Source organism: Rhamphochromis longiceps, linkage group LG23, assembly GCF_057381845.1.
Source record: "Rhamphochromis longiceps isolate RC_006_pf linkage group LG23, R_longiceps_female_GT1.1, whole genome shotgun sequence".
Lineage (NCBI taxonomy): Eukaryota > Metazoa > Chordata > Actinopteri > Cichliformes > Cichlidae > Rhamphochromis > Rhamphochromis longiceps.
The window spans coordinates 41,872-157,184 of NC_140578.1; the positions used below are offsets into that span (position 1 = coordinate 41,872).

At 43.3% G+C, this 115,313-nt stretch overlaps 9 protein-coding genes and 1 long non-coding RNA gene across 13 annotated transcripts; 4 read left to right on the top strand and 6 right to left on the bottom strand.

The window, feature by feature from the left end:
* Nucleotides 1-7,695: 7,695 nt before the first annotated feature.
* Nucleotides 7,696-14,240, bottom strand: LOC146640840 (chloride channel CLIC-like protein 1). The gene is made up of 11 exons (XM_085399422.1): nucleotides 13,988-14,240; nucleotides 13,724-13,896; nucleotides 13,508-13,615; nucleotides 12,556-12,666; nucleotides 12,194-12,415; nucleotides 11,929-12,069; nucleotides 11,725-11,824; nucleotides 11,328-11,425; nucleotides 10,650-10,796; nucleotides 9,952-10,512; nucleotides 7,696-8,133 (listed from the first exon to the last, which is right to left on the bottom strand). Exons 2-11 carry the CDS (start codon nucleotides 13,853-13,855, stop codon nucleotides 8,038-8,040), a joined length of 1,716 nt encoding a protein of 571 aa, XP_085255548.1. The 5' UTR covers nucleotides 13,856-13,896; nucleotides 13,988-14,240; the 3' UTR covers nucleotides 7,696-8,037.
* A 140-nt stretch (nucleotides 14,241-14,380) lies between these two features.
* ftsj3 (FtsJ RNA 2'-O-methyltransferase 3) lies at nucleotides 14,381-25,708 on the bottom strand. The gene is made up of 21 exons (XM_085399421.1): nucleotides 25,526-25,708; nucleotides 25,284-25,389; nucleotides 24,520-24,566; nucleotides 24,331-24,410; nucleotides 24,092-24,191; nucleotides 23,668-23,862; nucleotides 23,426-23,541; nucleotides 23,133-23,237; nucleotides 22,907-23,007; nucleotides 21,276-21,362; nucleotides 21,039-21,188; nucleotides 20,716-20,851; nucleotides 20,393-20,586; nucleotides 18,831-18,951; nucleotides 18,621-18,702; nucleotides 18,335-18,485; nucleotides 18,070-18,167; nucleotides 17,366-17,468; nucleotides 15,558-15,741; nucleotides 15,382-15,476; nucleotides 14,381-15,290 (listed from the first exon to the last, which is right to left on the bottom strand). The coding sequence occupies exons 1-21, from the start codon at nucleotides 25,590-25,592 to the stop codon at nucleotides 15,032-15,034; spliced, it is 2,577 nt and encodes an 858-aa protein (XP_085255547.1). The 5' UTR covers nucleotides 25,593-25,708; the 3' UTR covers nucleotides 14,381-15,031.
* A 97-nt stretch (nucleotides 25,709-25,805) lies between these two features.
* Nucleotides 25,806-42,588, bottom strand: plaat1 (phospholipase A and acyltransferase 1). Of its 4 annotated transcripts, none has more exons than XM_085399424.1 (5): nucleotides 42,465-42,588; nucleotides 30,963-31,012; nucleotides 30,512-30,650; nucleotides 27,584-27,852; nucleotides 25,806-26,983 (listed from the first exon to the last, which is right to left on the bottom strand). In XM_085399424.1, exons 2-5 carry the CDS (start codon nucleotides 30,987-30,989, stop codon nucleotides 26,882-26,884), a joined length of 537 nt encoding a protein of 178 aa, XP_085255550.1. In that variant the 5' UTR covers nucleotides 30,990-31,012; nucleotides 42,465-42,588; the 3' UTR covers nucleotides 25,806-26,881. The 4 variants fall into 4 exon arrangements, with proteins under 4 accessions (XP_085255550.1, XP_085255551.1, XP_085255549.1 ...); XM_085399425.1 differs by lacking the exon at nucleotides 42,465-42,588 and adding an exon at nucleotides 41,987-42,113; XM_085399423.1 differs by lacking the exon at nucleotides 42,465-42,588 and adding an exon at nucleotides 32,018-33,943.
* An 8,884-nt stretch (nucleotides 42,589-51,472) lies between these two features.
* On the top strand, nucleotides 51,473-64,967 carry mfn1b (mitofusin 1b). The gene is made up of 18 exons (XM_085397943.1): nucleotides 51,473-51,644; nucleotides 52,071-52,228; nucleotides 52,342-52,477; nucleotides 53,137-53,299; nucleotides 54,704-54,828; nucleotides 54,910-55,018; nucleotides 57,008-57,115; nucleotides 57,225-57,378; nucleotides 57,614-57,681; nucleotides 59,104-59,225; nucleotides 59,473-59,599; nucleotides 60,899-61,003; nucleotides 61,383-61,485; nucleotides 62,082-62,308; nucleotides 62,389-62,559; nucleotides 63,261-63,457; nucleotides 63,699-63,833; nucleotides 64,058-64,967. Exons 2-18 carry the CDS (start codon nucleotides 52,081-52,083, stop codon nucleotides 64,125-64,127), a joined length of 2,268 nt encoding a protein of 755 aa, XP_085254069.1. The 5' UTR covers nucleotides 51,473-51,644; nucleotides 52,071-52,080; the 3' UTR covers nucleotides 64,128-64,967.
* Nucleotides 59,606-60,801, top strand: LOC146640844 (uncharacterized). The gene is made up of 2 exons (XR_014909582.1): nucleotides 59,606-60,093; nucleotides 60,182-60,801. It is a non-coding gene; the product is annotated as an uncharacterized LOC146640844 (long non-coding RNA).
* A 1,059-nt stretch (nucleotides 64,968-66,026) lies between the features above and the next one.
* Nucleotides 66,027-81,962, bottom strand: LOC146640845 (guanine nucleotide-binding protein subunit beta-4). Its single transcript, XM_085397267.1, has 10 exons — nucleotides 81,740-81,962; nucleotides 77,351-77,525; nucleotides 77,025-77,063; nucleotides 76,569-76,675; nucleotides 73,418-73,481; nucleotides 72,907-73,069; nucleotides 72,073-72,139; nucleotides 71,644-71,845; nucleotides 70,800-71,016; nucleotides 66,027-70,268 (listed from the first exon to the last, which is right to left on the bottom strand). The coding sequence occupies exons 2-10, from the start codon at nucleotides 77,405-77,407 to the stop codon at nucleotides 70,162-70,164; spliced, it is 1,023 nt and encodes a 340-aa protein (XP_085253393.1). The 5' UTR covers nucleotides 77,408-77,525; nucleotides 81,740-81,962; the 3' UTR covers nucleotides 66,027-70,161.
* A 7,336-nt stretch (nucleotides 81,963-89,298) lies between these two features.
* Nucleotides 89,299-92,933, bottom strand: aldh7a1 (aldehyde dehydrogenase 7 family, member A1). Its single transcript, XM_085397473.1, has 2 exons — nucleotides 92,847-92,933; nucleotides 89,299-91,404 (listed from the first exon to the last, which is right to left on the bottom strand). Exon 2 carries the CDS (start codon nucleotides 91,397-91,399, stop codon nucleotides 89,771-89,773), a length of 1,629 nt encoding a protein of 542 aa, XP_085253599.1. The 5' UTR covers nucleotides 91,400-91,404; nucleotides 92,847-92,933; the 3' UTR covers nucleotides 89,299-89,770.
* A 22-nt stretch (nucleotides 92,934-92,955) lies between these two features.
* actl6a (actin-like 6A) lies at nucleotides 92,956-102,307 on the top strand. Its single transcript, XM_085397474.1, has 14 exons — nucleotides 92,956-93,129; nucleotides 95,970-96,046; nucleotides 96,707-96,881; nucleotides 98,765-98,865; nucleotides 99,086-99,183; nucleotides 99,323-99,417; nucleotides 100,140-100,246; nucleotides 100,408-100,497; nucleotides 100,571-100,632; nucleotides 100,785-100,899; nucleotides 101,020-101,100; nucleotides 101,229-101,324; nucleotides 101,484-101,570; nucleotides 101,664-102,307. The coding sequence occupies exons 1-14, from the start codon at nucleotides 93,105-93,107 to the stop codon at nucleotides 101,742-101,744; spliced, it is 1,290 nt and encodes a 429-aa protein (XP_085253600.1). The 5' UTR covers nucleotides 92,956-93,104; the 3' UTR covers nucleotides 101,745-102,307.
* On the bottom strand, nucleotides 101,969-105,473 carry mrpl47 (mitochondrial ribosomal protein L47). The gene is made up of 7 exons (XM_085397475.1): nucleotides 105,319-105,473; nucleotides 104,562-104,710; nucleotides 104,238-104,298; nucleotides 104,061-104,157; nucleotides 103,856-103,986; nucleotides 102,728-102,823; nucleotides 101,969-102,642 (listed from the first exon to the last, which is right to left on the bottom strand). The coding sequence occupies exons 1-7, from the start codon at nucleotides 105,471-105,473 to the stop codon at nucleotides 102,531-102,533; spliced, it is 801 nt and encodes a 266-aa protein (XP_085253601.1). The 3' UTR covers nucleotides 101,969-102,530.
* Nucleotides 105,474-105,674: 201 nt separating this feature from the next.
* On the top strand, nucleotides 105,675-111,537 carry ndufb5 (NADH:ubiquinone oxidoreductase subunit B5). Its single transcript, XM_085398916.1, has 6 exons — nucleotides 105,675-105,835; nucleotides 107,373-107,455; nucleotides 108,001-108,067; nucleotides 108,186-108,247; nucleotides 110,470-110,576; nucleotides 111,329-111,537. Exons 1-6 carry the CDS (start codon nucleotides 105,718-105,720, stop codon nucleotides 111,447-111,449), a joined length of 558 nt encoding a protein of 185 aa, XP_085255042.1. The 5' UTR covers nucleotides 105,675-105,717; the 3' UTR covers nucleotides 111,450-111,537.
* The last annotated feature ends 3,776 nt before the right edge of the window (nucleotides 111,538-115,313 follow it).

A 115,313-nucleotide genomic window follows, 5' to 3' on the forward strand; every position in this document is an offset into this window, starting at 1 on the left:
CTAAAAAAACCCATTTACCACGAAACAGTACCACTGGTGGAAAAGATTATTAATAATTTGAACCAAAAGAAATTTATAAACCTAAAACAAAAGAACTATTTACTGGGCTCCGCTGAGCCAAGAGGAAGGCTTTTTTACATGCTGCCTAAGATCCACAAGGATCCGGCGAAATGGAGTGTCCCCTTTCAGGTGCCCCCAGGGCGACCAATCGTTTCAGACTGTGATAGTGAGACATATTATACAGCTGAATACCTGGACTATTTCCTGACTCCTTTATCCACAAAACATGCAAGCTATATCAAAGATACATATGATTTTGTGGATAAAGTGAAGCAAATAGAAGTCCCCATTGATGCTTTTCTGTTTTCCATAGATATTGACAGCCTTTACACAAACATTGACATTGGTGAAGGCATTGACTCCATTAAGAGAGTCTTTCAAAGATACCCGGATAAGAAAAGGCCGGAAAAAGAATTACTACAACTTTTAGAAATAAACCTCACAAGGAACGATTTTGAATTCAATGGTGACTTCTATCTACAAATCAAGGGGACGGCTATGGGGAAAAAGTTTGCCCCAGCATATGCAAACATCTTCATGGCAGAGTGGGAAGCTACTGCACTAGATAAATGCATAAAGAGGCCACTGCATTATTACCGCTTTCTGGACGACATATGGGGTGTCTGGCAACATTCTGAGCAGGACTTTGAGATATTTCTTAAAACTTTAAATGACCACAACGCTTCTATTAAGCTTAAATCAACCATCAGCAAGACCTCTATTGATTTTCTTGACACGACCACCTTTAAGGGCACAAATTTCACAAATGATCACAAATTGGACATAAAGGTATTCTTTAAACCCACAGACACTCATGCCCTACTATATAAAACAAGCTTTCATCCCAAACACACATTTGCAGGAATTATCAAATCTCAGCTGTTAAGATTCTACAGAATCTGCACACAGAAGTCTGATTTTGGAACTGCTGTCAAGACCCTATTCTCTGCTCTCTCCACTAGAGGGTACCATTGGTCTTTCCTAAGGAGGTGCTTCAAATCATTTTTGCTGACAAAACCAATTGATGTTTCCCCTTTACTTCCAGTGGTCATCACATATGCCCCTTGCACCTGCAAATTGGTCAGGGCTATTAAGAACAATTTCCAGAACCTGTCTCGAGATGTACAGACACTCCATAATCACAAGGTGATTGCTGCCTTCAGGAGACATAAAAATCTGGGTGATCTCCTCATTCGAGCCCAAATCGCGCCTCTCTCTGTGCCTAGGTGGAGAGATCAAGGACAATTTTTCCAGCATCACAGATTGGTGCGCAGTCACTCCAATGGCCAGGTTTTTCTGTCACTGTGCAAAGGGACCCCGAGGTCCAAAAATTGTGTGTATTTAGTTACATGTAAGAGATGTGGGATCCAGTATGTGGGGGAAACTGGTAACACACTGCTCATCAGCTTCACTCAACACAGGTACAACATTACCCGGAAAAAGAACACTCACACCCACCTGGTCAAACATTTTTTATTGCATGGCTGGGATTCTGTCACAGCGACGGTCATTCAGATCAATTCGAGGTGGACAACACAACAGAGATGGAGAGCTGAGAGGATGTGGATTGCTAAACTAAATACAGTTTATCCACATGGCCTCAACGAAAAGGGTTTTAGGAGGTATTAATCGAACAACATGTATAAAGTTAATGTTTCATTTTTGTTAGGTGTATACTTATGGACATTTTGTCACTGCACTTGGGACCTCGGCTTCTTTCATGTCTCACAGGGGAACATCCTGGCCCTGAAATTGACCCTGACCCTAACCTCAGTGACCCCTATAATAATTTGACCTCCTGCCCTAAACCTAACCACCTGCCACTCTGATTGGACACGAGAGTTGGTCATCCCCCACCCCTTGAGTGGACCCTAAACCTAACCTCCACACCCCTCCTCCCCCCACCTCTCTAACTGCATCTATTACATTCCATTTGGAGCTCCACTGGGGGGGTCCTGGACGCCTGAGATGGGAGCAGGTATGGTCTGTGCATTGGAGCGCGGCCCCCTTCGGGGACCGTGCTCCCAACTTTGATTTCCCCTAACCCACAAGCAGCAGAGTTGTGCAAAATACAGTAATGTAAACAAGCAAAATACAAGAATGGCTACATCTTCCAGTAGCCCAGTTGTCGTCAGGGTGCCCTGGTTCCTCAACACCTGACGCGGACCTTGTTGATCCGGGCGACGTCCGAGCCGGCATGTCTGCGGTAGGCTCGCTTAGCATAGGGGGTCTAGCCTTAGGACCCTTACTGGATACAGACGCCCCAGGCAGGAATCGAACTTGCGTGTAGTCTAACCACTACGCTATCCAGCTCTCTCTCTCTCTCTATATATATATATATATAAAAAAAAAAACACCCAGCACGCCCCTGCGGGCGGTTTATCCTTCAAGCTCGGGTCCTCTACCAGAGGCCTGGGAGCTTGAGGGTCCTGCGCAGTATCTTAGCTGTTCCCAGGACTGCGCTCTTCTGGACAGAGATCTCCGATGTTCTTCCCGGGATCTGCTGGAGCCACTCGCCTAGCTTGGGAGTCACCGCACCTAGTGCTCCGATTACCACGGGGACCACCGTTACCTTCACCCTCCACATCCTCTCGAGCTCTTCTCTGAGCCCTTGGTATTTCTCCAGCTTCTCGTGTTCCTTCTTCCTGATATTGCTGTCATTCGGAACCGCTACATCGATCACTACGGCCATCTTCTTCTGTTTGTCTACCACCACTATGTCCGGTTGGTTAGCCACCACCATTTTGTCCGTCTGTATCTGGAAGTCCCACAGGATCTTAGCTCGGTCATTCTCCACCACCCTTGGGGGCATCTCCCATTTTGACCTCGGGACTTCCAGGTTATACTCGGCACAGATGTTCCTGTACACTATGCCGGCCACTTGGTTATGGCGTTCCATGTATGCCTTGCCTGCTAGCATCTTGCACCCTGCTGTTATGTGCTGGATTGTCTCTGGGGCATCTTTACACAGCCTGCACCTGGGGTCTTGCCTGGTGTGATAGACCCCAGCCTCTATCATCCTGGACTGTGGTGCTGACACTCACCAGTCCCCGGCCCCCTTCCTTCCGCTTAGCGTACAGCCTCAGGGTGCTGGATTTGGGGTGAAACCCTCCATGCATGGTAAGGAGCTTTCTTGTCTTTATGTCAGTGGCTTCTATCTCCTCCTTTGGCCAGCCTATTACCCCAGCAGGGTACCTGATCACGGGCAGGGCGTACGTGTTGATGGCCCGGATCTTGTTCTTACCATTCAGCTGACTCCTCAGGACTTGCCTGACCCTCTGCAGGTACTTGGTGGTTGCAGCTTTTCTAGCGGCCTCTTCATGGTTCCCATTCGCCTGTGGGATCCCCAAGTACTTGTAACTGTCCTCTATGTCTGCAATGTTGCCTTCTGGTAGTTCAATCCCCTCAGTTCTGACTACCTTCCCTCTATCTCACTGAGGGGGTTCAGGCCTATGCAGAACAGCAGTGGGGACAGAGCATCTCCTTGGTAGATCCCGCACTTGATGGTGACTTGTGCTATGGGCTTGGAGTTGGCCTCTAGTGTTGTACGCCACATCCCCATTGAGTTCCTGATGAAGGCTCTTAGGGTCCCATTGATCTTGTACAATTCTAGGCATTCCAGTATCCAGCTGTGGGGCATTGAGTCATAGGCCTTCTTGTAATCAATCCAGGCAGTGCACAGGTTGGTCAGTCTGGTCTTGCAGTCTCGGCTGATTGTTCTGTCTACCAGTAGCTGGTGTTTTGCGCCTCTGGTATTCTTGCCAATTCCTTTCTGTGTCCCGCTCATGTATTGACCCATGTGCCTGTTCATCTTAGCCGATATGATGCCTGACAGGAGCTTCCATGTAGTACTGAGGCAGGTTATTGGTCGGTAGTTGGAGGGGACCGGTCCCTTCTTGGGGTCCTTGGGGATCAGGACCGTCCGGCCTTCAGTTAGCCATTCCGGGTGTCTCTCGTTAACTAGCAGCTGGTTCATTTGTGCTGCCAGACGCTCGTGGAGTGCAGTCAGCTTCTTCAGCCAGTAGGCGTTATTTGTCGCACCTTTCTGCAACTCCGTTAGTTGGCTAACCTCCCTCCGTGCTACTTTGATCTTGCCCTCTAGCCTCCTTCTCCATGGAGGGTACTGCCCCTTGTGGCTGTTCAACTTGTAGCCAAGCATCTCACTGATCACTGTTGCCGTATTGTAGATGAGCTTGTTAGTGTCGGTAATCGTGGTTGTAGGTATTGCCCGTAGTGCTGCATTAACATCATCTAGCAGACCTTCTGAGGGTACTTCACGTAATCTTGGTAACCGGCTACGGGGGATCCAGGTTTCAAGCTTGGCCACGGGGGATCCAGGTTTCAAGCTTGGCCATATACATATATATATATATATATATATATATATATATATATATATATATATATATATATATATATAAGGAAGGACAGGCCCCTGCACGGTATGTACCACCGGCAGATAGAGGAGGTGGCTGATATCCAGAAATCCTACCAGTGGCTGGACAAAGCTGGACTGAAAGACAGCACAGAGGCACTAATCATGGCAGCACAAGAACAAGCTCTGAGTACAAGATCCATAGAGGCTGGGGTCTATCACACCAGGCAAGACCCCAGGTGCAGGCTGTGGAAAGATGCCCCGGAGACAATCCAGCACATAACAGCAGGGTGCAAGTTGCTAGCAGGCAAGGCATACATGGAACGCCATAACCAAGTGGCCGGCATAGTGTACAGGAACATTGTGCGGAGTATAACCTGGAAGTCCCGAGGTCAAAATGGGAGATGCCCCCAAGGGTGGTGGAGAATGACCGAGCTAAGATCCTGTGGGACTTCCGGATACAGACGGACAAAATGGTGGTGGCTAACCAACCGGACATAGTGGTGGTAGACAAACAGAAGAAGACGGCCGTAGTGATCGATGTAGCGGTTCCGAATGACAGCAACATCAGGAAGAAGGAACACGAGAAGCTGGAGAAATACCAAGGGCTCAGAGAAGAGCTCGAGAGGATGTGGAGGGTGAAGGTAACGGTGGTCCCCGTGGTAATCGGAGCACTAGGTGCGGTGACTCCCAAGCTAGGCGAGTGGCTCCAGCAGATCCCGGGAAGAACATCGGAGATCTCTGTCCAGAAGAGCGCAGTCCTGGGAACAGCTAAGATACTGCGCAGGACCCTCAAGCTCCCAGGCCTCTGGTAGAGGACCCGAGCTTGAAGGATAGGATAAACCGCCCGCAGGGGCGTGCTGGGTGTATAAAAACTCAGTCAATTACTATACATTCACTACGGCAGCTCAAGACTTTATTTATAGCCCTCTAATAAACATAAATGGCGTCTTAAACACACATTCAACGATGTTTGCAGCAGTACTTGTAAAACCAACTGTGGTTTAAACAGTTCACTGCTTACTAATTTGCATTTTCACACACCATCTAAAAATAGCAGCAGACAGTCAGTGCATTACTGACTCGACAACTCTTATTTTATATTACAAAGACGTCTTATATTTACAACCACTGTCAGATCTGTCAGCTTTAGCGCCTAAACAATTTCGACAAATTTAAGTTAACGGTCCATCCGATAAAGTCCAACTTTCTAGTGATCAATTAACCAGTATCTGTCCAACAGTTTCTGGCCTCATCTCTAAAAGCCCTAACTCAATTTAAAAGCGTCAACCAACCCAAACTTTGCCTGAAGCTCTATTTTTGGCATTTCACAGCCAAGGCTTACCCCAAAGTTTTAAGTTAAAGTTACACGCCCGAAGTCCAACTTCTGCTGGCCAAAAAAGCGCAGACTACCGTTCCAAACGGTAAGGAGACTCTAACTCCTAGTTATTCTGGAGTGCCCCAAGCTCCACAGTGACCAACTGACTATCCCTCTTCGAGGACAATGCCTAAGTGTCCTTGGCATTGGCAAGCGTTACCTCTGAGCACTACGCTTCCTATCAGTCCAACTGACGTTCTTGAATAATTTATAATACTTTGGAACAACAGTAAAACACCCAAAAAAGTGAAAGACTGAAGCAGGTCCAACCTTATAACCAATAGAGGCTCCAACCCCAAACAATAACCAAATTCCCTAATATACTAAAAGCAGTCCAACTGCTTTCCACGGTCCAACCGTATTAAATCCTTTAGCGGTCCAACCGCATTCAATCATTTAAATCCTCAGTACTCTCATGAGATTTTCATCAAAATCAAACCAGACATTCACCAGTAATTACAGTGAGTAGACTTTAATTTGTAATGTCCAATTTGGCACACTTTGGAAATAATTCAACAGGTAGTGCCTTACCTTTGGATAAGCCGGCTTATGCCCACTCACTTCGAGCACTGGCACTCATGTCTGCCCGTCCGACCACCTCAGACCACCGAATTTCTCCATCTACACCTTCTAATTCTCTCCCTCCTCAACCACCGGACGAAGCCCCCAAATGTTAAGGTTCAAATATTGAGGAAGGAGAGTACAAACAACCAGGTCCAGAAGAGCTTGGTCAGACAATTGATTTTAATGAAATACACGCGTGGGAAGACCAGCTCCGCTTGCAGACAGGGCTGATCTCCAACTTAATCAAAGCATAAACAGATATTTTATACCATCAGGGCTTGAATTTAATGACGCCCCCTCAACGTCAGATTCATTTCATACATAGGTCAGATCAAAACCACAATGACTTTTAACACAGTTTAAAAAGAACATTGTCTTCATTTTCAGGTACTTCCTGTCACTGCCGGATGCTCGCTTATCATCTTGACACATCAGCAGCAGTTCTGCAACAAACTGCTCTTTTGCAACCCCGAGCAAAACATGATTAAACTTTCACCTATAAATGATTCTCTCTGAGTGTGTGTGTGCTAACCACAATTGTACCCTATTTCACCTCGCCGACTAGCTCCTGACCTCTCACCAGACAGAGACAGAAGCCACTCTCATATATGTAATAACCGAATTGAAACTATGTATATGTTGAATAAATGTTTTAATCAGGAACCTCTACTAAAAGCTTAATCAAAGAATATAAAAGTATAGAAGACAATTTGAATAACCTAGTTATTCACATAGCCTCGTCCAAACAGCTCCTCAGAATAACCTGCACTTAGACTCTGCTTTCGGTTTCACTTCTGTAAAAGGCACACTCTGCAAACCTGCAATTACCTGTCAGCCTGCAACTTAAGTCTTTCTGAAAGACACACACACTGTTTAAACATCTGAATGCAATATCAATACTGTAGATTATATTATTAATGCAATGGTAATGATGATGATTATTAACAATAGCAGCAAAATAATTTCCCTGATCTCCACAGCTACAAAAATATCCGTTCGGAAAGACGGAGTGCGCACGACCATACCCAGCTGACGGCACTCCCGCCCCGCCGCATCATCGGGTTAAACCAGCACCGCCGACAGAACGAGTGAGAGCGCAGCTGGCACAAAACACGGATCGCTGGATGGCCAGTTATTCATCAATAATATTTAGCAAAACCAAAATGTGTGGTAGCATTTCTTCAAAAGAATAAACATAAAAATATCGTAAAGCCCAGTGACAAACAACATTAGTAATAGTGTATTTATTTCCACATATTCAGAACTTTTTATTCCTTAAAAGTCCCCAACAGTTCCAAAAATGTGGCCTCAGTCAGGCTCTAGTTAAAAATTCAAAACATCTTTTTTAATTTGCAGCACCGACTTATTATACAGCTCGTCAAATATAGTTCCAATTTTAACAACGATTTGAAAGACACCAAAAAGCACACAGGAACACCAAACTGAGTAAACAACACTGTTCCAGCCTGGTGCTGCATGATTTCCCAAACGTTTTACCAGCGGGAAATCAGAATTCACCAGGAAAACACAATTATCCCGAGCAGTTGTTCCTCATGGATAGCCACATACGGGTGACCGCACAGCAGCAAACAACCACACTGCGTGGTGGTAATCCCGTCATCCTGTTAATTCACTTTAACACCATCTGTAAATCTGTCAGTCAGATGTATTCATTATTTCCACCAGTCTCCTGGACGGGAGCTTTAAAATTTACAGAGCGTCGCAGTGAGGAGTCTTCAAGTGAGGCTTCTGGGCGCTGCAGAGAAACAGAACAGAAATGCATTACAAATTAATTACATATTAAAAAGTACCTTTTAGCAGCAAATAATACACTCATAAACCAAAGTTTAAAATTTAGCCATTAAGAGATTTTCAACTACATAAAGATAATAATAATCACAAAACGTTAAACACATTTGGAGTTCAAAGTTATCATTTTAGTTACCACAGCGGGTAGCTCCATGCTTAATTTGATACAGCTGTTTACCCATCAGCATCAAATGTGTCTCCTCCTTGGATCAAACCAGGGAACTTGCAAATGTGTAAACTATACAACTATGAAGCCACTAATTATTTGCTGCAAAACGTCCTCAAATGAAAATAACAAAACAATGTAATGAAGATACAGTCGCTGACATGCACTTTATTGCTGCGTATACTGAGAGAGCTCCATCAAGCTCACCAGGATTGAAATCCACTGTTGTTGAACAAACGTCAGTGGTGTGGTAGCAACAGAAATCTAACATATACAAGGCAGAAAAAAAGCAGTAATGATAACGCATTACTGGCTCTACATTAACAAAACTAAGACAAACTCAGCAGGTATAAAAAAAAAAAGAAAAGAACAAAAGACAAAAATGCAGGAAAAATGAAATGTTAATGTCATTAAATACTTTGTTACCAATTTATTTTGCATGTGAATATTCACCTTCCCGTCCATGAGTGCATTAAAAAAATAAGAACAACATTAGTCTCTGTTAAAAACCACTGCTGTGTGTCTAATTTGGTTGGATGAATATTAGGGCTGCCACGATTAGTCGACTAGTCACGATTACGTCGACTATCAAAATCGTTGACGACTAATTTAATAGTCGACGCGTTGTTTGAAGCTTTGTAAGATCCCAAAAGACGCAGGAATAAGTAGTAGGATTTAAGAGTGTAATAACGGACTGAAACAGAAGATGGCAGCACTGCAAGTACAAGGATGCCAGCTGCCGTTAAACCCCGAAGAAGAAGAAACTGTGTCCCAGAATTCATAGCGCAGCCCAGCTCAGTTTCCAACAATGGCAGCAGCTACTTAGTTTTAATATTACTCTTATTATTCTTTCTGGGTCACAAAATAAACGTCTACCATATTTTCAGGCGAGAATGTAGCTGTGTAAACCTCAAATATCTGCTCAGTTTATCAAGACACCACATATTTTCAAAAGCGCTCCGACGTTTTCGGAGACATCTGTTACCCACTAGCTCGATAGCTAGCCGGGGGCAAGGCTAACTAGAGCCGTGAGAACACCAGACTCCCGGCAAATCGTTTTCAAACCCACCGCCGTCTTTTGCTACTCAGGTTAAACATGATATATGAGTCACTTTGATAACTTAAAAATGTTATTGTTTGGCTTTTTTCAGTATTTTATTTGTTCCTGAGTAAATCGGTTTGGCTGAGATTAAAGTTATAGTTTTTACACAGCTGAGTAAAGTCAAGCAGACAGCTGATTATCAGAAGTGTGAGATGCTCGAGAATATACTGCGGTGAGTTTATTAAACTCCACCGAAACAATCTACAAATTTCATTAAAATTTAATAAACTATCATCTTCTCTTTCTTTTTAGTTAGCACATACCTGAAACACTTAAAGCTGTAAGCTAATGATATATATGAGCAGATGCATGCTGGTGCAATAAGCTGCAGGTTTTACGTCCAATGGATGATGATCTGATTAGTTGACTAATCGCAAAAATAATCGGTGACTAGTCGACTATCAAAATAATCGTTTGTGGCAGCCCTAATGAATATAAACAAAAATCTAAAAAAAAAAAAAAAAAAAAAAGGGGGGGGGGGGGGGGGGGGGGCTCACCTCATCGACAGGCTGCACGTCTGGGAGCTCAGGTCTGAGCAGTGCAACATCTCTGTCTGGTTGATCTTGAGAAAGGTTCTCATTCCCTTTTGAAGTTTTATTCTTCGACTCAGACGAATCTGACCGAGCAGCTTTTGGCTCCGATTTGGCTTTGTTTTCACCAACGCTGTTATCCTTTGCTGCTGGTGGCCGTTCTTCTGCTCCCCGCTGGTTTTCTGAATCTGGCTCAACAGACGGATTCTGGTCTGCCTCAGGAACTTCCTTGGCCCGCTCAGCGTCCGGCTCATCCTCAGCAGTTCCTAGAGTCTCGACCCACTGCCTGTTGGGTCTCCTCTGATGCAAGTCATTCCTGTTTAATCTGGCTTCATCAGCTCTGTACCTTAGGGCATGTTGCTGTTGAGGTGCATCCCCTCCTGCAAAATGATTGCGGTCCTCAATCCTGAGGCGAGGTTGAGCTTGCGGTTGTTCCAGCTCTGGTGGTGGTGGATCCCTTCGAGGGCGGCGTAAAGGTGCCATGATGCCATGCTGGAAGGCTGCTTGCACACTTCCATACATGAACACCTGTAGAAGAGTCAAACATATATTTATTTATACAAAGCAAAGACATACAATGTATTGCTTTATTAATGCAAATAATGCTGTGTATACAACGCAAGCTCCATAATGTGAATTAATGTGAAAAAGGGGACAATTTGTACCACAACGGCGATCACGATAGTGAGCAGGACTGGGATCTGCAGGGTAACTGGTAGATCTTTGAGGAGCGCTCGAAGAAATTCACTGATTCCCTGTCCGAAGTGCTTCAGTGGCTCTGTGATGAAGGTCGTAATGGTAACAGAGATTGCCTAAAAAGGGAAGGATGTCTAGGTCATAACAAAGTCCAAGCGCATACCAAGGAACACAGTTTGGCATGGTAAAAATATATAGCAGTTAGAACAAGGTAGACTGGTTGCTGGGTAAAATCGGTGTAAAGAAGGTGCTGTACCAAAATCCTCCTGGTGACAACTTTGGTTTTTGCCACAGTGGCTGTTTTTTTTTCACGTTTTGTCTGCAACAACTTGCCAACTAATAGCCGAGCAGTTGCACAACTTGAAAAAGTGTGACACAAACTGGACATGGAAGCAAAAGTTGTGCTTCAGTGCTGCAGCCAAGATGTTTCGAAATGCAATTTCAAAATTTGTACTTTTTACTTCACAACTGGAGGTTGTCGTATGGTTGTGGGCAGTGTGTGACTGGCAACTTGCTCGCTCACTTCTACGCTGTCAACATATTTGTCACATGTCCAAAATGGCAGCCAAATTAAAACCATGTGTTTAGTGGTGATGTGTCCGCAAAACCTCAATAACCCTTAACAGACATTCCAAAGAGTGGCCTACCTTGGTTGGAGGTACCAACAGGATGGGATTAACCATGAGAACTTCATAGTATCTCTTACAAGGGTCATCTTGAAGAGTCCAGGTGCTTCTAAACCACTCTGCAGGATACCAAATACAGGTCCAAGCTTAGGCAGACGTTATGAGCCAAATACGCTTAATATATGCAAAACAGCAATGCTGGAGTCTAAAACTGTTAAAGCAGCTGAGACTTCAGAGTTTGCACAATGACTCCACAAGGACTTAAATTCCTCTCCATCTCATGGCTGTGCAGTGAAACATATTTCAAAATGATATTTAATACGCTCTAAAAAGGAATGTTTTTCTCAGCCAGTTAATATTTTAGATGCACGAGGTTTTCACAGAATGCCGTGACTGTTCGTGCTTGGTGATCGCATACCTTTCAAACTGTCACTCCAGTCAATTTTCTTCACCCCAGTGCATTTTGCATTAAAGCCTTCCATCTTCACTATATTATTTTGATGCTCAGCAAAGGCAATCTGAACAAAATATACATATTTATTAAAAACATTGTATTTTACAATCAAAGCACTGGAATACAGCTAAACTGAAACCACTGAAAGCTGCAGGAGCTCCTATTTACCTTGTACAGGTAGAACCAGTTCCAGATAATACTAACGAAGAAGCAGACGGCAAACAGTCGTCGGAACTGCACAAACCAGGAGATCGTTGTCCACAGTTCGGTGCTGATAATGGCTACTATAATCAGGACAAATGACCCGATCTGGAGGAGAGAGCAGAGTACAGTTTGAGTGGTTACAGAAAATAGAAACCATTAAAGCACAGTAGAAGCATTAAGAAGAGTCAGAATAGAAGGAAGCCAGAGGTAAAAGCTACTAAAAACTTACTTTTAATACTGTGTCCAGCTCCACCCCAAAGGTGTCTTCAAATCGCCACTTCCAGGCCTCATAATCATGCGGTTTAAGGTCCACGAGTATCTGACTGATGGCGTTGTCCAGAGCGCCTGTTCTCCACCTGTCTTCACCCTCCAGAAGTGTCTGGATCTCTGTCATGGCTTGTTTGGACAGTTTGACTTTGGCATCAAAAAAGACATCTGTGGAGTCACTGGGCTGGGGAGAAATTAGAGCAAGTGTCTTAAAATTGCAATATTTATGACACTTGGCCAATTATTGAACCAGAGAAAAATTATGGCACAATATGTTCAACTAAAATCTCATAATTCACCATAAAACATGAGATGACCACCTACCACACCCACTCTTTGTATTTCCTTCAACAGTCTGCTCAGAAATCGCTTGAACACTGGACTGCATGTTGGCTGTTGTGAGATGAGCTTGATCGTCTTCTTTTGATCTTCATTCTGAATGAAGGAAGGTGGTGTAACGATATGAAGGATATCTTCTTGGCACACTTCGCCATAATTTAAACATCTCAGCCTACCCGAGTCTTGTTGCTGACCCACTGATGGCTGTTCTAGAAGTAGTAACAAAACTCAAATCATGTATAATTGGTTTCTTGTACATTCAGTGATGATCTCAAGCCAATAGAGCACCTTTGGGATGTGGTGGAACTGAAATGTTTGCAGAACCTTGTTGAACATAAGACCGCTCTGAATGCAAAAGAGGCTCCAACACAGGACTAACAAGGTGTACCTAAGAAAACATGCACAGCGAGTGCACATGTATACATAAAATGTGATTGAATGTGATAGGCTAACTTTGTGATGACACCATAGTAACAGCCTGACTTTTACTATGGTAATTTCCTGATACTCTTGATGGTCGAGTATCTGTAAGTCTGACTCTAGTTAATAGAAAGTGAGAGGCTTAGAGTGCGGCTAGTCCTATCCCTGATCCTCAGATCATACTTTACTTTCTTTTTAGAGGCTACATTTCAAAAGTCCCTTAGAAAAAAACTTTCCAGACTCCTTAAACCTTCCACACAATTCTGTTTAAAAAGGTACATGAAATTGTTTTCTAAGCTTGAACGCAGAGCTTGACTCAGGAGTGTAAAACGTGTCAACAATTGTGCTAACAATGAGAAGAAAGTAATAAGCCTGGAGCCTAAATACTGTTAGACAAATTGGAAATTGTTTTTCAGTTCTACACCTTCAATTAACTCATTCAATTTGAATGGGGGAAAACTTATATTTTGAAAATATGAATATGCATTGTGCCTGATTTATTATTCAAAACACCAACCTGTTTCTGTAAATCCTCCACTTGCTCTTTGCAGGACGTCAGCTCGGTCTGGCTAGAGTCCTGATTGTACTCTCTTCTTTTAGTGCCCACGTTGTCATAGCTTGCTGGCTGCGATGCAAATACACACTCTTAATGAAAGAGCTGGACAACACAACGTCTTCACAGTGATCAGAATCGTGTCAAATGTAGCTGGGTCAGAGTAAACAATCTCCCAACCTCAGTAGGCTTCCTCATCGTTTTGGTGCTAGCATCGTAGTTGAGCATATCGTAAGGGTCGAGCCACTCGTTGTCCTCCTGCTGGCCCACGGCAGTGAGCGACAGGCTCCACAACAAAGCAATAAAGAACATCCTGGCCGGGAGAAGACAGGCTCCTAACCAGAGTTAGATCCCTGACAGTGAAAGCAAGCACAGGTGTGCACAACTTTAGCTAGCAACGTTAGCTAAGTTTAAAGCTAATTTTTAAAGCAACTTTAGACTCACTGAATAAAACGTGACGTTTAAGGTAATATGACAGGTTGAGGCGTGGGTCACATATTAAAACTAAACCGTCTATACTGAACAAAACAACATAACAGACCTTTCCGCAAAAGGAACCGCTTTACCGTACAACCGCGTGACGCAATTTAAGTTTGAAGGCTCATGGGTAATGTAGTTTTGGGAAGAAAAAAAACTGTCCATTTTGGTAAAGCCGTAGTATTGATATTAAAAATCAGCTCAACCACACATGCAACTTCATAAGTAAACATACAGGAGCATTTTTTTACAATTACACAAACTGAAATACAGATAAAGTATCAGATACTAGAAATCCTAATAAGTGCTTGAGCAGATTTGCTTTCTTACACTTGCATTGATGCACACAATTTGGTAATAGAAATTTTAAAAATGTAGTTTATTTATTTAGGTCACAGCAGCGTTAGTGTTTCTCCAGCATGACCGAGGACACTGAGCAGATGTTTCTGTGCAGGTCAGACTTCAGGAAGTACTCGCGCCTTTTTGAAATAGAAAAGACGTCATTCATCAGGTTGAGTTCGCTTCCTGCTTGGCCTGTGCAGTCTAAGACAGATGTTTTTGCACTTTTATAGCTGTGGCTGCATTAGACAAAGGATGAAATGTTTTTTTTGTAAAATGCTTGAACAACCAATCTGAACAAAAACTTTATTGCAAAGATTGGTATTTACACGAGACAAACATTTATCAATAAACTTTTACTGCATTTTACAGTTAAGCTGTTCAGTGAATCCTCTTCCTTCCAGGGGGTTCAAGGCAAATCAGCTACATCTTCACAGAGACGTATACATAAAACCTGGATGTCATATCTCCCAGACATGTCTGAGGTCTCCAGGGCTTTAAGAAATCCAGCAAAGGTTCCAAAACAGAGACTCATGTTTATTTTGTCTGTGATACAGGAGCCAAAACTGAACCATCGTAGTTCACCAAGCTCCACAAATGCTCAGTTATAACACGAGTCCAGGGAGTTGAATAATAATAATAATAACGACAAGCAGAAACTCAAATGCATTTTCATTTTCGCCCTTTACCACTCTTCACCCCTCCTTTGCCACCCTTAGCCTGTCGTCCCTTTCCGCGCTTTCCTTTGCCTCCTTTAGCACGTTGTTCTTTTCTCTGCATTCCCCGCAAATCTTTCTTCATGCGCCCGTCCACCACCTTGAAGACTCCTTTGACACCAGGAGGCCGTCTCACCTTCTTCCCAGCGCCCTTTTTGCTCACAACGTATGTTACTTCTCTCTTTTCTTTCCCCAAGCCGGCTTTCTTGTATATACTGAAAGAAACACAAACAGTATTGAAATTTTCTCCTGGGTAAAACAGCCAGTTAGTTTTGTCTTCACAGCCCCACAGATGTGACAACATACCTCTTCAGCTGAGCCATCTTCTCCCTCTCAGAGATGTCCACTGTGTTGACAACCGCTTCTGCTTTCTTCTTGGCCTGCTCCATTTTTTTCAACGTCTTGAAAAGAAACAGCGGAATTAATACATTCAGAAATACACCGATTACTTCGAAAAGCTCCTCGGGCTACAAGTGTTTTACCCTTCTCTTCTTCCTGGCCTTGGCCTCAGCAACTCGTTTGATTGGCCGAGCATTGATCTCCTTCCATTTTTGTTTGTATTCCTCCACCATCTCCTTGGTGACCGGCACCGGCCTCTTCCGGTGTTTCCGTTCATCATCGAGGAACCACTCCGGTACTTCCCACGGCTCGTCAGAGGTGGCGAACCTGAAACGGCATACACAAGGTGTTATTCGCGATCTTCACTTATTCCAGCAGGTTTAAGCCTTATTTGTCGAAAACAAATGTTAACCCGAGTATACGCATCGTTAGATGCAATCAGCAATCTGAAAGGCAGATTCTTTTCCATTAGTACCTATTGGGATTGACTCAGCAAAGTTTTAGGTCATAGTACCTGGTACCACTGCTCGACTGGGGTTCCAAGCAATCCGAGCAGGTACTAAAATGTGACGCCGTCAGAGTGCGTGCCACCGATTAGCTGGTCAGTGGCGTCACTCGATGAGTCGCAAGAGCGTCTCCTTCCAAAAAATCAAAACTGCCCTTTTTGAAACCCGAAATGGCTACAACCCCCCCCCCAAAAAAAAAAAAAAACAACGCCATGGTCCCAGAGTCTGCCGAAAAGCCACAGATGGAGCACCAGGTATTAGGGCTGTGCCATTTGACCAAAATCTCCATATAACAATTTCTCATCCCGACAACAATATAAATCACAAAACGGTGCATTTTCTGTAAATTCTGTGAAACTCGGGCAACTCGACCTGCGTGAAGTGTGGGCATCGTGCACCTGGAGTCGAGTGTTTTAACCGATACATAAAACTACATTTTTTTAGACATAAGTTGTAACGGCCGCCATTTTCTTCTTGAGTATTTATTACATGGCGTGCTGCAGGGAAAAGCCATGTTCTAACGTTTGAGCCTAAGGTTTATTTTGACCACCTGACGGCTCTTTTCTTCTCATCCATAAACCCTCTCCACACTCCTTCACGTGATTCTTGCGTAGGTGGTAGAAGAGAAAAACAAGATACTGCCGTATACGGGTTTTTTGTGACACCACGAAACAAACGATAGCGCGTAACATGAAGCGACAGATATTTTCCTGTCAACATCCGACATATTTCATCATATAGAACAGCCCTCCCAGGTGCATCAACACTTTGACATCCACCTTTGTTATAGCGTTCATGTTGTATACTAATAAGGTCACAGAACGCGCAGCAGCATTAATAATAATAATAATAATACATTTTATTTGAAAGCGCCTTTCAAAACACTCAAGGTCACTGTACATAGTAGAATAAAAGCAACAAAAGCAAGAAGTTTACAGAATCATAAAAGCACAAGACATAAACAAATAAAATAGCAGAGTGGAGAGGTTATGTGGGATAAGCTACTTTGTGCAAGTGGGTTTTGAGTTTGGACTTAAAGAGAGAGAAGGAAGAGATGTTTCTTAAATCAGGAGGTCGGGAATTCCAGAGTCGTGGAGCAGAGCAGCTGAAAGCCCTGCTCCCCATGGTGGCAAGACGGGGGGGAAGGGACGGAGAGTGAAAGGGAAGAAGAAGATCTGAGACAACGAGATGGGGCGATGATCTTGATCAGGTCAGAGAGATATGGAGGAGAGAGATGATGAATAGCCTTAAATGTGTACAAGAGTATTTTGAAATTGATGCGATATTTGACTGGGAGCCAATGAAGCTGCTGCAGGACAGGAGTGATGTGGTGGACAGAAGGGGTCCTGGAGATGATACGGGCAGCAGAGTTCATCGCTATGATGACAACCACGGACATTTGCTAGTTCTGGATTGTAATGGAAAAAGATCCAAAGCACACACACCTGTGGAAGGAGCTGTCCACCAGGTCCCTTGCCCTCTTCTTAGATGTAGCGATCTGAGTGCCGAGTGCCAGGCCTTCTGGACTCAGGATTCTAGCTTTCTTACCTAAAGAAACAGTCAGTCATCCAGAGTTACACACACACAGGCTAAAAACAGAATATAAGCTCTAAAGCATGAGATAGGACATATAGACATATCAAATATTGCTGAGATGCAATGGTGCATGTTATTTAACTTAAGAGCACTTTTATTGGAAACCATGCGGGTTATTCAAATGAGTTTTCAACCCAGCTGTGGCAGCAGCAGTGCAATACTTCAGGTTACAAAAGAGTTGAGAGGTGCAACACCAAAATGGATGGGTGCCAGCACGCAGCACCGTGCAACAGGGGGCGCTCACCAAGCATGAAAACTGACTGACTCTTCCTGAAGATGGCAGACTAAAGGTTCACCACTGAGTGCAAAGATGCACTGAGGAAGAGTTTCAGCACTTGAAAACTGACAAGCAAACAATTTAGAAGATCGGAGAATTATGTGCTGCCTGGCAAAAGCATAGTTTCTTTGTAGGGCTTCAAACGTAGGGTATAAGATGAGCTCTGTCAATTGTTCTGGAGCCCAAATGTGCATAAATAAAGAAATGTCTATATGCGACATTTAGATGATGACGAGAAGTGTTTGGGGATGCTGACGACCTCACTGTCATACTCACTGGTACTTTCGACAGGAACAACCTGGAAGTCGTCGTCATCATCGACCTCTCCTGATACTCCACCAGCCCCCCGGGCCTGCTTCATTCTGGTAATCTCCCTAAAAGGAAACCGGTGAACATGTTACCTGTATATTAGCATTAATGTTAAGAACAGTTTTAAGAAATTGGAAATATTGCAGATTTCTTTTCAGTTACGCAATCAAACTAAGCTTATTAATTATGTAACACACTGGACTAAAGAGAGCCACACTTAATGTGCTTTTACGTTTCATCATTGCTGCTGTCATCCGAGTCACTGTCACTCTCCTCTGCAGCTTCCAGTGATGGTCCTGCCTTTTCCTCCTCTGGCAGAGCAGCTTCTTGCTGCTCCTCCTCCTCCTTTATGTCTTCCTCAGCTTTCCTCTTTTTGCCTTTTCCTAGAAGTAAGAATACATACAAGGATAGCTACTAGCCCCTCACATACACAATTTCATTTAAAGCTGTGAAAAATAACATGTATGTGAACGTGTGAGTGTGAAGACATGAACACAAGGAGGAGAAACACTTCACACCTGACTGTTTAGTCCGGAGCCACTCGGTCTGTTTGAGCTCGCTCTCTGCGTCTCCTTCGAGGCCAATCTCAGAGAAGATGCCCTACGGGTACACAAAGCACGGTGAAAGATCAGAAATCAAGTAGGAAGCAGGTGCCACATCACACAGCGAACAGGTGCAGCAGAAGAATACCTGAGCTTTAGATGTTGTGTTACGAGTCAAACACATACCTTGCTGAACCACAGGTCGGCCTGACGCTCCATCTTCTCATCTTTTCCCTCTAGCTCCACCACCAAGCCACCATCCTGCTCTTCATCCTCCTCCTCCTCCTCTTGGTTGGTAAACTTTACTCTGAAAACCACAGAAATGAATCGTGAACTTTGAGGTCTTCTAGAAAGGTTGGGCTTTCTTTCTGGTAAAATAAATAAATAAACAGACTTGAGCTTCCAGGGAAAAACAGTAAGCATCAAACTTGTGGAATGACAATAACAATTCTAGTAAATCAGTCTAGTTTGAGACCAACTCTGCTAAAAATAAATTTGTACTCACTGAACATGTATACTAGGGGTGGGTTTTAATAATCGATTCATCGATTAAAAGTGATTCTGGCTTGGATAACGTGATATCGATTCATTAAAATCCTGAATCGATTTTTTATATAAATGTATTTTGCCCAAAATTCCAGAATCTCAGGTGAAACGTCACAAATTTTGACAACCACCAAACATTTAAAACAGTAAATGAGAGCAGGAACACGGCTTCTGCACAAAGACGTAAACACAAAGCGTGGAGCCGCCAAAACATCAGAATCAGTGAGATGTCGCCTTTCTCACCGACGACACGGTCGGGGCTGAAAGCCGACAGCTCGCTGATTCTGATGTTTCGGCGGATCTGCGCTTTGTGTTTACGTCCTTTTTGCGCTGATTCTAAAGCTGTTAGTTTTATCTCTCTCCAAACAATATTGACTGAACCAGCAGCAAAAGAAGATCCAAACTAAGCTTCACATAAAGATCGTCATGAATTCACTGACTTTTGCTGTTTTGCTTCCACCAGGATAAAATCACACTTCATGCACAGCTCTCTCTCTCTCTCTTTTTCTCAGTGTACTTCAAGAACAGTTTCCCGTCTATCCCCGAAATCTGTTTTCTGCATTATTCGCTTGCTTGTTACGCACAAGTCTACCGTTGTTCGCAGGCTGTCGGCCGATGTTTTTTTCCTTTTACTTACTTCCGAAAAGAAAACCTAATTTCTGCCGTTCAACAGGCTTCTGAACAAATTTAAACTTTTTAAAATTATACAAAATGCAAAACGCCGTGTCTGTAATAAAACCGCTGTAACTTCAGAGGTAATGTTCATGTGTTGATTAATGGTTTTCTTTCGTTTCTGATGTACTGCAGAATATTTTTATAAAATCCAGGCCAGGAAAATCACCTTCATGTTTTTCTGTTTTATCTTCAGCTACTTTGACACAAAGGCCTCTGCTGTGATGCTCACACCTTTGATAAAGTCTGGAAAGCGTCAGCTTCCTTTAGATACAAAAATATGTAAATGTACTGATCTGAATTATAATATTTCTGACTGTCAAAATTTCCCAGATTTAAATCGAATTGAATCGAATCGATTCAGGACCTTGTGAATCGGAATAGAATCGATTCTAGAAATCAGTGACGATACCCAGCCCTAATGTATACATGCTATTCAGTGCTTAACACCTTTCTAAAGAGAACTCCTACAGAGCCAGGCACCACATCACCAGTACCTCAGAGTGCTTTTGCTCTGAATGGCCTCTTACTTCTTTTTTGGCGCTTTCTTTTCCAGCTCCTTTTGTCGCCGTTCCACCTCTTCCAGATCCTCGTCATCCAAATCAGATGCCAGTGACATTTTATCTGCATCATCGCCATCTTCATCGGAGAGGTGAAAATCATCGTCTTCATCTACCAGAGTGTCCGCTGCCTTCATGTCCCCCTTTGATATGTCAACAAGCACCTGAGGGACCGAGAAATTAACATGAAGCCGCTTCTCAGTGATAAAGCTCGTGGGACTTGAACTCTGTGGGAATCAGCGGTATTCTGATCTTGAGTTTGGTGCTTTAGGGAAGCAGCGTGTGACGTTTACCTTTTTCTTCTTGATGGAGACGAGAGAGAACAAGGACGAGTCCTCAGTGGAGGCGATGGACACACCCGGTAGATCCATCTTCAACTCCACTCTCTCTCTCTGCTTCCGCTGCTCCTTCAGCAGTTTCCTCTTCTTCCTGCCAAATCAGCAAGAGACAGTTTCTTGGTTTGCCCCTACAACTGCATCCGTGGCAAAAGCTAAGAGAGGTGAAACTAAAAGTAAAGTGTTGCTTCTCTTTAAGGCAAGATGCACCTATCAAGACAAAGTAGGAAAGATGAGGAATTAATGTCACCGAAAACACAAAAAACTAAAGCGGTTCATACCGTTTGAGCTCAGCCACCTCCTCAGCTTTCAGCTCTGCCAGCTTTTTCACCATTTCTTCCTCCTCGTTGTCCTCACCCTCCTCCTCTTCATCCTCCTTCTTCTTTCCTGCTTCTTCCTCTGAATTGCTCCCTTCTTCATCTGAGCTTAAGCTAAAAACAATGTAGAGATGATTTATGTGTGACACACTTTAACAAAGATTTAATATTTAAATTGCTTTTTCTTTTCTTTTTTTAAACCTGATCTCCTGGTCGAGCTGCTTAGCCTCGTCTTTCAGTTTCTTAGCTAGGTATCTCCTCAGCTTGGACCTCCAGTTCAGCAGCAGGCTGCAAACGTGAGAAAAGACATGCAAACACGGCCCGTGTTAACAACGCTTCATGCTATCTGGGACTCAGCTCATCTATGTGTCAGTGGATCTCCAACTTCCTAACTGGCAGACCACAGGCAGTAAGGATGGGCGGACATGTCTCAGCCTCCACCACTCTCAGCACTGGAGCCCCCCAGGGGTGTGTTCTGAGCCCCCTGCTGTACTCTTTGTACACATATGACTGCGTGGCCACTACCAGCTCCACCACCATCATCAAGTTTGCTGACGACACCGTCGTGGTGGGCCTGATCTCTGATAACAACGAGACGGCCTACCTGAAGGAGATTAGGAATCTGGAGAACTGGTGCCAGAGGAACAACCTCCTTCTAAACGTCAGTAAGACAAAGGAGCTGATAGTGGACTTCAGCACTAAGCAGGAGAGGAACTACCAGACCCCCGTCATCAACGAGTGCCCAGTGGAGAGAGTGGACAGCTTCAAATACCTCGGAGTTCACATCACGCAGGACCTGTCATGGTCCTGTCACATCAACACTGTGGTGAAAAAGGCCCGTCAGCGTCTCTACCACCTCAGACGCTTGAGAGACTTCCAACTGCCCTCCAAGGTGCTCAGGAACTTTTACTCGTGCACCATAGAGAGCATCCTGGCGGAAAACATCTTAACCTGGTTCGGGAACAGCACCAAGCAGGACAGACGAGCTCTACAGAGGGTTGTGCGGTCAGCTGAGCGCACAATCCGCTCCGAGCTCCCTGACCTGCACTCAATCTACAGCAGGCGGTGCTGGACCAAGGCCAGGAAGATCGTGAAGGACCTCAGCCATCCCAACAACAGACTGTTCTCTCTGTTGAGGTCAGGAAAGCGATTCCGCTCCCTGAAGACCAACACAGAGAGACTGAGGAGGAGCTTCTTCCCGCAGGCGATACGGTCTCTCAATCACACCACCACACAGTACTGACCCACACATACAGTTCTTACACACACTGGACTTTCTGGACATTGTTTTTGCACAACACTGGTCACTATATTCTTCATTTCCGGTTAATACTTGTACAGCTGCTGTTATTGTGTATATATTTATTTATATTTAGATTTCTTCATACATTCTTATATAGTTCTATATTGTGTATTGTGTATTTTGTTGTACAGTTATTTTATTTTCAACTTTAATTTATATATTTTATCTTATTCTTCCCAGTTAAATTTACCCTTCATTCTAATTTGTGTTGTACAGTTATTTCATTTTTAACCTTAATTTATATTTTATTCCTTCCTAGTTAAATTTACCCTTTTTAATTTTTCATATTTATTTCCTATCTTATTCATAGCCTTTTCCTTTTTTGTTTTCTTTAGGTCACGAGCAGTTGTCCAAGCATTTCACTACATATCGTACTGTGTATGACTGTGTACGTGACAAATAAAATTTGAATTTGAAATTTGCTACAACACGTTCGCACACCATCTGATGTATGTGATGTGCAAGCACAGTAAAGTAGCAGCAGCTTACTAAAGCACAAACGTGGCGAGTGAGAGATGGAAAAGCTCACCGGAGTTCTTTGCGGCCCAGGACTTTGATGTCACGACAACACTCCTTTATTTCATTGCTGGTTGCTGAGTGAAACTCCAGATCAGGATTGTTGAAGGTGATCTGAATGAGACAGAGCAAGAAAAGCACGAGTTTTCTTCTTAGTTCTTATTCTTAACAGGACTGTCTCAAAGCCCCCCCCCCCCCCCCCCAACACACACACACACACACAAACAAAAAAAGCTCACCTCACTGGCTTTTCCCAGAAAGTCGACTGGGTTCTCGGCTTTCAGAAAATCGGTCACCATGAAACTGTGGTAGAGCGTCAGATCTCCATCTGTATATCCCTCCGCCTGCAACAGAAGAAGAGCTGCTTCATCACTGATGGTTCATTTCTGGGCTCAAATGTGCCTTAAAGTAAGTCTTAAACCTTGTGACTGATAAATAAAACAAAGTGTTTAAAAGCCAAAAATTTCATAACAGGCAATCACAGCCAGATCTGACATGCTTATCGTGACCAAACACTTGTCAGTATACATGCCTTTGGCTTCTTTACAGGGATCAGCTCCTTCACAGTTTTGGCCTGCACCTCCACCTCTTTGAATGCATACTTGGGGTCAAAGAACTTGCTGTCGATTTTGTCCGGGGCAACAAAACCTGATGATGACGACAATGGGGGAGGTTTAGGTGAGGTTTAGTCAAGAACAAGGTCAAAATTAAGATCATTATTTATTGTCTTCAAAAAGCGAATGAAATAATAAAGGTTGTGCTAATGACACCGACCCTGACAGATGACAAAGATCTCAGCAGACTCATTCCTGGATGCCTGCGGTTTGGTGGCCTGCACCTTCTTGAAGAACTGCTGGAAGATCCAAAGCAGAGGCTGGTAGTCTTTGGAGCGAAACACCTTGGTGACAAAGGTGCCTCCTTTGGTAAGAAACTCACAGGCCAACTTCAGAGCCATGAGAGTCAGGTGAGCTGTGGGTGAAAAAGGGAGGATTTCAAAATTAGATTTAAATACCAAATACTGTGGAAAATGGACATGAACTAGTTTAGGCACAACAGAGACACAAAATCAAAGAGTGGAAAGGATGTATCAAAAAAGAACCCCTTACAATCCTCTTCAACCAAATTAAATCATTTTGGACATATTGTGCGAATGCTGTTTTACTGCAGTCTGATCTCTAGACGTTTTGTCTCGACTCACCTTGGGAAAAGGCATCGTGCTGCCAGTTAGCTCCCACATTTGGGGCTCCATCGTTTAACACAACATCCACTTTCCAAGTCTGAAGCTCCTTTCTGAGAGACTGTACAACGGAAAGAGTGTCTCATCAGTTAAAACCATGTCACAAACATAGCGTTGGCTGTCCACATCTGTACTGTTGAAATATCATCTCTGATTTTATGTTTTTTCAGTGATGTTGTGAACAGCAGCAGCTTTCTCACCTGTCTGCATTTCTCAGTGGTGATGTCTTCTTGAAGTGTCACCACGTTGGGGATGGGTTTAATGGGGACCAAGTCAACACCTGAGAAGAAGAAACCACTCATATGGGGAAGTATTGTCACACGCGTTACAGCTGCTTTAGAAGCATAACAGAAACAGAGCCATTTATCATTGGAGAAATTTGCACTCACCGATTATCAGACTTGAAACAGGCATAAACTTAGACGCTACCTGCAACCTGGAAAAGGAGATTTTGAATTCAACTTTGATTATTTTGCATAGTACAAATCACTCATTTATCCGTTTTCGCTTCCGTCATGACGTATTGTACCGTAATGTCATTTCTGTAAGGCTCGTGCATTTTATCTTGTAATCACAGCAAAAGAAAGTCTGTGATTATAGTGAACCAGAGTCGTGCTCACCAGAGAGGAGGTCGAGGTTGGTCACACACGGTCCTAAGTTAATGCAACTTTACACAAACTGCAACTGTACAATCACCAGTCAGCTCCTCTTCCCTGACTTTCACCCCCTACTTTCTCCCCTCTCCCCCATACTGTCATTATATTAATGCTGCTATCCTGTATATATCGTACTTACTATTGTTTGAGTACTTGCGATTATTTTATTGTACTTTTTATATTTTACATTTATATTTATTATTTATCTTGCACCAAGGGAGTGGCACTCCAATTTCGTTGTACTCTGTACAATGACAATAAAGGCTATTCTATTCTATTCTAACACTTCTGTCAACGTGGTCGCTGTTTTCTCTTCTCTCTGTCCCTGACTCAGCTGCCACTTGTTATAACAAAGACCTTTGGTGATCGTTCAAATGTGACAGAAGCGAATGACCAAAGACTGCAAAGTGGTCAACTGGCCAGCTTCCCCCCCGAGGGGTTACTTCTTTTCCTTTTGTTACCACACACGACGGCATGTCTGGTGACGGGATGCTTACCACCCTCCAGGTGCAGCGCACAGATCCACCAGAGCTCGGGCTTTCTGCAGAAACTGGAACTTACGGTTAAGCTGGATCAGTTTGAAGGAGGAACGAGAGCGATAACCTAAAAATTACACAAAAGAGGAGATTTAAAAGATTGCCAGCAGTCTGCAACCCACACTTTATATCGATCGGAGCTTTAGCCTGCTAATGCTAATATCACGACAGTCTCGAGCTCGTGTTGTTTTCCGGTACTCTACCTGTTTCTTTGGCCAGGTGGTAGAATTTATCTTTCCGGGTCTTTCCGACCTTAAGTTTCTTCCCCATATTTGCTGCTTTACTTTTACGCCGGACCTTAACACACAGATATGTCACACACTCAAAACACCCCTCTGCCTATGAAAACAGCACGTGTACACGTGCCGGCGCAGGACTACGACGTCACACTTCTTCTTCTTCTTCGGATTTGTTTGTTAGTTTCGCGCATGTTTCGCCACCTGCTGTTAACAACACATTACTACGATATCTTAAATAAAATGCATTATTATTATTATTATTATTATTATTATTATTATTATTAATGCCGTTGCTGCTATAAATATATCCAGTTATATGGACAAGATTAGTACTAGACACACAAAAATAGCTCATGTTTATGAATTGCTATTGAGGGAGAAGGACTGTTCTTGTCATGCATACAGGCGATCGTGGCTCAAGAGTTGGGAGTTCGTCTTGTAATCAGAAGGTTGCCGGTTCGAGCCCCGACTCCGACAGTCTCGGTCGGTGTGTCCTTGGGCAAGACACTTCATCTGTTGCCCACTGGTGGTGGTCAAAGGGCGCCAGTGTCCGGCAGCCTCACCTCTGTCAGTGAGCCCCAGGGCAGCTGTGGCTACAATGTAGCTGCCATCACCTGTGGGTGGATGACTGGATGTAGTGTAAAGCACTTTGGGGTCCTTAGGGACTAAGTAAAGTGCTATACAAATACAGGCCATTTACCATGGCAGTCTGAGCAACGTAAAATAAGACTGTAATTAATTCATTCAACAACTCTCCATTACCCATTAATTGCTTTCATCTAATGGCATCACTCTTTACAGATCAAAAATTAATTAAGTGAAAATAACACACCATGCTTGGTTTGCTGAAATTACAGAAAACAGGGATCCACAGTATTTACTCTGGCCTATACTGGTGTCCGGCGTGCTTATAGTTTTTCAGTTACAAAGGTGATGATACATTTCTGTCCATCCATCTCTTTAGGAGCTAATCCCAGCTGCTATAGGGCAAGGAGCGGGGTACACCCTGGACAGGTCACCCATCTGTCGCAAAGAGACAGACAACTATTCACACCTACAGGCAATTTAGATTCACCAACCTAACCCCATCAAACTATGATTAATGCTCCATGGGTTAAAAAAAAATTTGGTCAAATAATTCACAACTCCTGCCTACAACAAAGACTGGATCAACAAACAACTGCGGCCATATTGTAATAGTATATGGGGTCTGTTAATAAACATAACATCATTTTTTAAATCTTTATCAATGTTTATTTTGTTATTTTTTATCACAGCCAAATGAATTTAGGGAAAACACTTTAGTGAAGACTACAGCTGTCAGAAAGGCCTGTTTCTGGACCGTGTGTTGATCAGTCCCAGGACAGAGAAGGCACTGGCTGCTGCCGTCACCAAACTGATGGCCCCAATGGCTCGTGAAGCCTGTGGAGACAAGAAGGAGGGGCAGGGCGTGGACTGCAAGTTAGAATAGGAGCAGCAGAGGCTGATTGATTTTATTGCATATTTACAATACAGCATGATTCCAAACTTAACAAGACTAACTCATTAGTCTGTAACTCAGATTTGTCTAACTTATAAGAGGAAGCAGGCAACAACACATTCATTTACAGTAAACCTTTTTTTCCCGTAAACTCTTTTGAGCTGATTATTTAATTCAAAGCTGATTTGTTGTGTAAAGATTAAGGCTTTGGCAGGATGTATTTGGCTCTTAAACATAGCTTTAAAGTAGATTTGGATGTCGTTGTTTTCAATACAGAACATGGTCATAATTAAAGCAATTATAAGATTATATGTGGGTGAAAAATAGAATTATAAATTATATTTTGGGACAAAGTATCATGTTTTCATTTTAGTGGTATAGTAGAGCCCTAGGATGGATAAATCCCTGATGTTAAGGTTCACTCTGATTTGCCACTTTGGTCAATGTTTTTAAATGTCTGACAATGTGAGACTATGACAGGGACAATGTTTTGGATTTATTAGTCGCTTTTAGTGACAGAAGCAGAACAAACAGTGAGAGACCTGCTCAGACACCCCCTCCCCGTAACGAAGAAGGGTAACGAAGTGCTCGCAGTTGCTCCCCAGCAAGTCATAAGAGACCTCCTGGCCAATGAGGACTTGTGCCCGCTGGATGATTTCACAGACAGGGAGGGGTGTGTGGTTGTGGTCATACTTGTTGTTGACACGGTAGGAATCACTTCCCACTACCTCCTTCAGTAGCTGCATGCGTACCACTGCCTTCCTGCTGAAGACAGACTTCACACTGGACATGGCGGCTGCCTGGCTCTCATCTGTGGGAAAGGAGGAGATGATTTAAATTGTCAAAGGGAAGAGAAGAAAGACTCTTCTGTAGGCTAAGGCTAATGACGCCAGACTTAAAGACCAGATATAAACACATTAGCACAATGAAGCTGGAGAATGAATGCTAACCTTTTTTCCACTCGATAAAAGTTAACGTGAGGGTTCCCGATGTTTAGAGACAAATGCAATCACAGGATGCTGTAAATGGACCAAACTTCAGTCAAGAGAACAACTGAGCTGTACGTTTTCATTTTTTTTTAAATCTCTCAGTCAGAACATACTCTATCATGTTTAGGTGGAAACTAGCGAGCTAACCTCCTGCTAACTTCAAACTCAGTTAAATTTCATAACTTCAGTTTTCATGGATGCCTGGATGTTAAACTGAATTGTTACACCTGGTAAAGCAGCAACGCTGATCATTTTATTAAGATGAAAGAATTTAGACAGTTTGTAACGCTCAGTTATACCGCAGTGTTCATTTGACTTTGGGACCTGAAGCGGAGTTTGGACCCAGAAACAGCTAATGCCATCAGACTAAAAGACCGGATAGAAATGGGGACGTTTTCAAGTATGAAACAGGGGGAGGGGATGCCAACATCTGCAGATAACAGGGGCCACACGCTTGTCAAAAAAGGGTAAAAACAAGTTTTGGTTAAAAGGGGGTGAAAATTGTGATATGTTATCCCAGCCCGTTTCACAGTGAATGCAGTTCACTATGAAAAAGGACATTTTTACAGGACTCTGGGTGTATTTGTGAAAAAGTAAGAACATCCTCTCTCTTTCCCTGGAAAATGCACATAATCATCAAAAAGTGTGAGCACCTCTATAAAGTTTCTGCAGTTTGCTGGCCTGGAGCATTCAGACGTGTGTAAACACGATCCTACAATATTCCCAGGAGTGCACATCATAGCCCCACGATGACCCAAGAGCTACATCTCAGACTAAAGGCTTCAGTTGGCATGTTGAATGTTAAAATTCATGACAGCTAGAAAAATACTGAACCAGTATGAATAGTTTGCCAAGATAAAGCCTCTTTTCTCTAAAAATGAGCACGACAGGAGAGTTTAGGTTTGCAAAGCTGCATCTGGAACAATGGCCCTCACTTACTAACAATGCATACACAAAAATGTGTGCATGATTTATGGATACAAACATTTCATGCACAAATCAGTGATTTATCAGTATTTTCATACCTGAATTTGTTTACATGTTACATGTTACTAGTCACTGCACAGTGGCGTCAGAGTGGGTATTTCAGTTTAACAGGTCAACGAAGTTGTATTGTATTAATTTTTAACCTCCTTTCACTCTTCCTTCAATTATTTGATAAACGACGTCTCAGGAGTTATGAAGTGCCCAGACCTTAGTGAAATAAACAAAGCTAAAATTAATTTGAATTCAAATCAATTCAATTCAATAAAACTTTATTGATCCTGAAGGTTGACCCCAAAAGAAATTGGGTTAAGGCTGCCGACCTTTGCCAGCGCCATCTTACCCTCCGACCATACATACATTAGACAAACATCACATGGGGAAGACAGGTCAGAGAGGTATAACAATGGAAAATGCACAACATGAGGAAAGACAAGGAGAAAAAATAACTCCCCCCAGACTGAGCTCCAACAGGAAGATCAGTTTGAGAACAGAAAAAAACACCTCAGCACATAAATCATCACATCTCACAACATAAAGACATGAGCTTCGAAGGCGTTTGGAGGGGGTGGGGGGTGAGTGTAGGTCTGTGTCAGTGTACATGCGTGTGTGTGCGTTTTCCATGTTCAACCGAGAGAAAGTGTCCCTTCACCCGGTTATGCAAAAGTCAACAATCTTCGATCAGCGCGGATGGCCTTGAAGGAAGGTTGTTGTTCCAGTCAGCTTCAACCTTGGCAGGCCTTCAGCTGGTGCCAGTGGGATGGCCGTATGAGTGAAGATGGTGAATGTTTAGGTTTAGTGAGAACAACTGCATCCAATTTTACAATTGGTCTAATGTCCGTCACTGGTCACCAATTCTCTCAATTCCCGTTGTTCTTCTCCAAGATCGTATCCATATTGAGTTCAAAACACAGTCTGAGTACTCACAGCCCTGCCCATCGTCTATCATGCCGGCCAGCCTTGTGGGATTTTGAACAGCTGTAGCCGCTTCTTGTACTTCAATAAGCCAGGTCTGAGCCAGCTCCAATCAGCCAGAACTCTGTTATCGTGGTTCCGAATTGGTAGATGTCGTTCATTGTCCTCCATCGAGAGTGTCGCCAGACAAACGATGCAACCGACCATCGAGTATCCGGCAGCAAATGTCTCCGCAGGACAATCGGGCTCTCCCAAGCCCAGGAAGGTGTCAATTCTGCTACGGGACCAGTTGATCAAATCCATAATTCTTTCGGTTTTAGAGAAGAAGACTGAGAAACTCTTTGAGGGTTAGAAAGCGAGACTATACAAAAGACATGAGAAGCCAAGCAGGAAAGATAAGGGAGAGGGAGAAGAATGCGACCGCCTCCGTCAAGAGCCAAGAGAGAACTATTCTCTAATTTAATTAAGCATCAGGATGTAGTTTGTAATGTGAGCCTTTTAACCTCAGTCTAAAACATGACAGGTTTATGTCAGATTTGTGAGGATAGCCGCAAGTTTTACGTTAGAAACTCTTTTACTGACCAACAGGAGTTAAGTTGATGATGTAACCATCTCCCAGGTAGAGAGCCCAATGCTGATAGGCTGGTCTGAAAATCTCAATGAGGTCACCAGGCTGGGGGTCACCGGAGAGGGCAGGAAGGTCCAGCTCATTAGAGGCCATCTACACAGAGAGCCACAGAGAGACATACATGCTTAAAAGGACATTTAAATAACAAAAATAACAGAAATATTTAGTTGATAGAATATTTGTCATTTTAGAAAATGTGAAATCTGTAACACACTTGCAAAATGTGAAGCCTTTCTCACTAGATTTGAGAAATCTTATCGCTGCTACATGCTTACAGATTATATAATTATTATTGATAAGGAAAACTGCTGCTAGAGTGACCGCTCACTCATATGTGTATCCCTCTCTGCTGTCATTCAATCCCCAAAACACACATGGCTAATGCACATTATCCAGCAAACTTACATTAGAGTTTTGTAGTTGTTTATCCATCCCACATCATGCTTCCACAAATTCTAAGAAGAGAGGAAGAACAGAGAGAAAATCCTTTCAATTCAGCTGATAAATACAAACTGCTTTTGCACCAATAGATGGAGAAATTCCACTTTCCTTTCCTAGTCTGATAAGATTCGAAAGGGAAAATAACAAAATTCCCAGAGCAAGAAAATGCTAGCTAAAACACAATGTAAAGGTCACCCATACATACACGCACGCACAATACACACCAGCTCGCACAGACAATACGCACATGAGCTCTTGTTTCACCTGTGCTGCCACAATAGCAGCAGCACAAAAGGGAAGCTGACAGAAAATAGTTTGAGCACAGGTTATTTCACACAGGAAAAAAATATTTCACCTGTCATTTCATGTCTTTAATTCCCTCTCTCTCTTATTTTTCTTTCCTGGACGATAATGATTACAGTGTGAATATTTCCCAAGGTCAGAGTTTAATGTTGAATAAAATTTCACTTGGATGGCATGAAATCAATATCTGCCTGGGAGAGCAGCTGCTATATCCATCTCATTATTAATGTATGTATGTATTAAGACACGTTGAAAATAAGTGTCCATACATTATTCACCAAATCAAAACCGCATCAGCATCTGAGAGCTGCCACAAATACAGAAACATACATGTATAAAGTCATGTGACAGAAGTATATTGTAATAACTAAATCGAGGTTACAGACCAAATAGGCAACACTGAGCAAACATTTTAAAGAGAAAAGGCCTCCAAGAGTAGTACTTACTCAAACACCAGCAGCTTTTTCTTCCTCACCATTTTAATTCCCCATCATAAATTCACACAAAACCATAAAGAAATTCAAGAGAAGAGAAAAAAAGAGGTTCGAACACGAGTTCCTGAGAGGATGAGCAGATTTTGAATATCTCAAAACAAAACGAGAGGCTGGAGGTCCTGGTGGAGGTATTTCACTGTCCGCTGTGCTGACTGATAGCAGTTTGTCCCAGCTGTCAAAGTGACACACACATATAAACACGCACACACAGGCATTTCCTACCTGCTTTTGTCCCATTCAGAAGGAGCTGTTTGCAGATATATAGCTGGTTTCAGATTAACTCTGTCTGATCACTGTTCCTGGAAACTGACAGATGCACAAAATATCTTACATCGTGGAGTTTAGGTACAACACCTGGTGGACTGGTGTCAGAATAACAACCTGTCTCTAAATGTTCAGAAGACTTAAGAGATGGTTGTTAACTTCAGGAAGAGCTCAATGGCCCACACCCCACTGCACATCAACGGATCTGCCGTTGAGATGGTCATCAGTGTCAAGTTCCTGGGTGTGCACATATCAGCTGACCTCTCCTGGAACCTGAACACAACCACCATCATGAGGAAAGCCCAACAACGTCTTCACTTTCTTAGAATCAGAATCAGAATACTTTATTAATCCCGAAGGAAATTAGGGTTACAGCAAGCAGCACGCTAATGGCGCATGCGCACTTACAAAGGAACCTTCTGACCAACTTTACACAAACATCACATTGGGGAAACATGTCAGAGAGGTAGGCTGATAGGAAAAAAACAACGAAAATACATAACATGAGGTAAGAGGAGGAGAAAAAAAAACTCCACTCAGACTGAGCTCCTAGTGGGAGAACAGTTTGATAACAGAAAAAACACCTCAGCACAAAAGCACATGACTATCAATACACCATAGAAACACAAGACAAACAACGGGGCGGGTAAAGGGTGAGAGAGAGCCGGTGTAGACAGCGCATCCGGTCCTGCAGCATGTCTGCGCTGGTCCAGTCGACTGCCATCTTCCTCGGCACAAGCATCGAAGGCGTTTGGAAAGGGAGGGGGGATCAGTGTGTGCATATCAGTGTATGTGTGTGTGTGTCCAGAGTTCAGCTGAGACAGTGTCCTTCATCCTGCCAGGCTAAGTAAACAGTCTTCCAGCCAACCCAGGTGGCCTTACATGGAATGGGGGGAACAGTCTAAACACAGTCGTTATCATTAAGAAACTGAAGAAGGCCAGTCTCCCTCCTCTTATCCTCACATTATTTTACCGGGGAACCATTGAGAGCGTCCTCTGCTGCTACATCATTATCTGGTACGGGAACTGCACCCTCGCTGAAAAGAAGTCTCCGCAGCGGATCGTGAGGACAGCAAAGAGGATCATTGGAGGCCCTCTCACATCCATCTCCCAACTCTGTGACAGACACATCATTCGACATGCGAACAGCATAGTGAAGGACACTTTCCACCCCTCACATGCACTATTCTCCCTCCTTCCATCTGGCAGACGGTTTCGCAGCATTAAAACTGTAACGACCAGACACTGCAAGAGCTTCTTCCCCCAAGCAGGCAGGGCCCTCAACTCACTACCACAAAAGGACTGATATAAACATACACCTCTACAAACACCTTGCAATAATCATCAAAAGACTCAAAAACAACAAATACTACCACAAATCCACTACAAACTGGTCCTGGGAACACTATGCTTTGCACACTCAGTCACAGAGTTCTGAACACACACCGAAATTATATTATATTTGCACATTTTGCACGTCTTTGTCTTGTCTCGTTAATATCCTGACAATAACTTGAAACTGGTATTCAATACCTACTGCACATTCCACTTTGTATTGTCTCTGTCCTGTCTTTGTTTATCTTTGTTTATCGTACAGTTAATATTTTATAGTTACCATTATAGTATTGTATAGAATTGTATAGTTAGTAATTACACTCAACAAAAATATAAACGCAACACCTTTGTTACTGCTCCCATTCCCCATGGGATGGACGTAGAGACCTAAAATTCATTCCAGATACACAATATAACCATCCCTCCCAAACAGTGGTCACAAATCAGTCCAAATGTGTGGTAGTGGGCACATCTGCCATATTGAGATAATCCATCCCACCTCACAGGTGTGCCACATCAGGATGCTGATCTGACATCATGAGTAGTGCACAGGTGTACCTCAGACTGCCCACAACAAAAGGCCACCCTGGAATGTGCAGTTTTTTGCGCTATTGGGGGTCTGGGGACCCAGAACCTTCCCAAATCAAAAACCCTGGATTAACGGAGATGTTCGCGCGGCACGGAGCACCGCCTTTGCCTCCGCGAACACATCGGACTACAAACACGCACATTACCAACTCCGGAAGACGATCAAAGCAGCCAAACGTGAGTACAGGGACAGGGTGGAGCAACAGTTTGACAACCCTCGGAGTATGTGGCAGGGCTAAACACGATCACAGACTTTAGAGGGAAAACCAGCACACCGCAGACCACGGCTTCTCTGTGTGAGGATCTAAACGTATTCTACGCTAGATTCGACACAGCGAACACCATGAGACCGGACAGTGTGCGCACCGCGGATGACGTCAGTGCGCACACTGTGTCTGAGGAGGATGTGCGGAGGTGCTTCAGGAAGGTGAACACACGCAAAGCTACTGGTCCGGACGGGATTCCCGGCCGCGTCCTCAAGTCATGCGCGGCTCAGCTAGCTGGAGTGTTCACGCACATCTTCAACCTTTCCCTCTCTCTGTCTGTAGTCCCAGCCTGCTTCAAAATGGCCACCATCGTCCCTGTACCCAAATCCTCCACCATCTCCTCATTGAACGACTGGCGACCTGTAGCCCTGACCCCCATCGTAAGCAAATGCTTCGAGAAGCTGGTCAGGGACTTCATCTGCTCTGCACTGCCCGACTCACTGGACCCTCTACAGTTCGCATACCGCCACAACAGGTCCACTGATGATGCCATAGCCCTGACACTACACACTGCCCTGTCACACCTGGAGAAGAGAGACACGTATGTGAGAATGCTGTTTGTAGATTACAGCTCAGCATTCAATACCATCGTTCCCTCGAAGCTGGACAGGAAACTGCAGGATCTAGGACTGAGCAGCTCCCTCTGCAGCTGGATCCTTAGCTTCCTGTCTGACAGACGCCAGGTGGTCAGACTGGGCAGCATCACCTCATCCCCCATCACACTGAACACTGGTGCTCCACAGGGGTGTGTACTGAGCCCTCTCCTGTACTCACTCTACACCTACGACTGCACAGCCACTAACAGCTCCAACATCATTGTGAAGTTTGCGGACGACACTACAGTGGTGGGTCTTATCACCAACGGTGATGAGACGGCTTACAGGGAGGAGGTCAGCGCCCTGACCCACTGGTGTCAAGACAACCATCTCACCCTCAACGTCGCAAAGACAAAGGAGTTGATAGTGGACTTCCGGAGGTGCAGAGAAGTACACACCCCCATCACCATCAACGGCGCTGCTGTGGAGAGAGTGAGCAGCTTCCGGTTCCTTGGCGTACATCTGGCTGAGGATCTTACGTGGTCAGTACACACAAACAAAACAGTGAAGAAGGCGCAGCAGCGCCTCTTCTTTCTCAGGAGACTGAAAAGATTCGGCATGAGCCCCCGCATCCTCAGGACCTTCTATCACTGTGCCATTGAGAGCATCCTCACTGGATGCATCACCACCTGGTATGGCAACAGCACCGCCTACAACTGCAAAGCTCTCCAGCGAGTAGTGCGGTGCTCTGAACGGATAATTGGAGGTGAGCTTCCCTCCCTCCAAGACATCTACAGGAAGCGGTGCCTGAGGAAAGCGGGGAGGATCATCAAGGACTCCAGTCACCCCAGCCATAAACTGTTCAGACTACTTCCATCAGGAAGGAGGTTCTGCAGCATCCGGTCCCGTACCAGCAGACTGAGAGACAGCTTCTTCCATCAGGCCATCAGACTGCTGAACACGTCATAGACACCTCAGCTTCACTACTGGAACTTTAACATTATGCACTCCATACTGTACAGTAACGCCACTGTTTTGCACATGTCTCACTCTGTATATTTTATTTTATATATTTTATTTATTGTTTACTCTATTTAATTTGTAAAATATGTGTGTACACACACACACACACGTAGAAAAATATTTAGTATACACATCCAGAAATGCATATACTATTATATATTGTACATATATTTATTCGTTTCAGATGTAGCCATTCTTGTATTTTGCTTGTTTACATTATTGTATTTTGCACAACTCTGTTGCTTGTGAAGCTCGCACACAAGAATTTCACTCACATGTGCTGTACCAATGTACCTGCACATGTGATGTGACAATAAAAGTGATTTGATTTGATTTGAACCGATCAGTATCTGGTGTGACCACCATTTGCCTCATGCAGTGCAACACATCGTCGCATGGAGTCTATCAGATTGTCAATTGTGGCCTGTGGAATGTTGGTCCACTCCACTTCAATGGCTGTGCGAGGTTGTTGGATATTCGTGGGAACTGGTACACGCTGTCGTATACGCCGGTCAAGCACATCCCGAACATGCTCAATGGGTGACATGTCCGGTGAGTATGCTGGCCATGCAAGAACTGGGACATTCTCAGCTGCCATCTGCCCTGAACAATGTGAACCATGATTCATCCATGAAGCGCACACCTCTCCAACGTGCCAGACGCCATCGAATGTGAGCATTTGCCCACACAAGTCTGTTACAGCGACGAGCTGGAGTCAGGTCAAGACCCCGATGAGGACGACGGGCATGCAGTTGAGCGTCCCTGAGACGGTTTCTGACAGTTTGTGCAGAAATTGTTTGGTTGTGCAAACCAATTGTTCCAGCAGCTGTCTGGGTGGCTGGTCTCAGACGATCTTGGAGGTGAACCTGCTGGATGTGGAGGTCCTGGGCTGGTGTGGTTACACGAGGTCTGCGGTTGTGAGGCCGGTTGGATGTGCTGCCATATTCTCTGAAACGCCTATGGAGACGGCTTATGGTTGAGAAATTAACATTCAATGCACGGGCGACAGATCTGGTTGACATTCCTGCTGTCAGCATGCCAATTGCATGCGTCCTCATTGCTTGTGGCATCTGTGGCATTTGCTGTGAGACAAAACTGCACATTCCAGGGTGGCCTTTTGTTGTGGGCAGTCTGAGGTACACCTGTGCACTACTCATGATGTCAGATCAGCATCCTGATGTGGCACACCTGTGAGGTGGGATGGATTATCTCAATATAGCAGATGTGCCCACTACCACACATTTGGACTGATTTGTGACCACTGTTTGGGAGGGATGGTTATATTGTGTATCTGGAATGAATTTTAGGTCTCTACGTCCATCCCATGGGGAATGGGAGCAGTAACAAAGGTGTTGCGTTTATATTTTTGTTCAGTGTAGTACCTTTTTATCCCTTAATTTTATTATTTATTTGTAATTCCTAGTTTTATATCTCTTGGAGATATATCCTTTATATATGTATAAATGCACCATGGGGGGCTTAGGGTGAAACAGCATTGCGGTACACTGTATACTGTGTATACTACTGTATTGACAATAAAGCTCTTGAATCTTTACTTTAGTAACCAAACTGCTGCTGGGATTACCAGTTTGGCTGTATACAGTACTGTAAAAAAAGTCGTTAACTCTTACTTTTGTAAATCGTAAATTAACTGTGATTAACGACTTTTTTGTGTGTTTCTTTGGAAAGCTGAATTTAATGTCACTATTCACACTCAGGCCTGATTACTGGCAGATATAATGAATCAAAAAATCAATAAAACAGATCCTGTCTGACAAAGTGAAGCTGGCAAGAAGACCTCAAAAATCAGCACATCATGCCACGGTCTAAAGAAACTCAACAGATGAGAAACAAAGTCATTGACATCTATCAGTCTGGAAGGGTTAGGGTCATTTCTAAAGCTTTTCTAAAGACTCCAGTGAACAACAGTGAGAAAACCTGGGATAGTGACGAACCTTCCCGACCAAAATTGCAAGAGGACAGTAACGACTTATTCAAAAGGTCACAAAAGAACCCAGAACATCTAAAGACCTGCAGGCCTCACTTGCCCTAGTTAAGGTCAGATTTCATGATTCAACAATAAGAAAGAGACTGGAAAAATGGCATCCATGAGAGAGCTCTAAAGAGGAAACCACTGCTGACCAAAAGGAACATAAAGGCTTGACTGCCAAAATTTGCCAAAAAAACATCTTGACGATCCTCAAGACTTTTAGGAAACTATTCTGTGGATTGATGAGACAAAAGCTGAAGCTTTTCCATAAAGGAACATCATACTAACAATCAAACATGGTGGTGGTAGTGTGATGGTCTGGTGGTGCTTTACTGCTTCAGGACTTGGACAACTTCCAGTAAGTGATGAAACCATGAATTCTGCTTTCTACCAGAAAATACAGACAAAGTATGTCCGCCCCGTTCGTTCCCTGAATTTGGCTGATTTAAAAATGTTCTGCAAAGAAGGTAGGCAAAAATTTCTCCACACTGATGTGAAAGACTCATTGCCAATTACCAAAATGATTGCTTGATTATAGGTCTTGCTGCCAAGACTGGCACAACCAGTTATTAGGTTTCAAATGACCTTTTTCACATAGAGCCAAGCGTGGATAGCTTTTTTCCCCACTCTTGATCATGATCTAAAAAGTGCATTTTGTATTTACTCTGGTTATCTTTGTCTAATGCTAAAATTTGTTTGATGATCTGAAAAAGATCTGAAAGTGTGACAAATAAACACACACAGAAGAAAAAGAAAACAGAAAGGGCAAATACTTGTTCACAGCACTGTATGTATTCTAAAAATGGTGTGTAACCTCTATCAAACTGGGATAGGGCACAAACATCAACCTGGGTTGAGTTGCTGTCTTATTTTCATTTTTCAAAGGTTTTTACCTTTGGTTTCGTTTTAAATTTGATTTTAGTTTAATTTGGTTTTAATAACAGGTTTACCGGGTTTAGTACTTATTTTTTTCAGTTTCACTGGGTGTTTTTTTTTTGTTTGTTTTACTTTCACTTCACTTTCACTAAATGCTTAGACGTTTTTTGCAGAAACATGTGCAGAGAGTCTGTTTTTTAAATCGTATATCCTGGACAGGCGTTTACAGTAAAGGAGAGCTCCGGGTCGGACACATTCTTTGCTCATTGTTTGGCTGTTTCCGGACAACCGTTTCGTCACTTATCTCCGCCCCCTGTCCTGAGACTGGAGCTGACGCTGGCGGGGGCTGCGTCAAATGGAAGAACAGGAAGACTAGACACTTAAAGTTTGAAAATAAAAGAACGGTCAGGACAATTGGCCGCTAAAGCGGTTTCAAAGAGAAAAAATATATAGAGTCGATATTGTTTCTCAAGGGTGACACGTTTAAGTTCTAAAAACAATGGTGTTATATTCTGGTCTCATTCACGACAGACTCCAGAATATCTATTTCCTACCCAACGGGGTAGTAAGTTTTATTAACAAGTCATGCGACTCAGATTGGTCCTCTGCCATGTACAATAGCAACATACAGCCTAACTATCCTTACTTGTGTGACACTCTAAAACGTCCGTGCAGCAACACAATCTATTGTGGAACAAAACATCTCGCAAACAATAATTCACATTATTACATCCCTTCTCTTTTTTTTTTCTTTTGGAAAACACAGAAGTCCTTTTGTTTTGATTTGTCCTTCTTCTCACTGAGGGTGAAAACAATATGAAACACTCAAAGAATACAAAAGCATTCCACTTATTCAAACATGTACATTTCTGTAAGCTGTAGTGAACCTCAATATCCACAGAATACACAACTCTTCCCCTCAAACAATAAACAATAAATCCTCATTATGCAACATAGTCTTTGTACCTAAGTGGTGGAACCACTTTGCGGCCTGACCTTGTCCTGACACCCCCTGTTACCTCGTCAGTCTTGATCTGCCGCTCACGAGTGTCTGAGGGAGCTGTCACTGACCTGGTCAGTGCCCCGGTGTCCGTTATGGCATTTTCCTGATCCACCACGCCTGCATGTCTCAGGTGCCTCCGATTCCTCCTCAGGACACTTCCAGAGTCCAACTGAACCTCATAGGACCTCGGGTCGACAGTCCCAATCACCACTCCCCTGCTCCAAGTGGAATGGCGGTCAAAAGGCTGAACTCTGACACTGTCCCCTAGCTTCAAAGAGTCCATGTCTCGTGCTGATCGGTCATAGCACAGTTTTTGGCGCTTCTGTTTCCTCTCCAACTCCCGCCGGGCTGGAATGACTTTTGGCCTTAGCAGGCTCGTCCTGGTTGGCAAAAGCGTCTGTGTCCTCCTGCTGAGCAGCCTCTGAGCTGGGCTGGTCTCCAGGCCTTGTGATGGTGTATTGCGATGGTCCAGAATCGCAAGATACGGGTCTTGCCCTGCCAGTTTTGCCTTTAGCAGCAGCCTCTTTGCTGTCTTTACTGCTGATTCTGCCTTCCCGTTACTCTGAGGGTAACCTGGCGAAGATGTTTTATGCTGGAAACCCCACAGTCGACTAAATCTCAGAAACTCACCGGACGTATACTGTGGTCCATTATCTGAAACAACAATGTCCGGGATGCCCTGTCTGGCAAAGTGAGCCTTCAGCTTTCTAATCACTGTGGTGGACTTAGTGTCCGGGAGATAGTCAATTTCCCAGAAGTTTGAATAGTAGTCCACTGTGATAAGGTAGTCCTTGTTGTCAAACATAAACAGGTCCGAGCCCACCTTAGCCCATGGTCTAGTCGGGATCTCATGTGGGACCAAGGTCTCTTTCTGCTGTCTGTAGTCAACTGACCTGCAGATGTCACACTTAGTCACATAAGTCTTAATTTGTTCGTTCATGCCTGGCCAATATACACACTCTCTGGCTCTCCTTAGACAACCTTCTACACCTAGGTGTGTCGAGTGTAGTCTAGTTATGATCTCCTGTCTCATGGTAGTCGGGACAACAACACGTTCACCTCTAAACACAAGTCCATCCTGACTACTCAGTTCATCCTGGAATGAGAAGTATGGTCTGATGTCACCGTCAGTGTCTCTTTTGTCTGTCGGCCAACCTCTGTGAATTGTATCTATGAGGATCTGTAGTGCTTTGTCGTCTTGTGTAGCAGTCCTTATGCTGTTTAGTCTGTCAGGTGAGATGGGTGCATGAGTGACCATGTTAATGCTCTCTATTTCCTCCTCTATGGAGCCCTGTGGTGAGCACTCTGGAAGATATGCCCTGCTCAACGTGTCTGCTAATAACATGTCTTTGCCTGGCACATACACCACATCTATGTCATATTTCTGAATGCGCATAAGCATCCTTTGCAACCGTTTGGGTGCGCTCAACAGTGGTTTTCTTACAATGGTCTCTAAGGGTTTGTGATCACTGTGTACCACCACTTTACGACCATATGTGTACTGATGGAACTTCTCCATGCTGAAAACTACAGCCAAAAGCTCCTTTTTTAACGGCTTTATCATTGCAATAGGGACACGCCGTTTTGGTAACTGCACCGGTTTCACAGTTTCATCCACCTCGAGCCTTAACTCTCCCTCCAAACAGCCATCTCCCGTGAAGACATCGGCATACTCTGTTTTAATCTGATCCATGTTCCACTCATTGGCTGTTGGGTGCTCTGAAGTAACGATGCTGTCCAGTTTCAAGATGTTTTCATAGTGTACTTTTATGAGTTTCATCGCTTCGCTGGCTCTCTTGCCCAGCAGTGGTACTTTACAGTCTTTGTCAACCACTTGAAACTCCAACCGATACAGTTTCTGATTTCTCGGGTTACGTAGCTTAACTTTGCATTTTCCCAACGGCTTTACCTTACTTTTGTTGTACATCATCAACACTGTCTGTGTGTCCTCCAACTGTGTGTTCGGGCTTAGCATGTGGATTGGCATTACATTACAACTGGCGCCACAGTCAATCTGAAAATTTACAATCTCTTTGCCCATCAGCATGCCTGCAAAGAGTTGAGTGCCTCTCACTTTGTCAGTGTTCTTTGTAGTTGAAGCATGTGTGTCTGCCTCTGTAACACAGAGAACGTCCTCATACTCATCACTCTCACATGCTGTCACGTTGTGTACATTCGTCCTTCTCTTCTGCTCTGAACGTGCCATGCATTTAACTGCAAAGTGGTTTTCTCTGCCACACTTTTTACATTTCTTCCTGTATGCTGGACATTTTTCTTTCTTTTTTTCATGTGTTCTGCCACAAAACTTACAGTCCACTGCGTCGCCGATCCGTTTCTGGCGCGCAGCTCCACGCACAGCATGCACCTCCTCCACTGCAACTCCCGAAATTGTTTTGCTGTTTTCCCGCGACAGCTCCGCGGCTCTGCAGTGCTGTATGCATGCATCCAGTGTCATATTTTTCTCACGCAGCAGTCTCTCCCTCAAACTCGGGTTGTGAAGTCCACATACAATCCTGTCACGAATCAGTGAGTCCCTTATTACTCCAAAATTGCACGTTTTTGTCAGCAGCTTTAACTCCGTCACATAGCTGTCGATTGTCTCACTGGCGCCTTGGTTTCTCGTGAAGAACCGATAACGCTCCACAGTTTCATTAACTACAGGATTGCAATGATTGTCAAACTTCTCAATAATGTCCTTAACTGTCCACCGATCTCTCGCTGTGTCGCCCATTAGCGTGTCTAGCAGCTCCCTGCCGCTCTCACCAACGAGATAACTGAACAAGCTTACTTTTTTCTGTTCGCCGTCTGAGTCCATGGTCAGCTCCACATAGAGCATAAACTCGTCCCTCCAGGTCTTCCATGTCCGTGATAGGTTACTGGAGTCCAATACCAGCGTCGGCGGCGATTTAAGGCCCTCCATGCCTCGCGGCGGTGCTAACTCGATTAGCCGCTAGTTGCTCACCGCTCCGACAGGCGTCTCTCGGGGGTTCACAGCGGCCGTGCAGCTTGCTCCGCTGTCCGCTCCGCTGCCACCATGTTATATTCTGGTCTCATTCACGACAGACTCCAGAATATCTATTTCCTACCGAACGGGGTAGTAAGTTTTATTAACAAGTCATGCGACTCAGATTGGTCCTCTGCCATGTACAATAGCAACATACAGCCTAACTATCCTTACTTGTGTGACACTCTAAAACGTCCGTGCAGCAACACAATCTATTGTGGAACAAAACATCTCGCAAACAATAATTCACATTATTACAAATGGCAGCGGTAAAACAGTAAAACACACATAGTTTAACAGCAATTAAACTAAAGCGACATCAGTTAGCAGCGGTCACATTTACAGTACTGTACTTTCTAGTAGGGGTGGGTTTTGATAATCGATTTATCGATTAAAATCGATTCTGGCTTGGATAACGTGATATCGATTCATTAAAATTTATTTTGCCCGAAACGCCAGAATCTCAGGTTAAACCTCACAAAATTTCAAGAACCCCCAAACAGCTAAAACAGTAAATGAGAGCAGGAACACAGATTCTGCACAAAGATGTAAACACAAAGCTCGGACCCGCCGACGGATCAGAATCAGTGAGATGTTGCCTTTCTCTCACATGACGGCACGGACACGGTCGGGGCTGAAAGCTGACAGCTCGCTGATTCCGAAGTTTCGGCGGGTCTGCGCTTTGTGTTTACGCCCTTTTGCGGTGAAGCTAAAGCTGTTAGTTTGATCTCTCTCCAAACATTATTGACCAAACCAGCAGCAAAAGAAGATCCAAACTACGCTTCATAAAAACATCGTCATGAATTCCCTCTGACTTTTGCTGTTTTGCTTCCACCACACTTCATGTGTAACAGAGTCATAAATAACATTGTTATAATTACACAAAATGTGTTCTAAACCCCCAAACTTCTCCTTTTATACCTGACTTTTAGGACCTCCAAGCCTGTAGTTGTGTTCATTATCAGTTAGAGCCCCTCCTCATTCTTTTCTTCTTCTTTGGTGCAATACTATAAATACAGTGTACCCCTTTTGCCTCTGCCCTTTTTCTACAATTCCCCTGTGGGAGAGACACAACGCAGAATCACACCGGTTACACTTGGTGCCGCTGACCCGTCACATCGCCAATCCGCGATCCACCCCTCCTCCTTCTGCTGCCGCTGTTTTCCCGCCTCCTCTCTGCAGCTGTGTGCCAGAATCCTGTGCCCTGCGCTTTGACTCACAGGTTTTTATATCGCATGTGTGATCGATGCCCCGTAATTTGGCTTGCAGGCATCTCTGTCACGTGTGAACTTAAAGGGCAAATACGTAGGTGATCATTTCTGTCACTGTTTCATATTGTTGCCTCAAATTATACAGGCACGGATTGTAATTTTTTTTCTCTATTGATATTGGCTTTTACAGCCTGTTTTAATTGAGAGGAGAAAACAACATTTTATTTTCTATGGTGTTTTGATTCTTTGATGTTTTTTTTTCTTCTCCCCACATTTCATTGTTTTGTGAAGTTTTGCATAATTGTGTGTGGGGGTTAGGCTCGTTTTTTTTTTTGCTGTTGAACAGTGATATCTCACTTGGGCCAACATGTTAAGTGAGGAAACTGTGGATAGCGCTTTGCCTGATCTGTTCTCTGCGGGGAGTAATATGACCTTTGGTTTGGGGAGGGGTCATCAGATTGCTCCAAAGTTTTTTGGGAGGGGTAGGCCAGTAGTCCCGGGTATTGGTGCCCACACTGTAGACCAGCCAGTGATGCACTCACCATTAATGCCAGCAGCTAGCTCCACACCAGCTGCTTGCGAACGCCAAACACACACCCAGGCTGTCACTAGTGACATGTTGAGCAGCTTGATCACTGACTTAGCAAAGCAAATTGGGGAAAATATCACATCCTCTCTTAACTCTATGCACCAGCCAGCCCCCACCCAGCCACAGTCTCCCCAGAATGTGCCCTCGAGCTGCAATGACCAGTCCCAGCTGAAGGTTGTTGTTCAGTCAGACACCAAAGCTCCACCATACTTCAAGGGTGACAACACAGATCTATTTCCCATCGGTGAATGGGAGGACATGATGAGATGTTATCTGCACAGAATCAGCTGTGACACAGATGAAGAAATGTTTGCCATATTAATGTCTAGACTAACTGGCAAAGCCAGAGATGTGGTCAAGGTGTCACTTCGTTGCCGCCCTGAGTTGAATCGGAATGATCCTATTACTGCTGTGTTTGACATACTGAGGTCTAACTTCAGCGACTTGACATATTCCAGCCTGCCCATGAAAGATTTCTACAGTACTGTGCCACGTCCAGGTGAGAACGCCATGGATTACTGGATCCGGTTGAACAAGTCTATTGATGCTGCTGATGAGTGTCTCCGCAGGCGCGGCAAGATGGTAGAGGACCCCAGTAGTGAGGTTGTTTCGATGTTCATTAATCACTGTCCTGACCACAGTCTTACGTTGTCTTTTCAACTGAAGGCCCCTGAGGAGTGGACTGCAGCTGAGGTTCAGAGCCGTCTGGACAACTATGTGAGGAAAATGAGACAGTCTAGTGTTTTGTCTCATAATACAGCAAGTCTGTCCATCCCGCATCCGAGCCCTGTCGCTGTTAACAGCCAGCCCCACTCCAGCGGTGCTCAAGCAGTCCCAGTAACACATGAGCCAGCCTCGTATCCTATGCCCTCTGTTCCCTCTGCAGCCACATGTCAGCCTCTCTCTTCTGATGGCATGGTAAGTGTGCAGCAGCCCTCTGCTTGTCCTCCTTTGACTCTACATGTCATGCCCCCATCTTTGCCAGTTTCTGGCCCTCCTCCAGCTGAGCCAGGTGTTCAACAGATGGTAGCACTGTTTGACAAGGTTCTGTCCATGTGCACTGCATCACTAGCCACTGGTCCTAGGTGCCCACAACCCACAGGTCATTCCCATGGGCACCGCAATGCTCATCGTGCTTCGTGCAGAGTGTGTGGCTCACATGAACACACAACCCATGTGCATTGTAGGCTGTACAAGCTATGCCACAGCTGCTTTGACCCTGGACACATGAGGTGTGAATGCCCACAGTTGCACCAGAAACCAAGCGTTTCAGTCCCTCCTCCCACCGATGCTGCTTTAAACTAGCCAGCCCATGTAACGAGAGGGGTAGCATGGGCAGTGTTGATGAAACCCTCAGAAATGCAACAGACCCAGAAGCCATATATGTTAACTGCTGTAGTAGCCTCTCTGATGAGAAGACTGTTATTATGGGTTCACAAAGAGTTGGCAGGGCTAGTGAGTTGTTTTACACTCCAGTGTCGGTCAGTGGCCGGTGTTCCCTGACAAGCATGCTTGATTCAGGAAGTATGTCATGCACACTAAGTGAAGAGGCTGATAGCAAGCTAAGAGCCGCTGGTGTTGCTCTGATTCCGCAGCATATCCCTGAAAATGTGGTGCTGGTTGGTTGCGGTGGCCTTCTCACACAACCGAAATGCATCTATGATTTGGACATTGAAGTATATGGGACTAGGTTTCTTGTACCAACATTTGTGGTTCCTGGGCAAAAAGATGAGCTCATCGTGGGGAGCAATGTGATCCGGCCCATCATTCAGAAGATGAAGGCTGATACAAAGTACTGGGAGCTTATTAACTCCAATTACACTGGCACTGATTGTGAAGACTTCCTGCAGTTGCTGAGCTGTATCTCACGGTGGTCTGCTCCTGTGTTGCCAGATAAAGTAGGTACAGTCAGGTTGCGGAAGAGTGTCATTCTCCTGCCACAAAAAGAATATGTAGTTTGGGGAAAGCTGCCACCTTCTGCCCTCGTGTCTCCAGGAAGTACTGTCGTTGTGGAACCCACATCAGCCCGTTCCACTCCAAAGAACATAATGGTGGGGCGCATTATAACACCCATGTGGGGAGATCGTTGGGTCCCTATGAAAGTCCTTAACCCAACAGAGAGCCCTGTGACACTTCGTCGCAATGCTAAGATTGCGGATGTCTTTCCTTGTATTGCTGTGGAGGACCTGCCCATCACTCAAGGTCTCTGCGAGACTCTGACTGACCAGCATACCAGTTTTCCCCCCTCATCAGACTCTGTGCCTGACTCTGCACAGCTACTCAAAGATGCTGGGTTGGCTGACATTGATATTGAGGGCTGTGAAGTGTCAGATGGGTGGAAGAGGAAATTGGTGGAGCTTGTGTTGACTTACCAAGATGTGTTCTCTAGAGACAAACTGGACTGTGGTGAGGTGAAAGACTTTGTCCATCGTATCCACCTCACTGACGACCGCCCTTTCAGGCTTCCCTATCGCAGAGTACCCCCGGCTCACTATCACAAGTTGCGAGAGGTGCTGTCAGACATGGAGATGAAAGGCATCATCAGTAAGTCCACCAGCGAATACGCCTCGCCACTGGTAATGGTTTGGAAGAAGTCAGGTGACTTGAGGATATGCACTGACTTCCGCTGGCTCAATGCCAAAACCATTAAGGATGCTCACCCACTGCCCCATCAGGCTGACTGTCTTGCTGCCCTTGGTGGGAATGCTTTCTTCAGCACCATGGACCTCACATCTGGGTTCTACAACGTTCCCCTCCATGAGTCTGACAGACGGTACACTGCTTTCACTACACCTCTTGGCCTGTATGAGTACAACAGACTTCCCCAGGGTCTATGCAACAGCCCAGCATCTTTCATGCGGATGATGCTCAGCATCTTTGGTGATTTGAACTTTTCCAGCCTCCTGTGTTATCTTGATGACCTGCTGGTGTTTGCGCCTTCAGAAGAGGAGGCCCTAAGACGTCTTGAGATTGTTTTCTCTCGCCTGAGGACCAGCAATCTGAAGCTGGCGCAGAAAAAATGTCACTTTCTCAGACACTCTGTGAGGTTTTTGGGTCATGTCGTGGATGCTGGTGGTGTCTCGGTTGATCAGGATAAAGTGAGGGTTATCGCCAATTTTCAGAAGACTGACCTTATGGATGGTGACGGTTGCACCCCTTCTCAGAGGAAAGTGAGATCCTTCCTTGGCATGGTGATGTTTTACCAGCATTTTATTCCAGGGTGCTCTCGTATTGCGAAGCCACTCTTTGCTCTAACTGCCGGTCAGAAGAGGACTAAAGGCTGCCATGGGAGTCGGAAACCTGGAACTTTTCGCAAGCTCACCCCTCAAGATTGGACTCCTGCTTGTGAGAAAGCATTTGAGGGACTCAAAGGTGCACTCCTCAGCTGTGCGGTGCTGGCACATCCTGATTTTGAGAGGCCATTCATCCTTTCAACTGACGCTTCCATGGATGGGCTGGGTGCTGTCTTATCCCAGGTGCCAGCTGGTGAGGAGAGAGCAAGACCTATAGCCTTTGCTAGTAAGTCTCTCAGCCGCAGTCAGGCCAAATACCCAGCACACCGGCTCGAATTTTTGGCTCTGAAGTGGGCTGTGTGCGATAAGTTCAGCCACTGGCTCAAGGGTCATCGGTTCACTGTCTGGACTGATAACAATCCTCTCACATACATTCTGACTAAGCCAAAGCTGGATGCCTGTGAACAGCGTTGGGTCTCTAAGCTTGCACCATACTGCTTTGAGATCAAATATGTTCCTGGAAAGCTGAACATTGTGGCAGACACCCTGAGCAGGGAACCGTTTGTGAGGCCGTTGGCCCAGCGGCTCCTGTCGGAGCCCTACTTTGAGCTGCTAGAGCAAGTCAGTGGTGTGAAAGATGCCAGTGTCCAAGATGCCTTCCGTTTGACCTGTCAACCTCAATCGATACGCAGTGCTCCACCCTCTGCTGTGCTTGATGTGTCTCTGTCAACTGATGACGTGTCTTCTCTCATGTCTTCGCTCTGTGAGTGGGAGTCTGCTTCTCGCCAGCGTGCAACATCCCTCGCTGGTCACCTAACCTCCATCAGTCCACCTGACTGTGATGTTACTCATGCGCTGTCCCGTGCTGATCTCCTGTCTCATCAAACAGGGGATCCTGTGATCTCCAGAGTAGCCCGCTATGTTGAGCGTAAGCGCAGACCCTCCAGACGTGAGCGCTGTCATGAGAACCAACATACGTTGCGGCTCCTGAAACAATGGGATAAGCTCACATTCCTCAATGGTGTCCTCTACAGAGTCGTGAGGGACCCACTGACCAAACACAAGAGATTCCAGTTTGTGGTACCTGACTCCCTAAAACAAGTGGTGCTGTCTGGCATACACGACAATGCTGGTCATCAAGGTCAACCTCGCACACTCTCCTTGGCTCGTCAGCGTTTTTTCTGGTATGATATGGAGAAGGATGTGCGCGGTCATGTGAGAAATTGCCGCAGGTGTGTTCTCAGCAAGACCCCAGAGCCAGCAGCTAGGGCCCCGTTGGAAAGCATTAAGACCTGTGCTCCACTGGAACTTGTGTGCATTGACTTCTGGTCAGCTGAGGACAGCAACAACAAGTCTGTGGATGTCCTTGTGATTACTGACCACTTCACAAAATTAGCACATGCATTCCAATGCCAGGATCAGACAGCTAAGAGAGTCGCTAAAAAGCTCTGGGATGGATTCTTCTGTGTGTATGGCTTCCCTCAGCGCATTCACTCTGACCAGGGAGCTAGTTTTGAGAGTGAGCTGCTTGCAGAGCTTCTGGTTTTGGGTGGCGTTGCCAAATCCCACACTTCACCATACCACCCCATGGGTAATGGTACCACAGAGAGATTTAATCGCACCCTTGGAAACATGTTACGGTCCCTCCCCCCCAGATGTAAGCAGAAATGGCCGCAGATGATACAGTCCATGACGTTTGTGTATAACTGTACGGCACACGAGACCACCGGCTTTGCGCCATTCTACCTGATGTTTGGGAGGGTGCCAAGGTTGCCAGTTGACCTCATGTTTCGGGATGTCCTTCATGATGACACCATTTGTGACTATGATACCTATGTCAAGTCACTGATGGATGACCTGCGCTCTGCCATGCTCCGAGCCCAGGAACACAGCACAATGGAGCAGAGACACCAGTCTGACCAGTACAACAGAAAAGTGAAGGGTCTGCCTCTTTCACTAGGGGACCAGGTGTTGTTGGCAAACAAGGGAGTCAGAGGAAAAAGGAAGCTCTCTGACAAATGGGAACCTGTTGTGTACACGGTAGTTGACTTGGATCCTGCTCTTCACATCTGCCGTATCAGAGACAAAGAAGGTCATGAGCGTGTGGTGCATCGCAACCTGCTCCTTCAAGTTAACTTTTTGCCCTTGGACACAACACTGAATGACGATGCTGCACATCCTGCTGTGAGCGTTGTCAGTGGCCCCGCTGAGTCTGACCTGGATGGGTCTGTGACATCTTTTGGGGGCACAGGAGCTGTACCTCCTGCCACCTGGACTGTGGATTCCGTCTCCAGCATTGGCGAGTGTGATGACCGCACACTATCATGGATCCATCAGCAATCTGCCGCTGACCCGGTCGAAGATGGCGTTCATGGGACCCCTCCCATAATGGGTGTTTCTGATCTTGGTGGGCTGGCTGGTGATGGAGCCTCCCCAGGCTCCCCTGCTGCTTTCCCGTCCCACACTTTTCATTCTCTTGAACCCAAAAATGTGGACGTGGATCAAGGACTTACCACACGTTTTGGTAGAATCATTAAACCAGTTCGTCGCTTGATTGAATCAATGGCTCAACTTGAAACACTCCTTGGTGTTGAACCTATTCAAGCAGCGGTTATTGATGTGTGAATTTGCTTATTTCTGTATGTTTTTCATTGCTATTGTTTTTGGAAAAGAATAATACAGGCACAGAGTTCATTGTATTTTGTCAGTCTGTGCAGTCTGATAGTGACGCCCATAGATATTATGGCCTGTTTTGTGTGGTGTAAATGGCACCTCATTTTGTCTATAGAAAGTCCTGGGATCTTGCTAGGCGCCGAGCAGGTCTCAGGTCTCTTATCCTCCTTGGAGGAAGCTATATTGCTGATCTAATTCATTGTATATGCGATGTGAATTTGTTTGAGGCCACTGTATCTGTTATTGTGGGTTTATATATTTTTTTTGGTGTACCCTTTAGGATTTTGTGTAATTCTTGGGGGGTGAATGTAACAGAGTCATAAATAACATTGTTATAATTACACAAAATGTGTTCTAAACCCCCAAACTTCTCCTTTTATACCTGACTTTTAGGACCTCCAAGCCTGTAGTTGTGTTCATTATCAGTTAGAGCCCCTCCTCATTCTTTTCTTCTTCTTTGGTGCAATACTATAAATACAGTGTACCCCTTTTGCCTCTGCCCTTTTTCTACAATTCCCCTGTGGGAGAGACACAACGCAGAATCACACCGGTTACACATGCACATCTCTCTTTCTTTCTCTCTCTCAGTATACTTCAACAACAGTTTCCCGTCTAAAAATCTGTTTTCTGCATTATTCGCTTGCTTGTTACGCACAAGTCTACCGTTGTTTACAGCGCTGTCGGTCGCTGTTTAACTTCAGAGGTAATGTTCATATGTTGATTAATGGTTTTCTTTTGTTTCTGATGTACTGCAGAATATTTTTATAAAATTCCAGTCCAGGAAAATCCCCTTTATGTTTTTCTGTGTTTTATCTTCAGCTACTTTGACACAAAGGCATCTGCTGTGATGCTCACACCTTTGATAAAGTCTGGAAAGTGTCAGCTTCCTTTTTATAGATAGAAAAATATGTAAATGTAATGATCTGAATTATAATATTTCTGACTGTCTGAGGCAAAATTTCCCAGATTTAAATCGAATCGAATTGAATCGAATCGGAATCAAATCGATTCTTGAAATCAGTGAGATACCCAGCCCTACTTTCTAGTGTTTCTGTCAAAGCTGCATTTTATTTTGAAAAGTTGTTTCGGAAGCATACTTCTTCCTCTAACTAACTTGGCGCTGTGACATTACAGTGAACACACGGGCCAGTCTGACAGCAATCAATCTTCCAGTAAGCAAAGGAGATCTCTGCATTGTCCACCCGGATCTATATTATTTGTGTTATGAGAAGAGGACGCGGGCTCTCTTTGGACAGCGGTGAGGAAAAAAAGTAGCACCGGGGCTAATGCTAGCTTACGGCTGCCTGTAACATGACCTAGCTTAATCGGTTAGCCTCCAGGACAGCACTCACCGTGAGAGATTTTCAAGTGTGACAGCTGCTAATAACTAACCAAGAAAAGCCGGACATATGTGTGTACAGCTACCTATCTGAACACCGTGTGTAGCAATGTGTAGGAAGATGCACGGCGTCACTGCTAACTCTTGTTCGATAACTTTGCTAAAACACTTTTAATAAACAATCCATCTTCCATCCACTGCAGTTTGATACTTTGATACTTAAGTTATGTAACTGTAATATTAAGATCAAGAGAAGTGTTTCGGCTCGATCCAAACTGTGTTTGCGGTGTTGTTCGTGCCCGCTGATACGAGTGTGTTTGTCCTTGCTGACGCCTCCGGTTTCAGATTGACCAGCATGGCTGCGGCGCCTCCACTCAGACGGACAGACTCGGCCCGGGGCGAGTTTTCCCCTCTCAAGCACTTTGTTGTGGCCAAGAAGACGATAAGCGATGTGTTCGAGCAGCTACTCCACTACGTGAAGGAGACTTCAGAGTTTGTGGAAGGTGAGAGAAGTTTGCCTGGGAGCTTCTAACACCGACTTCTTGTCAATCAGGAGTGTTGGTGCAGGAGGCGCACAGCACTTGCTTTTCTTCATGCTGTGTTTTTGTGCTGACAGACATCAGCGGGAATAAAGTTTTGGAGAACATCGCAACTCAGGATCAGAAGGAGCAGATTAAGGCATATAGAGACAAACTGGCTGTCATCAAGGAGGTGCTGGCACGCAGGCACATGAAAGTGGCCTTTTTTGGCAGGTTAGTCTACCTGTTGACCAGATTTATTTTTATTTAATGACATTTTATTAATAAAAAGTTTTTATTATCGGTTTACTTCAGTTATGTGTTTGTGAGATTTAAGAAGATCAGAACAGGTATTACAATATAAACGGTGTAATGAGGTGTTTTCACATCCAGTTTTACTTTTTATGTTTACTTTCGTTGAACTATAATAACCATGATGCTTTACACATTCTCTACCAAAAGCGGTGCTATTCTTAAATGGTATTTTCCAGAGTGGGTTTTTTTTTTGTGACGCTCTCAGTCGTGGGAATGTAAAGCACTCTTTTCCCTGTTGTGTGGATAGGTGTGTCTTTACTTTCATTTTCTTTAACTATGAGTCACGTGCCTCGAGTAGTTACTTGACCGTGAAACTAATGTGTTACAGCAAAACAAGCATGTCCTATATTAAAGTAATTCAGTCAGATGGCAATAAATTGCACCATACAGCAGCTGGACTAGCTGAAAATAACAGGAACTTTGTACATAACACTTTCATTTCTTTATGAGTTTTTAAAATTATGAGCACACTGAGCAACAACAGGTCTCACTTGCAAATGAGACCTCGAGTGTCAGTGGGACCGCCTGTGTGAATAAAGGTTAAATAAGTAAGTAAAGAATCTGTTTGTTGATCTCAGGACCAGTAATGGTAAAAGCACAGTGATTAATGCCATGCTGAGGGATCGAGTGCTGCCAAGTGGTATCGGCCACACCACCAACTGCTTCTTGAGTGTGGAGGGCACCGATGACGATAAGGCCTACCTCAAGACAGACGGCTCAGATGAAAAGAAGAGTGTCAAGGTAAGTTTAATTCAGAGGCAGCAGAATGTTTTTGGAAGTTTGCGAGCTCTGTCTAGTAATTATGTGCAGCTGATCCCCTCCAGAGAAACCGAGGACAAAGTTTATGTGAACACACGCACCAGAATGCCACCGTGGTCGTTAATCAGAGCATCTGCTCACACTGCTTGCCGCTCTTTCTATCATACTATACATTCTTATTCTTGTTGGTTTTTCACAGTTGCAGATAAATGTAGAACTTGAGTAGCTAAATGGACTGGTTCTTCTATGGCGCTTTCACACCAGCACTTATTTCTGTGTAAGTGCTTTCTGTCTAACTTCACACACATTCATACTCCGATGTGTCTGCAAGCATGCAGAATGGAGCAGCCAGGGATTGAACCACAAACCTTTCAGGTAGTCGATGGCTTCAACATTATGCACTCCACACTGTATATAAATGCCACTTGTTCTGCACATATTCAACTCTGTATATTTTATATATTTTATTATTATTATTATTATTATTATTATTATTATTATTATTATTATTATTATTATTTTTATTTTTATTTTTTTTACTATTTAATTTGTAAAAATGTGTATACACACACACACACACACACACACACACACACACACACACACACACACACACGTAGGAAAATATTTAGTATACACATCCAGAAATGCATACACTATTATATATTGTACATATATTTATTAGTTTCAGGTTGGCCATTCTTGTATTTTGCTCGTTTGTGTTGTTGTGTTTGCACATCTCTGTTGCTTGTGGGGCTCGCACACAAGAATTTCACTCGCATGTGCTGTGCCAGTGTGCCTGCACATGTGATGTGACAATAAAAGTGATTTGATTTGATTTGGCTTGCTCTACCTCGTGAGCTACAGCCACGTAAATAGTCAGTTGAATGCAAATTGAACTGGGCAAAGGCTGAACTTGTAGCCATGTAAGAACATGTGACATGAAGGCAGGCTGTTTACTGCAGTGTCAGGTGTCTGAAATTTAAAGGAGACCCTACAGTCTTGTTTACTGTGTGGAGCTGAGCGGCTTCGTCTCACCTTCCTAATAATCAGTCCGGTGTTTTTACGTGTTATAACTCAAGTGATTAAAGCTAGGTGGGTTTCCAAGTGGTAAATTTACTCATATTTATAAATAATGCGCTTCTACTCGAATCAAGCACTCAAAGCACTTTTCACTACAAGCCACTTTTCTTCCAGTCATACAGACCTAAGGTGCTTTGTTAACACTCTCTCACACTCTGATGGATTCTTGGGACAATTCAGCACCCTTCGGTGGTTTTTAACACATTTTGGTGGCTGCAAAATGTGCTATAATTTTCATTTGCATTACTATAAACTTTTTGTGTAAATATTCCTAAGATCAGTGGATTTCCTCCCTGTCTGCAGACCGTGAACCAGCTGGCTCACGCGCTTCTCATGGATGAAAGCCTGGATGCCGGCTGCCTAGTACGTGTCTTCTGGCCAAAGACAAAATGTGCTCTGCTGCGAGATGACCTGGTGCTTGTAGACAGGTAACAGGATCAGATCTTCGCATCTGAAAAGTCCACCTATCTCGTACATTTGGTGTATTTGACCTCCCTTCTGACTTCCAGCCCCGGAACAGACGTCACGTTAGAGCTGGACAGCTGGATAGACAAGTTTTGCCTGGATGCTGATGTTTTTGTGCTGGTGGCAAACTCGGAGTCTACACTCATGAACACGGTAAAGTGTCTCACACACATCAAACTCATGTTTGGCTGCTGTCCTGGTGTCACTCTGTTTCAATAATTAGTTGCAGCGGCACTTTCATGCGTAGATAGGGAATAACCCGAGCTGGGGAAAAGGCCGGATAACGTTTTAAATCATCGAAACAGCTCCATGGGTGAGCGCCACTCACTTAAGGATTGATCAAAGAAATTCCCTCATTGTTCCCGCTTGTAATTCAGCTCTGAATTTTGTCATCGTATTGCCAGCACCTGTCATCTTATCTTATCTGTCTAGTCAGCTTTTTTCAGATTGCCTATATGCTTGTGTCAGTCATTAAAACCATTATTAGGCTTGTTAGTTACTGATATTTTATCTGCTCTTTCTTTGTCAGTTACTTGTTTAAATGTATTCAAAGGAGCTTGCAAAGAAAATTTAAATGTATATTAATGCATATATTGATAGCTATTAGATGATAGGGTCGCTGTGTCCGTCGGCCCGTTGTCACCCGTCATTGCTCTATAAGCCTCTAAGTTTTTAATTTAAGTGGATGGTGTCCTCCAAAGGCCTATCTCCCCTCACCACACTCCCTGCCGGTAACTGATGCCCTCAGGGGTCGGTGCGTTGGTGGTTCTTGGTGTCTGGGGCTGGGCGCTCAGGCATGTACCAGCTCACTCCCGGTGACTACTTGGCGGGGCCTGGTGCCTGTTGGTCGGTCAGGTCTCTTCCGGGGCAAAGGGGGGCCTCCGGCCTCTGGGCCTGTGGCTCGGTTCACTCTGGCACAGCTGGCTGCCGGCAGAGCCGGCGGGCACGCCACCGCAGCCCCCTCTGGCTTCTGCTCCGTGGCTACTGGGTGACCCCTCATCTAGGGCTCTCCTCAGCTCTTCCCACACTCCAGTGGTCCTCCTTGGACTCTCGTACTCTGGGGCCTCTGGATGTCTGGGGCCTGGATCTCTTCCATGCCTGCTTCATGCCTTGGGGAACGGGGCTATGGCCCTCTACATCCTCTAGCAGACCGTTACATGGGGAAACCTTTTGAATACAAGCGCGCTGATCCACACAGGTGTGCACGCAGGTGTTCACTGTTCATAGACACAAACTACACCTCTATTGGCTGCTATTTCCAAGCACATTGTGCACTGTCGTTCCTATGTGCTGCACAACAACATTCAATATTTAGTATTTACTGCTGTTTACACTTGGCTAGATTAACGTGATGGTGTTGTGTTTAGTATGTTGCTTTTTTTTTTTTGCTTGTTTTCTCTTTTTCCTCTCAACAGGTGATCCGGGAGATTTTTTTTCTTCTTTCTCTTTTTAAGTGCCCTTTCTCACTGTCCCGCTTCCCTTCTGTTTTTCTTTTCCTTCATCTTTCTTTCTCCCTTTCCTATCCCTCAGTCATGTCTGTCCCATCTGTAACAACTGAAAATAAAATAAATAATAACAACAAAGGTCGATCAAATGGACCAATACGGCAAGGCCGTGATGATCCATTGGGCAAAGTAAATCCATTGGGTATCCTTGTTGGTCTTCAGACAACAATTCTGACGGCTAAAGAACTCCAAGTTTCCAGTTCTGTGAGTGCCAGAGGGGCCGTGTGGATGTTCTCTATGCTGAGCTGATAAGAGTGCAACCAGCCAGTGTTTATGCCTGACCACAAACAGACCCCACTCTTCTTTCTGTCTGCACATTCATGCAGCGTGAAGCTAAACACAGCCAGTCACAGAGATCTTTAGCGCAGCTGCAGTTCTTAAAGGCAAAGCAGACTTGCATTCCACTCTGGGCTTTTCTGTAGATATAAATCGAGGATTTATGTAAATAACTTTGATGGCTGAGTAGCAAACATAAAGCTACCATTTCTGCATAAGTGTGGAAACCGTGAGGATTTTTACCCCTGCAGTCTGCACCCTGTCAAATCAAGCAGGAGCTTTGTTTTGGAAAGAAAGAAATGACTTCCTGTCTTTACTGTTCTGCACTACTCAGACTGTCCTTTAACTTCTTTGCTTCTAGGAAAAGCACTTTTTCCACAAAGTGAATGAGCGTCTTTCAAAGCCGAACATCTTCATCCTCAACAATCGCTGGGACGCCTCAGCAAATGAACCAGAATACATGGAGGACGTGAGTATGGGATTGCTGTGTCATCAGCCTCCAATGAAAGAGATTGTTACTTTGAGAATACATAATGTAAAAAACCTCATACGTGAAGGTGGCGTGTCTTCTTTTTCAGGTGAGGAAGCAGCACACAGACCGTTGTGTGAACTTCTTGGTGGATGAGCTCAAAGTTTTGGACAGTGATAAGGCACCCAACCACATTTTCTTTGTCTCTGCAAAGGAGGTGCTCAATTCCCGTATGCAGCGTGCACAAGGCATGCCTGAAACAGGTGAGGATACAGGGAAGGTCGGACTAACAAAGTGTACTACCCAGATTTCATACACGTGTGTTCACCAGTGTTACGCAGAAGCCTTGATATCAATATAAAGCAGAACTATGAATGAATATTAAATTAGAGGTTTAGATGTTTACATCCGATGTGAGTCAAAGTATTGTACGCGTGCATTTTTGCAGTCATGTTCAGAACTTTATGATCTTTCTAATGTGATTAAATTGTCCAACAGGTGGCGCTCTTGCTGAGGGCTTCCAGGAGAGACTGAAGGAGTTTCAGTGCTTTGAAAGGAGGTTTGAGGTGTGTTTGTGTGCGTTTAGGAAAACGAATACATTGAAGCGTATATTCCAATGTTTACTAACAAACTGAGTGTTGGATGGATGTTTCAGTCGTTACAAATATAGGATTCAAAGAAACGTTAGGTTGCATGGATGCCTGCTGAGAGCTGCAGTTAGCGCATCGTCAGAAATTACCGCTGAAGAAAGAAGGGAACTCACCGCTAAGCTAACTGAGATTGTTTCCTCATTCATTGTGAGCAGGAGAAGAAAAGAGTGGCTGCTCTACAAGAAGCAGAACTTAGCTTGTTGCATAAGTCTGCTAACATTTGTGGAATAAATAAGAAATCTTCAGATGTTCCTTTGCCAGCTCAAAGTAGTAGTAGTCTGTGTGTTTCGATGTTTAAAAAAAAAACCAAGAGTCGGCGTGAGTCTTCCCTCGAGCAGTAACAGCTGACAGAAGCAGCCAGCTGCTCAGACTTTGACTCCCGCAGAGCCGTCCACTCGCTGCGCCTTTTTTACATCAACCTGCGTCTTCATTGCTGAAATCTAGATTCACTTAGGTGAGGGCAGCCGTTTGTTTTATTCCACATTTTTTTCATTGAGTTTTCTATTGCTGCTTTTTTTATTTATTTTTTTAAATTTTGCATCTTATTGTGGTATTTTGTTTTTTGTTGTATTTTACTGTATAGATCCTGGGAATAAAAGCACATAGAATAAGAGACATTTGGCTTCACTGGCAGCTTGGTCTGGCTGTTGGGGTTGTTAGTGATGGATGCTGGAACATCAGATTACATCCAACATAGGAAAATGTTAAAGTAGGCAGTTAGCAAGTTAGCATACACTTCTCCTCCTCCTTTACACCTGAAATAGCCCAATAAAGGAGGAATTGTTTGGAAGAGAGCATATCAGACAAATCATCATACAGCTGGGAAAGGGGAAACAAAAAGTGCTCTGTGAGAAAAACAAAGAAAGCACAGTTCTGATGACGTAGATTTACTATATCGTTAGAGAGCTGCTTCTGTCAGGGTCAGGAATCTGTTTCCAGTAAGTCATCGCGATACTCTTTACTTAACTTAAAATGAAGAACAGCTACTTTAAATCCCAACATGACATAAATTCCTACTTATCTATGTTGCACTTCCTCCTTCATTCTGTTGCGTTTGTGTTTAAATTCACTTAATATGTTGATTTTTATTTCTTAATTTTGTTGTGAGATCACCAACACACTACTGTGACCAAATGTGGGCTGCGTGACACAAGATACGCACTCTGCTGCTGTCGTTTCCACACCTGTGTTTCCATTTCTTTTCTTCTTCTTTTAAGTCAAACGTAGCAGGTGTTTATCTTGTCCTACATTCGTCCCTGGTGGCGTGCAAATTCCCGCACGGCGTCCAGCAGCAGCCACAGTAAATGTCACAGTAACTTGTGTGTTATGGCCTCGCAGGAGTGTATCTCGCAGTCAGCAGTGAAAACAAAGTTTGAGCAGCACACTATCAGGGCCAAGCAGATCACAGAACAAGTCAAGAGCATAATGGATGCCATCCACATCGAGGCCGCGGAGAAGAGGTGAGCGCCCACTACGTTTTCTTTACTTATAATGTCTGATCTTCCTCCAGCTGAAGGGTTTCTAGAGATAAAACATCAGCATGCTGAAAAATTATGTGATCATTTGAGTTGTCAACATGTGTTTTTTTTGTTTTTTGTTTTGCTTCTTTCTGCTGTGCAGGTCTAATCAACGTTTTACTGTCAAGTTATTTACCTGCTAGTTTGCATGTGTGACAGCATTTCCTGTTTGGGGGGTGGGGGTCTTCAGAGTGGCGGCACTGGAGGACAGAGAGTATCAGATGGATCGGCTGGAGTTTGTCAAGAATCAACTCAACCTGCTAGTCGATGAAATTAAAAAGAAGATCAAGGCGATCAGTGAGGACGTGGAGTCCAAGGTAACACTGACAAAAGGAGAAATTGATTTTTTTCTACCCTGAAGGATCTCCAACCTCAGATATTTACTTTGTGATTACACCAACACATGCAGTGCTAATTATCTGCTGATCACTTAGGTGTTTCATCTCATCATAGTTTTTAAGGAGCCAGATATTACTATATATCAGCTAAGAGGTTTTTTTTCTGCTTATAAAACAGATTTCTCGTTTATTTATGAACTTGGTCACGCTGTCTGCTTTTATTAGCAAACACGTTGCCAACAGCAGATGGCAGGGTGCCCTCTGGTGGCCAAATTATGCATAATCAACACCTGATTGAAGGGTGTTTCACCTGTCTCTTCTTTAGATCAGCTGATAAATTTATCAGATGTTATAAATGCCAGTAGGTCAGCAAATAGCAAATATTATATCAATCAATCAATCAATCAATCAATTTGTAAGCAACATTTAAAAACCACACATGTTGACCAAAGTGCTGTACATAGTAACAAAACGTTAGCTTCATAGCATAATTGCCTAAGTCATTTGACTAAGTCAATGACTTAGGCAATTATGCTATTATGCTATGAAGCTAACGAAAAGTAACAAGTAGAACAAACACGCACAGAGAATAAAACACTCAGTCATGAGTAAAAGCTAGAGAGTAAAAATGTGTTTTGAGACAGGCTTTAAAAATGTCAAGTGTTGGAGAGATCCTAATCTGAAGAGGCAGACTGATCCAAAGTCTGCTCTGTGTGTAGCCTGCTGCTAGGGACAATCAGAAGCAACTTATCAGCTGACCTGAGAGATCTGTTTGCAGTATTTTTAGTTAAAAGGTCAGAGAGGTATGACAGAGCTAATCCATTTAGAGACTTAAAAACAAGCAATAACATCAATTCTACAATGCACTGGAAGCCAGTGTAAACGAGCCTGGAGAGATATGGTCATGTTTACGAGCGCCTGTCAGGAGTCGGACTGCAGCATCCTGAACTAGCTGAAGAGCAGAGCCTGGCTGGTACCGAAATAAAGACTATTACAGTCGTCAAGCCTGGATGAAATAAACGCATGGATCACTTTCTCAGAGTCAGCAGGTGACAAGCTGATTAACAGAGCTTTTGTCTGTTTCCTTTCTCCTTTAAATGAAAGTAACTTAATTACCTCTATATGCAAAAATAAAACTGTAATTGGTTTTTTTTTCTTCTTTATTTCGCTGATATTGAAATTGGAAAAACTTCTTGATGCCTGGACAGAAACCAGAGGAAGCTCCATTGTGTGTCACTGACTAGATCAACTTGAGCTCCCATGTTGCGTTTTATCCAGGTTTCCACCGCCATGGGGGAGGAGATCTGTCGCCTTCATTTAATTGTTGATGAGTTCCACTGTGACTTCCACCCCTCACCTCAGGTCCTCAAAATGTACAAGTCTGTAAGTAAAGGCAGCATAAAAACACCTCAGACGAAATAAAAGCCAATAAAATGATGTTCTGCTTAGCCGGCTGTAAGGGTCAACAATCGATGCTCATTAAAGTTGTCTGCTACACATTGAGTCACCAAGCAGATAAACTGCCTGTACATACTACTTGCTGAAGTTTCTCTCTGCTACACTGTGTACTACACACATTTAGTTTAACTTTATCTGACAGGCCTCTGAAAGCATTTAGCATCTGCTAGCTTTAGCACTACAGTGTTCCAGTTTCAGTTTTAGTGGAATAACAGATGCAAAGTCTGCATAAACACTGTGACAGTGCCATGCGTGCAAAGATCCTTTTTTCCATCTGACCTCTGACCCCTGTTGCTGTTGGCAGGAGCTGCTGGGTCACGTGGAGGAGGGGATGGGCAAGAATTTGGCTTTCCGCTGCTCCAATGCTGTCAACGCCTCTGTTCAGTCCACCCAGGAATACATGATAGGTAATTCACGTAACACGGATGTTAATGAATAAGAGCTCCTTTGCAATGTTGCAATATAAAAGCTGAAGTCGTTAACGCAATTTCTGAAAATGGTTTCATCTCTTAAGAAATGGATATTTTTTATTAGAAAATGGCTTCAGGGCAGCATTTTTTCGCTCCGTCACTCATTCGCAGCATTGCTAAACTTGGTCAGAACCTTTTTGCCTTCAGGCTGATGTCTGCTACACCCTGATCACTGCTATATTTACCCTCCTCGCTGAATGCCGTCATTCCATGCCCCATTATGCGACAAATGCGTCACTGTCATGCACGCATGCAAGCTGTGCTCGGTGACAGTGATGTTGTAAAGGTGTTAATGTGCCCTCTGATGAAAAGACTTCCGGAGCTGTTCTATAAATCGGTTTCTCTTTTTCCTTGTAAGGAAAAGTGCAACACAAACGTGTCATATTTGGTTCTTAACTTTGAGCCCAGCAGGTCCCTAAAATTATACCAGCTCCAAATGTGTCCAAATGTGAATGTCCTCATTTTGAAGGGCTGCCCACTTAGTGTCCAAATATGCCTTCTCTTCATTTTATGCTGGGATTCTCCCTTTCCAGAGAGCATGCTCCCTCTGCTTCCCTCTTCAACCCAGAGCCAGGTGTCCATGCTGATGAACAGCAGGAAGTTTGACATGAGTTACGACCTAAACTGCGCCACACTTTGCAGCGACTTCCAGGAAGACATTGAGTTTAAGTTTTCGCTGGGCTGGAAAGCGTTAGTCCACCGCTTTCTGGGATCTGCCAATGCAGAGAGAGCTCTTAGACTGGTGGACCAGAACTTTCAGGTGCGCACCAATCAAGAATTATTATTGTAATGAGACTTTTTCACATCCTATTCTGAAAAACTCTGCTTGTCATTCCTTAGACACCTCTCCCAGCACTGCCTCAGACCCAAACACCCTCCTCCTCTGCGCCCCCCACGACCGTGGCAGTGCCCAACCAGCAGACAGCCCTCATGACCCAGGAGGACCTGATAGTAGCCATCGCTTCCCTCAATTCCCGCACTTCAATGGGCGTACTGGTCGTTGGAGGAGTGGTATGTTGTGTCTGAGGTCGTTTTTAATTCCAACATATGAAATATGGTGTGTGAGTAAGGAAGACAGTAAGTCCATTTTTTTTATCTAGCACATTTCAAACAAAAGTGATTTACAATAAAAAGAAGAAAGAAATAGAAGAAGCTGCTCTTAACCACAGCACTGGTTTCACTGTCAAAGATGTTTGAACCTGTTTTAATAAAAGGAGCCCGAGAACCCAGGTCTCATTTTAACCTCTCAGTTAATAGTGGACAGTCGAACAATATGAACTCTGATTGGACATATTTAACTGTAAGAAACTGTCTTGATATTGAGTTTTTATTTGTTGCACTCCCTGAGCTTTGTTATGGACCAGGGCGTTCCAGTATTCAGAAATCAAAAGTAATGTAAAGTTCAGCTAAATGTCCAAAACTGTGTGTCCAACGAAATTCAGGCCTTATGTTTGCCACCACTGAACTAACATGTACCATGTACTCCCAACTTTGTGATGTGCATTTTAGCCTGTTTAACATTTTCCTGTTAAAAATGGTTGATATTTGTTCCATTGTAGCTCAAAAGGATTGTTTAGACGACCGTCTTTGTAAACCTATAGAGAGAAGAGTAGTATTTGCAAATACATGGTGCTGAACTCGACATGTTTAATCTAAGCTTCCACCACTGAAACAGCAAAATAAGCATGCTTCACCTGCCTACTCTCTCTCAGGTGTGGAGAACCGTTGGCTGGAGGCTGATCGCCCTGTCAGCCTCTCTCTATGGCCTGCTGTACCTATACGAGAAACTCACTTGGACCACGAAGGCAAAGGAGCGTGCTCTGAAGCGGCAGTTTGTGGACTATGCATCCGATAAAATGCAGCTCATGGTCAGCCTTACGAGTGCAAACTGTAGCAAACAAGTCCAACAGTAAGTGTGCTGCCTTTCATATCATCTGTCTATCCAGTGAGCTGACGGTGTGCACTGTGAACCATCTAAAAATCATTTCTGCCACTTGCTCTTCTGTGTGCATGAACAGGTTATAGCCTCATGGTTTTTGCTTCCCTCCTCCTGCCTCCTTTCCTAATTTAAACCTACACAGCTCAGCCCCGCCCTCTGTAACAGAGCTAAATAAATAAGCAGTGCCACACTGTGCCCTCTGTGTTACCAGGGAGATGGCAACCACCTTTGCTAGGCTCTGTCAGCAGGTGGACCAGACGCAGAAAGAGCTGGAGGCAGAAATCCGTCAACTGACAGCGAAGATCGATCAGCTGGAGAGCATCCAGAGCCGCTCCAAGAGCCTGCGGTCAGTCCAGCTCCCTCTCTTATCGGGAATAACGGGAAAAGTAAAGTGTCTGTCTGGGAATTTATCAGGAACCAGTGTGGGGAACGTTAACGTCTCAGATCAAATGAATGATAACAGTAATTGGAAACGTGTAGTTGAGTTCTACATGACAGATATCACAAAATGTTATCTCAACCCAAGAAGGTAATAAGTCAAGTATTTCTCTTTATACACGATGTGTGCAGACATAAAGCCACTGACCTGGAGAAACAGCTGGAGGAGTTCACCAAGCAGTATTTGCAGCCTGAGCAGTGAAGATCCTGTTCTTCATCGCTCCACAGTTCAGCTCTCACGGAGTCAGTCATTCCTCAGTTCGGTGCCACGTCACTGCAAGATCGCGCAAACTACAGCCGAGGTTTATGCGCCGATGTTTTGATAATCAGCTTCTCAATTATTCATTTATAATTGTGTTGGTACCCCGGGAACAGTTTTCAATCTGAATAGCCACTTGTAATTTTTTCCCTTCTTTTTGTGATTTTGTAGATTTGACTGTTAATCTAAAAAAAAAAAAAAAGACGATTCTTCATGATTAGCAGAGAGACGTGCAAAGGCCCAGACACAACAGGGTCTGCTGTATGTCAGGCTCTTCTAAAAGCAGTGAACACACCTGAATCCTGTAGTGCAGATATGCTCCACGGGTCACGGTTATCCTGGTCGGCGTGCACACCACCGGTCGGGTGCTGTATTTGGACACTAATGTGCTTCTGACTGTGAATATTTCAGTAACCTCTATGGAGCAAATCAGTACGACTGTACGTGCATCTGTTTGGTCACATCTACATTGTGTGAAAAACAAATTAATTTAATAATGAAAGAAAACATTTTCACAGTTACAGGAAGCTCAGTAAATTCACTCAATCGTTTGAGTACGATTGAAAAGCTGAAGCCTTGTCGGCTATTTTCTAATACTTCAAACTGTATAGAACAAAAGCTTTCAAAATATTCATATATATATTTTATAATACCCTATTTTATTTATACCCATTACCCGATGATGACTACACCAGTGTGCACTTTGTAAACTTTTTTTCCTCAAATGTGTCCTGAAGTATGTGTAGATTTTCCAAATTGCATTAAAACTGCAACGATCTAAAACGAGATTTTGTGTGTTTCTTTTTGGACACTTACAGAAAAAAGGTCAAATGTGTTCAATATTGCAATAAATTAGAGTCACTCTGCTGCTAGTTTACGATTGAATGGCGTGAAGTCGACAATAACATGCCGTCTGCTGCTGATAATGACTACTGACTGTAAAATGAACAGCAAAAATCAAAAGCCCAACCTGTGGCTGTCTACATGCACAGAAATCTCCAGCCAGACCTACATCAATTTGAAAGAGGAATTCCTCCACTGATAGTGATGTAGTTGCTGCACCCGAGGTTTATGTAGGAGCATAACCAGAAAACAGCCAGTTTAGTGGAGTCCGCTGTTGTACTGAGACACTGCAGACATGTTGCACAGAGTGACTCGGATATGCTTTGGCAATCGGCCGCATTTGGGAATTAGCAAATATTTGCAAGCCTTAGCAAATCTGAGTGTGAATGCAGTGCGGTTATTAGGATACACATTGCTTCCAACCAGCAATTTGGTTACCACAACTACTTGTAATCTGTCACTGAATTAGGAGGCTGGTTTGGTGTGACTAGAGCCATAAAAGCAAAACAAAAAACAGCTTGGCATAGGAACTGTGCAGGATTTCGTTTTTCTTTTAAGGACGGAGGTTCTCCGAGTATGTTTGCAGTTCCCTAAGAATACAGACTCATTTTATATTAGTGGTTTATAGCTTGATGACTTGATTCACTTGTTAGCAAGACATTTGCTACGAGTCTCCACAGCAACTCCTGACGAAGGCACCTGCGCGTTGTTTTAACTTCTAAGTAAATAACGATCAAATGACTCGTATGTGCTTTACATAATAGTTAAAAAGAGCATTTTGAGCTCAAACTACCTCACTGACTGACTTTGTGTGTAGATGTGTTTCACAGTTATATGGGCGGGAAAGTTTGCGTGAGTGTGCGCTGTGTATTTGTTTGCAAAGACCATCCATGTTTTCTTGGTTAAAAGCTTTTTATTGGTTACAATAATTCATGGCAACATATCAGTATCACCACGCCACTGTACAAATACAAAAAAAAAAAAAAAAGGTCTGGTGTGAAAAAAAGACTATAAAAATTATTCCATAACAAGTGATTATAATTTCACACAATAGCACTGTAAGAGAATTATCATGGCACCAAGTCCCTGGTCTTTACTGGCTTAAAACATAATAAATAAAAATCAAACGAAGGAAGTTTCAGAACAGTAAGTCAAAGTAGATTTGAAGGGCAGTGCATTTTCTTGTGACCATGCGGTGGCGGCGGTGGTCCTGTAATGCTAATGGGGAATACTTTTTTCCTCCGATGAGCGACTTTCAGAAACAACTTTTCCATTTTCTGATGAACTTGCACGGCCTTTGCCAAAAATACTGCGAACGCGTGCAGCAATGACGTTTGCAAGCCTGCTCTGAGGTTCAACATCTGCACTGCATGCGCCAAAGCTGCTGAAAAACAACAGCGTGCAGTCAAGTCTACTTCAATAATGAACACACTGCGGTTTTTGGTACTTTTGGACTCTAAAAGTATCAAATAAGGACATCACGTAGGGCTGCGGGGATGGAAAAGACTTCAGGTAAATACAACAGTTAGATGAAGTCAAGCACCTGTATTTGTTTTTTTTTTTGACTGAAGAATTTCCTGCTCTACTTGCATGAGCGAACGGCACAGGCACATAAAAGGATTACTGTTCCCGGGTTCCAGCTGCTAATAGTGCTGAATTACAGAGCGACACGATGGTTGTCTGCTAAGTCACTGTCAGTAATGCAGACAACACCCCCCCCCACACACACACACACTCCCTTCCTTTTAAGCTGTTAAGGGCTGAGGTGTTTTTTTTTTTTTCACAGCTAATGTTGGCAAATGAAAGTGAAAAAACTAAAGGAACAGCTCAACATTGTGGGAAAGGTGTCTACTCACTTCCTGGCACGGGGACTCGCACGCTAAGATGGCAGAGATGGATCCTATTTATTCTTTAAAAGCGCCGAAAGGAAGGCAAAATCTCACAACAATATTTAGAGGCTGCATATTTCTGTACAGTCATCGTTTGCCTCTCTAGGAAACCCTGCCTTTCATTATTCTTCATTGTGTGGATCTCAGAATAAAGCGCTATGGCTGAATGCAGCTCAGGTAGTATGAATACGAGTCCATTTAATCTTGAAGTTGTTTCTGTTTTTACAGGAAAAATGTTGAGAAAAGTGTTTTTCCTCATTAAGAGAAGCACTTTTAATTGTGACAAAGGCCGTTATGAAGCTGAACACAAACACGCAGCATCTAGTTACTGTCAGGCATCACAGACAATGCACCTCTACCAGTTTACAGACTCAGCTGCTCAGAGTCACACTAGATTAATAAATAAAGTCTAATTTGTACATTTTGGTCACGTTATGCTAATGACACACGAGTGTCAAGTAATTAACCCACGATCGTGCAGTTTGAAGGCCACACTCTTATCACAAACACCAGGATGGAGGCTTTGGATGTTCCTGGTGATGAATTGGCTGTTTAACCCTGATGCATCACGTCTGATATGTGTGGTTTTGTGAGTTTGAGACTTGCACATCGTTACTGTGAATTTTTCCCAGTGAAAGAAATGTCTCAATACATTTTTAAGCAATAAATTGGAAAAACAAACCCATTCATGTATTATGTTGTCTGGTTTCTGTGACAGTCTGAATATTAGTTTGTATTTACAGTGGCATCCAGTGACATTTTAATTAACTTTAATATTCTGATACGACTGCAAGAAAGCACATTTCCTAAAATTTCATACTGCTTCTTTAAATTCAAGCTGAGGACCCGTGAACACCTTATGTCCACCGACCTGAATAGAAAAATGAGCTCTGTCAGCACTCTGGGAAAACTCATCGTCCTCTCCTCATCATCACCATCACATGTAAGCAGCCGCCCTGTTTGATCATCAAACACCAGACTGGATTTAAAATCAGACGCTGAGGTGACTTTTGATTTGATGGAGGAAGAGGAGGAGGCTGCCACTGGAGTACAGTGAGCTAACGTGTAGTTTTCAGTTCACAGCTCAAGGTCTGTGGGTAACTTTGGCACCAGTCTAACACTTGGATCTATACGTTATCCACAAACGTCATCAGATTACACCCCACACACACCTCACAAAGATATTCTCAGGTTCAAAAACTAGAACTGCTTTTTAACATTTGCTGAAAAAGGACTTTCATGATGCAAAGCTGTGACGAAGCAGCGGGTCAGTAGACTGACACGGGGGCAAACGGGCATCTCACACATACTACAAACTGATCTGCAGTAGTAATATTAGAAAGCAGAGTTGTATAAAAGGTGCTGCTGAGCACTCGTTCTAAGCCGTCTGTGGTGTTGCGGTGGGTTTTCTGCAGGCACGCCTTCGTTTTGTAGTGTTCTACGGGGAAAACGTTCTTATTGATCAGCGCCTAAACAGGAAGCGTGAGAGAAAAACATTACGGTAGCTGAAGCTAGTTTAACCTCCGATTATGAATGATATCGTAAGGCAGAATGGAGACACGATAGCTCCACATCCACAGGTGCACCAACCCTCGTTATCCAGCCGTGCGGCTCAATGTTTACATCTATAAATAGGCACCTGAGACAGCTGATGGATAGGTCCAACTCACACACGTCACATGTGTGAGTGTTTAAAGCCTTTTAAGGAGCTGAGAATAATGGAAGATGCACGATAAGAAAATACTTAAATCAGAATTACCACGTCTATGTGTAAATAAGTCACGTGTGCTCGACGGTTTAACATTTGTACTACAGTTCATGAGTGCTTTTCTAGCTCTCTACTAAGTGTACATTTCACTTGCCATATGTAACAGTTCATAATGTTTCTGTTGAAAACAGTGAAAGTGTTAAACCCTTAAAAATGTGTAGTTTTGTTTTTTCTTCTTGTTACAGGCCTGTGGTGGCACTGCTGTGACTTTGGGAGTGGCTGCCATGGTTCCAGTCACACACCTTGTTAATGACAAACAACCCATCCTTCATTGAAAAGAAACGTCACGGTGAGCTGTGGAAGTCATCCCTCCTTCTGATGGACTCACTAATGTCCTTGGCGGTCCTGACATGAAGCTCCTCCTTTAAAAGGCCGCTCGGGGATAAGGTGTCCACTTGCAGCGCAAGGACACCGGCGTCATTTGAAGGGCGGTGCGTGATCTCAGATTGCGTAGGCCGCACGAAACAGGGATGCAACGACCTCCTTCAATCCTATCATTGCGACCGAAGCGGCCCCCTGAGCATCCACAGTCTACTCAAGCAGGGCCTCGGATAAAATAAAGTTTTCTATCTGAGTCTACAATTCACCAGTTTCTACGTTGGGGTTAAAGCTGGATCCAGACTTAAACCACAGCACTCCAATCACTTCCTTCCAAAATAAAAGACTGGTGGGAACGCTGGGATTCAGGCTTTTTTTGTTGGTTTTTGTTCTTTTTTTAAAAAGAGAGCGATCACAGCCATCATTGACATGAATGCAACATTTACAGGTACAGGGTGCATGAATGATGTCACCACCTGTAACCATGACACAGAGATACAGGTGAATAAGGTGAGTTTGATTTTTGGTTTAGGTGTCAGATCCTGTTTTCCTGCACGATGAATCGGTGCCACTAAATCAACGGGAAAATTTGGAAACATTACACTGCTTTGTATCCGTTTAAACTCCCACACGATTTGGCATCTTGTTGCATTACATGAGTATGTCCATTCAAAATAAAATACAATATCAAAAATGATATTTATAAAAAAAAAAAACAACTCAAGGGCTGGAAATAATCTAAAAAAATATATACATACACATTATATATGCATATATGATGCATATATACACACACAATGCTATACATATATATGTATATACTGTCTTTATATATAAATGTACATGTTAGACACCGATGCTAATCGTGTTGTTAGTCATGGTAACACATACCTTTGGAAAATTATTCGTGTGAGGACCAAATCTTCTTTTCTGTAACATTTTTCCTGGACGCTCTGACTTCTGCTGCTGAGCAACAGCTCGGTGAACAAAACTAAACATCTGGTGCTTTCTCACAGGTCACCAGCAGAGATGATAACTGGGGGCTGAGTTAAGGAGAGTCAGCTAACACAGTGTGTGCACCCGCCCAGTGATGAGTTGGGATATGCCGGGTGGGGTTGTGGAGGGAGGAGGGGGTAGTTTTTGAGTATGACAGGCTCGTTTAATTCCAGATCCGGAGGAAACTGTCCCAGGAGCCGGTGGCCACAGCCATGCCGTCGCCCGTCACTCCTAAGCAGCTCACTCTGTTGTCGTGGCCCGCTAACACACCTGGAGGGTGAAAAACAAACCACAGTCACAGGTAGGGTCAAAACAAACCTCCATCCCACTGAGAATCGAGACTGCAGGTCAGCAGTGACTTTAAAACATCAGCTGTATAAGTGATGCAGGCCTTCATGATGTCTGTATTTATCAGCTCGTGTTTTACATCCGTTATCTCGTCGAAAACGAAAAAAGTCCACTGGTTTCGCTGGTTTGAATTTAAATAAACACACTTCAGAAGAGTTGAATTCAGTTTGCGTGCATTTCCCTCACTTCATCTGAGTCCTTCAACTCTAAATAATACCACAACCTTAATGGGACCAGTCGGACCCTGCTGTTGAACAATAAGAAATCTGAAATGCTGTATTTGCACAAGCAGCAAGGTTCACTGACGTGCACGTCATTAGCTGACAGACGCCACCGATCGTTAAAAAGTCACATGGGCGTCTTCATGAACACAAACTGTTTACAGGAGCTGAATAAGTTCTTGACATTTGTCAGTAGTAGAGAACCCACAATCAGAGTTCAGGTGTGACTCACCTGCACGCTCGCCCTTCAGCGTGTCCCAGACGTTGCAGTTGAAGTCATCATAGCCGGCCAGGAGCAGGCGGCCGCTCTTGGAGAACGCCACGGAGGTGATGCCACAGATAATGTTGTCGTGGCTGTACGTCATCAGCTCCTGGTCTGCACGCAGATCAAACAGCCTGCAGGTGGCGTCATCAGAGCCCGTCCCAAAGGCATTCCCATTGGGGAAAAACTGTCGGGGGGGGACATGGATCGCGCAGATAAGTGATGAATTGTACGTTTTCAGGGTTTTGTCTCTAAGGAAGTCGTTTCTATGACGATGCCTGTTTTACACTGCCAGGAAAAGATTATAATACAGGAAGCATGACAACCAACACACTGATGATTATTGTTGTCAAACACTGACGTCACTGCTCCTCCACAGGAAGGTGCTCAGCTTCAGTCTGTCACTCGCTCTGCTTTCATCATGCTGACATAAAGGCCGTGAACTTTAACCAGGCTTCACGTCGTCTTCAGGTTTTTAAAATGAGCCTTTTTCATTTGACTAAATGATAACTTTATTAATACATTTCAGTCAGACTTCACCCTCCACCCTCTTTGGCTGGGTGCTCTTCCTGCTCAACATTTGCTCCAGTATTATCCCGGTTCTCTGTCAGGCTACGGTGACAGCCGTTTGTTTGGAATAAACACAGGATCAGCCCACAATTTTCCTAGAAGTCTGCTACGCGGAAGCGCTCATAAAAAAGATAAACACCAGGTCACATTTACTTCTAAAATGCTGAGACATAATCAATCTGCAATAGTCTTTGTGATCGCCGACGCTCCCACGTCTCCTTGCGATTAAATCTCGGGTACTCACGCTGACGGCATTGATGTCAGACACGTGGCCGGTGAACGACTGCCTGCACATGCCGTCGCGGATGTCCCACAGCTTGGAAGTGGCGTCGCAGGCTCCCGACACAAAGGTCTTGTAGTCCGGGCTCAAAGACAAGCTCATCACATCGCCTGTATGGCCAGAGAAGCTTGTAGTTTGCTGGCCCGTCTCTATGTCCCACAATGCACTGCAACAAGGAAGCAGGAAAGACATATGAATTCTTTATGAAAAATATGCTTTATTAGACTTTCTCATTCATGGATCGTATTGCAATATCATCGCAGTGATCAAAGGCTCTGCACGCAGCTTTACAAACCTCCTGTGATGACAACATGCACGTTACGCAGCTCGTAAGAGCGTCCGCAGTCTACTGCGAAACATCACTGGAATATTTGAATGGTTTAAACTGCTCACCAGGTGGTGTCTCCAGAGCTGGTGAGTATCTGGTTATCATCCAAGAAACGGCAGCAGGACAAATAACCTGGAGGCAAACAGAAGGTTCCAGATGAGACGAGGACTCCTGTGTGCTCCCCACTCACACTGTGTACTTCCTCTCTCCTACTGTCAGCTCTTCCACATGTTTCACACTGGCTGTGCTTCCTAATGCAACCCTAAAGGGATTAATGTCTCCTCCTGAAATCAAACTGGGGAGGTGTGAGCCACTACACTGTAGAAAAGCCCTTATGGCCCCCGTCAGCCAGGACATGCAGGATCTACAGCTACAGTACAGAAGTCAGATTGGATTCAAATGTTTAATATGAAAACAGAATAAATAAATATAAGGGTCGCTGGTCTCTCCCTCCCCCAGACTCACCTGTCTAATCTTCACTCTCCGATAAAAGCAACAAATAATAAAAAAGAAAGAAATATGAAAGATCTTATTGAGGGTCTGTGAATTATGACAGAGTATCAGGGCCACATATTCATTCTGAGAATAAAGTTGAAATGTGAAGATTGATGAATCAAACGACTCCACGCCAGCCTCTAAACCGGCTCATGTAGATGAGTTAGTGAGACGACTCAAACGTTTCGGATCAGTTCTGGTTTTCCTTCTGATCGCTGCAGCTTTCTGCAGAGCTCCCCAACATCCTCACACTTATCCCCACCCTGTGTTTACGAGCTAAAACACAAACGATGACTTTCTGAGACTCTGACGGACAGTTTCACTAACTTTTCCCCTTCATGTGGCTCTAGTGCTCGTTTGTAATTAACCGTCTGTATTTGTTTCTTGGCTGAGCGTGTGCTTACCTGTGTGTCCAGGTAGCTCTCTGGTGACGCGCACGTTGCCTTCGCGGGTCTTCAGGCTGTATATGGAGCAGATGTTGTCCAAACCTCCACAGGCCACGTAGTTTCCAGAAGGGGCATAGGCGCACGTCATCACCCATGAAGAGCGCAGAGGGATGGCGTGCATCTGATTAAAAGGAAAGTGATTTCGTTATTAAATACAGTGAAAGCGCTTCATGTGGCGCCTTAGTTTGACTAAAAGCTTCAAGGCTGAGTTCAACTGATGAAAATTAGATCAAAACATTATTTTCACTTATAGGAACTTAAGTAAAAAGGAAATGAAAGGATGGATTCTTCTATTTCTTCATCTGGTGCTGTTGCAAACAAAATAAAATAAAGAAAGTAGAAGCCATAATTAACTGATGCATACGTGAGAGATGAGGGTCTGAAATCACTATTTTACGTTGCACTGGGTTGGATCTTAATGCAGGTGCAGTTGTAGATGTTACAAAAATCACAACAAAAATAATCAAACCTTATTTGTTGTGTAGCTGTCCCAGATGATTAGCTTCCCATCTTGTGATGCACTGACAAGTAACCTAAAAACGAGGTGAGAAGAGCAGCGTGACTCTGAGCTCGTGGTGAAAAGCCTACACGAGCTAAGCTGCATGCACCCAGTTTCATTAAAAGCAATGAGAGCCAGCCTTGCAAGTTACTGCGCTGCACTGTCAGCCTGGTTACAACGCTCTCACTTCTTCTCCCGCTGGAAGCCTCTTCGTCCCAGGTAATGTCCCACTCTGTGGAATATTTATTACCCCAGTTACATAAAAGTCTACTGTCGGGTGGGAAAGCGCTAGAAAGAAGCAGAGGTGGGGCGGCTAAATGTATCGGCAGCAAAAATAGCCCCGAGAAAAGGTGGAGTCAGAGATGGGTACGATAGGGCGAGATCTACAGATGGTGCAGATGCACAAACAGCTGGAACCCCTCCCTCCTATCCTGACTGGGTGTTTCCATCTCTCCGGGGACAGGAAGTAGCTTGTTGGTGCTGCGGTACAAATCAAGAGGAGAGCTATCATGCTCAAATGTCAGTAGCTGTATACAAAACAAACAGTGGCCACCTGCAGGGTCACCTGGAGGGTGCGAGGCACACCCAGGCACACATTCACACCTACACACCAACGAGGACACACCTGTGCATCTGAGCAGAACCTTCTAATGAAACTGCATCTTATGTTAATAAAAACTACTAACTACAAAAACAGAGACACTTATTAATCTGTATCTACCAACGTATTGCCTAAGGATTAGTGATGTGCATGCACACTCATGGTGACATTAACTGCTCCGTCTCAGTGCTCATAACTGCAGCAAACCGTTAAAAAGGCAGTTTGTAAGCTTGAATTCATCGAGCACTCAGTGCATGTAGCGACAGCTGAAGATTTCCTCACTGGTAAAATTTGAAATATATTAATTATTTTTAAAAATGTTCTGATTTTAGGAACTTACAAACTGCATCCTTAAGAAGATTATTAAATAAGCTGTGGTAGCTGCGATTACTATTGTGCTCACAGTAAAACGGTGCTCGTCCCATGTATGGTGGTATTAGTCATATTAATAGACAGGTAGCAGTAAAAACATGAACAGCAGTAGTGGTAGTAGTTTAGCCCCACACCTGGGACTGTCGTCACTGCACCAGTGCATTGCATTGGAAGACAGACACAAAGAAAGAGAGTGACACACACACACAAAGATACAATTTTTAACAGCAATAAATACGAGAGGTTGTGAACCTCACGACTGTAAATTCATTTTTGCTGTGCAGCACACTTTCACCTGGAGCTTGTGTTGGTCTACAAACTGTTAATAAATGTCGTATAAATGAAGCATCAACAGAGATTAACCCAGGATGTGACTGAGGATTTATGGTTATGACTGCTTTCTAAAGGTGTGTTCATATTTGATTTCAATAAAAAGCAGACCATCAGCCCCACAGGCAGACTCCATGTAGTCTGACCACGGTCATTCTGTTACTGACCAACCAGAACTCAAATTCAGTGCCAGCACTGCCAGCTAGAGACAAAGCAGATCAACTACTGCCAATTCAGAAAAGATGCCATCAGGCGAAGCAGCATCTCAGTGAATACAAGTCCAACATTCACTGCTCTGGACTCCTCCAGCAGAAAACAGCTGAGTGATTAATGTACGAATGCTCCAATACAACAAAAACCAAAGCCGTAGTAAGTAGAGATGGACCGATCCGATATTAAGTATCGGTATTGGTCCGATACTGACCTAAATTACTGGATCGGATATCGGAGAAAAATAAAAAATGTAATCCGATCCATTAAATATCACGAAAGCACCTCACAAAACTTGCAACGCGCCGTAACTCGCCTCAGAACGTTAGCACGTCGGAGCAGTATGCATCACGTGATAGAGCGGCTGTGGCATGGGGACCTGTCGGTGGTCTGGATAGCATTTGGAGCTTCGCTAGCAACCCGGCATTTCATCTCCGACAAAGTTATCCCCGAGAGAAGTAAAGCAAGTGTGTAACAAGCGATATATGGAGCGACTGCCTCTTCTTGCTGCTACTTCAATCATGAAACTGCTTAACGATCAGCTGATCGGCTTTTCTGTCGCGAGTCCATCTCTCTGGTTTGTTTTTGGCCCACTTTGCACCAGAAAGAGGAAACCAGCGGCTGAACAACAGCAGCACGTTTAAGCTTGATCAGCTGTTGTTAGAATTTATTTAATATTACTTTCTACTCGAGGATCTTTTTCTACGTAGCTGACGCTGGTAACTGTGCAGGGGCGGATCTATCAAAGTTTAGCCAGGGGGGCCGATAGGGCATGAACAGGGAAAAGGGGGCACAAAGACATACTTTTCTTTCTTATTCTCATTTAAAATGTCTAGCTTTTAATAAATAATTATCTGACACACAAAGTTTTAATTTGATGTAAAATGAATAGAAGTCAATTACTGTATATAGTGACTATTAAGTCTAATATATATACCCTAGTAAGCTATAGTACTTTTTCCTTTGGGAAGGTACCATCTGTGCAGTCTGCAATTTTGTTGAAGAAAGATGTTGAATCTATTTAATATTTCTTGAAAAATAATTGATTTCTGTGCATTTTTTTTTCACACTGCATCAAATTAAGGTTGATTACGTCGATTAAGCATCATGAGGTGGAGCGTGAGGGGTGGTTCCCTATTTTTTATTTATTTATTTTTGTTGTTGCTGGGAGTTGGAACTCTATTAGTTAGGTTGCTTAATATTTACGCTAAGTACTCTTTAAAATACCAGAATAGGGAGGATGGTGTAGGTTTAAGTTTATTAGATTGATCAGTATTGCTGAACTATGAAATATTTTTTTTTGCATACAGGTATAACAGAATAGCTTTAGTGTAGTTGTTGTTTTAAACTTGAGTATGAACTTATACAAAATGCAGCAAGATATTTAAAAAACAGTTTTGTTGATTAAAAAACACTATATCGGATTCATATCGGTATCGGCAGATATCCAAATTTATGATATCGTATCGGACATAAAAAAGTGGTATCGTGCCATCTCTAGTAGTAAGCAGACGCTCAATGAAAGAGCAGAAAAAGAACATTGCTCGAGTGAATTTCACATCCTGGCTGCAGTTAATAATTCTGTTGTCTGTATAACCAGCACACTACCTGGAGTCACTCCCCCAGTGCATTGCATAGATCTTGGCCAGGTGGCCCCTGAGAGTGCGTCGCGTCCGCATCTGTATCCGGCCCACCGAGTCCAGACCAGCTGTGATCTGCCAAAACACAGGAAGAAGTGTCAGCGGTTACACTAGAAGGCTCACACACACTCATCAGTGGACACCAAAAACAGGCCATTATCTGTCGACGAGGCAGCGGGGCGAACGTTAGACGAGCTCACGCTGCTGCACGTCTGTGGGATATTTATATGGATCCAATGACAGCATGTGTAAATACTGACACACTGAGATCCCCGGTTTTTATTCTGATTTACATGAGATATAATTGATCAAATTTATGTAATTTTTCACACATTATTCACAAGTAACACGTGTGGCAAAAAGATCTACCAATGAACCGAATGGTAAATGCATTTATAGATATATAGTAACCTTAAACTCGTACCTGTGACAGAGTGGAGTCACTGCAGGCTTTTCTGGCATCCTGCAACGTAACAAAACGGGAAATGTTAGCGTATTCAACCACCACGTAGCAAACGGCTCATCAATGTGTTTAAACCTGCTGTGATTCACCGCCAGTCGCAGAGATGATCAAACAGCAATCACACAGACCGACTGATGTTTATTCAAGTGACGGTCTGACAAAAGTTACACACGTCACAGTGTCGCTGCATGCAGTGAACACACAGAGGCGCACGTGTGATGTATGCACACACACAAAAACAACAACAACAATATAAACAAAAAAGCACAAACAGCATGTCGTCGTACCCGAATCTGATTGCGTAGTTGCTCAGCTTCCTGTCGCAATTGTTCCAGCTCGCTCATTGTTTCGCTGATGGGCCACGCTCTGCTCCAAACACCGACTACGCTGGGAAAACACACGCATGCAAACTCACACGCACACACACACACACGCACTCACGCACACTTTACCAGCTGACGCCTGCAAGAAAGACAGAAGAAACACTTTTAGGTTGAAGGATGGGAAACAAACACAAGTATCCTGTTTGGGTTCACACCAAAGAAGAAGGTGCTGCAGAGGGTGGGGCCGGGCGGAGCTCCAAGGGTGGTCTGGCTCTTCAAACACCCTCCTCAGTCTGGTTCAAAAGGCCATCTGAGCCAGGCTCTGACCTTTACTGGCTCAATCAGCCTTTTGTGTTGCTGCATTGCACTGGCTGCTCCGCCCGCAGTCTGTGTTTTTGTGTTGAATGTGCTCTGTTGTGTACTGTGGGCAGATCTGGATTGTCTATTTGATAACATGTCCAAGTGGGGAAAGAAAGCATATATTTTTTAGTTTGTGTGTGAGTGTCTATCTAAATGTGTGTGTCAGGGTTAAGTGCGTCATCCCTTTGCAGATGCATGCGCACAAACATGCACGCGCACATGCCGGTTGCCACTTCCTTTACCTTGGGGAGTCTGAATGTGGGTCACAGAGCACTTACACACTCCTTGGAAATGTTTGGACAGCAACCCCCCCTCCACACGGCTCCAACATACCTCGCCCCGCCCCCTGACTTTCCACTCTGTTTCACAGTCCAGAAGACAAACTCAGGGAGATTACATTTTTAGTCCCGTTTTCTAAAATTCAACAATTAAACCAAGTTCAGTCTTTCCTCTTCACAGGAAACAGTGCAGATGTAACGAGGAGGATGTTTGTGTTTCAGCTTCAGTTTTGCAGATGCTTTAAAGCCGTGGTACACGAGGTAATTCATGAGCACAATCGTGGAAAAAAAGGCAGGTAAACAACATAAGATAATGATAAGATGTTTATACAGTTCAGATGACTTTTATCTCGACATCACTTGAGCTGGTTTTGGCCCGTTTTTCCACTGCACTGACACAACAGAGACCTCGACTGCTCGTCGTGGCCTTGGCTCAGCCAACGGGGTCTTTGACAGGCACTGCAACGCTCTCAGCGCTTCTCCAGCTGACGCAACCCCCACTAAGAAGGGTCTGGGCGTCAGCTCTCCAGTGATGTGCACCCACGCTATCACTGCTTTGGATCCACTACCCTGTACCTCTCTGCCACGTCACCATGTGCCTCTCGTGGAGGACCATAACACCCAGTTTGACCTTCTCCACCTCCTGGTTATGCTGGGAGATGACGTGAGAAATAATTCAGCTTCATAATGCTGACAGACAGAAGGATATCCAACCAGAATAAAACTGCAAGCACTGATTTATGGGAGTGTCACATGAATGTTCATATTCCAGTAGTGATTATTATTCATTCAGCAGCTAAAACAGAACACATGAAAGTGCTGTCGTAAGCACAAAGACAGGCAAAACACACGCTCATACAACATTTACGTGTAGTGACTTACAGTTGTGAAACTCGGGTCGTTTGTGTATGTGTGTATTTTTTCCCTCCACTTGTGTGATTTGAGTCATGCGTGCAGCCAGTGAGCTGGCCTACAAAGACCTAGATCATGGCCCAGGATCAGCCGCAACAAAAGCGGAGCTGTGTGTTGCAGCTGCCCATTGTTTAGTATGTGGTGCCAGTATAGCAGATAGGTCTGCTTGGCACCGCCGCCACATTTGGGGCCTCTGCGATAGGCCACGGGAGGCCACAATTGCTACTTCTCTGCACAACATCCAAGCACACAGCCCTCCGTGCATTCATTCATCTTGTTCAGCCTGGTGCTCCCAGTGGCCGACAGGACACCGCGGTGCCTAAACTGGGATAAAACATCTGCTGCCTGCTTCAAACTGTGGACATGTAAGACAGAAAGGCACTGGTGGAAATAATCACAAACGCTACATTTTATTTTGAAAACTGACCACAGGCATTTTCGGCTGCTCCCTTATTTCCCAAAGGATCAGGACAGCGGACAGATGTGCATCTTTGATCGTGCAAAGACTCCAGGCCTGGGCCCAGCACTAGCTGCTGATGCCCCGAGCCCGGGTGTGTCTCCTCCTGGTCTCATACCGCAGAGCTTTCACATTACAGGTGAATGTGTCACCTGGTAAATCACTGAGAATAATCTCAACAAACAGCTTAAGCATCACTCAGTGTTTGTGCACAAAATGTTTAGCTATAAAGCCAAAGTGACTTTTATCTAATAACTTCTCATTAACAGCAGCAATCAAATGTAAGGAGTAATGACTTAAGTACTGATCAATATAGTTCACAAAGTGTTTCACAAAGCATCAAATCATCAGGACAAAGAACATTTTAATTAAGACACGAGAAATCTATAAAATAAATAAAAACTACAATATATTAAAATGACATTTAGATTTGTTACAGTAACAGAAAAAACACACATGGCCTCAAAGCCTGCAGTATAATAATCTTTTTTTTTTTTTAAACTCACTGTTTTTAGTTTCTTTGAATGTTAATTAATAGTTTGACTATGATACTGGCTGCTGTTGCTGCTTTTATGACTTAATCAATACTGCGAACCTGTCTGTGTTTATCATGTGTGAGGAATACAAACGTTATCTGAACTGTATCCAACTCCAAGACACATAAGTTCACTGCTCGCTCACTAAACTCTACATCCGTGTCAGACTGTTCAGTGTCTGCTCCTGCAAACACACAGACACAGTAGTTCATGTTAAGGCAGAACTACACCTAAGGACAGCATGGGAACTCCAAAGGCAAATCCTATGAGATCTGAATCAGAAAAATCCAACTGTGAGAACACACAGTGGTCTAGTTTGGTTAACAGAGCAGCAGCTTTAGGGGCACGGCAAAATAAAATGAGCAGGAGGTTTACCAACATCCAGGTGTGGACACACTTGGGCCTGCTGTGAGCACCTTATACCAGTGCTTACAGTAAGTTGTCCATATTATGACTTCTGAAATCATATCTTATACCTGTATACAGCACAAATCCTCTTATTATTAAAAAGAATGACTTACACCTTGTGATAAAATTTTAATTACTTGGAATCAATCAGTGCTCTAAACCAACGTTTTTCAGGCTCTTGTCTAGCGAGCACTCAAAGCACTTTATACAATATGCCTTGTTCACACAAGGTCTTTTTGCTTTGTCTAAGTGCTCTATCACCCTCAGATGAAGGCATCAATATCTGGGATCGAACCACCGAGCTTCCGATTACTAGATAAGATTGACTAGTATTAGATTTTTTGTTTGTTTGTCTTCAGCTGATGCCACGTGCTGGGTTATTTGTTAGAAAACACACCAAAAAGACAAAACGTGATTTGTAGTGAATGTGCACCTACTGAAATGAGTAGGAGGCAGCAGGGCAACTCCACAGGTGTGAACTTGTTCAGGTGACCTACAGACTATTCCAGACATCTAGAGAATGAAGCAAATATCTGAAAAATGTCCCGTATGGTGAGGCTTCCTGCAATAACTAGAGCACATATGAAACTGCACAGGAAATATGCGCCATGATTATGATTTCATTGCTTCCACACTTGTTCTGAAGTAGGTTAATGCTTAAATAAAATCCCCCCAAAGCGTCACACTGCTCTGGGTCAAAGCAGAGGCCCAAACCCGAGCATACTCAGTTTATAGTAGGACATGAACCTCTGCGAAACACCGAGCTGCGGACATTTGTGGTCATCCTTCCGATCATCTTATCGACCAATCAGCTAGCCGGTCTACCTTTCCCCACATTTAAAAGCTTTTTGTTTAAACAGTGAAACACTTTACTATGCAAAGACCAAAAGCAAAATGTATTCCATTTTTACAAACGTGTAAAGACACTGAATACATCCGTGACACACGGACCAAAGAGCAGGAGCCAAACGGCGCGGCACCAGTTGATGCTCAGAGGAAGGCTGTCATGTATATTTAGTAGAAAAGGAAAAGAAAATCTACGCAGCCACATATGAGAGAACCAGATGTATGAAATGGAAATATCTGAACTGCTGTCTGCCCAGTGAAGGGTTTTGCCCCTATAGTTCCGCCTGACAGTGTGTAAAAGGCCGCGTTTGGTGAGCAGAGAAATTTCAACAACGTAAAGCTTTTAGCTTAGAGAAAGAAAACAGCGCAGCCCGGGAACAGTTATTTCAACACTGCTGCCTGGAGCGAACCAGCTAACGGCGGTTTTTGCATATCAGCCGAGCTCAATGTAAAACAAACAAAAACAGCCGCGACCAGAGCAGGAAATAGCGTTTGTAAAAGAAAAATAAAAAAAAAAACGCCACCAAAATATCAAGACTTGAGTGCACGTCCTCACCTGAAAACAGGCGGTTTGGGGCTCCGTCCGTCCTTCAGTCCGAGTCACACCGATCCGTTTTCACACGACAACCATGGCCACAGCTGTGAGGGAATCGCAAAGGGAGCCGTGCTAATTTTAAGCCCGTTTTAATCGGTTTAAATGGTCAGAAGCGAGCGCGACTCGTGTCGGATTTGACTAAAATTTTCACCAAGCAGGCTAATCACCACACCCATGAAAGTGGGAACATAGCAACAGCCTACGCTGAGGGGTGCCCGCTACATGACACATTCATATTCATGTTTCCTTGTTAATACAACAACTTGTAGTGTAACAATGTCGTACTAAATTAGTTATAATTACGTCAATAATCTCGAGGAATCATTAACAACACTTTAACTAGCTCTAAAAATATCTATAATGACTCGTACACCCTACGGGCGAAATGGTACCGTCTGGCAGCTCCCTCTACAAAAAGGAACCGAATGGGATACAGGAAACAAATATTAGACCTAAAAAGCCAGTCATTGTAGTGATTCAAACGACAGTCATCTAAGGTTTGCAAACTCCACCTTTGCCCTCTCATTCAAATACAAACTGAGTAAATAACGCAGACACTGCAGTAGAAGTGAAAGGTGAGGAGACTGCAGTGTTTTTAACAACTTCACGAATGTAGTCTGTCAACAGCAACAGTTGTGACCACATAGACTAGCGATGGCTGAGACGTGAAGGTACCTGCAGGTCTGCTGTAGAGCTTCGCACCGTGAAAGGCCAGACAAGAAATGAACCGATTAATCAAAATCAAAAATGAGTGGTAAGTGCAGCTCTAAAATGTGTATGACAAACATAGCTCGCTCTTCATCATCAAAGTAGCAGAAATATTTGTCTACTTTCTCTAGTCATCCTTTGGTTTCTTGACAGTTTAATGGATTTCGTTGCTTTACTATTCAGACAAATCTAATGAGTGAGTTAGAATTATAAATCTGTCTAAAACAAACTGAAATCCCTCAGGAGACAGCTGTGCCAAGTCTCACCCTGGCACACAGCAGTTGGCCTGCAGTGGGTTCATTGAAAACGATCTCTCTCCATTAGGACAGGATGAATATTTAATGGGGCCAATGAAAGGGAGCAGTGGGATAGGCTTTTCCATATCTCTGCACGAGCCATAATCAATGGAAAGGAGATGAAAGTTTTCCAGCGCCTGGTTTCCTTTCGGAGTTGCATGGGGGCAGATTAAGTCTAATTTAATTCATACACACAGCAGTAGTATGAGGATTAGGATTACCATGATAGCAGAGACATATGCCTTGGATGGTTTGCCATTAGTGCCAATGGGATTACATTTTCTTTATTTTACAGTGTTAATTTGCACAGCCTCGGAACAGGATATTATTCACAGTATGTTTTATTCATTAGCCTGTATTCATACATTAAAACCACACATTCTACAGCATTTAGCAAAATAGAAATTTGATCCGTAGGATGACACCTGCCAAAACCACAATCAATAATTTGCCCATGTGTTATAGAAAATACATCTTATCAGTCATAATAAAGATAATCAGAACATTTAAGTGGATTTAGTATTACTGTTTCATTTATAGCGTGCTTGTAAAGTTGTACTAACAAGTTTAAGCCAGCCGGTTTCACAGATGACATAATACTGGGTCACCCTTTAGCGTTTTGTCAGATCATGTCTGAAGTTATGCAAAAATAGACTCCTAATTGCACAAGGTAGAGCTAAATCATGCAGCCTGAACACCGCTACAGCTCAGCTCTAGTCATGTGCTACATTAGTCAACACTGAGTGCTGTCGTTTTTTTTGTTTTGTGTTTTTGTAGTGTTTTGGATCAGAGATTGGTTTTAAATGGAAGATAACTGCCTAAGAAGAAGTCAGCTTGTGTTCTCTCTGTATAGTGAGCAAAAAAGACTGAATTCATTAACCAGCTGAGAATCGCAGTCAGTGTGTCCAAAAGCACATCCTAGGCCAATCAGGTCCCTTGGTCCATTGCTTAGCAACCAGGAAGGAAGAAGCAGGGTTGGGTTGGGGGGAGCAAATTGACACTGTAAAAATAGAACATCAATAGCCTGGTGTGTGAAAAAAAGAAAGACACACATGTTGCCGAGGCTATAAATAGTTTCCTGGAGCCTGGAACAGGTATTGTGTACAGTAGCTTTGTCGTGTTGTTGTACATTTTTGCATTTATTCGAATTTAGCAACACAGCTCAAAGCATAGCAGTCATGCAAGTGAATAACATCATTTGAATTTTACGATGATTTTATGGCATAGGAGAAACAGCAAGAACTGACGTACCTGTATACTGCTGACTACAAGTCATCCCAAAACCATCAACAGGTCGGCACAATTTAGATTTTTCTGTTTGTCAGCGTGGATACAAAATTCTCAGCATGCTGTAATAATACATTTCAGCGTATTATCACTGACGTTTTTGGAAATCCATAAGGGGAGGGGGTTAGGGTTTGTTTTTCATTTTAGTTAATAAATAATAAATAATAATAATATAAAATCACCAGGATAATATCTGATCTTTCTGCCTCATATCATAAATCTGTGTGCATATTGTTCAGGGGAATTCCAGTGATCTTTTCTCATATTACACCACCTTTATATATGACATTTTTAAACTGGGTAATGCATGTGTCTTGTGTAGAACAGTGTGCTCAAAAATAGATCTATCATATCCAATTCAGTTTCACAGGACTGCTCAATAATGACCCCAAAACGTGGGGGATCCGATCGAGTGGAGATAACGGGACGTCAATCCCCCACCTCCTAAATGTTGGGTTTTTTTTAATCCCGATGTTTCGATTTTAGGCCACATGCCATCACACCCCCATGTAATACTTTCACAGTATCAGAGGCAATTAAAATGTGTAGCAACAGTAAAAGGCTTTATCGGGGCCGTCTTATCCACCAGACATCTCCCGGGGAGGCAGGCCGTTGTCAGGGTAACCCTCACAAATGGCAACTGACGTCAAAAAGGTAGGAGAAATACCAGGGAGAGCCAGAGCTGCTATGCATAATGGATTATTGAAAAAAAGGCCCTCTTGAAGAGTGCAAAGTGACTTAAAATATGCGTGCCTTGCTGAGCTCACCAGTCCTGTCTCACTCTGTGTGATGAGGGAAATAGATGTTGGCAAATTCTGGGTTTACTTGCAGACTGCCACAGCTTAGCCTTCATTGGCTCTTGTTAAATTATGTATTTTGAGTAAAAGCTTGATGGAGAACAATCTCTGCATTTGGACACATAATGGTCTATATCCTGTCCTGTGACCTCTGTGTCATTTGTCAAAGTGCTGTGCCACTCCTCATTCCGTTATGTTTTGCTTCCAAAGAGCCAGGCTGCTTTCTGGAGCAGTGGGTCCAGGCTTCCCGAAGGTCTTTCAAACTTTTTCTTTGGACATTGTCTGCTTTGGGTGCAATACGTGGTGCAAAAACATGGCATATCTCAGCATAGTGTGCAGTGCGTTATTAAAAAAAATGTAGGAGACTGGCCTACAAAAACTATCTACAGCAGAGGATCAGTATGCGAATCAAATCTAGGAAAGACCTGACACATGATGCATTTGAGAGATGCATCTTATGTTCAAGTCTCACAAATGGTCTCAGAGGAAAGGTGTCTGTCAAGAGCCATTCTTAAGGAAGGGAAACAGAGAGAGGTGAAGGCTGAGGTTTGCCAAATTACACAAGAACTGGACAGAAAATCAGTAACAACAGGCTTCTGGAGTGAATCCTAATTCGAAAGTTTATGTTCAAATTGTTGTCAATATTTACAGAAGAGGTGAGGAGACACTGTGTCTTCAGCTCTGCCATGGTTTTGACGCTTCGGGGGTCTTGGCAATTGATGTCATTATGAACTCATAAAAATAACATGAAGGGTTTAGGTTCTTGTCTAATCTCAGTGCTATTCCTGGGCCATGAGAGTGTCACACAGCAGCAGCTTGGCGAAGAACCCTTCTGTGATCATGCCTCGCGTGTTGTGCTGGGAATCACACTCTCCTCGATCAACGACTGTGAAGTCATGTACTGCTGCTGTCCACATTGGTAGAGCAAAACAGAAGTATGGACATGTAATACAGAAGTGACACTGTGTCCATTTTGGAGAAGATAATACATCTATATGCATAGATCTGTGCGATGCCATTATTATGACATCATTGACTTTCTCACATAGAATAAAATCAGGTTTAATTTTTTTTTTTGCCCACGAAGCTTTATGTCTCCAGCACACAACATTAAATTACAAGAAGAAAAATTTAGAGCAAAAGTGTTTTTCTATAATGTGAATATCCATGTTAAAATCAAATAAATGTACTAGTGTCCAAAAATTTATCTATTTGTTGAAAAGCCGCATATTTTTTGATGCTATATTTTCACTGTGGGTTTCAAAAGTACACAATTTCCACATTTATTAATCAAACGACACCCTCAATTACATTAAGGAAGAGCAACCCTTAATCTTTTGATTTAGGGAGAAGCTGCGGAGGAAATGTGCAAACAGAAGAAGTGAGAGTGTTTCGGTCCAGGGGAATCCCAGACACTTCTGTATACCAGGGGTGCAACAAGCAGCACAAAGCATGAACCAACATGCTATGAGTTTCCAAAGAAGTCGATCACACATCAGTATTGGGGGAGTGAGGAATAACCTTGGTGTGCTAATACCACCCTTTGCAGAGGCTGCCAAACAGCTTCAACCCTCCCACGCCACATGATCATTAATTTATTACCACGAGCACACTATTTCTTTCCCTTTTTTTTTGACTTGACATTTTGGTGCACCACAGATTTTTAACATGAGATAAGATCTACAGTTCACCTCTGCACTGCCTCAAAACCAACTTTATACCAGGTACAAAGTCTGAGTTCACAACCTCACTAAACACCACAGTCACCAGCGTTTCCTCTATTACACTGCAAACACCAAAAGGTGAGTTAAGTGCCAGAAAAATATCTGAGTTTTAGTAAGGTTTATACTGCAGACTTTAGCCTTGGAAACATAATTTTTCTATGTAAAAAAATATTTAAATATTATATTAAAACAGTAGGAATATTCTCATTTGTACTTAAATGTATACAGTATTCCTGAGTAAGTACATTTTCCCTGGTAAATATAGAGGTTACTGCGCCAATACATCATTGCTGTGAATCAAAAAGCTTGACATTAAAAAAAAAAAAGAATGAAAGCTTTTCTACCTTTTCCAGTGCAGATGAGGAGGGGAAGTGGCTGTTTCTGCATATGTCCTAAATGGCATGGATTATGAGTCGCACAGAGCGCCGTGGTTTCAGTTCTTCCTTTCAGCCGTGAGTGTAGATGCTGCCAGGAGGAGCAGCAAATGGAGAGCTAGAGGATGGAGAGCTACTGAGTGGGAGGGTGATGATATATGGGGGGGAGACAAAGGATAGCCGATGGAGTAATTTTTCTATTAAAGGGACAGAGTTGATTTCTTCAGTACTAGTTGAAGAATGTAAATAAATAGAAATGAAAGAATAATCCCAGTTTTTTTTACTTTCCCACCAAAAAACTTGTTGCAGGTCCCTTGGCAGGTGGCCACACGTGTTTTCATACAGGGCTTCCTAGAAGAACAGCATAAACAAAATTGGCTCCAAAATACTCATCAACCTTTGACATGATTCTGACGCGCATCTTCAAACATGAGCATTTATAGTTTGAGACATCTGTGTGACTTCTTATTTTACCATTCCTGTATATGAAAACTTGTTTCTGTCACTGAAAAAAAACCTTTTTTTTTCCATTTGTGAGTCAAAATTTTGAGTTAATTTCTTAGAATTTCAATTTAAAAATATCCAACACAATAACTCAAAACTGAGAAAATTACTGCTTAATTGCTTTACCTGGTAAATTTTTTAAGATTTATTTTTAATGGCAGAAACACGCTTCTATTCATACACAGCCTGTATATACTTGCTTATACACTGCCTCATGTCTACACCATTTTTGTAAATGATCCATTCCCACAGTAACACTTTTGTCCAGTATGTGCTTCCTTTCTGTAACGGTTTAGAATATTCTAAGACAAAAATGAAATGGGTCGATTCAACAGCATCCTTCTGAGATTGTGGTCCATTTTTACATAATAGCAGCAAATGCGTGACGTCTGTTCCACTAAATCTCACAGGTGCTCTAATGGATTGAGATCTGGTGACTTGAGGTCATTTGAGTACAGTGAACTCATTGTCATGTTCAAAAACCCAGTTTGAGATTACCTGAGCTTTGTGCCACAGCTCACTCTCCTGCTGGAAGCAGAAGACGGCTACACTGTGCTAATACAGGCGAGCTATTTCCTTTAGCAACCGCTGAGTGTTGTTGCTGATGGACACGGTCAGCAACAGCACTCAGGTAGGGTGTGGTTAAATGATGATCAGTTGGTACTGAGGGGTCCAAAGTGTGCCATAAAAACATCCCTCACACTATTAGAGTACCAGCAGACTGAAGCATTAATAGAAAGCACAGTGGATCCATGCTTTCATGTCATTCACCCCAACATCTGACCCCACCATCTGGATGTCACACAGAAGACTCATCGGACCAGCTAGCATCTTTCCAATATTCCGTTGCCAGTTATGGTGAGGCTGAGTTGTTACCTGTTCTTGCCGAGAGTAGCATCAGGTGTAGCATCAGGGGTGCTGGTTGTTCAGAGATGCTCTTCTGCCTACCTTAGTGATATTTGAGTTGCTTCTTATTAGATTAAAACAGTCTGGCTCAGTCGCTCAAAATTACCTTTCTTCCCCATTCTGATGCTTGGATGTGTCTACATGCCTAAATAGAGCTGCTGCCTTGTGACTGTCTGATATTTGCATTAACGAGCAGTTCAACAGATGTCCCTTTGTTGTACCTAACAACGTGACAGTATTTAAACAGTGCTCAGAGCATATCATACCATGTCGACTGAATCATCGCAGTAATCAGCAGCTGCAAAGTTCCATAAAATTAAACCATGTCAAATATAATAAATATGTACGCTGCTTGTTTATATATGATTTTTATCTTCTCGTCCCTCTGTGTACATCTTAACTAAAATCCAGGATTGTAATTCTAAAAAAAATAAGATGAGCTCAACTAAAAACTTTCATTTTCAAAGTCAGTCACATTAAAATGCAACAGGCTAATAACTTTGATCATCTCTTTCCAACTTTTTCACAAAACCTGGCCTTTATTGGACATTACACTGATGTGTACCTGCAGAGAGATTTTCCCAGTCACCTTTTCGCCCAGCGTGGGAAAAATGCACCGACAACGCTTTTTCCACTGAAGAACAATTTCATGGTTGTTTATTATAAACCAAAGAGCCAAAAAGGCACTGACCTGGCCTCTAACCCCCCATCCAAATCTAACTGAGCGTCTGTGTTCCAGGACAGGCCCAAGTCACGGGAGTAACTTCCTTGTCAGTGCATGTCGAACATGGAAATTATTACAGCACACATTATTTGTTTAAAGAAGAAGATATATGTTCATGATCCAAATTTTACTGGGATTTGACTATTGCACTTGGGTTCTCTCAGTGAAAGCATTAAAATACGAAATATCCACAGACAGTACACATGTCAACCCATTGCCTTTTATTGTTGTTTGGTTGCCTGGAAAATACTGTGTATTATAGAAATTACAGTATATTCATGTGTTAACTGGGTGCAAAACAGCCAGTGTTGACTACGCAACATTTCTGTTAATGGTGAACTGCAACGATCGACACATTTACAACTTTGTCTAGTTTTTCTTCCAAAATGTAACGATTGTAATTGATCGATTAGCCAAACTTCATTAAGTGCTTGTAGAAAGGTGCACACATTTGGGGGAAAATTTAACCTTGAACAAAAACTCCTGAAACTGTTTTAAATCCAGAATATTTTTAAACTACATTCATACAGATACACTTATCCTATGTGACTGAGACAGATCTAAACACAAGCTGACCTTTCTGAATGCAAATGCATTACCATGCATTTCACTTGGCCATTCAAACTATTTAGTGTTGTCCTCGGGGCTCATCGACGCTTAAAGCCGGCTGGCTCACTCAAACTTGATTCCCTGGGCCAGAGGAAGATCCTTGCTGTAATTGATTGTGCATGTCGAGCGCCTCATGTACTGCTTCCATGAATCACTGCCTGACTCTCTTCCACCGCCTGTATGTTTCTCCCCACCAAAAGCTCCTCCGATCTCTGCTCCGCTCGTGGGAATGTTGACATTTACGATGCCACAATCTGACCCTCTGGGGCCAAGCCAACGGAAAACCCGGCCTAGATCTTTGGTAAAGATGCTGCTGGACAGACCCTGCTTCACCTCATTGTTCCAGGCAAATGCCTCCTCCTCTGTCTTGAACTTCAGGACATACAGGATGGGGACAAAGGTTTCGGTGTGGACAATAGAGGCATCATGAGCCAGTCCTGTAATGATGGTGGGCTCCACATAATTTCCAGGACGGTCCATCACCTTTCCTCCACACACCACAGTGCCGCCCTGCTGCTTTGCCTGCTCGATGGCAGCCAGGTACTGCTCGACAGCTTGCTTGGTGTGCAGAGGACCATAGAGGGTGCTGGGGTCCCAGGGGTCTCCGATGCGGACTTGTTTATAGGCCTTGGCGAGGCTTTCAACCACTGTGTCATGAACGCTCTCGTGCAGCATCAACCTCCTGGTTGTGGTGCAGCGCTGGCCAGCGGTTCCGACGGAAGCGAAGACGGCAGAGGGCACCACAAGATTCAGGTCAGCATCTTCAAACACGATAATGGCGTTGTTGCCACCGAGCTCCAGCAGCTTGCGCCCAAACCTTTCTTGCACCATCATGGCCACCATCTTGCCAACATAAGTGCTGCCAGTAAAGGACAACAGATCCACACGCTCATCCTTTGCCATGGCCGTGCCGATATCTGCTCCGCCACAGGTCATGGAGCAGATTGAGCCAGGGAGATTGTTCTGCTCCAGCACCTCAGCCACGATCTTGGTAACTGCAACACTTGTGAGAGGAGTGGTCGGAGCTCCTTTCCAGAGGCAGACGTTGCCGCAGGTCAGAGCGATGGCGTTGTTCCAGCCGTAGACAGCTACGGGGAAGTTGAAGGCGGTGATAATGCCGACCAGGCCGACTGGGTTCCACTGTTCAATGAGGGCGTGACCCGGTCTCTCTGAAGGCAGGATGGGCCCGCCGATCATTCTAGACAGACCAACTGCATAATCACAGACGTCAACGTACTCCTGAACTTCACCAACTCCCTCAACATAGATTTTGCCCATTTCCAGTGACACCAGACTTCCAAGTACTTTAATCTTTTTTCTCAATGCATCCCCAATCTGTCGCACAATCTCCGCTCTTTTAGGAGCGGGAATGTCTGCCCACAACTTCCAAGCCTCCTTCGTCTTCTGAACAGTCTCTTCATACTCCGCCAAAGTAGCCTGGGTAACTCTGGCAATCGGCTCATTGTTGGCAGGGCAGTATGACGTGATAACCTCCCCACTACCTCCCCAGCTACCGTTGTAAACACCTGGGTTGTCCTCAGACAAACCCAGCTCTTTGAGCCACGCGTATTTGGGCTGGTTGATCAGTAGACTTGACATAGCTGCTGACTGCTGGCACTGGGCAAGTGCAAATTTACTTCTTAAGAGGAGCCTGCTGTGCCGAGCAAGGGTCAGTGTGGTGCAGCGCTGCATGAGTGCTGGAAGGAAGCAAAGTTAAAAATTTATTTTGCACTAAAGAGAATTCATAAATAATTATTGACATTTCAGCTTTAAAGTGAAAAGAGGAATGAAAACTACATTCTAGACCTAAAAGAGATGTCTTAAATCCTCCATACAACAATGGAGCTTAAAGTTATATAAAGGCAGCAAAAAACCTAAACTACATTTGAAAGGCTGAAAAGACCCAAAAAGGTTTGATATTTTTCCCCTACAGGGTGATGAGCCGCCAGCTTCACTGCAACATTTAACATTTGGCTTTAAATATTTAGATCTAATAAAATGAGCTATTTTTCATAACTTTCCACAAAAATAAAAATGTGAACATAATGTAGGTCTTGTAATGCAAGACGTTATTATTAACGAAGCAACCTTCAGCTGCTCCCTGTATTCACAAAGGGTCACCACAGCAGGCAGTGCTGGCTGTCGGATTTTTGTAAAGAGTGGCCTTTCTGACGAAGTCTCAGAGAGACTCTGTTAGGTGAATGTGTAACCCACCGGACTGTGTTGACTTTGTTACTACAACTAATTCAACTCATTAATTAATCTATAAATCAACCAATGAACCTATAGCTAACATTAAGGCAAAAAAAATTAACAAGTGCTAAGTTTCATACTCTTTAAAAAGTAAACATAATCTTATTGATGTGTCATTATTAGCCAAAGGAACATTTTGATGATACCACCTTGAAACAACAGAGCTATCTCCAATTTTCTGATGTTTTATGGATGGAAAAAAAAAAAGCAAATTGATTTAAATTAATCAATAACAAAAATACATGCTTTTTATCGCACAACCAGTGTTACTGTCTTGGTCTAATATTGCAGGTTGTTAACAAACAAGAGCCAACTGGGCCTCATAAGTAATCCATAAAAAGATAAAACTTTCAAAGATATATTCATATTAACTTTGAATTAATAACATGGTAAACATCACTATTGCGACATGTATGAACCTACATATTACATAAAAAGTGTATTTTAGTAATTAGAAATCGAGAAGAGGCACAGTTATATAAACACCTTTCCTGAGGCTACTCTGCTACTGTCCAGCAAGTTCCTTAACCATTTCCACCGTGCGCTTGCGCAATTAACCCAACACCGGACAAACACGAGGCTGGAAAACTTGGATTGAGCTGCAAAAGCTGGACAATGATGACGCATAACGTGTAATCTAAGGATTGCATTTCCGATTTTCTAATATAAGCGTGTCCGTACAACAGCGCTGCTGCTTTTTCAGCGTGGACATGCTCGCTTAGAACAGTCAATGTTTTGAGTCTGACCGTGACCGTGACTCAAGGTCCTCCACTTTTCATTCACCAACACCAGCGTGTACTCATCAAGTCTGCACGTGCACGATCCGTGCATCGATTTTTAATCTTTAAAGTTACATTTGAGACACTTATGACGAGTTTTAACTCACGTCGATATGAAATCCTCAGGGCCACGTCCACTCCAAAGCATGGAAGTACTCGCAGTCACTTCCGACTATCACCGTGGAAACGGAAGTACTGAGAATTGCTGCTCTCTGATTGGACAGCTGTCTCGAAGCACTGTGGAGCCCGCTTTGTTGGACTGATGCATGCTAGCAGATTTCCTTTGTTGTGATTAATCGCTTTGTGGTTGTGTTTCTCCTGTAATAACATATATTGTTAAAGTTACTGTCGTTATAACTTAGAGGATGAGTGGTGGAGTGTACGGTGGTGGTGAGTATGATAATATGCTGATTTTATACACAACTGTCGTCCACGTTGTCCCTGGTTGGAGCTAGCCAGCTTTGTAGCTAGTTAGCTCGTTATGCTAGCTATGCTAAAGTTCTGCTTCGTAGTTGGTCAGCGATATAGTCTTGTGTCCATTTTAATTCTCATGTGTTTAGGGCTGTTCAAATATATAGATATCACAGGTGCTTAGTCGTGCAGACGTGAAGTGTTATACAAGTCACTCAGCCGGTGTCGTCTAGCTAGCAAGGAAATGAATGAAAATGGGCTTGCCGAGCTCACGAACAAATACCGTTTATGTTATGTAACGGTAAAAATAACGGTAGTTATGACGATACCGAGGCTCTCATCGCGATAAACCCAATACAAAGACCCTGCAAAGACATACTGATGACCCATCCTGTCGTTCCTGTGTTTTACAGAGAATAACTTCATAGTTCCTCCGGGTAGCCGGTGTCAGTTGTTATAAACGTGTAGGTACCGAATAGACCTTTTCATTAGTGACGCATGCGGCTTATAGTAAGATGCTTAGAAAGGATTCAAGGAGCTAATAAGACAATACAATAAATAATATTATAAGTAGAGTGCAACAAGCTGAGTACCAGTATAGAGTGTGGGTATAAATATAGGTGTAAATAAATACTTTAGCAGCAAAGGGCATGATGACCAGCATTGATAAAGTGACAGTGTCAGTAGTGGTTAAGGTGCTACAATAACAGTTCTTGTCCATTATGCATGGAGAAGTTTCCCAGCTTCTGGAATGAAGCTGTTTCTCAGTCTGCTGGTTTTGTATTTAATGCTCCTCAGCCTCCTGCCTGAGGGGACAAAGAATGTATGTGCTGGGTGAGTGGGGTCCTTCATTCATCTGGAGGTGTATATGTCTGTGACGGTTGGGAGGCTGCCTCCGACAACTCTCTGTGCAGCCTTCACCACCCTCTGTAGAGCTTTCCTCTGTGCCACAGTGCAGTTTCTGTGCCACACGTTGATGCCAGAGCACAGAACATTTTCCACCGCACATCTGTAGAAGGAGATGAGGACTGAGCTCTCCATTCCCGCACGCTTCAACCTCCTCAGGAAGTAGAGGCTCTGGTGAGCCTTCCTGATCAGGCTGGAAGTGTTTTTTTTCAAGGTGAGGTTGCTATCCAGGTACGTACCCAGGTACTTGTAGCTGGGTACTACTTCGACTGCAGATCCTCCAACGTGCAGGGGTGTGTGTCTTCCCCTCCTGAAATCCACAACCATCTCCTTCGTCTTCTTCTCATTTAAGCAGAGATTGTTTTTCCTGCAAAAGTCCTCCAAGTGTTCCACCTCCTTCCTGTAGCTGGTCTCATCATTGTTTGTGATGCAACCAGCCACAGCTGTGTCGTCCTCAAACTTTATAATAACACAGCTTGGATGGATGGGTGAGCAGTCATATGTAAGCAGCGTGAACAGGAGGGGACTTAGCACACAGCCCTGAGGGGAGCCAGTGCTGAGGACTCTGGAAGATGAGGAGACGTTGTGGATCCTCACAGACTGCGGTCTGTTGGTCAGGAAGTCCAGGACCCAGTTACAAAGAGAGGAGCTCAGTCCCAGGGTCAGTAATTTGTCAACAAGTGTCTGCGGGATAATTGTATTGCAAGCGGAGAAGAAGTCCATGAAGAGCAAACAGATGTAGGAATTCTTCTGCTCCAGGTGGGTGAGGGTGGTGTGAACCACAGAAGAGATGGCATCTTCTGTGGATCGATTCTTCCGGTAGGCGTACTGGTGTGGGTCTGAAGTGACTCTGATGGTGGCTTTGATGTGGGCCATAATCAGCCTCTCAAAGCATTTCGTGACGATCGGCATGATGGCTACTGGCTGTCACAGCAGAGCTCTTGGGGACTGGGATGATGGTGGCAGTCTTCATACAGGTGGGGACAGCTGCCTGGGTGAGGGAGGAGAAAAGAACAGAAACAACAACAAACAACGCACATGCACGCATATACACATATAAGTAATATAATTTGTATTTGATACCTCACTTTATAGATAGCTTCAATGTATTTAACCTCTTAGGACCTGGCATCCACATATGAAGACATCACATTTTGGGTTATTTAGACCAAAATACTCAATTTTGCTCTACAAGGGCCTGAAATCCACTCATGAGGACATTATACTGCTACTGTTCTGTCGAAATTTTAAACAAATATCCTCATATATGGTTCTCATTTTTCTTAGAAACAAAAAATCAGGTAAAAATTTTTTTTAGTAATTTATATATATTTTTTACATTCATTGGATCCCAATCAGCCCAAATATCAAAGAGAAATCAAAAATGCATGCCGTGGAAGAGTTCGGGTCTTAGGAGGTTAATGATTATTTAAGATTGATACAGCATAGTATTGCGATGTTTTGCGTGGGGATATTGTATCGATCCAGTGACACTAAATATAAATCTTTTATTAAATAAATTAAAATATTCTGGGAATACTATCAATAAGGAGGCACATCTCACCTTGTTGGTGGCAACCTTTCTGCAAACAGTTGCAGTCTGATGTGCATTGACTGCAATCACTCTGGGAGAGATTGTTGAACGTCTCAAATAATTTGCTGTCTAATTTATCAATAAGTTCTTTACAAAGACCCATGTTTTTTTTTTACAGATTTTATGAAGGCTGCATGGCTGGGAGCTTGATGTTATAAACCTGTGGCAGTGAAAATGCATGAACTCAAAGATTAAGATGTGTAGCCCAATACTTTTGCCCGCATTGTGTACAAATTACAGGAATAAAATGTTCCCCCATATTTTGTGCATAACTTCATTCGAAAAATGTTCAATCGCAGCCCTTCCCTTATTTCTGCAGATGAGGTGGGAGCATTGGTGTTTGACATTGGCTCTTATTCTGTAAGAGCTGGCTACGCAGGAGAAGACTGTCCCAAGGTAAGTGGCTCACTCGAATGACCTTATTAACAACGTGTCTTTTCTTCCTCTGTGCATCTTCAACATCCCTCTGGGGGAACGGCAATGATGAGAAATCAGGGTTGGAGTCACCTTGGAGGCAGGAGGCATAAATTGAGTTCAGATTATTCCAGAATACTTCCTTTTTCTGTTTCCTCTGGTTTACGTGCAAGTCCTGAGGGATAAAATGAATCTTGTGTGAATAAATGTAAGACATTACAGATGGACACTAATCGCCTATCAGCAGATTATATGCAAGCACAAATTCTACCATTTAAAAGATGTTTTTTCTTTCTGCTTTTGACATAACCCTCTTCTTCTGAAAATCCTCTCAGCATTTAGCTAGACACTGTAAATACAGTTTTTGCATAATAAACTGGTCAAAAACGGCCAGATTCAAATCAGGTACTTTTGAAAATTTCCCAACTGTTTGTCTTCATAATTCAGGAGGGATTGCATCACATTATGGCACCTCAGTGTTCCACAAAAATGTCAATTCATTCACTCACTGCAAAGGAGGATGACTAACTTTGTGAAAGGAGTTTTTGTGAATTTCTGTTGTTATGCTGGTCCGAAATCAGGCTCTTGCAAACAGCCTTAACCTGTAATTTGGTGTGTTTTGTTTCTTTTGTCCCATCTCAGGCGGACTTTCCCACAGTAATAGGTGTGACTCTTGACCGAGAGGATGGCAGCACACCCATGGAGACTGATGGTGACAAGGGCAAGCAGAGCGGCACCACCTACTATATTGATACCAATCAGCTGAGGGTACCCAGAGAGAACATGGAGGTCATGTCTCCGCTCAAGAATGGCATGAGTAAGCGTTTAGTCCAAGTGATTGGAGAATAGGACTTTTTTCACCTGTACATAAAAGACTGGCCTTGATCTTTTCATATGTATGTTGTAAAAAAGGATTTAAATAAATGGGAAGAAGAGCTGTTGGAAAACACGGAACAGGTTTTGATCTCTGATGCAAATGTGAATGTGTATAATCTGGCCTGCTTGATCCAAATCCATAATTAGTCTGTTTTGGTCTGACAACGACTTCATTGGCGAGCTCGTTAAACCCTGGCTGACGTGTATATATATATATGACTGGAGCGCATCATGAATATTAATGAGATTATTTGAAGCTCAAGGCAGCTCATCAGCATCAGCTGTGGTGTGCAGTGTTCTCCTGATGGAAGCCAAGCCCTCTGCAATCTGTGGTTTACTGCAGTGTCTGTGTCATAACGGGGCATGTGCGGAATAACCCAAACTGTGTTTGGGCTTATTTTGAAAAACTTTGGATTTCAGTTTAACGGTCACCAACCAGGGCTGTTGCTGCTGCTGTTGGTCTGGTTCCCCAGTGAGCAGCAGGGCTGTAAATGAACTAAACTGGTTTAAAAAAGACTAAATTGGTGATTTGGCTCTTCTGCGATGGTGTTTGTATGCTGGAGCGGACTAAGCTTTAGAGGTTCGTTTTTATGTTCTGGTCAGCTGAACAGTTTTCTTTCCTTATTAGAAATTTCAGATATTTGCAGTTTATGGTTGTTCACGTCATCGACTGATCTTTTGATTGTTCTTTGGGTGAAACAATTATTCATTTGCCCTAAATGCCCTTTACTTAGTTTTCAGATTTACTTACTTGAACATTTATTAGTATCAGAAGTGACATAAAGTTACTGTTAGTTTTTTTTCATATAATTCATTTAACTAAGCCATTTCAGGCTCTAACATCGCAGCAGTTTGCTTCTATATTTGGGTTTTGGACTGTTGGACAACTAAAAATTGTAATGGCCATGTTTGTTTGTAGTGGCTTGATTCACAGATAATAAATGGCTTTTGCCAGTTAAAGTATTAAGTGATTGCAGTCCACTGATGGTGTTGACACTTTTTAAAGCATTTACCCAAAGTATTAGTGATGGCAAGTGCCCCAGTGCACTGACCTAGCTGCTGATGCTCATCAGAATCTGGTCCACTGGAGTTTCTCAGGCTATTTAGAGATGAGTGTGACACAAATCTTAATTGCAGCAGAAGAGCACAGTGGGACCAGAGTCTCCCTTAGAGGGCTAACCTGGAAAAATGGTGCCTGGTGCTCAAATTATTATCTAAAAAAAATTATAATTGCTCCAATTTCTCCGCCATCTGACCCAACACACATGATAGTGTTGATGAAGGGGCTTTTTGAGGTCTGTATCCACAGAGACTGCAAAGCCTTAGCATGACAACGTTGCTGTTATTTGCTTATGGTAAATGGTCTGTATTTGTATAGTGCTTTACTTAGTCCCTATGGACCCCAAAGCGCTTCACACTACACCCAGTCATCCACCCATTCACACACTGGTGATGGCACAGGCACCCTGGGGCGCACTGACAGAGGCCAGGCTGCCGGACACTGGCGCCACCAGCCCCTCTGACCAGGCAACGGGTGAAGTGTCTTGCCCAAGGACACAACGACCGAGACTGCCCGATTACAAGACGAACTGCCAACTCTTGAGCCACGATTGATATTCACGTCTTTTAATTTAAACTAGTAAATGTTAACAAAAAGCTGCAGCTCTTCATATGAAATGTAAATGGTTTTGGCTACCTTATTCTATGCACAAGTGATTGCTTTGTCATATGTTTTAATGTAGGTACGGTGACATAAAAAAAGATTTCAGAGGTGTTTGGCAGTTACCAGGCCCTTCATTTGTTTTCTCTTAACTCTGCCTCTAGTTGAGGACTGGGACAGTTTCCAGGCTATTCTGGATCACACGTACAAGATGCACTTCAAGTCTGAACCCAGCCTGCACCCCGTGCTCATGTCAGAAGCGTCGGTGAGTTAACTTTTGAGTCTCAAAAAATTAATCTGTTTGATTTGCTGCTCTGTTTAAAAATAAATATGTGACACATTGATGTTAACATCTGAGCTATTTGAGCTCAGCGCCATGTGAAGAGTGTGTTTCCTGTCCTTGCCCTCATCACCATCTGCAGGTATCTGTGTGTATCTGGCAGTGATTTGTTGTAAGTGGGCTAACTTCTGTTCTGTGTTTGCAGTGGAACACACGAGCAAAGAGAGAGAAACTAACAGAGCTGATGTTTGAGCATTACAACATTCCTGCCTTCTTCCTTTGCAAGTCAGCCGTGCTCTCTGCGTATCCTTTACTGTTTCACGTCATCCAGGACGGACACTAAAGCAGTGCGTTCAGTTAATCATCACAGACAGCTCTGATGAAATTTCATGCCATCTGCTGGACTTTAAACCACATATTTCTTTAACTTTAAACATACAAGCTTTGCCAATGGGCGGTCTACAGGCCTGGTTCTAGACAGTGGTGCAACACACACTACTGCAATTCCAGTGCACGACGGCTATGTTCTGCAGCAAGGTGAGAAGCTATTGTAACATACACATCATAAAATCATAAAGGGACTGCAGTTTGACCAGAAGAGCTCAGCTTGCTGTGATGAGCCAATCCCAGCTGCCGTAACGCAGGAGGCGGGTACACCTTGGACAAGTTACCAGCCTGTCGCAGGGCTGATGGATGGACCGTTAACATAACATGCATGTTTTTGAACTGTGGGAGATTATTTTGCAAAGGTATCGTGAGACTGGGAGCAGGATTTACTGTGAACGTTTCTGATTGGTCAAGTACTTGCCCTCCTCCTCCTTTGGGCTCCTTCCTTCAGGGATTGCTGCAGCGGATCGTGTGTCCATCTAACGTTTTCCTAAGCAGCATTGTTTTCTGTCACAGCAGCACTCTGCGTGTCCTCTTTCACTACATCCACAAAAATTTTCTGTGGCCTTTTTTGTTTACTGTCTTTCTAAAGATAAATGAAGAACAGGATATCTGACAAATAGAAAAGCAAAGTCAGGTTTTATTCATTAGTTAATAAGACCAGATTTATTAATTATGCTGAGGACAAAATCCAGCAGGAATGGGAGTGATCCATTCAGGGTCACTGTTACTGTGCAGTCTTTGTAGAAAATGATAAATGGGGTGTTACTGAAGTCACATTACGGTCTTTGAGTGCTTTTAAATGATATGTGTTACGGTGCCTACAAAGTTACCGTGTCATTGAAGTTGCGTTACTCTTTCACTCTCAACAGGCATCGTCAAGTCGCCCCTGGCTGGAGACTTCATGAGCATGCAGTGCAGGGAGCTGTTTCAGGAGCTAAATGTGGAGATAATCCCTCCCTACATGATTGCATCGAAGGTACGATCTGTGGGAGTGATTGTTTCATTTGATGAATGTTAAATGATTAACTTTGCTCAACATTTACCACGCCTGGCTTTTCTACACATCATTGCCACATTACTGGGTTCAAGCCCTTATTGCCATGAGTCTAACCACAGTGGGGGGGTTTGTCCATACAGGATCCAGTGCGGGAGGGAGCCCAAGCCAGTTGGAAGAAAAAGGAGAAACTACCTCAAGTCACCCGCTCTTGGCACAACTACATGTGTAATGTAAGCAGCAAACTCGGCAGCACAGTAATAATAATTACATGTTTGGTAATGAAAGTGTGTCTTTTTCTTCCAGTGTGTAATCCAGGACTTCCAGGCATCAGTGCTGCAGGTGTCAGACTCTCCATATGATGAACAGTGAGAGTGGTTTGATCCTGTACTTCAGTTTAACAGATTCACTCTAACGCTGTACTAGAAAAAGAGTCACATTAGAACCAGAGATGTTTACTCACACATAGATCGATATGATACATTTCAGTACTTTCCCCCCCTTTTCTTTTGTTCATCAGGGTTGCTGCCCAGATGCCCACAGTGCACTATGAGCTGCCCAATGGCTACAACTGTGACTTTGGAGCAGAGAGGCTGAAGATCCCAGAGGGGCTGTTTGACCCCTCCAATGCTAAGGTGAGTTTTACTCAGCAGGTCCCGGATGAATGAACGGCGCTGGTGATTAAATGTATATTGCTCTGAGGTGGTCAAATGTTTTTATTTATGAATGTAACATTTGTGTTTGATCGCTTTTAGGGACTGTCTGGGAACACCATGCTAGGAGTTGGCCACGTCGTGACAACAAGTGTGGGAATGTGCGACATCGACATCCGGCCTGTAAGCACCTCGTTCAACTGGATTTTCTTTTCAGAAACACCGTTTTATGTAATCTGAGTAGTTTTTGTGCTTCGTATCTGTGCCTAAACCCTACAACCCCACTTACTGACCTGTGACTGTTATCCAAGGGTCTGTATGGCAGTGTGGTGGTGACTGGTGGAAACACGCTCATTCAGGGCTTCACTGACCGACTGAACAGAGAACTCTCCCAGAAAACCCCTCCGGTGAGTATCAGCCAGTGCCAGCATGTCACTAAATATGTTTTTATCAGTACCATCTTTAGCTTTAGTCAGTGATGTACTGCAATGTTTGTCTTTCCATTTTAAATTTGCTACATTTTGTTCATCATTTTTTGAGAGACCTTTAATCGCGTGCTTTTGCAGAGTATGAGGTTGAAGCTGATAGCAAACAGCACTACAGTGGAGCGCCGGTTCAGCGCCTGGATAGGAGGCTCCATCCTGGCATCTCTGGTAAGGACACACAAAATGACTTCATGTCTGTACCACATTAAAGGCACTAAAGTGTTTTCAGAGTCTTTTAAACATTTTTCTTGCATCCTCCAGGGAACCTTCCAGCAGATGTGGATCTCCAAACAGGAGTATGAGGAGGGAGGAAAGCAGTGCGTGGACAGGAAGTGCCCTTGATTTGACCCCCGATCCTCATCGTCTTTTTCACTGCAAGCTCAACGTCGTGAATGGTTCCCCCCTCTGACCCAGACTCAGGAACACCTCGCTGTTTTATTTTTGTACGACTTGTTTTTAAAACAGAGTTTGTCCATACACCTGTCTGGGATTTGCTGTAGAAAACAAACATCTGCAATTTCAGCTCCTCTGAGAGCTCCCTGAAAGTCGGCCGGTTGCCTTATCTGTAAGTTGTTGGTGGGAACCTCGAATCAAAAAGTCAAGTTTCTGATCAAAACGACAGAGTACAGAAGCCAAAATGATTTGTGCAGAATGCTGATATGGTAAACTTGGGATGATTAGGATGTATTTGGAAAAACAACCTGTTAGTTTGACGTGAATATCGTCTCGTTCATGAACCTTTTTTTTCTTCCTATGTAGCAGGTCAAGTCGTCACAGGTAAAGGCCAGTCCGTTCCTACCTGTGCTTACTGGTATTAACTCAAATCTGTATTTAATTTTCAGTCTTTCTTGTCATTGGCTTCATGTGGTCTTTTACAAATAAAGTTGGTTTTTTTTAATGATTAACTGAGTGCTGTAGTCTCAATAGCCCACTGGTTACTTAAGTTCTGAGGGTTTTCATACAGGAGCGTAAAGAACACCGGAGTCGGGGTCAAATAGAGAGAGCGGCACACTTTAGAGCCATCTTACATAATTTATCTTTGAGATCACATGAAAGGTGGTCATACAACAGTTTCAGTCCATCCATGGCTATTTGATGAGCTGATTCACACTAGTCAGATCCACATTTTCAGGATGCAGGAGCTTTAATCTGGGGGAACCTCTCCTGTAACTTGGTGAGACGTCTCTTCTTTAAGTTTTCATTCCTTGCCCTTTCCCGAAGGTAATTCTCAATACGCAGCCTGAAGGAGAAAGGAAGTAAAATCCTTTGTAAGAAAAGTATCACGTACTTAAAAATGTACATGATATTGCATACACTGGTCTTACCTTATATGTGGTTCAACAAACTTGGGTGTGTAGAACCTCTTGCGCTTGTATCGTCTGTTCATGTACCAGGGAATAGCATACTCTTTGAATCGATACCTGTGGAGGAAATAAATCAATGAGATTACAGGGCGTCCAATAAAAGTCTCAAATTAGCTTTGCCAAGGATGAATCGGTTCAGCTGCTCATTACCACAACTATGGACGGGTGCTTACGTGGTGCTTTTCTACTCTGAGCACTCGAAGCGCTTTAAGCCAATCGCATTGCGGCAAGGTTAAGATGAACGTGACGTGGTTGTTAGTGCCAGATTGGCTGCTCCAAGTAGTTCAAAACTGCTGAAAATTTGTCCAATGAGTGGCAGTTCTCTGTCCAAACAATAGCCTGGTGGTTTCAGGGGAGAACTGATAGGCTGTTTCAAGCCAATAGGAAGGAAACAGTAACTCAAATCACCACATGTTAGAACCAAGGCATACAGAAGAGCATATCTGAACACGCAATATGTCAAACCTAGGATCAGGTGGGCCACAGCAGCAGCAGACCGCATGGATTGCCGCTCCTGTCAGACAGGAAACTGAGGCTACAATTCACAAGGGCTCACCAGCACCGGGCAACAAAAGATTGGAAAAAGATTGTTTGGTCTGATGAGATTTCATTTCTGCTGCAACATTCAGACAATAGTCCAAATTTGGTATAAACAACATGAAATCCTGGATCCATCCTGCCTCGGATCAACAGTTCAGGCTGATGGTGGTGGTGGTATGATGTGTGGGGGCTATTTAAATGCCACAGCCTAGCTGAGTATAGTTGTTGATCATTTCATCCCTTTATAACAACAATATGCTGATCTTCTGATGACTGCTTCCAGCAGGATCAAGCAGCATATCGCAGAGCTGAAAGCAGCTTAAACTGGTTTCTTGGTAAATACTCTTTATTTTATTTTTCAATCCAAGAAAACACTGATAATATTTTTCAGGCTCAATCTGAGAATGAAATATGTGTAACAAAGCTTGGACCACATGTGTTTATATGGACCTACTATGTCCTGCAAACAGGCCGTTTCCCCATCACCATATGATAAAGGTATGACATATCTTTTTCCCATGTAGGTCTGATATGCAAGACTGCCCTCACCAGTACACATATCCAAATATGTTCCTCCTCCAGGCTCCTGGTCGGCCTTTCTCTTGTCCTGTTTGCAGCAGACGCAGTGCACTCTCTCTCTCCTTCGCCACCGTCTCTAGCCTGATCATGGACCGCTCAACCTGGGAGGGGAGAAAGCCTCATATAATCATTGGCACCTACATCGTGTCAGCTATCAGCTCAGCATGAGACGAACCTTTCTTAGTCTTTCTGGACTTGGCATCTGGACCCTCTGCCTTTTTGCTTCCTGTTCAAGTGTGAGCAGCATGTTCTTTTCTTTCAGCAGGACATACCTGAGACACAATCAGAGGGTTACACGCCGCTAAATGTTTTAAATGTTTCCACTGAGACGCTTCATTTCCACACAGCTCACCAGAGTTTGTGCAAGTCCTCGTTGCTCTTTGTTCTCAGTTGTTTGGCAGTCCACGGTGCGCCTAATAGTGCAAGAAGTTATAACAACCTCGTTAGTGCAATAGTAAAATGATCATGTCACTCTAAACTCACACATCTGACCACAAACAATTTGTTAAACAGTATTTACTATACTTTTTAACAAATTGTGCTGATAAATAGTGTTTAGCAGATTGTGTTTACACTGATCTACATTCAGGTGCAAATAAAATGAACATATTCAGGTTGATTCAAACTACAATCAAACCTGCAGACAATGTTCTCTTTGCGTGCTGTAATATTTTACCTGACTTCACATTGGCCTCTCCCCAGTTCTCAGGTGAATCAAAGAACTCCTCTAGTCCTCTCCTGCTGATGGTTGTGTGCAGAGCTCGATACTGACCTGGAGAGCTGATGGGATTGCTCCAGGATGGGGTGACAATGGGAGACTTCTCCCTGTTGAACATGAAGAAAGTGCACACAGTAAGCCTGATAACAAATGCCGAAGCAGGTAAATTATTTTTCCGCAATTAAAAAAACCCCCAAACAACAAAAACTGAATTCAGGGAATTCCATCTTGAAATTTAAGTGTTACATTTCAGCACTTTCTGGTTTAATCCCAGGCAGATATTTTTGGTGTTAAGCTCTTTAACGTCAAATAAGACTTTGGATCATTTGAAGTTCTTTGGAGCCTCTTCTGTCCTAAAACATCACTGACCTGTCAGTTGGTCTTTAGGCTGTGACTTACTTTTCACACGTATAGTTAACAGCTGTGTATTGATGGGACATAATGGAGACCCCACGATCACAGCAGTCAAAATCTCACTTCAGTCTTAAATACAGCCATAAAACCATAAATGTCCACTGAGTACATCAACATGGGAACTCGGGGTTTCTACCTCACCGTAATAAAGAAAACCTGTCTCTTTGACTTTGCTGTAAACAATCACTGGCATCTTTGCGCAAACAGGGACTGCTGAGCTGTTGACCGACAGCTTTGAATGTGTCGTTGTTAACCCACATTATTGTTCCGTTTTGGGGAATGCATTAAACTGATCTCTTACCTGAGAAGAGAAGTCTGGCATTTGGCCGAACTAACAGCGCCCTGTCGCGCGTTTGTCGCTGAGGATATCCTAAAGACATTTTGAAACTGCTTGCAAAGAGTCAAAACGCGTCCTGCGGATGAGGACGCCGCCATTTTTGATGTAGCGCTTCCCATATTACCCAGAATGCATTTTGTCTCTTTTTCTTAAAAAGAAAAAGAAAGAAAAAAGAAGAAAGATATATTTTTAAATAATTTTATGGTGCTAAATACATTATTATAATATTAATTTAATAATAAAACCCCGTATAACATTTCAGTTGAAAATAAATTACACCTGTGCTCTTATCAAATATGATTCGCTTATTCGCTTAACGGCCAATCACAGTTCGTGTTGCTGGGCCGTCCTCCCAAAGTAACGATGGTGGGCACGAGCGTTCTCAGGTCTGTTGCTGCTTTTGCAGCCAGACTGAGTCCTCTGAAATCTGGAAATACTGCGGCTAATTTACTCACTCGAGCAATCCCCCGCACAGATAAAGGTAAGACACACCCCAGTCGTTTAAAAAATGAGACGACTGACCGGAAGGCTGCTTGTCTTTTCTCATGACCTTGTTAGCTTGCTAACATGAGCTAGCTGTTAACGTGTGTCCTGGTGTCAATAAAGGAAGACAGTGACTTTATTATAGCTCCGTATACATATGTACTGTTTATATACGCCACTGTTTATCCTCCAGTTTCAACCTCTGCCTTTTCATTGCAGTAAGCGGTGCGTATTTAGTAAACATTAGTTGGGTTACAGGGTTTGAATGATAGTTTGTCATCTCTGTGTCAACGCTTAACATAAATCTGCTTGTTGCATGCAGTGCTATGGTCTGCAGTTTTATCTAAAGGCGTTTCACCATGTTTTTAATAGCGACATGTTCTTTAATATCCTTAAATTATAAGGTTTCAGTAAAGCCACCTGACTCAGTGGGACACCCTTTAAACCAGGGGTAGGGACCGTCAGTCCTCGAGAGCTGGTGTCCTGCAGGTTTTAGATCTCACCCTGGGTCACCACACTTGAATCAAATGATTAGTTCATTACCAGGCCTCTGCAGAACTTCAAGACATGTTGAGGAGCTAATTTAGCCCTTTAAATCAGCTTTGTTGGCTCAAGGACACATCTAAAACCTGCCGGACACCGGTTCTCGAGGCCTGGAGTTCCCTACCCCTGTTTTAAACAGTTCATGCAATACTTTGCAAGAGCGAAAATAAATGTTTACAAGGCTGTAGTGAGGTCTGCTATTATGTATGGACAAAAAGACAGAAGGCAGATTTGCAGGTGGCACAGTTAAAGATGCTCAGACTTTCATTGGGAGTGACCATGATGGACAAGGTTAGAAATGAGCACATGAGCTCAGGCTGAGCGCTTTGGAGACAAAGTTAGAGAAGCAAGGCTGAGATGGTTTGGACAATTACAGAGGAGAGGTAGTGGATTTGTTTTGCAAAGGCAGATAAAAGGGAAGGCCGCTGAGAAGATTTGTGGATGTAGTGAAGGAGGGAGACGATCTGCTGTGGCAACCTCTAAAGGGAACAGCCACACGAATACACATTTGAAGAGCTGCAGTGATGGTCATTCTTGATTTTTGCCCATATGGTCAAACCAAAGATTATTACTAAGAAGATGTCCGCAGTAATGGATGACTGCCATTATTGCAAAAATAATCTGGGATTATTTATTGTTGAAGTGAAACGTAATCATAATCTGAGTTTTTGTAGTCCAATTATATGAATATGTAATTATAGCACTAAACTCAATCGGGCAGCCACCATTAGAAACAACGTCTCTTCAACAAGGGAGATGGGGCAAACGTGTCAACCATGTAAAACATCTAAGCCTGCTAGAAAAACAACACAAAATACAAGCTCCACCCACCTAATCATGATGTAGTGGTAGGTCATAGACTTTGCATTTGTAATACATTATAGAGATACTTGGTACACTGGACAGAGCCTCCATGCAACTGAAGAGGCAGCGTGCGTGCTCACTATAACCAATCACAGGCATCATGATAGTAACTGTGCCCTGTTTTGCAGTTGCGGTCCGTTGGGGTCACGGAAAGAGACTGTTTGTCATCAAACCCTCTGACTACTATGACAGGAGATTTCTGCGCCTATTGGTAAGTGCAGAGCACCATCACATCCACCAAGCTCACGTACATACACTGCAGAAGTGCTCTCTGTTAACTTTGCTGTATCATTATAATATAATGTTTGTGTTCACCCTTTGAAAGAACAAAACAAAATCTTGTTATTGAAATGTAACAAAGGAAGTTTTCCCTCAACATATTTTCCTTGACTGCTCAGACGTACTGTTGGAAGTTTATTATTCACCCACAGTGCAGGTTTCTAAATAGTAACCATGTTTTCTCTCTTATTTTAAAGAATGTTTGTGTTCATGTTCTTACACTCAGCCAAAAAACAAGCTTCCACATTTGTGTTACTCACCTTGCTCAAAGGCACCAGCAGCAGAGAGCAGTGCATACATCAAAACTAAAATGGCCAACATGATACTGTTTAAGCTGGTTTAAAAAAATAAAAAAGTCAGTTCGCTGAGTTAAAAAGTAAGAGATATTTCTTACTTGGTTAATTTTGGATGGTGACTTGCACGCATCAACAACTGAATTTGCCATATATTTGATTTTCTTCTCATTTTTTCCCTCAGCAATTTTACATCTTGCTGACTGGTGTTCCAGTGGCTATCGTCGTCACGGGGGTGAATATCTTCATCGGTGAGTAAGCATAAGTGTTTTATTGTGTATTCTAGTCGGCTTCTAATATTTTCCAGGACTTACTCAAATACGTATGGAATGAATATCTCTGTTGCTCGATTAAATGTCTGTCGTGTAGGTGAGGCAGAGCTGGCTGAAATTCCTGAAGGCTACGAGCCCGAGCACTGGGAGTACTACAAGGTGCGTCCCTTTGTCTCTTTGGTTGTTTGTGGTGCTTCTTTCTGTCATTGCTTCAAACTCGTATTAAGGGAAGGATATGCTCACGGATTTTATTTTGAAGTGTAATCATAATATGTGCATATTCATTGTTAACCCCCCCCCCCCCCAACATCATGTTTTCCTCCAGTGAGTGTTTTATGGGACTGTTGTGTTACATTTTCAAACCCAGGTGCTACGACGGGTCCCTCAGGTAAAAGTCTCTCCGAGGGCCCCGTTCAGTGTAGAGTTAAAAGAAGCCTCGACTGAAACAGCGTGCTTTGCACGTCATTATGTTGCTCGATTAAATGTCTGTTATGTCGGTGAGGCAGAGCTGGCTCATCATTATGTGCAATGCAGCATCTTTATTTTTTGACAGGTATCCTATAACAGGCCAAAATTATTTGAAAACATTATTTGAAAACATTTGATCGTTTTGAATTTGATTAGAGCTACGTGGTTTAACAAAAAACTGATGGGATGGAGGCCAAAAAAAAAAAGCTTGAAAAGTAAGCAGTACTAAAAAGAAATAACTGGGGGGAAATTCACATCTAATGAAGTTAACTGATAATAGGTCAGTAACATGATTGTGTGTAAAAAGATGATGTTAGAGAGGCAGAGTTTCAGACGTGTCGATGAGCAGAGGCTCACTAAACTGCACAAAACTGAATATCTCATCATTCACAGTAAATAATATCAGCACAGCTGGAGATTCTGGAGAAACCTCCTTTTGGGGCAAAGGGACAAGGAGAAAATCAATATTGGCTGCCCTTCAGTTCCAGGCCCTCAGGCTGCTCTGCATTCAAACCAGACATGGAGCCCTGGCATAGCTGACCTGGTTGTGCAAACGACCTGTATGCCAAAGGGCTGCAGTAGCCTGGGTGTGCGTCTGCCCTGGGCTGCTTCCTTACTTTGTGTCCCTCCTGTTTGCTCCTGTCAGAGATAAACCGTCATAATTCTGTCACCGTGTCATCAACAAATGCATGTCAAAGCATCATAATGTAAAGACAAGGCGTATGTGAACATGATCCAGGACAAAGCTCGTTTAAAATGGACTGGAGCCAAGTGGGGAAACAGTCCTGTGGTCAGACAAATCAAAGTTTTTTGGAAAACATGAACACAGCATCCTTCAGACTAAAGAGGAGAGGGACCGTCCGGCTTGTTATCAGTGCTCAGTTCAAAATCCTGCATCTCTGAGGGTGTGGGGGTGCGGTAGTGCAGCCTGCACAGTTCCATAGACACATAGGTGCACACAGTGGCAACATGGCCCAGTGTCCCATCACTGGGACTCAAGCAGGCCATAGCGGACTTGTAGATGGTGAGAGTATAATCTCTGGACTTGGAGCAAGCAGTCTGTACGTAGCACGTACCAGTCTGTGTCCACACACTGACGACTGCCTTGCACTTTCTAGATTCTGGCTCTTTGTCCTTTTCCCCAAAATGAAGTTAGAGTTGAAGTATTATTGCAGTGACACACTGGAGGAGATCCATCATGTGCTGCAGATGCACAAGTGCAATGGAACAGACCGGGACTTCCAGGAAAGGAGTTAAAAATAGCAGCCATGCTAGTCTCCTGTCTAAGGAGGCTTCTGATAAGGAGAAAGCAACTAATTTTAAACTGGGTATGATTTTTAAGCAAAGTCTTCAAAGGACTCAGTGGCACTCTATTTCTTAAAAATGCTTTTATTCCTATAAAAAAAAACCCTCCAGTGTGTTTTGGCGCACAAGCTTTGATCAAGCAGTGAATCAAAGTTCATTAAAGCACTCAATCTTCCCTAGCCACAAGTGGCACGCTTCCACCTTGGGTGAGAGTGGAATATTCCACAAGCGAGGCTGGACAGATGTCAACACCAAACCCAAAACATTCACCAAAGCCGATCCAGACGACACAAACGCACAGCAGCACCAGCCACAGTCAACATGAAAGCATCTCCAAAGGAAAATAATCTTTGTAAAAAAAGTGTATGGTTTCTGAGTTTTCATGGGCAGAGCCTGGTAAATGCTCCTTATGACCTTAAGCTGTTGGTGAGGCGGATCTTGAGCTTAAGAATTAAAACAGGATAAAAAATGTCCCCTCAAGAAAGTTTACTTGACCAAAGCTCCTCTGTAACCACAATAACACTGAACTGCAACAAATGTATGTCACATGCCTGCACTAAAGGGACAGTCCTATGTTTGCACAAAATCCTTGTGCGCTGTTGTTTCAGCACCCCATCACCAGGTGGATCACACGGAACATCTATGATTCCCCAGTGAAGGACTACGAAAAGATGATGGCTGCGATCCAGATTGAAAAGGAAAAAGCAGACATGAGGTGGGTGTTACTGCCAGTGTGCTTCGTGCGCTTCACCATCAACACAAACACATGAATTTAAATGCTTTTAGAAGACGTGTCTGCTTGGCTCATATACACCACACGATACACTGATGTGCTACAGCTGGTGTTTAGCTGTTTATGTAGTGTAACCAACAGTGTCTTGATATTGAGTTTTACAGAGGGAAGCATCCAAGAGAGAGTTTTTAACTGTCACAGAGGTTTACAAATGTGCTTTACAGCACAAATGGGAAACAGCAGTTTGCTACGTCATGGAAAACTCACTACAAACGCTAAAGCGGCAGCCGTTCTTAAGTGTGTCCAGTCATGGAAAGCACCAGAACATGATGCAGTTCTGGTGCAGGGAGGGATCCTGAAAGGGCGTGCAGAGCAGCTGCATTCCTTGATAATAGCATTCTTCCACTGATGTGGAAAACCTCAGTTTTTTGTTTTTCTTCTCTCTCCAAAAGAAAACAGGTGCAGGCGAGCCTATGAGGGAACCATCTTTGGCTTTTTCAGAACACGCTCTCTGAAAAATATGCAGATTGGTTATTGAAATTGGTAAATTTAATAAGATTGGTAAATCTTGAGGAATCAATTTAAGTGTGTGTGCTGCAGCTGTGACAAATGTAGTTCTTTGTTATTTTACGAGCATCGTACATTATTAGTCTTCCATACTTAACCGGTTGCTCATTTCTAAAGCATGGTGTTACATTCTCCGCCTCTTTTTATTCATGATTTTGTTGTCACAGACTGACGCAGCTGGAGGTGCGTCGCCATATGAGGCAGCAAGGAGACGGCCCCTGGTTTCAAGTGCCGACCCTTAACAAGGAGCTAATTGACAACAGCCCCAAGTCATCGCCTGACCATTAATCCAGATGTTTCTGTCATCTGTACATCAATCTCACTGTTTGTACATTTTTTCCCTTATTGCGTGAATAAAGTATCTATCGAACTCTGATATTCATGTTTTAGCGTCTTAATTCAGTTCATGCAGCAAACACCTTTACCGTGATGATATTCCAGAGTTACAGATGATCGGGGACTGGCAGCTTGTGTCAGAGCAGGAAACCCACTGAGACCCCCTGTCTTCAGTTTGTGTGAATACTTCTGAGCTGAAATCATCCAATAAAGTTCAAGTTGAAGAGTAAATCAAATGTGCATAATATCTATAATTACATTTTTTTTTTCCATGAAGGAGTTTGAATTTTCTCCGTCGCGTGCAGTTAGTGGGGTTAATTAGTGACTCTAAAAGTCTCCTATGGTTGTCCGTCTCTGTATCAGCCCGGCATCGAGCTGACAACCTGTCCAGGATATACTTGGCCTGTTGACAAAGATCAAGATATATCCAAATGCTTAGCCAGGGCTGAGAAAGCTTCAGCCAAGTGCAATTAAAAACAAATTGCACCTTACATTTATTTGTACTGTAAATTCTTCCAGATCTCTGAGGAAGGTTGGTCTCCTGTTGGTTTATAGTTTATTTTCTTGCGATGAACACGAGCGTCCACCGGGTGGCAGAGCTCTGCAGACAAGACTAGCCTGGTCATGCGGACAAAGACTGGTGTCAAGCCAGCCTCCAATTCGAGACTTGCAGTCAAGCCAGCCTCCAGTTTGTTTTACGTTCCCTGTGTATTCAAAGTATTACGGGAATGGATGTGGAAACCGGATTTCAAAATAAAAGCCAACTTCGAGTGAATTAACAGATATGTTAAGAACATAATAACATATAATTTAGGCTTTTTTTTTTTTTACAAACTCTAATGTTAGATCTATATGACACAGCCTTGTACCCTAATTGTGCCCTGTCACTATCAAGGCCATCTTATTTTGGATTTCAAAGTAAAAGCCCTGTGAATCTTCATTTTTGAACTACTCTTTCAATGACTTAATAATGCTCTTAAAAGCAAAAGTCGTATTTCCAAATACTATTTGAACTTTATATCAACACTTTCCAACCACAGTCTTTTTACAGTGATACCATATCAATATCAAGTCAGTCTGATTTTGCCTTTCATAGTAATGGCCCTTTGAAATTGTCCATAATTGACTTAATCTTCTAACGATTCAAAATGCTCTAAAATGAAAAATTCTTGTTTCCACAGGGTAATTCCACCTTAGATCAACAGTATACAGCCCCACAGTGATACCATATCAATATCAAGTCATTCTGATTATGCCTTCCAAAATAAAAGCCTTTTCAAATTGTCCACAATTGACCTAACTTTCAGTGATTTCAAAATGCTCTAAAATGGAAATTTCGTGTTTCCACAGGATAATTCCACTCCAGATCAACAGTATACAGCCCCACAGTGATACCATATTAATATCAAGTCATTCTGATTTTGCCTTCCAAAATAATGGCCTGTTGAAAATGCCAATAACTTACCTAACTTTCAGTGATTTCGGAATGCTCTAAAAAGGAAATTTTCTGTTTCCACAGAATAATTTCACTTTAAATCAACAGTATACAACCCCACAGAGATACGATGTTAAGATCAAGTCACTCTGATTTTGCCTTCCAAAATAAAAGTATTTTCAAATTGCCCGTAGACGACCTACTCGTTTAACGATTTCAAAATGCTCTTAAATTGAAAGATGCTGTTTCCACAGGATAATTCCACTTTAGATCAACAGTATCCAACCCGACAGTAAAACCATGTAAATTTCATGTTGGTCTGATTTCGCCTTTCAAATTAATGGCCCGTCGAATTTGTCCATATGTGATATACTCTTTCAATTATTTCAGAATGTTTTAAAAATGAAAATTGCTGTTTCAACACATATTGGGTTTTCATTTTGAAAAGCAAAATCAGACTCAATTGATTATGACAGAATTGAATCATAAAGATGATGTAAAAGGAAGCTGAAATTGCCACTAGGTTGTAATTGATAGTACGTTTATATTTTAAGTCTGTGGAAAGATGTCATGGTTGGTTTGCAAGCTGTTTTGTAATTTCTTTATTTAGAATGACATCTTTCCACAGACTTAAAATATAAACGTACTATCAATTACAACCTAGTGGCAATTTCAGCTTCCTTTTACATCATCTTTATGATTCAATTCTGTCATAATCAATTGAGTCTGATTTTGCTTTTCAAAATGAAAACCCAATATGTGTTGAAACAGCAATTTTCATTTTTAAAACATTCTGAAATAATTGAAAGAGTATATCACATATGGACAAATTCGACGGGCCATTAATTTGAAAGGCGAAATCAGACCAACATGAAATTTACATGGTTTTACTGTCGGGTTGGATACTGTTGATCTAAAGTGGAATTATCCTGTGGAAACAGCATCTTTCAATTTAAGAGCATTTTGAAATCGTTAAACGAGTAGGTCGTCTACGGGCAATTTGAAAATACTTTTATTTTGGAAGGCAAAATCAGAGTGACTTGATCTTAACATCGTATCTCTGTGGGGTTGTATACTGTTGATTTAAAGTGAAATTATTCTGTGGAAACAGAAAATTTCCTTTTTAGAGCATTCCGAAATCACTGAAAGTTAGGTAAGTTATTGGCATTTTCAACAGGCCATTATTTTGGAAGGCAAAATCAGAATGACTTGAAATTGAAGTAGTACCATGGTGTGGATGTACACTTTTGATCTAACATGGATTCATCCTGTGGAAAGAGCAAGTTTCATTTTTAGAGCGTTCTGAATTCTTTAAAAGAGGAGGTCGTATATCGGCAATTTGAAAAGTCTTTTATTTTGGAAGGCAACATCAGACTGATTTGATATTGATATGGTATCACTGTGGGGTTGGATACTATTGATCTAAAGTGGAATTATGCTGTGGAAACAGCAATTTTCCATCTTAGAGCATTTTGAATTCGCTCCAAGAGTAAGTCATATATGGGCAAATTGAAAAAGCTTTTATTTTGAAAAGCAAAATCAGACTGACTTGAAATTGACATGGTAACATCGTGAGGTTGTATACTGTTGATCTAAAGTGGAATTACCCTGTGGAAACTGAAATCTTCCTTTTTAGAGCATTCTGAAATCACTGAAAGTTAGGTAAATTATGGGCATTTTCAACAGGCCATTATTTTGGAAGGCATAATCAGAATTACTTGAAATTGATATGGTAACATCGTGAGGTTGTATACTGTTGACCTAAAGTGAAATTATCCTGTGGAAACAGCAATTTTCACTTTTAGAGCATTTTGAAATCTTTAAAAGAGTAGGTCGTATCTTGGCAATTTGAAAAGTCTTTTATTTTGGAAGGCATAATCAGAATGACTTGATATTGATATGGTATCACTGTGGGGCTGTATACTGTTGATCTAAGGTGGAATTACCCTGTGGAAACAGGAATTTTCCATTTTAGAGCATTTTGAAATTGTTCCAGGATCAAGTCAGATATGGGCAGTTTGAAAATGCTTTTATTTTTGAAAGCAAAATCAAAATGACTTGATATTGATATGGTAACATCGTGAGGTTGTATACTGTTGAACTAAAGTGAAATTATCCTGTGGAAACAGCAATTTTCACTTTTAGAGCATTTTGAAATCTTTAAAAGAGTAGGTCGTATCTTGGCAATTTGAAAAGTCTTTTATTTTGGAAGGCATAATCAGAATGACTTGATATTGATATGGTATCACTGTGGGGCTGTATACTGTTGATCTAAGGTGGAATTACCCTGTGGAAACAGGAATGTGCCATTTTAGAGCATTTTGAAATTGTTCCAGGATCAAGTCAGATATGGGCATTTTGAAAATGCTTTTATTTTTGAA

Coding starts and splice junctions, on each gene's coding strand:
- LOC146640840 (XM_085399422.1), bottom strand. CDS start 13,855: ATGTTCTTTATTGCTTTGTTGTGGAGCCTGTCGCTCACTGCCGTGGGC. Junction 12,070..12,193: donor AGCTGGACACAGTATTAAAA/GTAAGTTTTTAG, acceptor TCTCTCCTCCAG/ATCGGGTCATTTGTCCTGAT. Junction 10,797..11,327: donor TGTTGGTACCTCCAACCAAG/GTAGGCCACTCT, acceptor TTCCCTTTTTAG/GCAATCTCTGTTACCATTAC.
- ftsj3 (XM_085399421.1), bottom strand. CDS start 25,592: ATGGGGAAGAAACTTAAGGTCGGAAAGACCCGGAAAGATAAATTCTAC. Junction 23,863..24,091: donor GCACGATGCCTTTTCCCAAG/GTGAGTCGAGAC, acceptor TTTCACCCACAG/CTCACCTGACTCTCATGGCT. Junction 21,189..21,275: donor CAGCTCGACCAGGAGATCAG/GTTTAAAAAAAG, acceptor CATTGTTTTTAG/CTTAAGCTCAGATGAAGAAG.
- plaat1 (XM_085399424.1), bottom strand. CDS start 30,989: ATGGATAAACAACTACAAAACTCTAAT. Junction 30,651..30,962: donor AACAACTACAAAACTCTAAT/GTAAGTTTGCTG, acceptor CTCTCTGTGTAG/ATGGCCTCTAATGAGCTGGA. Junction 27,853..30,511: donor CATCAACTTAACTCCTGTTG/GTCAGTAAAAGA, acceptor CCTTTCCCACAG/ATGAGAGCCAGGCAGCCGCC.
- mfn1b (XM_085397943.1), top strand. CDS start 52,081: ATGGCTGCGGCGCCTCCACTCAGACGGACAGACTCGGCCCGGGGCGAG. Junction 52,478..53,136: donor AAAGTGGCCTTTTTTGGCAG/GTTAGTCTACCT, acceptor TGTTGATCTCAG/GACCAGTAATGGTAAAAGCA. Junction 63,458..63,698: donor TGTAGCAAACAAGTCCAACA/GTAAGTGTGCTG, acceptor CTGTGTTACCAG/GGAGATGGCAACCACCTTTG.
- LOC146640845 (XM_085397267.1), bottom strand. CDS start 77,407: ATGAGCGAGCTGGAACAATTGCGACAGGAAGCTGAGCAACTACGCAAT. Junction 71,846..72,072: donor AGCTCTGGAGACACCACCTG/GTGAGCAGTTTA, acceptor TCCTTGTTGCAG/TGCATTGTGGGACATAGAGA. Junction 70,269..70,799: donor GCTGAAGGGCGAGCGTGCAG/GTGAGTCACACC, acceptor TTCACCCTCCAG/GTGTGTTAGCGGGCCACGAC.
- aldh7a1 (XM_085397473.1), bottom strand. CDS start 91,399: ATGCAGCGCTGCACCACACTGACCCTTGCTCGGCACAGCAGGCTCCTC.
- actl6a (XM_085397474.1), top strand. CDS start 93,105: ATGAGTGGTGGAGTGTACGGTGGTG. Junction 99,418..100,139: donor CGGCTATGTTCTGCAGCAAG/GTGAGAAGCTAT, acceptor CACTCTCAACAG/GCATCGTCAAGTCGCCCCTG. Junction 101,325..101,483: donor TCTCCCAGAAAACCCCTCCG/GTGAGTATCAGC, acceptor GTGCTTTTGCAG/AGTATGAGGTTGAAGCTGAT.
- mrpl47 (XM_085397475.1), bottom strand. CDS start 105,473: ATGGGAAGCGCTACATCAAAAATGGCGGCGTCCTCATCCGCAGGACGC. Junction 104,158..104,237: donor GAGGACTTGCACAAACTCTG/GTGAGCTGTGTG, acceptor ATTGTGTCTCAG/GTATGTCCTGCTGAAAGAAA. Junction 103,987..104,060: donor GTCCAGAAAGACTAAGAAAG/GTTCGTCTCATG, acceptor CTCCCCTCCCAG/GTTGAGCGGTCCATGATCAG.
- ndufb5 (XM_085398916.1), top strand. CDS start 105,718: ATGGTGGGCACGAGCGTTCTCAGGTCTGTTGCTGCTTTTGCAGCCAGA. Junction 105,836..107,372: donor AATCCCCCGCACAGATAAAG/GTAAGACACACC, acceptor CCTGTTTTGCAG/TTGCGGTCCGTTGGGGTCAC. Junction 108,248..110,469: donor AGCACTGGGAGTACTACAAG/GTGCGTCCCTTT, acceptor CTGTTGTTTCAG/CACCCCATCACCAGGTGGAT.